Source organism: Rutidosis leptorrhynchoides, chromosome 1 (assembly GCF_046630445.1).
Source record: "Rutidosis leptorrhynchoides isolate AG116_Rl617_1_P2 chromosome 1, CSIRO_AGI_Rlap_v1, whole genome shotgun sequence".
In the NCBI taxonomy this organism is placed as follows: Eukaryota; Viridiplantae; Streptophyta; class Magnoliopsida; order Asterales; family Asteraceae; genus Rutidosis; species Rutidosis leptorrhynchoides.
The window spans coordinates 401185073-401329251 of record NC_092333.1 but is presented as its reverse complement, the minus strand read 5'-3'; the positions used below and the strand labels follow the sequence as shown (position 1 = coordinate 401329251).

The following is a 144179-nucleotide window of genomic DNA, read 5'->3' as shown; positions in this document are numbered from 1 at the left end:
TCATTTATAAAACCTGCATGTATTCTCATCCCAAAAATATTAGATTTTAAAAGTGGGACTATAACTCACTTTCACAGATTTTTACTTCGTCGGGAAGTAAGACTTGGCCACTGTTGATTCACGAACCTATAACAATATATACATATATATTAAAGTATGTTCAAAATATATTTACAACACTTTTAATATATTTTGATGTTTTAAGTTTATTAAGTCAGCTGTCCTCGTTAGTAACCTATAACTAGTTGTCCACAGTTAGATGTACAAAAATAAATCGATAAATATTATCTTGAATCAATCCACGACCCAGTGTATACGTATCTCAGTATTGATCACAACTCAAACTATATATATTTTGGAATCAACCTCAACCCTGTATAGCTAACTCCAACATTCACATATAGAGTGTCTATGGTTGTTCCGAAATATATATAGATGTGTCGACATGATAGGTCGAAACATTGTATACGTGTCTATGGTATCTCAAGATTACATAATATACAATACAAGTTGATTAAGTTATGGTTGGAATAGATTTGTTACCAATTTTCACGTAGCTAAAATGAGAAAAATTATCCAATCTTGTTTTACCCATAACTTCTTCATTTTAAATCCGTTTTGAGTGAATCAAATTGCTATGGTTTTATATTGAACTCTATTTTATGAATCTAAACAGAAAAAGTATAGGTTTATAGTCGGAAAAAGAAGTTACAAGTCGTTTTTGTAAAGGTAGTCATTTCAGTCGAAAGAACGACGTCTAGATGACCATTTTAGAAAACATACTTCCACTTTGAGTTTAACCATAATTTTTGGATATAGTTTCATGTTCATAATAAAAATCATTTTCTCAGAATAACAAATTTTAAATCAAAGTTTATCATAGTTTTTAATTAACTAACCCAAAACAGCCCGCGGTGTTACTACGACGGCGTAAATCCGGTTTTACGGTGTTTTTCGTGTTTCCAGGTTTTAAATCATTAAGTTAGCATATCATATAGATATAGAACATGTGTTTAGTTGATTTTAAAAGTCAAGTTATAAGGATTAACTTTTGTTTGCGAACAAGTTTAGAATTAACTAAACTATGTTCTAGTGATTACAAGTTTAAACCTTCGAATAAGATAGCTTTATATGTATGAATCGAATGATGTTATGAACATCATTACTACCTTAATTTCCTTGGATAAACCTACTGGAAAAGAGAAAAATGGATCTAGCTTCAATGGGTCCTTGGATGGCTCGAAGTTCTTGAAGCAGAATCATGACACGAAAACAAGTTCAAGTAAGATCATCACTTGAAATAAGATTGTTATAGTTATAGAAATTGAACCAAAGTTTGAATATGATTATTACCTTGTATTAGAATGATAACCTACTGTAAGAAACAAAGATTTCTTGAGGTTGGATGATCACCTTACAAGATTGGAAGTGAGCTAGCAAACTTGAAAGTATTCTTGATTTTATGAAACTAGAACTTTTGGAATTTATGAAGAACACTTAGAACTTGAAGATAGAACTTGAGAGAGATCAATTAGATGAAGAAAATTGAAGAATGAAAGTGTTTGTAGGTGTTTTTGGTCGTTGGTGTATGGATTAGATATAAAGGATATGTAATTTTGTTTTCATGTAAATAAGTCATGAATGATTACTCATATTTTTGTAATTTTATGAGATATTTCATGCTAGTTGTCAAATGATGGTTCCCACATGTGTTAGGTGACTCACATGGGCTGCTAAGAGCTGATCATTGGAGTGTATATACCAATAGTACATACATCTAAAAGCTGTGTATTGTACGAGTACGAATACGGGTGCATACGAGTAGAATTGTTGATGAAACTGAACGAGGATGTAATTGTAAGCATTTTTGTTAAGTAGAAGTATTTTGATAAGTGTATTGAAGTCTTTCAAAAGTGTATAAATACATATTAAAACACTACATGTATATACATTTTAACTGAGTCGTTAAGTCATCGTTAGTCGTTACATGTAAGTGTTGTTTTGAAACCTTTAGGTTAACGATCTTGTTAAATGTTGTTAACCCAATGTTTATAATATCAAATGAGATTTTAAATTATTATATTATCATGATATTATCATGTATGAATATCTCTTAATATGATATATATACATTAAATGTCTTTACAACGATAATCGTTACATATATGTCTCGTTTAAAAATCATTAAGTTAGTAGTCTTGTTTTTACATATGTAGTTCATTGTTAATATACTTTATGATATGTTTTCTTATCATAGTATCATGTTAACTATATATATATATATCCATATATATGTCATCATATAGTTTTTACAAGTTTTAACGTTCGTGAATCACCGATCAACTTGGGTGGTCAATTGTCTATATGAAACATATTTCAATTAATCAAGTCTTAACAAGTTTGATTGCTTAACATGTTGGAAAACATTTAATCATGTAAATATCAATCTCAATTAATATATATAAACATGGAAAAGTTCGGGTCACTACAAATAGGTTAGGCTGAAACCAAATTATTATTTAGTTTTTTAGTTGATTGTTCCAAATTTAATCAATATATTTGTTTAAAACACAGGTATAAGACGATTTTCGTACCTTTCACTGGTATAGATGACCATAACAGATGTGTAACTTTTGGAGGCGGCTTGCTATCTAAAGAGACTATCGAATCATACAAATGGTTGTTGATGGCTTTCAAAACAGCCTTCAAAAGTGACCCTAAGGTTTTGGTGACCGATCAGGATCCTGCTATGAAACAAGCAATTGAAGAAGTGTTTCCAGAGTCTAGGCATCGTTTGTGTATGTGGCACATTATGCAGAAATTGGCGTCAAAGGTATAATTTTCGTAACACCTATTTGACTTGTTTTAACTTCGATACACAAAATATTGTTTGAGCCTAATGGGGAAAATAATTTAATTGTGGTTTTAAATCATGCTGTATGATTGCCCTAGTGGAATAGCAGACTCAGACTTGCTGACTCATGAATGTTTGTATAATTGTAATAGCAGACCATTTACCTTAAAAATCATTCTTATTACTCTGTTATGAAGTCTAAGTTGCAGGTCATGTATGGTGGGCTGTGTGGGTTTGGTTTTAAAACCAAAATAGCATACTCAGACTTGCAAGTGATAGTTGTTATTCTTTATTAGTAAAATTATGGATGTACTCAAATTATTTGTCTCACTTTATAAGGGTTTATTTTATAAATATGTTTCTCAATTAAACAGGTTGGTCCAAGATTGGCTAAAGACAAGATTTTTTTAAAAAGGTTGTGTGATATAGTTTGGACTGACAAGATTGAGCCTGAAGTTTTTGAGAAAGCATGGCGCGATATAATGCATGAATTTAATTTGCAAGACAACAAATGGTTCCACGATATGTATGATCGAAAAATGGACTGGATACCTGCATATTTTCGAGATGAGAATCTTTCTGGGTTGATGCGCAATTCTTCTAGGTCTGAAAGTGAGAACCATTTTTTTGGTCAGTTCACTAACTTGCAAGTGACTTTAGTCGAATTTTTAAGTAAGTTCGAGAAGGCTATGGATTATCAAAGGTATAATCATAGCAAGAACGATCATGATTCTCGTTATACTACCCCAGATTTTAAAACAGAATTGGCAAGTGAGAAGGAAGCTGCGAAACTTTATACAAGAACCATTTTTTATGACGTCCAGGATGAAATTTACAAATCTATAATGTCATGGTGTTCAGAAAATGTCATACAAGTTGATGACAACTGTAAGTACTTGATTCGGCATATATTCGATGACAATGGCAACCGAAAGGAGGGTAGTTTTTATAAGCCCTACGAGGTATTTAACCATCATTATTTTTTGATGCATAGTAGTACTTACAATTACAATTATATTATTTTACTAATTGTTCTTATCACTTTAAAAATTTCTAAGTTGGAACTAAGATTGGCTAGGTGTAGATCTACCAACACTAAATAACCGTGTTACATTGACGTTTTTAAATATGCGATGTAGGTACTCTTCAATAAGGATTCAATGAAAATATCATGTAGTTGCAGGCGATATGAGTGTTACGAGCTGTTGTGTTGTCACATTTTCTATGTATTAAGGATGGCCCGAGTTGTTGAGTTTCCCAAAACTTATGTAATGAAGCGGTGGTCAAAGGATGCATTGCCAACCAAATCTGATGCACAAACATCCCGTAAAATACCTGTTACAGGAGGTTTTGTCCAGGCTAACTCCGTTATCCGTGAAATATACGACTCTGTGGAGCAATGTGTAAATCTTCTTGTTGGCGACTTGAATAAGCTATCTTTGTACCGGGACATGCAAAAGGAAATGCTGAAACAGTCTGATATTGATGTCCGTACACAGAATGCACTTAACAAGAATGATCTGTTTTCTTCTTTGCTTGGTGTGACCGAGCCCGCTGAACTAAATGTGAAAGTCCCATCTGGAATTAGAAACAAGGGTTGCGGTAATCACAAGCGTATTCAGTCTCAAGCCGAGTTGGCTATGCTTGATGCTGCTAATGGGAATAGGAAGTGTGCCTGGTGTGGAAAAAGAGAGGGTCATGACAAAAGGAACTGCCCGTACAGACCTAAATCTTCTAGTGCAGAAGATCCAAGTGATGCTGGAGCAACTGATCAGTTTTAATCGCCAAAACCTTATTTCAGTGCAACCACAATTGCAGTTTCTATTTCAGTACTTAGTATTGTTTGCTACATCTGATACATTTTTCACATGATGTTTACTAGTTTAAAACTTTGCTTTTTTCATTTCAAGTAATTTTGTGGTTGTACTTGGTTGTTACCAATGGTTTGAATAAGTAGCAATTTTTATTAATGCATTGTTTACCTGCAATTTTTTTTTCCTATTTTTTTTATTTTTTACTTATATTTTTCTTTGTTACTTATCTAAATATACTGCTGAAGTTTGAAAGAAAATGACCGCCTTTTGGGTGTTTTAATGAAACAACCCAACCCGTATTTAATCCGACCCATATTTTCTTTTTCTTTTTAACGTAATAATACTAACGACTTTTTGGTCCCGATGATGTTTCCAAAAACATCTTTAATACAATAATAAGTTCAATAACCTTAAAACATTCAATATACGAATTAAGATTACAAAATACAAGTTTCGATCCATATGAGTTTAAGTTCCAAACAACTATGAGCATGATGTTTGGGGATAAACTACCCAATACTAGGTCAAATCCAAAAGTAATCCAAGCAAGCATCAAAAAAGGGAAAATCATCTAAGTCCCGAGCATACCCTTGCCAATCCGCTTCCGAACCTAAAAATGTAAACAACGAGAGGGTAAGATAATGCTTAGTGAATGCAATACTTATACATATACATATATAGTTTACCTACGCGCATCCACCTACCAATACCATGCAAACAAATGCATAAACAAGCTAGTATCACCAAAATACAACTAGCAACAACGTTAGTATATAAATCACCACAATTATAAACTAAACATAACAAGGCATAAACATGCTAACCGTTATCCCGCTTTAGTACTACCGACTTGTAGTCAACCAATGACGTCGAGTCTCACTCGTATGTTGTCACCGACTTGTGACTCATCATATGGTGTCACCGACTTGTGAATCACCAAAGGGTGTCACCGACTTGCGAACCACCTACTAATACGCATGGGTCACCGACTTATGAACGCCATGTGGCATCACTGACTTGTGAAGCACCACTAAGTGTCACCGACTTGTGAACACTATGAAGTGTTACCGATTTGTGAATCACTTCCCCGACTCATGGTGTCACTGACTTGTGAATCACCATTAGGTGTCACCAACTTGTGAATCACCTACCGAGACACTACCGACCCGTAGTTCCCTTCCCACATACAAACTAAATAAATCACCGACTTGTGACACAACACCAATACTAATAATAAGTCACCGACCCGTGACATAACACCAATACTCACGATGTGGCACCGAAGACCCACATCGCGTACGAGTAAATAAACTACATACATATATGTATAAATATTCCACTCACCTTGATTGATTGAAGAACGTAACCCTCGAGCTTGAACTTTCCAATCAACCACGTGTAAATCACCTAAGAAATTTACACATACAAATAAGCTCACCTCTAGCTTATACATCAAACACCACAAGTGCAATTTCGACCCATTTACACTTGCTTCAACTTGACTAAGTCAAATTTCACCCAAACCACCCATAATCACAACTAATTAGTGATTATGTTCTAATAACTCAATAAACACCATGTTTGATCTTTCAAAACATTTACTAGCACAATTTATACAAAACCCATTTTAACACTTAGACTTATAATTTGGTCAAACTTTAACCCATTAACAATCTTTCATCAATACATAAGTGTATTAGTTATTTAACAACACAATTAACACTTACAACACTAAATCACATGACCAAACCACATATTACAAGCCTTAGGGCTTCACTACACCAATTTAACCCATATTCACCCATTTAACCCTCAAATGGGTCTTACAAGTCACACATGAACAAACCCTAGCTATAAACCAAATTGAACTCAAAAACTCGGAGTTAGAACTTACCAATACTATCACAACGTAGCTAGAGACGTAGGGAACAACTTTAAAACTCAGGCTCGGGCAAGATTTGGTCTTCTTCTTCCCCAAAACAAGCTTTCTCTCACTAAAACTCCAACTCTCTCTCTCTAGAAATTAATGGGTGAAGGTGAAAGAGTGTTTAAAGTGCTAAGGATAAGCTTGGATCAGCCTTTAAGTCCCCAAAACCGGACACAAGTGAAAAGACCAATACTGTGATGACCCGGGAATTTTCGACCAAATTTAAACTTTAATCTCTATATGTTTCAGACACGATAGCAAAATCTGCAATATTGAGTCTCGAAAGCTTTGAAATCTATATTCATGTAATCAATTACTCTTTGACTATATCCGATGATTCACGAACAATTGTTTGTAAAGAATTAAATATATATATATATATATATATATATATATATATATATATAAATATATATACAATTATAAATGTAAGTTTTAGAAATTATAAAATGGTATTAACTCATTAAAAATAAATATGTAAATATATACACATATGAATATATATATATATATATATATATATATATATATATATATATATATATATATATATATATATATATATATATATGTATATGTATATATATATATATGTATATATATATATATATGTATATATATATATATATGTATAAATTCTATACATAAGAAATATTAAATATAAATAGTAAATAAATACTAAAGATTCGATATATTATATTATTGGTAAAAATGATATAATTGAATTTGTAACATATTAAATTTATTTATAATTTTAAGGGTAAATGCTATATTAATATCATGATCATTACTTTCATTATTATTGATAATATTAATATTAATATTAATATATGTATCATCACTATTATTATATATATAGGAAAGTAGATAAGCATAAATGGTTATATTAGTATTATGGATATTATTATCAGTAAAGTTAACTAATAGTACCACTAATAATAAAAACTATTTTTTTTAATTATCATTATTAACAATAGTATTAGATGTGTTATTATTATCAATAGATAATATATAAATATAGAAACTGATATATATATATATATATATATATATATATATATATATATATATATATATATATATATATATATATATATATATATATATATATATATATATATATAATTTGTTATAGTATTATTAGTACTAATACTATTAATATCAGTATTATATTATTATGATGAGTAGTAAAATTATGATTAAGATTATTATTAGCATTATTATTTTAATTATCATTATCATTTAAATCATTATTAATATTATAAATCTATTATAAAGATAATACAAATTATTATTTTTATCATTAATAATATCATATTTAAGAATATTATTAATAACTATTTTCTTTATTAGTGTTTTTAGAATTAATTAAATAATATTATTATTATTATCATTATTAAAAAGTATTATTATTATATTTGTTAGTTGAAGAATTTTACAAAAACTGGTACAGAATTTGCTTTACGTTCACATCAGCCTTTTATAAATTTTTTTTTTGGTCTAACATTATGTGATAACAGAATCAAATTCGTACAAGTAGTTGGGATTAAATATCGGATTATATTTTTTATTTAATCTGATTAATAATTCTGTCAGATTTTGTTATCTATCGATATCACGATTACTAGCATCCAGATTCGATAAATCAAAGATATATAGTGATTCAACAACTCATACTTTATATAATACTTACTGCATTCCATGAATTTAGCACAGAAAATATTTATATATAAAAAAAAAAAGAAACGTTCTCTCTGTTCTTGAGTCCAAATAACTAAAGCTCGATTCTTTAAATGATTTCAAAATGTGTTTAAACCATTTTGTTAGGAATCTTCCAATGAAACTGTCCACAAAATATCCTATTTCAATTCGTTATAACAAGGTAGAATTTTGAGGTCAAACTTTCGTATTCAAAAGTCAAACTGCCTGTTATTAGCGAAATTCGAAATTTTGTTTAAGCTTTGAGTTCAATTGAGTATAAGGAAATTTTCTAGGGAGGATTATAAACTTATTTCATATTGAAAATTTCTCTTGAAACCGTTTATAAATCGAAATCAAAATTTGAGTTATGGTACGCTACAGCGAGTTTCAGTTTTATATATATAATTTTTTTCTTTTCGACTGATCAGATCCAAAGCAATATATACAGATAGTTTCTGGTTCGTTTACATTCTCTAGTACAATTAGTGATTGGTTATTATGATATTGATGTATACCCTGATCGACTGGGATAATGAAGAAGATGAAAGAATTAGACAGAAATAGAAACAAGTTTAAATATAAACGGGGTATAATATTAATCAGAAAAGACAGACAGCTCAGGCGGTTGAGGGATGTGTAAGGGGAGCGAGAGGTCTCGGGTTCGAGTCCCGTCTCTGACAGTTTAATTGTTTTTAAAGCTACAAAAGTATAATTTATCATTATCATTATTATTATTATTATTATTATTATTATTATTATTATTGTTATTATTAGTATTATAAATTATTGTTGTTGTTAATTGTTATTATTATTAATTTCATTAATAGGTTTATTCGAATAATTAAAAGTATTATTATTAGGGTTAGTACTAGTATAACCATTATTATTATTAACATGATTAGGATTATTAATATTATTATCATTAATATTACAAATTTGTATTTTTTTTATAAATATTAGTATTATCAATATGGTTATAATTATTAATATTATCAATACTAATATTATCGTTATTGTAGTATTATTATTATTATTGTATTATTATTATTAGTATTAATACAAATATCATGAATATTGATATCGTTTTAGTATTAGCCTTAAGTATTATTATTATTGTTATTATCTTTATTATCTTTATTATTATTACTAGTAATATGAGTATAATTACTAATAATATTATCTTTATTAATAATATAAATATTAGTAATGTATTATTAAACTTATTTTAATATCATTAGTTGTAAAATGGATAGTTTTATATAAAAATACAATACAACGATAATAAAATTTACATACCACTACACTATTATTATTAGAATGATAATTACTAAGCTATATATATAAAAGGTATCAATTAATACGTAAATATATATTGTTATCATATATAAACTCTAATATATATTTTTGTAACATATTATAAAGAATGGTAAAATATTAGTTATATTTATATATAAACTAAATATATTAAATTGATCTAAATAACAAATAATTAAACAAGTACATTATTAATAATAATTTATATAAACCTGCTCGATTACAATTATGTGTATTAATAAATAAACAAATGATATAGGTTCGTGAATCCATGGCCAACCCGGCATTGTTCAATATAGTCATATGTATTTTTACTACAAAATACATTAGGTGAGTTTCATTATTCCATTTTTAAATGCTTTCGCAATATATATTTTTGGGACTGAGAATACATGCGCTGTTTTTATAACTGTTTTACGAAATAGACACAAGTAATTGAAATTACATTATATGGTTGAATGATCGAAATCGAATATGCCCCTTTATAGTCTGGTAATCTAAGAATTAGGGAACAGACACCCTAATTGACGCGAACTCTAAAGATAGATCTATCGGGCCCAACAAGCCCCATCCAAAGTACCGGATGCTTTAGTACTTCGAAATTTATATCATGTCCGAAGGAGGATCCCGGAATGATGGGGATATTCTTATATGCATATTGTGAATGTCGGTTACCAGGTGTTCAATCCATATGAATGATATTTTGTCTCTATGCATGGGACGTATATTTATGAGAACTGAAGAATGAAAATCTTGTGGTCTATTAAAATGATGAAAATGTTTATTTATGTTAAACTAATGAACTCACCAACTTTTTGGTTGACACTTTTAAGCATGTTTATTCTCAGGTATGAAAGAAATCTTCCGTTGTGCATTTTCTCATTTTCAGGATATTACTTGGAGTCATTCATGACATATTTCAAAAGACGTTGCATTCGAGTCATTGAATTCATCAAGATTATTATTTAGTCAATTATAGTTAGATATATTATGAAATGGTATGCATGTCGTTAACTTTCGATGAAATGAAAGATTGTCTTTTCCGGAAACGAATGCAATGTTTGTAAAATGTATCATATAGAGTTCAATTACCTCGCGATGTAATCAACTGTTGTGAATCGTTTATAATCGGTATGGACTTCGTCCGGATGGATTAGGATGGGTCCTTTCAGTTGGTATCAGAGCGGTGGTCTTAGCGAACCGGGTCTTGCATTAGTGTGTCTAACTGATAGTCGTTAGGATGCATTAGTGAGTCTGGACTTCGACCGTGTCTGCATGTCAAAAGTTTTGCTTATCATTTCTAGTCGAAAATCATCTGCTTATCATTCTTAGTCTAGACACATCTTACTGTATTGATTGCATAAATAGTGTATAGACAAAAATTCGTATCTTAGCGTATCTGCTAATTCATATCTTAGCATATATGTTATTGTTACCTTTGCCTGACAGCTTTCGTAGATTCCTCCGTAACTTATGGGATTTTAGTATTATATATGCATATGTAAATTATGTATTGCAGGGTACTAATCTACATCCTATAATCTATTTCTTATCGAAAATCCTTCGTCTTATCGTACGAGATGAATCCTGCAACCAGTTCGAGTCCCTCAGATTCCGATAGCTATTCCGATAGTTATTCCGACAGCTATTCCGACATAGATGTTCACCTAAGCTCCGAAAACAACGTCATCGGCATGAATCAACCAATCAGCCATTATCAATTCATCTGATGGGTTCGCAGTCGACTTAATTAATGGAAACGCGCAGAAGGCAATCCCTTCCACCAACCGAATTCACCTCACAATGAACCTGAAGCGTTTACCGGCGAACCTGTTCGAGACACCATTTTCAGTCTCATTTCCAGGGTAACTCGACAAGATTATATTCTATCCACAATTCTGAACCTTATTCATCCGCTCGTTCTGATCGACAATCATCCTGGAGTAATAAGTCAACGAACTTCGCGCTCGAATAATCAATTCGAAGAATATGGTGCAAAATGTACCAGCTTCAGCAACATCACCGGCACCAACAGTACCATCAATAATAGCACCAGTACCATCAACAATCCATGCTTCAATATCATCATCTGTACTTTGAGTATGATCTTCGTTCTACGTATCGTTCTACCTCATTTATCTTCTTTCGACATGGCGAATGTGTAATCTCTAAAGTTTTAGAGATTATTTAATCTAGTTCCAACCGAAAAGCAAATGAGTTTAATATCATATTAACTCATTAAATCCATGAATACATCTAAAGAAAATATATATGTATATATGTTTTCATAAAGATTGTAATTAAAAATTCTCTTGTACAAACTGTTAATGGTAAAAATATTTTAACGGGTAGGTAATACCCGAGGAATATTTAAATTTCACATTAATAAGTTACATTGTACGTTCTTCGAATCTGTTTCAACAGTCATATACTATCCTACTTACATCCACCGATATATGTATCCGTTCACCAAAGAATAACTATTTACATTCAAATTAAAATTTCATATTAGGATTTTGACATATCAGAATCCAACAAGTGGCATAATGAAGAAAAAATGGACACAATAAAAATTGATTAGAAACAGACTAATTAACAATATGAAATTTTGTTAAGAATCCACGCTAACAAAATCCTAGCTAATTGTTCCTAGCTAACTGTTAATTCCGTATTACATTTTATTTATCGCAATTTAATTATCGCAATTTATTTTATCGCAATTTAATTATCTCAATTTTATTTATTGTTATTTAATTTCTGTTATTTACTTTACGCACTTTAATTATCATTGTTTAATTTCTGTTATTTATTTTACGTGCTTTAAATATCGGGACACGTATACAAGGTTTTGACATATCATATCGACGCATCTATATATATTATTTGGAATCACCATAGACACTCTATATGCAGTAATGATCGAGTTCTCTATACAGGGTTGAGGTTGATTCTACAATAATATATATAGTTTGAGTTGTGATCGAGTCTGAGACGTATACGGGTCACGACACGTATTAATTAATTCGAAATATTATATATTAAACTATATATGAATGTGGACTATCGACTGCGGACTAATAACATTGGAAAATTAAAATGAATTAAAATATTGTTTATAACATATGAAACTAAACAATTCTTCAAGTTTGCCACTTGATTTCATCTAAAACCTCATTTATATCTTGACGATTACAATCTGCGTTCAAACCTTTCATGATTCTTGAAAACACCTCAATCGATAGGATGAACTAACCGCACTTCATCTACGGAAGAAAAGATTGATGCATATGGAGATGCACTTTAAAAACTCTCAGAAACTGAGTAAACGTTTAACACATAACTGTGCTAATTTCTTTATTGTTATTATTACCCAAGATAACTTTGTTGTTCTTCTTCAAAATAGCAATTTTGTCACAGCTCCAGCAAGACAACTTCGACTTTTCATACGAAACAACCTTATTATAACGTTGATATATACGCGTGCTCTTTTATTGTTACCAGGGAACCTTTCATATTCCACCATATTACTATCAGCGTTTAATCATCTAAAAACACCATTCTCCTGAAACCACCTTGGATTAATAACCGATGATTCAGATATCATAGCATTAAATGCAGAGGAAATAGAAAAATGGTAGATGGTCTAAACGGCCAAAAGTTTGATGATAAAGAAAAGAGTGTTAGGAACGCTCGATAGAAAATTGGGTATTGAAAAACAGATTGAGCTACCCATGAAGGAGACCAAGGACAAATACAAGGACCAAACCCTATATTCAAAGGATTCAGGTAATTCTGGATCTGTTGAAATCTTTAGAGAATATCTTGCTCCGAAGTCATGTTAAAATCTTGCGGAAAATCTTTCTCCATCAACCATCGAACTTAGAAATTCCAAAATATCATCATCAATATCTTCGATATTTCTGAGGATATTTTCATAAATATTCTCGTCCGAAATTATATATCTCCTCGTGCTTCCTGTGTATCATTATATTGGAAACATTCAATAAAAAATTTAGTACCTAAAAGCAGATTATGCGAAACTATGAAGAAAGCCGCGGACAAATCACAAAGAATAAGTTTGACTTCAAAGAATCCAAATGATTCAATGTCTGCTAAAGTCTTTAGTGAATATCTTGCTCCTTACTCTAAACCCTTGCAGACAATAGCTACTATCATCCGCTGATCTTAGATATTCCGAGATATTATCGTATCTTTCATTATGAATATCCTCCATATTTCTGGAGATATTTTTATAACTATTCTTATCTGAAATTATTAATCTCTTCGTGCTATCAGTATTACATCATATAGAAACTGTTAGTTTCTATATTCTGTAAACTTTCGAGCTAAAAATATGAATGTTATTAAAGTAATGTTGGGAACTGATGCATGGGTTAGTATAATATAATGACACTTGATCAACGTGATTATATTACAGTAAGTCATGCTGAGTTTCTAAATGGAACATGATGATTCACAGATTATAACGTCATCATGTGACATGTTACATAACTCTTTCATTCTGATAAACTTCTGAGCATATCAAGAAAATATATTCTTGATAGTTCTATTCTCAGTGATTCTGGTAATTTGACAAATCAAATCGTGCTATTACGTTCTTTCTTGTTTAAAACATTATATTCATTCGAAACTCCATACTTACGAATTCTGGACCATTACAAGAGATGTCCAATCGTAAAAAGAAGAAACGAATGGACAAAGCTCCAAAAGAAATAGAAATTGGAGTATAAATCGCAGCAAATAGGAAGGAGTATTATCTGTGGATGACAATGATTATAGAAAACAGATATAGGGACATTGAAATATAAGGAAAGATATAAAGCCCGATAACAATACCTAAATTACAAACCGTGTATATCAATGTTTATCGCAACATAAAGACATGGGAGAATTATAAGTACTATAACCCCAAGGGCAAAGTAGAAGTAAGCAGATTCCTCTGGTGGAAGTTGGAAAAGAAGAATAATTGTTGCGATAGTAAGGATGAGGACAAGGATTAGAACTGGATTAAGCATTTTTAAAATCTTTTGGATGTATGAACTAAGAAAGAAAGTATAGGAATGGTGAGAATAATGGAACGGAAGAGCTTAATTTATAATGGAAATATCAGACAGAGTAATCGAGGCAGATCACCGTATTTATTTATAGAGATCTTCATTTCCTTTTTCACCGAAAAATCAAATCTTTTAAATTCCGAAGATTTTCTTTAAATTCCTTAAATTCCGAAATTCAACCATGACTAGTCAAAAGTTATGACGAAACATGTCTTTCTCATTTCACTATCTAGTGATAGCTTCACTCGTACTCTTCGATTAATCGAATTGTTTTATCCACATTACTCAATAATGATAAAACTTTATTTATCAGCTCATATTCGTCAGGAAATACATATTTATTGTTAGCCATGAAGACCTCACTCAAATTTCGGGACGAAATTTCTTTAACTGGTAGGTACTGTGATGACCCGGGAATTTCCGACCAAATTTAAACTTTAATCTCTATATGTTTCCGACACGATAGCAAAATCTGTAATATTGAGTCTCGAAAGTTTTGAAATCTATATTCATGTAATCAATTACCCTTTGACTATGTCCGATGATTCACGAACAATTGTTTGTAAAAGAATTAAATATATATATATATATATATATATATATATATATATATATATATATATATATATATATATATAATATATATACAATTATAAATGTAAGTTTTAGAAATTATAAAATGGTATTAACTCATTAAAAATAAATATGTAAATATATACACATATGAATATATATATATATATATATATATATATATATATATATATATATATATATATATATATATATATATATATATATATATATATATATATAGGAAAGTAGATAAGCATAAATGGTTATATTAGTATTATGGATATTATTATCTAAAAAAGTTAACTAATAGTACCACTAATAATAAAAACTATTTTTTTAATTATCGTTATTAACATCAGTATTAGATGTGTTATTATTATCAATAGATAATATATAAATATAGAAACTGATATATATATATATAATTTGTTATAGTATTATTAGTACTAATACTATTAATATCAGTATTATATTATTATGATGAGTAGTAAAATTATGATTAAGATTTTTATTAGCATTATTATTTTAATTATCATTATCATTTAAATAATTATTAATATTATAAATCTATTATAAAGATAATACAAATTATTATTTTTATTATTAATAATATCAGATTTAAGAATATTATTAATAACTATTTTCTTTATTAGTGTTTTTAGAATTAATTAAATAATATTATTATTATTATCATTATTAAAAAGTATTATTATTATATTTGTTAGTTGAAGAATTTTACAAAAACTGGTACAGAATTTGCTTTACGTTCACATCAACCTTTTATAAATTTGTTTTTTGGTCTAACATTATGTGATAACAGAATCAAATTCGTACAAGTAGTTGGGATTAAATATCGGATTATATTTTTTATTTAATCTGATTAATAATTCTGTCAGATTTTGTTATCTATCGATATCACGATTACTAGCATCCAGATTCGATAAATCAAAGATATATAGTGATTCAACAACTTATACTTTATATAATACTTACTGCATTCCATGAATTTAGCACAGGAAATATTTATATAAAAAAAAAAAGAAACGTTCTCTCTATTCTTGAGTCCAAATAACTAAAGCTCGATTCTTTAAATGATTTCAAAATGTGTTTAAACCATTTTGTTAGGAATCTTCCAATGAAAGTGTCCACAAAATATCCTATTTCAATTTGTTATAACAAGGTAGAATTTTGAGGTCAAACTTTCGTATTCAAAAGTCAAACTGCCTGTTATTAGCGAAATTCGAAATTTTGTTTAAGCTTTGAGTTCAATTGAGTATAAGGAAAGTTTCTAGGGAGGATTATAAACTTATTTCATATTGAAAATTTCTCTTGAAACCGTTTATAAATCGAAATCAAAATTTGAGTTATGGTACGCTACAGCGAGTTTCAGTTTTATATATATAATTTTTTTCTTTTCGACTGATCAGATCCAAAGCAATATATACATATAGTTTCTGGTTCGTTTACATTCTCTAGTACAATTAGTGATTGGTTATTATGATATTGATGTATACCCTGATCGACTGGGATAATGAAGAAGATGAAAGAATTAGACAGAAATAGAAACAAGTTTAAATATAAACGGGGTATAATATTAATCAGAAAAGACAGACAGCTCAGGCGGTTGAGGGATGTGTAAGGGGAGCGAGAGGTCTCGGGTTCGAGTCCCGTCTCTGACAGTTTAATTGTTTTTAAAGCTACAAAGGTATAATTTATCATTATCATTATTATTATTATTATTATTATTATTATTATTATTATTATTATTATTATTATTATTATTATTATTATTATTATTATTATTGTTATTATTAGTATTATAAATTATTGTTGTTGTTAATTGTTATTATTATTAATTTCATTAATAGGTTTATTTGAATAATTAAAAGTATTATTATTAGGGTTATTACTAGTATAACCATTATTATTATTAACATGATTAGGATTATTAATATTATTATCATTAATATTACAAATTTGTATTTTTTTTATAAATATTAGTATTATCAATATGGTTATAATTATTAATATTATCAATACTAATATTATCGTTATTGTAGTATTATTATTATTGTATTATTATTATTAGTATTAATACAAATATCATGAATATTGATATCGTTTTAGTATTAGCCTTAAGTATTATTATTATTGTTATTATCATTATTATGTTTATTATTATTACTAGTAACATGAGTATAATTACTAATAATATTATCTTTATTAATAATATAAATATTAGTAATGTATTATTAAACTTATTTTAATATCATTAGTTGTAAAATGGATAGTTTTATATAAAAATACAATACAACGATAATAAAATTTACATACCACTACACTATTATTATTAGAATGATAATTACTAAGCTATATATATAAAAGGTATCAATTAATACGTAAATATATATTGTTATCATATATAAACTCTAATATATATTTTTGTAACATATTATAAAGAATGGTAAAATATTAGTTATATTTATATATAAACTAAATATATTAAATTGATCTAAATAACAAATAATTAAACAAGTACATTATTAATAATAATTTATATAAACTTGCTCGATTACAATTATGTGTATTAATAAATAAACAAATGATATTGGTTCGTGAATCCATGGCCAACCCTGCATTGTTCAATATAGTCATATGTATTTTTACTACAAAATACATTAGGTGAGTTTCATTATTCCCTTTTTAAATGCTTTCGCAATATATATTTTTAGGACTGAGAATACATGCGCAGTTTTTATAATTGTTTTACGAAATAGACACAAGTAATTGAAATTACATTATATGGTTTAATGATCGAAATCGAATATGCCCCTTTATAGTCTGGTAATCTAAGAATTAGGGAACAGACACCCTAATTGACGCGAACTCTAAAGATAGATCTATCGGGCCCAACAAGCCCCATCCAAAGTACCGGATGCTTTAGTACTTCGAAATTTATATCATGTCCGAAGGAGGATCCCGGAATGATGGGGATATTCTTATATGCATATTGTGAATGTCGGTTACCAGGTGTTCAATCCATATGAATGATATTTTGTCTCTATGCATGGGACGTATATTTATGAGAACTGAAGAATGAAAATCTTCTGGTCTATTAAAATGATGGAAATGTTTATTTATGTTAAACTAATGAACTCACCAACCTTTTGGTTGACACTTTTAAGCATGTTTATTCTCAGGTATGAAAGAAATCTTCCGCTGTGCATTTGCTCATTTTCAGGATATTACTTGGAGTCATTCATGACATATTTCAAAATACGTTGCATTCGAGTCATTGAATTCATCAATATTATTATTTAGTCAATTATAGTTAGATATATTATGAAATGGTATGCATGTCGTTAACTTTCAATGAAATGAAAGATTGTCTTTTCCGGAAACGAATGCAATGTTTATAAAATGTATCATATAGAGGTCAAGTACCTCGTGATGTAATCAATTGTTGTGAATCATTTATAATCGATATGGACTTCGTCCGGATGGATTAGGACGGGTCCTTTCAAATACACCCCCAAAAGATGCCATTAAAATGGTCTTAAAAGTCATTTCAGCGACATTTGTCGCGTTTCGAGACACTTCGTCGCGTTTCGCGACACCAGGACGCGATAAACAGCACTCAAACGCGACAAAGTGGACAGAAATCACCATCAGAAGTTGTCGCATTTCGAGCATGTTTGTCACGGATCACGATGCACAAAACGCGACAAACCACCTCCGAACTCGACAGTTTACCTGATGTACTCCAATTTCACTTTTAAAACATCCCAAAGTCAAACGTGGTCAATGCATTACATCCAAACTATTAAATTATCATTCTTTGACTTCAAATGATGCCCCGAGCGTCATGTTTAGATAAACGGGGTGTTACAACTCTCCCCCACTTAAATTCGATCACGTCCTCGTGATCATAGTCACTTAACCAATCCGAACCTGCACGCTATGGTTCTCAAACAATCGTTCTAATCTGACTTCCAACACATTTCTCATTAACCTGAAGATTAACCCATTCACTAAATACACACTTGCACGCATTCCGAGCCGTGCACAACATCTGAAGTCTATAACGATCACTTAGAATACGCGGAATCACCGTGTATTCTTCTACTCCTCTAGGCAATTCTTCTCAAAGAGTCACCTTTAACAACTAAATCGTCAATCCCTCACATCGGGAAAACTCAACCAATCTCGCACCGAGATATCAACTCCTTAGCGTACCCATACCAAGTACAATGTTAAGAACAACCATAAACCAAAATAAGGTCAACTATCTAACCGATGAAGACCGAATAAAAGCGAATCCTTACGGCTCAACGCCCACAACTCCTTAGCAATCAACTGCTAGTCGCGATCTATTTAGGCCGCAAAGCGAGCCTAGCAACCTTTCACTTATGATGGAGATGCTTGGGGTCACCAAGACTTACACCCTAACTCGTACCGTCTCAACCGTTAGCATGGTTACCTACCCACATCAAAGATATTCATCAACCATGACTCTATTCACACACATACGTGGTTAACGTAAACGTCTCTCGAATGGCATACCATTCCTACGCTAACACTTACTGGAGAGCAACACAAGTAACCACCTAATCGAATCTCGGTTACACCCGACTTGGTTAAGCCTCCAACACCAAAACGATTAACCTGACCTGGTTAGTCAAACACGCCCGGTCAACCTACCTCGGCCAACCCTAATAATAATTGATTAACCCGACCCGGTTAGTCAAACACGCTCAGTCAACCCGCCTCGGTCAACACCTAACATCTAATTGATTAACCCGGCTCGGTTAGTCAAACACACTTGGTCAACCCGCCTCGGTCAACACCTAACATCTAATTGATTAACCCGAATCGGTTAGTCAAACACGCTCGGTTAACCTACCTCGGTCAACACCTAACATCTAATTGATTAACCCGGCTCGATTAGTCAAACACGCTTGGTCAACCCGCCTTGGTCAAACCCCTAACAACAATTGATTAACCTGACTCGGTTAGTCAAACATGCTCGGTTAACCTACCTTAGTCAACACCTAACATCTAATTGATTAACCCGACCCGGTTAGTCAGATTAACTCGGTTAACCTGCCTCGGTCAACACCTAACATCTAATTGATTAACCCGACTCGGTTAGTCAAATTCACTCGGTTAACCCGCCTCGGTCAACACCTAACATCTAATTGATTAACCCGACTCGGTTAGTCAAACACGCTTGGTCAACCCGCGTTGGTCAAACCCCTAACAACAATTGATTAACCCGACTCGGTTAGTCAAATACACTCGGTTAACCCGCCTCGGTCAACACCTAACATCTAATTGATTAACCCGACCAGGTTAGTCAAATTCACTCGGTTAACCCGCCTCGGTCAACACCTAACACCTATTGATTAACCCGATATGGCTAATCAAACCTCAATGGACTAACTCGACCTACCTAGCCACTACAGCACATGGATAAACCCACTTATTACCCAAAAGTCACCCAAATAAAATAATAGGTACCAAAAATCAATTAGTACCTGAATCAAGCGTCGTTAGACCTTCGCGCTCCGTCACTAATCAACTCGGGACACTCCGACTTTCGGTGTCCCTCCTTTCGGCACTTAAAACACGTGACCTTGTGTGACAACCCGTAAATTTTCGGCAAAATTTAAACAAAAATCTTTATATGATTTCATTTAACCTCGACTAATTCCGACGATTCACGAACAATTATTTGTAAATAATTACGCATTAATTTGATATATTAATATTATTATTATTATTAATATTATTAATATTCTTTTTAAACAAGATATCAATAATTAATATCTTTATTATCAGTATTGTTATTATGAATAAAAAAAATTATTGACAAATATTCTTGGAAAAGTAGTAAATCAATTTGTTTATTTTAAAAAAATATATATAAAAAATCCTTAAAATAAATGATTTTTTTAATAAAATAAATAAATAAATTACTTTTTAATTAAAAATTATAATGGAAAACTACTTTTATTATTTTATTTTGTGCATTATCCCATGACCTAACATTTAATACTTTTGAATTTTAAAATCCCATTAAAAATTAAAATATTTCTTTTTCTTTTAATTATTTTATTCTTTTTACCTAATTTTTTTCAAGTATAAATACCCCTCATTTCTCATTCAAACTCACACCAAAATTTTTCTCATTCTCTCTTTGAAGAATTACTACTAGTAAGTATTCTTTTCTTACTTTTTTACTTTTTACTTTTTACTTTTTACTATTTATTCGGTTTATTTTTTTTTACCGAAACATGTAAATAATGTTATAAATTATATGCAATTAAAATTAAAATAAATAACATGTTATAATTAGTAATATATGTTAATAAAAATTATAAAAGTATTTTTATGAATTAATATATAGGAGTTATAATTAAAATCGAATTAATGAATATATATGTATATACGCACCTAACGTGAAGGTTATAATTAAAGATAGCGTACAAATACTACAAACATCACCGCTACTTGTGGCCTAAGGTGATCCTTGTTACCATTATGGGACGCTTGTGGATCTCGAATGCCAAGACTTAGATTCTGGTCAAGAGATCCTGGGCCGCTCGGTAACAATAGATCATTCGAGTGACTTGCATGTTAGCGACGAAGTTTGGGCGAGATTGTACAACATCTTTGTTAAGAATTATAACCCGAACATTCTTAAACTGGAAGCTTACTATAAGTGGAAGTTTTTCATAAATAGTAGGTTTCCAAAAATAGAAACTTTTGAGAAATAGGAACTTTTCTCGAAAACCGTCACTGTCAATATAGTTGTTATATTAATAAACATACTTTATGTCAAGTTAGACATTAGCTAATCAAACATTATACCTCAAGGTTGATATCCAGATCACTTACTTGCTTTACTTTCCTTCTTGCGTGGAATACTTCAACTGCTATTTAATGTGAGTTTTCATATGCTCCCTTTTACTCTTTACATTTTTGGGCTGAGAATACATGCGCTACTTTTATAATTGTTTTTATGAAATGAATACAAATACTAAAACTGATTTTTCGTGAGTTCATCTGCTCCCTTTTTATATATTTTTGGGCTGAGAATACATGCGCAACTTTTATAACTATTTTACACGTATCAACTATTAAACTGTGATATGTTAGGCTATGACCAGCAAGTCCCCAACCGACAAGTATAAACAATAACTTGTACGGGGCAAACTTGAAAGTCTAGTCTAAATATCAGTACCAACTGTTAAAACTATGCTATACCAGGCTATGTCCGACTAAGTCCCTACAGTGATATTTTTAATTGCTGCGGCATTCTTAATTATTGGGAATAGGCCTATCGGGAGTAACGTCCCAGATACATTTGACTAACTCTTTGTATTACTTGATAATGAAATTAAACGACAAGGACAGAACAACTTGTCACGGGGCAAACAACGTTTAGTCTAAATATCACGCACTGTCATAACTTTTTGATCCTGCGGGAGATCAACTTTACAAACTAAATCTTGTGGTCTATATCTATTACTGAAATTATTGTTTATGACAAACCTATGAACTCACTCAACCTCGTGTTGACTTTTTAAGCATGTTTATTCTCAGGTACTTAAGTATTGCTTCCGCTGTATATTTACTGCTTTGATGATGATTGCTTGCTATGCTTGGAGTCTTCATTACATATCATATCAATTAAAGACATATTTATCTTCTGCTGCAAAACTCAACAAAACGTCTCATGTAGAGTCTTTCTCGTTTATACAACTATGATTTGATATAATTAGTCACAAATACCCCAGGCCCTATTGGGGGTGTGACACCTTGCCCGACGGACATTCACGAGACTTATGTCCCGTTTCACCACAATTATAACACGCGAATTTGGAACTACCCGCGCCACTCATCTTCATGCTTCCGACACCCTCGGTAGCACTCTTACTTTTCTTGTTCGAAAGCATCGTAGTTTCGGACTTCCGCTTACTAACATCGGAACCACTCTTTTTCAGAACAAGTGTCTCGAAACCCTTCGCCATGTCAAACAACTCGTCTAAAGTTTTCACCGAGTTCCTAATAATCTTTTCTTGGTAATGATCGTCCAAGGTTCGGAAAAAGTCTTCCTTTAACATGTGATCATTCCCGACATACTCCGGGCAAAATTGGGTGTTCGATAAAAAAAACGGATTTGAGAGTTTTCAAATCCATCGACCCTTGCCTCAAAGCCCGCAACTCGTCTTTAATCTTAGAAGGATCGGCCGGAGTTCGGTACTCCTTGAAAAATTCCGCTTTGAATTCATCCCACGTAAATTCCATGCATTGTTCCTCACCATAAAGACAAATCTTTTCGTCCCACCACATTTTAGCATCACCCCTTAACATGGTACTTCCATACCTCGTCTTCTTATCGGGAGGACATTCACAAGTACGAAAAGCCCCCTCCATATTGGAGATCCAACGGGCACTCCTAAGTGGATCTCGCTCACCATCAAAAATGGGAGGTTGAGCATCCTTGAAGTTTTTGTAGTAGAAGTCTCGCCTTCCTATATTATCCTCGTGAAGAACAATCTTAACTTGTTCCTTGACTAGATTGACTACTTCCTCGTTAATCGAATCTAGGAACATCTTCCTAATGTCCTCCAAAAATTCCGCTTTTTGACGTTTAAAGATGGCCTCAACCTTAGCCGAGAACTCGGAGTCATCGCCTTGATCATCATTATCATGTCCGTTCCTCGTCTTCATTCTAAGAAATGAACTTGGTTAGGAACACAACACGAATAAATTACATATACCACCACGATCAATATTCACAATCATATAAATATATTTATCGTTCATGCACCCCATCTAGTTCAATACTTGTTATACATCACTTGCTTGACTTGATTTGCAACCGTAATAATGGTCGCGAAGCATTATTACGCTCACATGCCATGCCGAGCTCATAAATACAACAACCATCTCGCTAGATGTTCAACACAAAACAACATGGTTAGTAACAACATAACCAATCCTTAGCTAGCTCACCTATTCTCTAAGACACTAACTAAAACCCAAACCGACCAGTTCACCTACAAGTCCCGCAACAAATAAGCACACACAAAAGTCTAAGTCTAGGCACCTATCTCAAGTCGCCAAAATCCCTTAGACCATGCTCTGATACCACTTGAAACAACCCAACCCGTATTTAATCCGACCCATATTTTTTTTCTTTTTAACGTAATAATATTAACGACTTTTTGGTCCCGATGATGTTTCCAAAAACATCTTTAATACAATAATAAGTTCAATAACCTTAAAACATTCAATATACGAATTAAGATTACAAAATACAAGTTTCGACCCATATGAGTTTAAGTTCCAAACAACTACGAGCATGATGTTTGGGGATAAACTACCCAATCCTAGTTCAAATCCAAAAGTAATCCAAGCATGCATCAAAAAATGGAAAATCATCTAAGTCCCGAGCATACCCTTGCCAATCCGCTTCCGAACCTAAAAATGTAAACAACGAGAGGGTAAGCTAATGCTTAGTGAATGCAATACTTATACATATACATATATAGTTTACCTACGCGCATCCACCTACCAATACCATGCAAACAAATGCATAAACGAGCTAGTATCACCAAAATACAACTAGCAACAACGTTAGTATATAAATTACCACAATTATAAACTAAACATAACAAGGCATAAACATGTTAACCGTTCTCCTGCTTTAGTACTACCGACTTGTAGTGAACCAATGACGTCGAGTCTCACTCGTATGTTGTCACCGACTTGTGACTCATCATATGGTGTCACCGACTTGTAAATCACCAAAGGGTGTCACCGACTTGCGAACCACCTACTAATACGCATGGGTCACTGACTTGTGAATGCCATGTGGCATCACCGACTTGTGAAGCACCACTAAGTGTCACCGACTTGTGAACACTATGAAGTGTTACCGACTTGTGAATCACTTCCCCGACTCATGGTGTCACCGACTTGTGAATCATCATTAGGTGTCACCGACTTGTGAATCACCATTAGGTGTCACCGACTTGTGAATCACCTACCGAGACACTACCGACCTATAGTTCCCTTGCCGCATGCAAACTAAATAAATTACCGACTTGTGACACAACACCAATACTAATAATAAGTCACCGGCCCGTGACATAACACCAATACTCACGATGTGGCACCGAAGACCCACATCGCGTACGAGTAAATAAACTACATACATACATGTATAAATATTCCACTCACCTTGATTGATTGAAGAACGTAACCCTCGAGCTTGAACTTTCCAATCAACCACCCGTAAATCACCTAAGAAATTTACACATACAAATAAGCTCACCTCTAGCTTATACATCAAACACCACAAGTGCAATTTCGACCCATTTACACTTGCTTCAACTTGACTAAGTCAAATTTCACCCAAACAACCCATAATCACAACTAATTAGTGATTATATTCCAATACTCAATAAACACCATGTTTGATCTTTCAAAACATTTACTAGCACAATTCATACAAAACCCATTTTAACACTTAGACTTATAATTTGGTCAAACATTAACCCATTAACAATCTTTCATCAATTCATAAGTGTATTAGTTATTTAACAACACAATTAACACTTACAACACTAAATCACGTGACCAAACCCCATATTACAAGCCTTAGGGCTTCACTACACCAATTTAACCCAAATTCACCCATTTAACCCCCAAATGGGTCTTACAAGTCACACATGAACAAACCCTAGCTATAAACCAAATTAAACTCAAAAACTCGGAGTTAGAACTTACCAATACTATCACAACGTAGCTAGAGACGTAGGGAACAACTTTAAAACTCAGGCTCGGGCAAGATTTGGTCTTCTTCTTCCCCAAAACAAGCTTTCTCCCACTAAAACTCCAACTCTCTCTCTAGAAATTAATTGGTGAAGGTGAAAGAGTGTTTAAAGTGCTAAGGATAAGCTTGGATCAGCCTTTAAGTCCCCAAAACCGGACACAAGTGAAAAGACCAATACACCCCCAAAAGATGCCATTAAAATGGTCTTAAAAGTCATTTCAGCGATATTTGTCGCGTTTCGCGACACTTCGTCGCGTTTCGCGACACCAGGACGCGATAAACAGCACTCAAACGCGACAAAGTGGACAGAAATCACCATCAGAAGTTGTCGCATTTCGAGCATGTTTGTCACGGATCACGACGCACCAGAACGCGACAAACCACCTCCGAACTCGACAATTTACCTGATGTACTCCAATTTCACTTTTAAAATATCCCAAAGTCAAACGTGGTCAATGCATTACATCCAAACTATTAAATAATCATTCGTGGACTTCAAATGATGCCCCGAGCATCATGTTTAGATAAACGGGGTGTTACATTTAATGTCAAAGTACTAGTAGGTGTCCATTTGGGTCCTCGACCCATTTGACAAATTTGGTGTCAAAAATGTCAATGATGAACCTACTTTGTGGACTATCTAATTCAATATGACCTACTAAGTGGACTTTATAATTCCATATGACTAAGTTTTATGGTTGTACTTGGTTGTTACCAATGGTTTGAATAAGTAGCAATTTTTATTAATGCATAGTTTACATGCAATTTTTATTTTTTTCTATTTTTTTACATATATTTTTTTTTTCTGTTACTTATATCTAAATATACTGCTGAAGTTTGAAAGAAAATGACTGCCTTTTGGGTATTTTAATGTCAAAGTATTAGTAGGTGTCCATTTGGGTCCTCAACCCATTTGACCAATTTGATGTCAAAAATGTCACTGATGAACCTACTTTGTAATCTTTCTAATTCAATATGAGTAAGTTTTGGTGATTACTAATAATTCAACTATGAAGTCTACCCAACAAGCTTCAAAACTACATATCATATGTTTTAGATTGTCAAGTATAGACGTCTTTAAAATGGAATCCAAAATTGAACTGGGGGCTATACTTTAGCTGTGTAAAACAGGAGGCTGTAGTTACAGAAGTTTAGAAATGACAGATAGATAAATTTTAGACCCCATTAGGTGTATACATCAGTACACATCACCTTCATATTATCACCACTATTTTCGCTTATAAAATTCTTCGAAGTGTGTTTGGGTCTACAAAGCTGATCTGTGAGTTTAAGTTTTGTGTGATATTGCTTCACGGATACACTTCGTAACTGATACACTTAAATTTTTCAAAGTAATGTGGTGTCTCATCACTGATACACTTATAGTATTATATTAATATGTGACCTTGACCAACAACATATAAACAATGTGCCAGTTGAATAAGTTTATATAATTCATAACATAATAAACTAGCAATATAAATAAAGAATTCATATATAATATATAACATAACTTAAAACCTAGTCAAGCACAATAACCACTAATCAAAAATACAAATAGTTTAAAACAAAATAAGTTGTGACTGTCAATTTAAGCTAGCTTGTTCAATCTAGCATGAATATTACCAGGTGCTTCATTCATCATTTTTCTTTTCTCAAACCCGGTTAGATTCACATATTCTTCAACCTCTGAGCATACGTCGACTCTTTTGTTGTTTACCTTAGAAAGAAGCATTTTTGTAACATACTTCATACGTAGCTCATTAAGTTGTAGTCGCTGAATCGGCCCTTCGCTTCTCAACCCAATATTAAAATCGAGTAATCCATTGTCATAGTACGTTTCCATATGTCTCATTGCAAAAACTCCACAATCCACAAAGTTTTTTTTGTTCTCCAATTCATTGGTAGTATTGTTGGTTTTGCTTCTATTACTTTTTGAGTCCATGGATAGTTTTCAGTGTCTAAGAAATCACAAAAAATCAATTTCTGCAAACACAAATATGATACATGGTTGTGTTAGTATGTGATGAACAATAACTAATCTTAATATAAGTTTTCAATTTATATACTTATAGTCACTACTACTTACGAGTTTCTTGGGCAATCCACCATATCTCAATCCAGCGTCATTCACATCTGAATATATGTTGTCCAATATATGAATGTTTGAATCTCTTAAATTGTAACAAATGATGTAGTAATGACCAACATCATGAATCGGGAAAAAAACCTGTTGCATTAATTCAATAGATGGTTAATATATAAACACATTATTAGATTATTTATCACTCTTTATGTTACCAGGTCAACTCCTTTTAAGGTTGCAAAAGATGACTGACGCAGAACGTTCTTCATATTCTCGATGAATAGATCTACAACCACTTCATCCTCCATGCTCCCGTCTAGCATACTAGTTGTCTGATACATGAGATTTGATGTAATTAAGTTAACAAGCATGAGCACATACAAAATTGGTTCACCATCAACATTTTACAACTATTATGTATCTTACCACCATCGATGTGTTGCAAAATACACGTCCTAATTTATCATTGCTCCTAAATTTCTCCTTACAATGGTTAATCCCGGGTGCATGCTCTCTAGAATTCCTCTTTGTCCATCAACAAGAGAAGTTTTAAACAAGATGTCCCTGTTAAGTCAACAATAGTTTGTAAAATGTATCATATAATCATTTTTTTGAGCGATGTACTATTTAGATTATATCACAATTGCTGCGTACTTACGTCTCTGAATATCGTGCTGCAAATATGCAATCTGCCACCATCTTCTCAGCTCTTGTTAAATTGGAAGAAACACACACCACCCTCAACTCATAAGGAGAAACTAGTAAGACTACTGGTCTTGCCTCCCGGTTTCCAATTATTACATCACTAGGTGGTAATTCATCACTAGGTGATATAACGGGTGCCAGTAGATTAGTTTTTTTCATTGTCATACTGTCTCTTGAACCATTTTGGGATTTGGTTATTGTGTTCACAACTTCTATTGGAGATGCTGTAGCATTTAAATTGATCCTTTTTCTGAAACTCCCTTTGGTTATCATGCTCACAACTTCCATTGGAGATGCTGTAACATTCAAATTGATCCCTTTTCTGAAGCTCTCTTTGGTTATCATGTTCACTACTTTCATTGGAGATGCTGTAACATTCAAATTGATCCCTTTTTTTACGCTCTCTTTGGTTATTGTGTTCACAACTTTCATTGGAGATGCTGTAACATTCAAATCGAAAACTCTATTCTTATGCTTTGAGGATGCAACTGCTTCCTTCTCCAAGCATTCAATTTGGAACATTACAGAAGGCGACTGGTAGAATTGGGTGTCAGAAAGCCCATCCCAATAATTCATTTCGTTTTTTCCATTTTCAAGAGAGTCTTCCTTCTTATTCTCTTGCGCATCAATAGTTTTTTTGGCTCTACCAATTTTCAAATGTTGAAAATAGGCATCCCCTGGAAATTGTTGCAACGCGTTGTCCAATACGTCATCAATCTCCTCATTCAACTCGCCAACTATTGATTGCTTGATTTCTAACACCGTTTTAAACTTACGTAACAAAGCCTATAATAGGATGAAAAAAGTAAATACAGTTATATTAATTGATACAGAAATCAAAAATAATATTATTAAAAAACATATTACAATTGTATTGTGGTTCAAAATCATTTATTATTCATTGAACATACCTCTTTATTTCTTCCGTCTTTTCCTTTCTCCAATAACACATGATCACCCTCAAACATATCGTAGACCCCTTCATCTTCCATTAAATCAGTAGGTGATGATAGATGACCTATCATGTTTTCTGTCAAGTAGTAATTGTTGGAACAAAAAGCATAACATTTGGACCAAATACATAACACAAAACATACTTTCATAACAAAAAATCAAACCATTTGTCTTAAAAAAAATCATTATTTTATCAATTATTACCTGACACATTTACGACATCGTGGCTTGTTTTTACTTCTCTTGTTGGCTTAACTCTTTTCCCTTTAATCAACATCTCATCATCCACACTAGTATCTTCATCACCATTAGTCAATACGCATAGTTCTTCAGTAATAGTCATTTATCATTTAAATTGAAATAAAAAACTAAAATAGTAGGTTGTGTGCATCAAGTTTCTTATACTTACCAAGTTCACTATCTTTAATGCACAACGTACCATAGCAACGAATATCTTGACATTTCGCCTCCAACGCTTTCAACTTCTTAGTATTCCAACTCAAAATTGCCGGTTTTAACTTCCCTGTACAATGTTTTCTTCTAAGCACCGCATTCGCATAAAACACCTACCACATAAGTTCAACGTTATCACAAGGAAATAGTTACAAAACTTTGTATGTATCTTAGAAATATTGATCATTTGTTATCATAATTAAATTATACTAAATCATACAATTAGAAACGTCAGTGGTCCATTGTAATGGCTATCCTGGTTCCATTCAGCCTTTGTTCGTTTCAAACAGTCCAATACATACCCACACCAATCCATATTTTTAATTTCACTGAAACTTTTGATGCACGGCAAGAATTTCCTATTAACGGTTCCACATTTTGTACATTCTGCCATCACAGTAAAAAAAACAAAACTAAAAAATTTAGTTTAAACAACTCCCCTGCATCTGTCTGTTTCACAATTCTATCAACAATGTCCTTTAAATATATCCTCTTAAGACGTTTTAGGTATTGGTTTCTCCATTTCTTTGTTAGTGCATCTCCACAACTACTTGCTTTTAAAGCAGACACCTTCATTTCCCCCATTGGTATGCCTAGAATTTCATGAACAGATTCTCTGGTGATCTTTAAGGTTTGATCATTGATTTTCAAAGTGCTTGTGTTAGCATCAAAGTTATCAACTACCCAAAAACCCAATTGGGTAGGTAATTCATTAATTTTAAATGCAAGAATCGCTTCGAAACCCATTCTTCTAACAGCTTCTTTTTGATTGTCCTTCAAAGTATTCATAATAAGAAACAAGCCTTTTGGAGACGCTCGTGTTCGAACACGTTTTGTGTATCGTGTTTTACCAAAAATCTCCTCCTTCACTTCTACTTTTCCAGCACCATTACTCATAGACTTGGACCTCACAAATGATTTATTAATTTTTTTTCCCGCTTATTAACTGGTGTAACAAAATCATCATCATCATCATCATCATCATCATCATCATCAACTTCTATGCAATGTTTTGTGTAAGTCTCTAATCTTCCAACCACTAATTTTGCATCACCTTAAATGCAAAAAACATTAAGAATAATTAATTATAATAGTCAAATAAAACAAGTGCATTAATGATATATCAATGTGACAATGTCAATGTGATTGTGTCAATAAGGATACAAGTAGTCATCAGTAGGACTAAACATACAAGTCGTGCAGCGATTTTATTGAATAATGTTTTGGAGAGATGCAACAAGTCATCAGTTTGACTAATCCTACAAACATTCAATAATACTGTATATATTTTCACCTACCTTTTTCATGCTTACGTTTTTTACTATCCACCTTTATGTGTTTTGCATCAATTGATGACACCGCCGCATCACATTTCACAAGACCTATTCTGTCATTTTAACCCCTTCTCGCTGCATTAGAGCATTAGTATACATTAATTGGCAAAATTGTTAAACTATTCTCAGTGCACATCAACCATGTTCAAAGTAAAAAATCAAACTATAAACACTTACGAGTATAACCAATTGCATGTGTGGATTTTATTTCTTTTCTCTTGATAGCAATATTCATCGTCAACTTAAAAAAAAAAAAAAAAAAAAAAAAAAAAAAAAAAAAAGACAAAAACGAAGTGTATCCAAAAAAAAAAATTTGCGTATTGAAATCTCAAACAATTACTCCGTAATATACTTGATAATTACTGATTATAAAATCACTCTTATCTAAAAAAATGATACATATGCCCGTCATATTCTCAAGTAAGTTTTGAAGTTTATTAAATAAAAAAAATTGTTATATTTGTAGACGCTGAGAGAGGATCTTAGAATCAACCTAACACGATCTAGAGGCGGAATAACACTAGAAAGAGCTTAAACGAATATCTATGGGTTTTCGGGTTCGTACAAGTCAAACCAAGACTAGATCTTGATAAACACGAAGCCTAGACTGACATTCTGTGGTATTTGGACATGAAGATTGAGAGAGACTCGACCAAGAACTGTTTTCGTGTGTGTGTAATGTGCAGAGTTGTTAACTAAAATTAATGAAGATTAATTAGGCTTAAATACCTCAGTTCCTATGTCGGTCGACAGTGGATGACAGTCGGTCGACTGACCATGTCAGTCGGCCGACTGTCGAATAATATTACGAATTATATTTAAACGTTTACAAATATAAAATAACACATCGACAATCAACGTTTAACAATATTACAGGTTACAACATGATCGAATAAAACGTTAAAGTTCATGGAACTAGGGATTACAAAATATGCACTAACAAACTCCCCCTAAGACCTAGTTCCTCATAAGTCTTCGATCTGCTTCAATCTCTGTACGGATCTGTAACCATATTGTTCAAATAGCAAACCTTTGCAACACGAATGTACTGTTGTGCTTGAACTCTATTTTCTGGCCTGTACAGCATTCGATTGTAGTACAATGTGAAGATGTCAGCTTCACAGCAATTTCTCAACCAAACGGGATCTAAAACCCTGGGTCAATTGAGCATAACATCTACATTCTAAGGCATATGTTTCTTTTTCTATCACGCTATAATCTTCATACTTTTTACTATTACCATCAGTACCTAAAGGCTCTTTATATTCATGTTGTATCAAATCCCACATTCTAGGATCAAGGCCTCTAATGTAATTCATGAACCTAGCCCTCCATCTAATGTAATCATTTGTATTATCAAGTCTAGGAGCACGATTGGCACTGCCTGATTCACTATCAGATAGTAAAATGTTTTGAACGCCGGAAGTAATTGCCATTGCCTGATCAGACATTTTAAAATTTAATTAAGGTTGAATCTGATCCTAAGTCGGTCGACTGTTGGTGACAGTCGGTCGATGAACAGATACAGTCGGTCGATGAACAGCTACAGTCGGTCGACTGTCAATGATTAATTGGTCGAAGTTCTGTTTACATTTAGGCAAATGGTAGTATTTTTTTCAATCGGTCGATGTTCCTTCAATCGGTCGGTTTAGTACTTAAGTCGGTCGGTTTAGCATATGTCGGTCGGTTTAAAGACAATCGGTCGAACTAATGACAATCGGTCGAAATACACGAAAATCGGTCGATTGTCTCCTAAGTCGGTCGACTGTACTTTCTTTCAGAGCTAGAATCCAAAAAAAATCAGGTTTTTGACTTCTAAACGATTTCAAGCTCAATTTTCGAACTAAAACTACTGACCAAAACCTTAAGCAACTAAGAATGACTTCTGTAAACACTCTAAAGCAATTAAAACCAAAGGTTTAACGTAAAAGTATACAAAATTCAATCCAAAACCAATTTTTGACCCAAAAATATACCAAGAACTCGTTTAAAACAATTGATTCAGCAAGCCAAAGCTCTGATACCACTTTGTAGACGCTGAGAGAGGATCTTAGAATCAACCTAACACGATCTAGAGGCGGAATAACACTAGAAAGAGCTTAAACGAATATCTATGGGTTTTCGGGTTCGTACAAGTCAAACCAAGACTAGATCTTGATAAACACGAAGCCTAGACTGACATTCTGTGGTATTTGGACATGACGATTGAGAGAGACTCGACCAAGAACTGTTTTCGTGTGTGTGTAATGTGCAGAGTTGTTAACTAAAATTAATGAAGATTAATTAGGCTTAAATACCTCAGTTCCTATGTCGGTCGACAGTGGATGACAGTCGGTCGACTGACCATGTCAGTCGGCCGACTGTCGAATAATATTACGAATTATATTTAAACGTTTACAAATATAAAATAACACATCGACAATCAACGTTTAACAATATTACATGTTACAACATGATCGAATAAAACGTTAAAGTTCATGGAACTAGGGATTACAAAATATGCACTTACAATATTTTATCTCTTTGATTTAAATTTCAAACACATGAATACTTCATTTGTTATCCTTATAATTTTGGAATATATACGTGAAAATAAAAAATAAATCAATTGTTTTTTCTAATCTAATTGCCATTTAAGTTTAAAAATATAACAATAATGCCACAAATTCTTGTAAGATTAAAATGATGCAATCAATGGCTGAGAATTCAACTTACCTTAATGTATTTTAAGGTTGTGTGTATCCTAACCTAACCATATATATATATATATATATATATATATATATATATATATATATATATATATATATATATATATATATATATATATATATATATATATATATATATATATATAGGTTAGGATACACACAACCATAAAATACATTAAGGTAAGTTGAATTCTCAGCCATTGATTGCATCATTTTATATATATATATATATATATATATATATATATATATATTTATTTATTTATTTTACTAAAATTTAAATAAATTAATTTTAAAATATACAGAGCATTATTTCCCAAAGTCGGATTGTCCCGGGGAACGTTTTACCGACTCGTATTCAAAAACCAGGTCCGACCGCCCGTCCCTTGGGATACTCTAAGGTTCGGATTCCTGTAATGCAGTTCGAAATTTTTGCTCGAAAGCGCATGCATACGTAACAAATGAGAGTATTCGATAACAACTTGCCTTTTAAAAAAATTATAAATTTGAAATAGAAAAAGTATATATTTTAAATCAACAAACTAAAAAATTTCTTAAATTAAAACAAAAATAACAAAGAAAAGAGAAAAGACACATCGGGATATGTGAAAGAATTTTATAAAAATAATTATTATATTATTATTATATATTATTATTATATATAAAAATAATTATTATATTATTATTATATATTATTATTATTATTATTATTATTATTATTATTATTATTATTATTATTATTATTATATTTACTTAAATGTAAAAATCTTGTATTAATAGTATCATTGTATAAAAGTGCATCTCATTCAACTAAACGATTTGAAAAAGTTAAGAAGGGATAATTATTAAATATTATATGTTAATATTATATAATTAATAGAAAATGAAAAAAAAAAAAAAAATGAATTAAGATGACAAGATGCATTTAGAATTTCCGTTTAAACAAATAGGCCGACAAGCCGTAAACATGATATATGTAATCATGTAGTCATGTATCTAGCTGGCGGCGGTCGCTGTTAGTAGCAAAATCGTTTTACACGTGTTTTTTTTCTTTTTCCTTCAACTTTTTTTTCAAGTATTTATGGACTTTTTTTTTTTTTTTTTTTTGAAAGGCAAGGTTAGTTGTTAGTTGTTAGACTCGAACCTGGGTCACTCTCGAATCCATGAAACATGGATACCAATGAAGCAAGGCCTCATTGGCCAAGTATTTATGGACTACTATACTTTCGTTTTCATTTTCAAATTTCTCACACAACCATTTCCTTTTCTATGTTTTAGTATTAGTATGCATTTCGTGTTTGTAAAGGATCCAAATATATACTCCAATATTATTACGTACATGACCTTATATTCCTTCGATTTCTCTTATTGGTTATCGCAAAAATGAGGAGGAACTGTAACTTGGAACTCAGCCTTGTGCCGCCGTCCGCGTTTGGTTTTTCCCACAACGACCACCACTCTCTAAAAAACGATAGGTAATTTGTTTACTTGGTTAAGTTTTTTTCATATCTTTCTCATTGCAGTTTACTACGGTTCTCTACGTATCTAATACTTTTTATGTTCTGTTAAATACATTACGTACAAAGACCAATTTAAAGGGATCGATAATGAAAGTCAATTTTGTTAATTAAACGTAACGTAAATGGACTCATAGTTATACTTACATTTCAAACACTTCGAGTATGAATTTAATTACATTATATTCTAATTATTAATCACATGCGATTTAAGTATTTTACTACAGTACATTTTTTCTATCCAACGATGTTCACGTAAAAATAAATCTTGTTAATTTAGTACTAAATAACAAAAATATACACGTATGTGTACATTACTTTTATGGGCAAATGGCCCGAAAGGGTTACCTATGTTGTCAAATTTGACAATCAAGGTAACCCCCAATTTGTCTAAGCCCGAAAAGGACTCTATTTTAATTTTTGCTCGCTAAAAGGACTGCGTGTTTGAAAATTTTAAAATTGGGGTAATTTTTTGCCATCTGGCCAACATGTCATCAAAATTTTGCCAATTGGATTTTCCATGTGTACATTTATATTCCATCTGTTTAATTGAGTTTCCATCTGATTAATATACAACATACACCAAATCGACACACACTTTTACACCCAAATTGAATTGGGAAAAAAAACCCTAATCGCTCCACAATCCTAAATCATCAACAATTTCGCTATCTAAATTGCAGAAGAATCCCAAATCGTAACTTCATGGCGTCAATTAGGGTTAAATATCACGGTTACTTTAAAATGGATACTTTGACGTATAGTGGTGGTGGTGAAGTGACCTTCGAAGATTATGATTTTACTAGGTACGGTATTAGAGACTTTGAAAATAAGATTGAAGACGTTTTAGAAACCGAATGGAAATCTTTATACTATTGTCTACCTGAGAAGAGTATAAATGATGGTGGCTTGAAATACCTGGTAACTGATCGAGACATGAGAAAATTAGTTGAAGTTGCCAGTAAGTCGAAGACAACTATTGAAGTGTTTCTTGAACATCATGGAGTGGATATGGAGGAATATATGGAAGACGATCCTCTATCTGAAGGTGAGTATAATTCTGCCTATGAGAGTGAAGAAGAATTGAATAGAAGTAGTTCGTTGGTTTTATATAAAGGAAAGAAAGTGATTAATGAAGAAGGGGAAGTGAATAATGATGATGTTAATGATGAGGATGTCAATGAAGATGCTGATGACACTAATAATGAAGAAGATGCTGAGATGCAAAACAACAAACCATTCGACAATGTAGATGATGCAGATGAGTTTGTTGTGATGGATGAGGATGCTAGAATCAAGCTGGAGGAGTTCAATAAAATGTATCCACAGCATGATCCAAATGTTCACTGGAAGTCAATGCGTCCACGTAAAGGAGAAAGGTTTGCCAATATTTCTGAATTTAAAAATTGTATCATCAATTATGCCGTAAGTAATGGTGGTAATGTTGGAAAAACAAGGGGGTGGTAATGTTGGTAAAACAAGAGGTGGTGGTGTTGTTCTTAGGGGTGGTGGTGTTAAGACAAGGGGTGGCAATGTTGTTAGAGCAAGGGGTGGTGGGGCAGCTAAAATCAAAGTGTTGGATGAAATTCCATTGACTCCAAAGATAGTAAAAGAAGCACAAAATGAGTGAAGAAGAGCAAGTGATTAAAGATCAAGTGAATGAAAATGAATCATTAAATGAAGATGCATCAATGTCTGAAGGGCCATCAATTTTAAATGAACATGATCAATTACTTGCAGACATAGATGAAGAACTTAATGGTACATTTGTTGCAAATGATGAGAAGACTGCAAATGATAAGAAGACTGCAAATGATAATGTTGAAGCTCCTAAACCAAAGCACAAACCATTTGTCCCTCCTAAAAGAAAAAAATCTGAGAGAATCCTGCTTTTGAAATTAAGCAAAAATGTGGTGTCAAAAGATGGGTCTGGGATGTCTGAAGTGAATCCAATCAAGCTTACTTAGATGGTGCCAAAAGATGGGTCTGTTATTTTGTTAATTATATTAAATGTTGCAAGTTTGTTTATGTAATGAATGTTAAGTTTTTTGTTATGTATTTTTCAACCTGCACAATGTTGACTGGAATGTAATGTTGATTAGTATGTAATGGTGACTAGTATGTAATGTTTATGTAAGTTTAGTTTAAGTATGTGAAATTTATGTTAGTTTTAGTTGATGAATGCAATGGTACTCTTTTGTTTGTTTGTATTAGAATCTACTTTACTTGGAAAAGCTGCTGCAACTTCACTCTTGTTTTGAATTTGATTCCCTTGTTTTGTCACAATCAACAGCCTACATCTTTGTTTGTATTGGTTTACTTTTGTAGTCTTTGAATAGAAGGTCTTTTGTATTCTTTTGTTTCAAAATTGCATTCAATTTGCATTAATCTAGCATTCAACTATATTACAACAACCACATTAAACGAATGTTTGCTGTCAAATGAAAATGCATTAATATCATAGATCAAAACACTTGCTTTCATTACAATGCCATCTACTTCTAGTACATAATTCATTACAAAAAACAAATACTACAATGGCATTGTTCCAGATTCAAGATCAATTAAGCTTTCTTAAAATAAAGCAAAGATAAAAACAACAATTAAAATTCCACAAATCCACTTCCACATTTTGAGCTTCTTCTTCATGTTACCATTTTCTGCTTCAACTCGTTTTTTTTCATCAATCAATTCAACAAAATTTCTAGTATACCATTCATTAGACAGCTCTGGATCCATCCATTGGAAGAAGGTGCATCGTTGATCAAGAGAGAGCATGTAATTTGGGCAACTCCTAAAACGACGTGCAGGGTTCGTTCTTGTTGAAGAAACCCATAAACCTGCAACATCACCACAAAAGCATCTTCGAATTCCATTGTTGTTCATCTTGTTTAGCAAAAGAAAAAGAAGGATGGAGAAAGAAGATGGAAAAAAGTAACCCTAATTTGTTAATTGGGGATGGGGATGAATGGTACAAGTGAATAAATAGATGGGAGGATTAAACGGTACAAGTGTAATTTCGTAAAAAAAAAAAAAAATACACATGGAAAATCCATTTGGCAAAATTTTGATGACATGTTGGCCGGATGGCAAAAAATTACCCCAATTTTAAAATTTTCAAACACGCAGTCCTTTTAGCGAGCAAAAATTAAAATAAAGTCCTTTTCGGAATTAGACAAATTGGGAGTTACCTTGATTGTTAAATTTGACAACATAGGTTACCCTTTCGGGCCATTTGCCCTACTTTCATTTGTATTCTTTCTAATATATCTTGAACTCGTACTAGGTTTCGTTTAGTGATTCAGCTCTAAATTAGTGTCTGCGAAATTTGTTATAAATAAGTTGTGAAACGTATTTTGTTGGTTGAAGATAAATCTGTTGTTTACGGTTCTTATTTTGAATGTTTTAGTGAGAAAATAATTATAAATGGAGATTCAAAGGATAAGCAACACCAGCAGCTGACGATTTTTTATGATGGAAAAATAAGAGTTTGTGACGTTATGGAGCTTCAGGTCATTTTCTAACCAATTATTTTCTTTCTTTTTCTAAAAGACGAAGTTAAATAAAAGAGGATGCCTCATAGTCGGTACCTAACTTTTCAATCATTTTCAACCATTTAATTGCTATTTCTCAATTTAATTAATTAATTAACCTTTTATTTTGAAAAAATGATAACATAAATAATGTATTTGAAGATCAACGAGAATATAAGAAATCAGGCCTAAAAACTAATTGATTGGTTCCCACTACTTTTCCGAAATTTAATGACTATTTTTTTTTTTGGATTAGCGAAAAACCTTCTATTAACGAGTACATTGACTTTCCCATAGATAATAAACTTCAATTAATCAAGCTCTTTTAACGCCAGGATCTGATACCGGGTGAATTGCGCATAAGGCGCACCCTCTGATCACACTCACTTTTTGAATGAAATGACTTTTGCCAAGATTCGAACCGAGTGGAATTTAATAACTATCTAACTTTCATTACTATAGAAAATACATAAAAGAAAAAAGTGGATACAAAGAAATTTTATAATACAGTTCGACCCCCGTCACATGTTTGAATTGAAAGTTTGGAATAGTCATGAAAGAATATAAAACAATCACGCACATAAGTCGATCGAGTATAAGTTTTAGCAAAGACAAATTTTCTTATACATACAATTTAAAGATTATGTTTTTGTAAGTTGTGAATGAATTGATTGATTTACAGAGTGCTTGTACATCGATATTTATACACATATTTGACACCTAACGGTGAACTAATCTAGGGACTAACTCTTGGGTTGTTTCCCTGTTATCCGTACAACTTAGCTATCTAGCTATGCTATTCTGTTGGTTTCTGTTGTACAATAGTTGACTATCTACTGAAACATAATACTTATGGTACACGAATAATAATACTATGTTACATGACTAATAGGGTCCCGCAGTCGAATCGGGAGGAAGGCGGACGTTGAGACTGGAGCGAAAATCATCAAATAGTAATCTTGGTAAACCTTTGGTGAAGATATCCGCAACTTGATAGCGTGACGGGACATGTAGGATACGTAGTTGACCGCGAGCTAGTTTCTCTCGTACAAAATGGATGTCGATTTCAATATGTTTGGTGTGTTGGTGTTGTATTGGATTGTTGGCGAGAAAGATGAACTGACATTGTCACAGTATACTATCGTTGCTTTGTCGAGAGGATGATGAAGTTCTAGAAGTAGATTACGAGGCCAACATGATTCGGATACAACATTAGCGATGCCACGGTACTCGGCTTCCGTGCTAGAACGTGAAATTGTAGGTTGTCGCTTAGATGACCAAGATATTAGATTGTCCCCGAGGTATACACAATAGCCGGATGTGGATCGACGTGTGTCCGGACAACCGGCCCAATCGGCATCCGTATATGAAATTAGCGAACTGGTGTTTGTTTTGGTCATGTGTAACCCGTAATGTAGAGTCCCTTTGATATGCCGTAATATTCGTTTTAACGCGGCCATGTGAGTATCATGTGGGTTGTGCATGTGGAGACAAATTTGTTGGACCGAGTATGATATATCGGGCCGCGTAAATGTGAGATATTGTAGTGCCCCCGCTAAACTTTGGTAAAGAGACGGATCAGCATATACATTTCCCAGATGAGTGCTTAGTTTCGATTTAGTTTCAACAGGTGTTGCGGAAGGTTTACACGTAAGCATGTCTGCTCGTTGTAATATTTCAGTTGCGTATTTGGATTGATGGAGAAACAGCCCCGAAGTGGTACGTTGGACAGAAACACCCAAAAAATCGCTTAAGGGGCCAAGATCTTTCATTGCGAACTCGGTAGATAGATGTTGTAAAATCGATGTACGTAATTTAGTGGATGAGGTGACGAGTATGATATCATCAACATAAAGTAGGAGGTAGGCGATATCTTTGTTGTGTTTGTAGACGAATAGTGAATGATCACATAAACTGTGTTTAAAACCGAGTGTAGAAACAAAATTTGCGAACCGTTGGTACCATGCGCGCGGTGCTTGTTTTAGACCATAAAGAGATTTGTTGAGTCGACACACGTGATTCGGATACTTAGGGTCCCGGAATCCCATCGGTTGATACATGTATACCGTCTCATTTAAATGACCATGTAGGAATGCATTTTTAACATCTAGTTGGCGAATATCCCAAGCATGTGCTAGAGCTAAAGATAGTACCACTCAAATTGTAGCGGGTTTAACAACCGGGCTGAATGTTTCCGTACAATCGACTACGACCTGTTGTGACCTGCCATCACCAACCAAACGAGCTTTGTATCGCCCAAAAGAACCGTTAGAACGAAATTTATGTTTAAATATCCACATAGATCGTATTATATGCATGTTAGGTTCACGAGGTATGAGATCCCAAGTCTTATTATTAATAAGAGCGGCAAATTCATCGGTCATGGCAAGCTTCCAATTCGAGTCTTGGAGGGCCTCATGAGGTGTTTTAGGAATGGGAGATACTTTAGGAGTAGGTGACGTAGTTGTATTTAGGTTGTAGGGAATTTTAGGTTTGTAAATATTAGACTTGCTTCTCGTGTGAATCATGCGTGGAGGAGAATTGGGAGGAGAGTTAATAGGTGTTGGAGCACGTGGTTGGGATATTTGAGGTTGGTCAGTATGTGCATGTGAGGATGAAACAGGCACAGAGTATGTAGGAGTATGCGTATGTGATTGAGAGGGAGAGTTGGGCTGGGAAGTGGATAATGGTGAAGGAGTAGGCGAGGTCGTTTGTCCAGTGGGCTGTGAGGATTGAGTTGTGTTGGTTTGGGCCGAAATGGATGTGGTTTGGGCAGAACTGGTTTGGGCCGTAGGGGGCGAAATGGTGGGAGGGAATTGAAGTAGTGTATATGGAGAAAATTGTTGATGTAGAAAATCGTAGGCAGAGGCTTTTTGTATTTTTGTAGAAAATGGGAATTGAGTCTCATCAAATAATACATGTCGTGATATAATGATCTTTTTCGTATTAAGGTCGTAACATTTATATCCGCGATGAGATTGTGGATAACCAAAGAAAACACACGGGGTAGAGCGGGGTCGTAATTTATTAATGGTGGTGGAGGGATGGAGTGGATAGCATAGACACCCAAAGGTGCGTAAGTGTGTGTAGTCGGGGTTACGGTTGTATAGAATTTGTGTTGGGGAATTGTATTTGAGGGTTTTAGTGGGTAGTATATGTAGTGACCCGAACTTTTCCATGTTTATATATATTAATTGAGATTGATATTTACATGATTAAATGTTTCCAACATGTTAAGCAATCAAACTTGTTAAGACTTGATTAATTGAAATATGTTTCATATAGACAATTGACCACCCAAGTTGACCGGTGATTCACGAACGTTAAAACTTGTAAAAATTATATGATGACATATATATGGATATATATATAGTTAACATGATACTATGATAAGTAAATATATCATTAAGTATATTAACAATGAACTACATATGTAAAAACAAGACTACTAACTTAATGATTTTTAAACGAGACATATATGTAACGATTATCGTTGTAAAGACATTTAATGTATATATATCATATTAAGAGATATTCATACATGATAATATCATGATAATATAATAATTTAAAATCTCATTTGATATTATAAACATTGGGTTAACAACATTTAACAAGATCGTTAACCTAAAAGTTTCAAAACAACACTTACATGTAACGACTAACGATGACTTAACGACTCAGTTAAAATGTATATACATGTAGTGTTTTAATATGTATTTATACACTTTTGAAAGACTTCAATACACTTATCAAAATACTTCTACTTAACAAAAATGCTTACAATTACATCCTCGTTCAGTTTCATCAACAATTCTACTCGTATGCACCCGTATTCGTACTCGTACAATACACAGCTTTTAGATGTATGTACTATTGGTATATACACTCCAATTATCAGCTCTTAGCAGCCCATGTGAGTCACCTAACACATGTGGGAACCATCATTTGGCAACTAGCATGAAATATCTCATAAAATTACAAAAATATGAGTAATCATTCATGACTTATTTACATGAAAACAAAATAACATATCCTTTATATCTAATCCATACACCAACGACCAAAAACACCTACAAACACTTTCATTCTTCAATTTTCTTCATCTAATTGATCTCTCTCAAGTTCTATCTTCAAGTTCTAAGTGTTCTTCATAAATTCCAAAAGTTCTAGTTTCATAAAAATCAAGAATACTTTCAAGTTTGCTAGCTCACTTCCAATCTTGTAAGGTGATCATCCAACCTCAAGAAATCTTTGTTTCTTACAGTAGGTTATCATTCTAATACAAGGTAATAATCATATTCAAACTTTGGTTCAATTTCTATAACTCTAACAATCTTATTTTAAGTGATGATCTTACTTGAACTTGTTTTCGTGTCATGATTCTGCTTCAAGAACTTCGAGCCATCAAAGGATCCATTGAAGCTAGATCCATTTTTCTCTTTTCCAGTAGGTTTATCCAAGGAACTTAAGGTAGTAATGATGTTCATAACATCATTCGATTCATACATATAAAGCTATCTTATTCGAAGGTTTAAACTTGTAATCACTAGAACATAGTTTAGTTAATTCTAAACTTGTTCGCAAACAAAAGTTAATCCTTCTAACTTGACTTTTAAAATAAACTAAACACATGTTCTATATCTATATGATATGCTAACTTAATGATTTAAAACCTGGAAACACGAAAAACACCGTAAAACCGGATTTACGCCGTCGTAGTAACACCGCGGGCTGTTTTGGGTTAGTTAATTAAAAACTATGATAAACTTTGATTTAAAAGTTGTTATTCTGAGAAAATGATTTTTATTATGAACATGAAACTATATCCAAAAATTATGGTTAAACTCAAAGTGGAAGTATGTTTTCTAAAATGGTCATCTAGACGTCGTTCTTTCGACTGAAATGACTACCTTTACAAAAATGACTTGTAACTTATTTTTCCGACTATAAACCTATACTTTTTCTGTTTAGATTCATAAAATAGAGTTCAATATGAAACCATAGCAATTTGATTCACTCAAAACGGATTTAAAATGAAGAAGTTATGGGTAAAACAAGATTGGATAATTTTTCTCATTTTAGCTACGTGAAAATTGGTAACAAATATATTCCAACCATAACTTAATCAACTTGTATTGTATATTATGTAATCTTGAGATACCATAGACACGTATACAATGTTTCGACCTATCATGTCGACACATCTATATATATTTCGGAACAACCATAGACACTCTATATGTGAATGTTGGAGTTAGCTATACAGGGTTGAGGTTGATTCCAAAATATGTATAGTTTGAGTTGTGATCAATACTGAGATACGTATACACTGGGTCGTGGATTGATTCAAGATAATATTTATCGATTTATTTCTGTATATCTAACTGTGGACAACTAGTTATAGGTTACTAACGAGGACAGCTGACTTAATAAACTTAAAACATCAAAATATATTAAAAGTGTTGTAAATATATTTTGAACATACTTTGATATATATGTATATATTGTTATAGGTTCGTGAATCAACCAGTGGCCAAGTCTTACTTCCCGACGAAGTAAAAATCTGTGAAAGTGAGTTATAGTCCCACTTTTAAAATCTAATATTTTTGGGATGAGAATACATGCAGGTTTTATAAATGATTTACAAAATAGACACAAGTACGTGAAACTACATTCTATGGTTGAATTATCGAAATCGAATATGCCCCTTTTTATTAAGTCTGGTAATCTAAGAATTAGGGAACAGACACCCTAATTGACGCGAATCCTAAAGATAGATCTATTGGGCCTAACAAACCCCATCCAAAGTACCGGATGCTTTAGTACTTTGAAATTTATATCATATCCGAAGGGTGTCCCGGAATGATGGGGATATTCTTATATATATGCATCTTGTTAATGTCGGTTACCAGGTGTTCACCATATGAATGATTTTTATCTCTATATATGGGATGTGTATTGAAATATGAAATCTTGTGGTCTATTGTTACGATTTGATATATATAGGTTAAACCTATAACTCACCAACATTTTTGTTGACGTTTTAAGCATGTTTATTCTCAGGTGATTATTAAGAGCTTCCGCTGTCGCATACTTAAATAAGGACAAGATTTGGAGTCCATGCTTGTATGATATTGTGTAAAAACTGCATTCAAGAAACTTATTTTCTTGTAACATATTTGTATTGTAAACCATTATGTAATGGTCTTGTGTAAACAGGATATTTTAGATTATCATTATTTGATAATCTACGTAAAGCTTTTTAAACCTTTATTGATGAAATAAAGGTTATGGTTTGTTTAAAAATGAATGCAGTCTTTGAAAAACGTCTCATATAGAGGTCAAAACCTCGCAACGAAATCAATTAATATGGAACGTTTTTAATCAATAAGAACGGGACATTTCAGTTGGTATCCGAGCGTTGGTCTTAGAGAACCAGAAAATTTTCATTAGTGTGTCTTATCGAGTTTGTTAGGATGCATTAGTGAGTCTGGACTTCGACCGTGTTTTCTTTAAAAATGATTGCTTAACATTTTTGTTGGAAACTATATATTTTTAACATATGAATATTATGTGATATATTAATCTCTTAACGTGTTTGATATTATGTGATAGATGTCTACCTCTAGAACAAGTCCCATTGACTCACCTAATAATAATGAAGAGTCAAATGTAAATTGGAATGATTTGTGGACTGATTCACAAGTTCCCGAAGAGGAACCGGAAGAAGAGTCGGAACCGGAAGAAGAATCGGAACCGGAAGAAGAATCGGAACCGGATGAAGAAATAGAACCGGTGGGGGAAATAATAAAACGGTTAAGTAAAAGAAAATCCTCAACCAACCGACCAAAGTTAATTATGGTCAATGGTGTTTCCGCCAAGGAAGCAAAATATTGGGAGGATTACCAATTCTCCGATGAATCGGATTCCGACGAGAATTCCGATGATGTTATAGAAATTACCCCAACTGAATTTAAAAAGGCAAAAGAAAATAATAAGGGAAAGGGCATAAAAATAGAGAAATCTAATTCCAACCCCGATGAACTTTATATGTATCGTCAACCCCCGAAGTCCTTAAGTTGTAACAATGACCCGGGAACCTCTAAACCACCAGGTTTTTCTAAACCAATGTGGACAACGACGGCTCGTATTAGGGGAACATCATATATCCCTATAAACTTGGCAAAACGAACCAAAACCGAAGAAGAAGAAATGAGCGAGTCGGAATAAGATAATTGTATTCGTGTGGTGTAATATATGTAATATAGTGTTCTTATGCTTTATGATATATGTAAAAATTGCTTGTATTAATAAGTATTTTTTTTTATGAAACTAACTCTTGTCTATTTTACAGTTTAAAAACACAAAATGGATAGACAACCCAATATTTTAAGAGACCTACCCGGAGACATGATTGATGAAATCTTGTCTAGAGTCGGCCAGAATTCTTCGGCACAACTATTTAAGGCGAGATCAGTTTGTAAGACATTCGAAGAACGTTCCAAGAATGTCTTGGTTTATAAGAGACTTTCGTTTGAAAGATGGGGGATATCACATTGGGAAACCCATAAGTTACGATGTGTTTACTTTGACGCATATATTGCGGGGAACCCAAATGCTATTTTACGCAACGGGTTAAGAAATTATTTTGACTCAATATATCCGAATATTGGACTTCGTGATTTAGAAAAAGCGGCTAACATGCAACATAAAGAAGCATGTTATGCTTACGGATTAGTAATGTTCGCTTCTCACCAAAGTGAGAACAAGAACATCGGGCTACAACTATTAAACAAAACGTTTCCACAAGTGACGGAGTCGGTAATTGGGGTAAGAAATGAGGTTTTTAGATTATTACGGGACTGTTGGACATTACGTAACCCTCGTCCCTTTGATGACGTTACAACACGCTGTCTTATCAACGGCCATAACGGTTATGTTGCACAAGACCAAGGATGGGAAGTAGTCCTAGTAAAACCAGAATGCATGACTTGTTTCTGGACGTATGAATTACGTGTCTTTATTGCCTTTGCCGAACGACTTGTGTACTAGCTAGAATTATCTTCACAACTATCTTGTATCAAAGTTATTGTGTGCTATATTTCATGCTTTATGTAAAATAAGCGGTATTGTAAGTTTGTAAAATATTGTATAAAAGTTTGAACGCGAAATATTATTACAATCAGTTTTTCATATAGAATTGTAGTAGTTGAATTGTATATTAGCTACTAAGTATGAACTTAACGGGTAGGTACTACCCGAATTTAAACTTATAAAACGCTAATATGAAGAAAAAGCTTTTATAAATGAGTTCATATTATGCTACGAAATACTATTAACTACTCTTAATATTCTGTATGATTAACTTGTTCCATTTAACTATTTTGAAGGAAATGGCACCGACTACTCGACACACCGTGAATATGAATGAAGAGGAATTTCGTACTTTTCTAGCTTCAAACATAGCCGCAGTACAGGCTGCGCTACATACCAACAATAACCTTGGATCTAGCAGTACAGGAAATCGTGTAGGATGCACCTACAAAGAATTCACTACCTGCAAACCTTTGGAATTTGATGGAACCGAAGGACCGATCGGATTGAAACGGTGGACCGAGAAGGTTGAATCGGTGTTTGCCATAAGTAAGTGTACTGAAGAGGACAAAGTGAAGTACGCTACGCATACCTTCACAGGTTCTGCGTTAACATGGTGGAATACCTATCTAGAGCAAGTGGGACAAGATGATGCGTACGCACTACCGTGGTCAGCATTCAAGCACTTGATGAACGAGAAGTACCGTCCCAGAACCGAGGTCAATAAGCTCAAGACAGAACTAAGAGGGTTACGAACCCAAGGATTTGATATTACCATGTATGAAAGACGATTCACAGAATTGTGCCTATTGTGTCCGGGAGCATTCGAAGATGAGGAAGAGAAGATCGACGCGTTTGTGAAAGGATTACCGGAAAGAATCCAAGAAGATATAAGTTCACACGAGCCCGCCTCCATACAACAGGCATGTAGAATGGCTCACAAACTAGTGAACCAGATTGAAGAAAGAATTAAAGAACAGACTGCTGAAGAGGCCAATGTGAAGCAAGTCAAAAGAAAGTGGGAGGAAAATGGTGATAAGAATCACCAATACAACAACAACAGCAATCGCAACAATTATCCCAACAATCGCAACTACAACAAACGGCCCAACAAAAACAACAACAACAACAGCAACTACAACAATCATCCCAACAACAATAATAACCGCAACAACAACAACAATCAGAAGCAGCTATGCCAAAGGTGTGAAAGTATCACTCGGGGTTCTGCACCAAATTTTGCAACAAGTGTAAAAGAAATGGTCATAGCGCGGCGAAGTGTGAGGTCTACGGACCAGGGGTTAATAGAACGAAAGGAACAAATGGTGTCGGAACGAGTAATGGCGGAGCAAGTAGTGTCGGAGCAAGCTATGCCAATGTAGTTTGTTATAAATGTGGAAAACCGGGCCACATTATTAGAAATTGCCCAAACCAGGAGAACACGAATGGACAAGGCCGCGGAAGAGTTTTCAATATTAATGCGGCAGAGGCACAGGAAGACCCGGAGCTTGTTACGGGTACGTTTCTTATTGACAATAAATCTGCTTACGTTTTATTTGATTCGGGTGCGGATAGAAGCTATATGAGTAGAGATTTTTGTGCTAAATTAAGTTGCCCATTGACGCCTTTGGATAGTAAATTTTTACTCGAATTAGCAAATGGTAAATTAATTTCAGCAGATAATATATGTCGGAATCGAGAAATTAAACTGGTTAGCGAAACATTTAAGATTGATTTAATACCAGTAGAGTTAGGGAGTTTTGATGTGATAATCGGTATGGACTGGTTGAAAGAAGTGAAAGCAGAGATCGTTGGTTACAAAAATGCAATTCGCATTATACGAGAAAAAGGAAAACCCTTAATGGTGTACGGAGAAAAGGGCAACACGAAGCTACATCTTATTAGTAATTTGAAGGCACAAAAACTAATAAGAAAAGGTTGCTATGCTATTCTAGCACACGTCGAGAAAGTACAAACTGAAGAAAAGAGCATCAATGATGTTCCCATTGCAAAAGAATTTCCCGATGTATTTCCGAAAGAATTACCGGGATTACCCCCACATCGATCCGTTGAATTTCAAATAGATCTTGTACCAGGAGCTGCACCAATAGCTCGTGCTCCTTACAGACTCGCACCCAGCGAGATGAAAGAACTGCAAAGCCAATTACAAGAACTTTTAGAGCATGGTTTCATTCGACCAAGCACATCACCGTGGGGAGCTCCTGTTTTGTTTGTCAAGAAGAAAGATGGTACATTCAGGTTGTGTATCGACTACCGAGAGTTGAACAAACTTACCATCAAGAACCGCTACCCACTACCGAGAATCGACGACTTATTTGATCAACTACAAGGCTCGTCTGTTTATTCAAAGATTGACTTACGTTCCGGGTATCATCAAATGCGGGTGAAAGAAGATGATATTCCAAAGACTGCTTTCAGAACACGTTACGGTCATTACGAGTTTATGGTCATGCCGTTTGGTTTAACTAATGCACCAGCTGTGTTCATGGACCTTATGAACCGAGTGTGTGGACCATACCTTGACAAGTTTGTCATTGTTTTCATTGATGACATACTTATTTACTCAAAGAATGACCAAGAACACGGTGAACATTTGAGAAAGGTGTTAGAAGTATTGAGGAAGGAAGAATTGTACGCTAAGTTTTCAAAGTGTGCATTTTGGTTGGAAGAAGTTCAATTCCTCGGTCACATAGTGAACAAAGAAGGTATTAAGGTGGATCCGGCAAAGATAGAAACTGTTGAAAAGTGGGAAACCCCGAAAACTCCGAAACACATACGCCAGTTTTTAGGACTAGCTGGTTACTACAGAAGGTTCATCCAAGACTTTTCCAGAATAGCAAAACCCTTGACTGCATTAACGCATAAAGGGAAGAAATTTGAATGGAATGATGAACAAGAGAAAGCGTTTCAGTTATTGAAGAAAAAGCTAACTACGGCACCTATATTGTCATTGCCTGAAGGGAATGATGATTTTGTGATTTATTGTGATGCATCAAAGCAAGGTCTCGGTTGTGTATTAATGCAACGAACGAAGGTGATTGCTTATGCGTCTAGACAATTGAAGATTCACGAACAAAATTATACGACGCATGATTTGGAATTAGGCGCGGTTGTTTTTGCATTAAAGACTTGGAGGCACTACTTATATGGGGTCAAAAGTATTATATATACCGACCACAAAAGTCTTCAACACATATTTAATCAGAAACAACTGAATATGAGGCAGCGTAGGTGGATTGAATTATTGAATGATTACGACTTTGAGATTCGTTACCACCCGGGGAAGGCAAATGTGGTAGCCGATGCCTTGAGCAGGAAGGACAGAGAACCCATTCGAGTAAAATCTATGAATATAATGATTCATAATAACATTACTACTCAAATAAAGGAGGCGCAACAAGGAGTTTTAAAAGAGGGAAATTTAAAGGATGAAATACCCAAAGGATCGGAGAAGCATCTTAATATTCGGGAAGACGGAACCCGGTATAGGGCTGAAAGGATTTGGGTACCAAAATTTGGAGATATGAGAGAAATGGTACTTAGAGAAGCTCATAAAACCAGATACTCAATACATCCTGGAACGGGGAAGATGTACAAGGATCTCAAGAAACATTTTTGGTGGCCGGGTATGAAAGCCGATGTTGCTAAATACGTAGGAGAATGTTTGACGTGTTCTAAGGTCAAAGCTGAGCATCAGAAACCATCAGGTCTACTTCAACAACCCGAAATCCCGAAATGGAAATGGGAAAACATTACCATGGATTTCATCACTAAATTGCCAAGGACTGCAAGTGGTTTTGATACTATTTGGGTAATAGTTGATCGTCTTACCAAATCAGCACACTTCCTACCAATAAGAGAAGATGACAAGATGGAGAAGTTAGCACGACTGTATTTGAAGGAAGTCGTCTCCAGACATGGAATACCAATCTCTATTATCTCTGATAGGGATGGCAGATTTATTTCAAGATTCTGGCAGACATTACAGCAAGCATTAGGAACTCGTCTAGACATGAGTACTGCCTATCATCCACAAACTGATGGGCAGAGCGAAAGGACGATACAAACGCTTGAAGACATGCTACGAGCATGTGTTATTGATTTCGGAAACAGTTGGGATCGACATCTACCGTTAGCAGAATTTTCCTACAACAACAGCTACCATTCAAGCATTGAGATGGCGCCGTTTGAAGCACTTTATGGTAGAAAGTGCAGGTCTCCGATTTGTTGGAGTGAAGTGGGGGATAGACAGATTACGGGTCCGGAGATTATACAAGAAACTACCGAGAAGATCATCCAAATTCAACAACGGTTGAAAACCGCCCAAAGTCGACAAAAGAGCTAAGCTGACATTAAAAGAAAAGATATAGAATTTGAAATTGGAGAGATGGTCATGCTTAAAGTTGCACCTTGGAAAGGCGTTGTTCGATTTGGTAAACGAGGGAAATTAAATCCAAGGTATATTGGACCATTCAAGATTATTGATCGTGTCGGACCAGTAGCTTACCGACTAGAGTTACCTCAACAACTCGCGGCTGTACATAACACTTTCCACGTCTCAAATTTAAAGAAATGTTTTGCTAAAGAAGATCTCACTATTCCGTTAGATGAAATCCAAATCAACGAAAAACTTCAATTCATCGAAGAACCCGTCGAAATAATGGATCGTGAGGTTAAAAGACTTAAGCAAAACAAGATACCAATTGTTAAGGTTCGATGGAATGCTCGTAGAGGACCCGAGTTCACCTGGGAGCGTGAAGATCAGATGAAGAAGAAATACCCGCATCTATTTCCAGAAGATTCGTCAACACCTTCAACAGCTTAAAATTTCGGGACGAAATTTATTTAACGGGTAGGTACTATAGTGACCCGAACTTTTCCATGTTTATATATATTAATTGAGATTGATATTTACATGATTAAATGTTTCCAACATGTTAAGCAATCAAACTTGTTAAGACTTGATTAATTGAAATATGTTTCATATAGACAATTGACCACCCAAGTTGACCGGTGATTCACGAACGTTAAAACTTGTAAAAACTATATGATGACATATATATGGATATATATATAGTTAACATGATACTATGATAAGTAAACATATCATTAAGTATATTAACAATGAACTACATATGTAAAAACAAGACTACTAACTTAATGATTTTTAAACGAGACATATATGTAACGATTATCGTTGTAAAGACATTTAATGTATATATATCATATTAAGAGATATTCATACATGATAATATCATGATAATATAATAATTTAAAATCTCATTTGATATTATAAACATTGGGTTAACAACATTTAACAAGATCGTTAACCTAAAAGTTTCAAAACAACACTTACATGTAACGACTAACGATGACTTAACGACTCAGTTAAAATGTATATACATGTAGTGTTTTAATATGTATTTATACACTTTTGAAAGACTTCAATACAATTATCAAAATACTTCTACTTAACAAAAATGCTTACAATTACATCCTCGTTCAGTTTCATCAACAATTCTACTCGTATGCACCCGTATTCGTACTCGTACAATACACAGCTTTTAGATGTATGTACTATTGGTATATACACTCCAATGATTAGCTCTTAGCAGCCCATGTGAGTCACCTAACACATGTGGGAACCATCATTTGGCAACTAGCATGAAATATCTCATAAAATTACAAAAATATGAGTAATCATTCATGACTTATTTACATGAAAACAAAATAACATATCCTTTATATCTAATCCATACACCAACGACCAAAAACACCTACAAACACTTTCATTCTTCAATTTTCTTCATCTAATTGATCTCTCTCAAGTTGTATCTTCAAGTTCTAAGTGTTCTTCATAAATTCCAAAAGTTCTAGTTTCATAAAAATCAAGAATACTTTCAAGTTTGCTAGCTCACTTCCAATCTTGTAAGGTGATCATCCAACCTCAAGAAATCTTTGTTTCTTACAGTAGGTTATCATTCTAATACAAGGTAATAATCATATTCAAACTTTGGTTCAATTTCTATAACTCTAACAATCTTATTTTAAGTGATGATCTTACTTGAACTTGTTTTCGTGTCATGATTCTGCTTCAAGAACTTCGAGCCATCAAAGGATCCATTGAAGCTAGATCCATTTTTCTCTTTTCCAGTAGGTTTATCCAAGGAACTTAAGGTAGTAATGATGTTCATAACATCATTCGATTCATACATATAAAGCTATCTTATTCGAAGGTTTAAACTTGTAATCACTAGAACATAGTTTAGTTAATTCTAAACTTGTTCGCAAACAAAAGTTAATCCTTCTAACTTGACTTTTAAAATAAACTAAACACATGTTCTATATCTATATGATATGCTAACTTAATGATTTAAAACCTGGAAACACGAAAAACACCGTAAAACCGGATTTACGCCGTCGTAGTAACACCGCGGGCTGTTTTGGGTTAGTTAATTAAAAACTATGATAAACTTTGATTTAAAAGTTGTTATTCTGAGAAAATGATTTTTATTATGAACATGAAACTATATCCAAAAATTATGGTTAAACTCAAAGTGGAAGTATGTTTTCTAAAATGGTCATCTAGACGTCGTTCTTTCGACTGAAATGACTACCTTTACAAAAATGACTTGTAACTTATTTTTCTGACTATAAACCTATACTTTTTCTGTTTAGATTCATAAAATAGAGTTCAATATGAAACCATAGCAATTTGATTCACTCAAAACGGATTTAAAATGAAGAAGTTATGGGTAAAACAAGATTGGATAATTTTTCTCATTTTAGCTACGTGAAAATTGGTAACAAATATATTCCAACCATAACTTAATCAACTTGTATTGTATATTATGTAATCTTGAGATACCATAGACACGTATACAATGTTTCGACCTATCATGTCGACACATCTATATATATTTCGGAACAACCATAGACACTCTATATGTGAATGTTGGAGTTAGCTATACAGGGTTGAGGTTGATTCCAAAATATGTATAGTTTGAGTTGTGATCAATACTGAGATACGTATACACTGGGTCGTGGATTGATTCAAGATAATATTTATCGATTTATTTCTGTATATCTAACTGTGGACAACTAGTTATAGGTTACTAACGAGGACAGCTGACTTAATAAACTTAAAACATCAAAATATATTAAAAGTGTTGTAAATATATTTTGAACATACTTTGATATATATGTATATATTGTTATAGGTTCGTGAATCAACCAGTGGCCAAGTCTTACTTCCCGACGAAGTAAAAATCTGTGAAAGTGAGTTATAGTCCCACTTTTAAAATCTAATATTTTTGGGATGAGAATACATGCAGGTTTTATAAATGATTTACAAAATAGACACAAGTACGTGAAACTACATTCTATGGTTGAATTATCAAAATCGAATATGCCCCTTTTTATTAAGTCTGGTAATCTAAGAATTAGGGAACAGACACCCTAATTGACGCGAATCCTAAAGATAGATCTATTGGGCCTAACAAACCCCATCCAAAGTACCGGATGCTTTAGTACTTCGAAATTTATATCATATCCGAAGGGTGTCCCGGAATGATGGGGATATTCTTATATATATGCATCTTGTTAATGTCGGTTACCAGGTGTTCACCATATGAATGATTTTTATCTCTATGTATGGGATGTGTATTGAAATATGAAATCTTGTGGTCTATTGTTACGATTTGATATATATAGGTTAAACCTATAACTCACCAACATTTTTGTTGACGTTTTAAGCATGTTTATTCTCAGGTGATTATTAAGAGCTTCCGCTGTCGCATACTTAAATAAGGACAAGATTTGGAGTCCATGCTTGTATGATATTGTGTAAAAACTGCATTCAAGAAACTTATTTTCTTGTAACATATTTGTATTGTAAACCATTATGTAATGGTCGTGTGTAAACAGGATATTTTAGATTATCATTATTTGATAATTACGTAAAGCTTTTTAAACCTTTATTGATGAAATAAAGGTTATGGTTTGTTTAAAAATGAATGTAGTCTTTGAAAAACGTCTCATATAGAGGTCAAAACCTCGCAACGAAATCAATTAATATGGAACATTTTTAATCAATAAGAACGGGACATTTCAGTATATTGAGTAGATAGGTGGCCATGGCAAGTGCATGGTGCCAAAAATGTGGAGGAACGGAGGAGTGAGCGAGTAGGGTACGAAGTATGTTATTAATGACTCGTATTTTTCATTCAGCCTTACCATTTTGGGCCGATGTATGTGGACACGAAAAGCGAAAAACCATACCGTTTTGTTGACAAAAGGTGTGAAATGAGGAATTATTGTATTCAGTGCCATTGTCGCATTGGAAGGATTTAATGGTTTTAGAAAATTGAGTGTTAATGTATTTATTAAGTGTGAGGAATATATTAAATACTTGAGATTTAGTGTGCAATGGAAACGTCCATAAATAGTTAGAGTGGTCATCAAGAAATAAAATGTAGTATTTATGGCCAAGTGAACTAGCAATGGGTGAAGTCCACAAGTCGCTATGAACGATATCAAATGGAGACAAAGAAGAAAAATTGGAATTAATAAATGGTAAGCGTACATGCTTGCCAAACACACAAGATTGACATAATTTAAATGGACTATTATTTGAGTTACTAGACATAGCAACTTTATTTTTAAGAAGACGTAAAATGTTGGCGCCGGGGTGTCCTAGCCGTCGGTGCCAAACGTCTTGAGAAACGGCTGAAAAACTTGTAGAAAAACTTGAAGACGAGTGAATGGAAGAGGATGCAATGGGATATAAGTCGCCTTGGCTATTACATCTCATGAGTGGTGTCTCCATCTTGTAATCCTTCAAAGTGAAACCAAACGGATCAAAAGTGATAGAAATATTATTATCTTTAGAAAGACGTCTTACGGAAATTAAATTGGTAATAAGGTTAGGTGAGTAAAGTACGGAATTAAGGTTTAGGGGTTTATTTAGTGTTGGTATTTTAGCATATTTCCCAAGCCATGAATTGGAAGTTTATTACCATTCCCAACAATTATTTGTTTACGCACGTTCGTATTAACATAAGAAGAGATCATACCTCGATTACCTGTCATGTGGGACGAAGCGCCGGTGTTAAGATACCAATTCTCCTCGGGTGGATTAAGTGTCATAGCATGAAACGCACTGTCAAGGGTGGTAGGAGTATAATTGGCCGTCGGTGTAGATGGACCAGCATAGTTGTTGTTGTTGGGCCTTGGACCAAGAATACCAGCAGAAGAAGGTGCATACTTATTGGGCCGAGCCCAATTGGTGGTGGGATATGGACATGGTGGTGTGGCAGTCCAAGTATTGGGCCAAGGAGAATAAGTATTGTAGGGAGTCCATGGGTTCCTTGGAGTATACGGATAAGAATTATGGTTCAGGTTATAACCGCGCACCACCTCTATTGCCATTTCGACCACCTCTGTTTCGATTGGATTGAGGTGACCGATTATCTTGTTCAACGGGACGAGCTGGAATTCGATTTCCGGTGGTAGCAGTGAGTGCATTTTCAGAAGGGGTATCTGGTGAGTTTCGATTCTTGCGGGATTCTTCAAGTACCAATTTTGACCTAGCTTAGTAAAATTGGGGTAATTTCTCAGCCTGTGAGATATAGGTAGCGATGGTGTCGTAGCTGTCACCGAGACTAGCAACGAGTTGCAGAACCATTCGTTGGTCAGTAACGTTCAATCCAACATTGTTCATTTGATCAGCGAGCATCTTGACCTCCTGGCAATAAGCAGAAACATTGGGAAAGTGGGCAAGTTTGATGTCGGTGAATTTCTGTTCAAGATCAATAGCGCGAGATCCTTGATTATCATGGAAAATACTTCGAAGACGATCCCATGTCTTCTTGACGGTTGTGTCTTTTTCAAGGATGGTGTTAAGAAGATCCTTGGAGATGGTGGCATAGATCCATTGTAACACAATGGCATCATGCTTGTTCCAGAGTTCAGGGGAGATTTGGGTGTCTGTAGAAGATGTTGCAGCGGTATTAGGTAATTCAGAGGTAAGATGTTCGATGAGATCATGTGATCGGCAATGAGTTTTGAATAACTCAGCCCAAGAGTTCTATTGGCTAGTTTCAATTTCGAGTTTGATGGGTACGGAGTGGATGATGTGGTTGATTGGTTGAGGTAGTTTGGATTGATCGGCCATTGGGAATGAGAAACACTAAGGAAGATGAAGATAATATAGAACTGAGTTTTAGCAGGAGAGAAAAGGGAGTAGGCCTGATACCATGCAAGTTGTGAATGAATTGATTGATTTACAGAGTGCTTGTACATCGATATTTATACACATATTTGACACCTAACTGTGAGCTAATCTAGGGACTAACTCTTGGGTTATTTCCCTGTTATCCGTACAACTTAGCTATCTAGCTATGCTATTCTGTTGGTTTCTGTTGTACAATAGTTGACAATCTACTGGAACATAATACTTATGGTACACGAATAATAATACTATGTTACATGACTAATAGTTTTCAAATCTTAGACTCTTATAGTCATTACAAATGTTGTTGTACAAACACCAATTATGCATAGTTAATTACTTTTCTCAATAGACGACTGTATATAGAACCAAGTTTTTAGGAGAGAGACGAGAGAGAGTATTAGAGAGAGAGAGTTCCCTAGAGAGAGAGAGTCCAGATTCTTCACACCGACGGGCACGTCTAGAGGAAGGAGAGAATACAATGGTAACTATAGGAATTGTTTCTCGTGGTCAAATGGACACCATTTGATCTCGTTCATGTTTTTTGATTTCCCGAAGTGGTTCAAGGTTGCAGATATGTGGCAAACTTTTAAACAACATGGCTCGGTTCGTGATGTCTATATGGCTCAAAAGAGATTAAAGAATGGCCAAAGGTTCGCCTTTGTAAGATTTGGAGAGGTAAAAGGCGAGATTAGGCTGGGGAAAGCTTTATCAAACATACAAATCGATGGTAGACAGTTGAAAGTTTTTAAAGCTTTTGATAGAAACCAAAAAGAACACAGATTCAACAGAGGCGGTGTGACGACCTGTAGATTTTCGACCAAAATTTAAACTTTATCTTTATATGTTTCCAACACGATAAGCTAAGTCTATAATGTTGAGTCTCGAAAATTTTGGAACTATGTTCATGTATTCAATTACCCTTTTTACCATTCCTGACAATTCACGAACGATTGTTGTAACTATATATATATATATATATATATATATATATATATATATATATATATATATATATATATATATATATACACACACACACACAAACACAAATATAAGTTTATATAATAAGTTGAAATAATAATATACAAATTAATAAATTGAGTTAATCATGTAAAATAATACACAAGATAAAAAGTTGATATATTATCAAAATTTATTAATATTATTAATATCGTATTATTATTATAAGTAGTAATTTTTATTAGTATTAATAAACATATTATTGTTATTGTTTTTATTATGATTGTTATTAGTAAACTTATTAAAATTATCAATTTTAAGATTTTTTTATCGATACTAATTATTATTATTAATACAATTATTATTATTATCATTATTATTATTTCAATTACTATTATTATTAGTTCCATATTTATATTTAAAATTTATATTGAATATTAATGATGTATAATTATATTTAAAAATTAATACAATCTATTATTATTATCTGTAATAATATAATTATTATAATTATTAGTATCATTATAAATTATTATTTTTATAATTATTATTATTAATAATAGAATTATAAATTATTTATAATTATTATAAAACTATAATAGAATCAAACAACTCGTACAGTTTGTTAGATGTAGCGATCAAACTATTGTTGATTGTTAATTCTGTCTCTAACTCAGTACAAATCAAACACAGAAGCATCCAAAATCAGTTACCCATTCTTTTCTCCCTTTTATTTTTTTATTATTTATTTATGAGTCTGATAGTTAAAGGGTCGAATTAATCTGCTATAAAACAACTAGTTAATTCATGTTATTAGAGATAAGATTCATTCGTTATTTCCACAAATATCATCAGTTATCAAATTACAGAAAATATTTGAATTTAAACAAAGAAAACAAAATACAATGCTCTGCTCTTCAACTTTTTAACCACATCTTGATTTCGAACCAATTTTCAAAATCCTTTATAGCAGAGTTGTTAGGAATTATTCACACATACTATCTGCAAAACATCAAATCTCAATTCTTTCTATCGATCATGAATTCACGAGTCAAACTTTTGGTTTTCAAAAGTCAAACATTGTTCTTTAAACGAATTCGTGTAATTTGTTACGATTCAGGTTCAATAAATGCTACTAGTGTATTCTAATAATCATTTGTAAGATATTTTATGAAGATATCTGGGTCTCAAAACGTTCCAAAATAAAAATCAAAATTTTTTTTTTGTTGTTCTTCGTGAACTGAAGTTATAGCAGTTTTGTTTTTAATTTTTTTTTCGTTTAACTGATCAATACCAACAACCACTACAAGTTATTTCCATTTCATTTATTTATCCTATTTCAAACTCCTGTTATAATTTAGTTTGATTGTATGGACGATTTGTATTATGAAGAAGAAGAGAAATAAAAACAGACAGTTTAACGGCTAAATAAAATTAATATGGGATTTAAATCAGAAAAATAATTAGCAGCGTGATGGTTTCTGGGTATTTGTGGTTTAGAAGAGGTCGCGGGTTCGAGATTGACTAGTGCCACTTTTTTTGAAACATATTTCTTTTGTGGTAGAATTTCCACTATTATTATTATTATTATTATTATTATTATTATTATTATTATTATTATTATTATTATTATTATTATTATTATTATTATTATTATTATTGTTATGTTATGTTAACATGATTTTTAATATTATCCTTAAAATAAGTATTATGATTATCATTAAAATTATTATCATCTAGTTCATATTATTATCATTATTAATATTATTAGTATTAACATTATTATTATTATTATTAGTGTTATCACTTTTGTTATTATTAATTATTATGATTATGTTAATTATTGTTACTATTACATTAATATTATGAACATTATTATCATTAATATAAGTAATAATTTTTATTATCATTATGATTATGACTAGTATTAGCATTAAGCATCATTCGTATCATTACTGTTTTTTTAATTTAAGTATGAAGATATTAGAATATTAGGAAGAGTATTATGAAATAAAAATATTATAAGTAAGTTATGAATTAAGTATAATATAATTAAGGTTAATTCAAGATCATGATTAAAGGTATTGTTATAAACGTTAAAAACTATATATGAAAATAATATTTTGTTATAATTAATATTAAGTAATATGTATAAATTTATGGATTTAAAAACTATATATAAAATTATAATTTAAGTAAGTTATTAAATATTATTATCATTATCATTAATATTATTACTAACACAACCATTAATAATAATTAGTATTAACACTACTAATATTATTTTTATCATTATTATTATTATTATTATTATTATTATTATTATTATTATTATTATTAAAATAACTATTAATTATATAAACCATATCTATTACATATAACCTAGCTCTATTATTAAATTAAGAAATTATTCAAGAGATATAAAATAAATATATTAAAATTATTAATGGAACACATAATTTATTAAAAAACAGTTATATCACTAATAATAATATATAAATATATATATGTTCGATTACTATTATGTGTATTAATAAATATACAAATGATATAGGTTCGTGAATCCGAGGCCAACCTGCATTGTTCAGTTTCGTCGTATGAATATTTTTACTACAAAATATCGTATAGTGAGTTTCATTTGCTCCCTTTTTAAATGCTTTTGCAATATATATTTTTGGGACTGAGAATACATGCGCTGCATTTATAATTGTTTTACGAAATAGACATAAGTACTTGAAACTACATTGTATGGTTGGATTACTATACCGAATATCACCCCTTCAAGTCTGGTAACCTGAGAATTAGGGAAATGGCCCCTAATTGACGCGAATCCTAAAGATAGATCTATAGGCCTAACAAACCCCATTCTGGAATTTGGAATGCTTTAGTACTTCGATTTAAATGGTGATTGCGATTGCCAATATTTATGGCATACTTGCGAGTATGCAGGGGATATTCTATATGCATTATGTTAATGTCGGTTACCACGTGTTCATCATACGAATGGATTTTAAACACTTGCGAGTGTAATGATATTTATGAAAAATGAGGATCTTGTGGTCTATTAAAATTATGGAAATGATCGATTATGATAAACTAATGAACTCACCAACCTTTTGGTTGACACTTTAAAACATGTTTATTCTCAGGTATGAAAGAAATCTTCCGCGGTGCATTTGCTCATTTTAGAGATATTACTTGGTGTCATTCATGGCATATTTCAAAAGACGTTGCATTCAAGTCATTGGGTTCAATAAAGATTATTATTAATTAAATGACAGATTAGGTCATTTATAGTTAGGATATTATGAAATGGTATGCATACCTGTCATCTTTCGATGTAATGAAAGTTGTCTTTTAAAAAACGAATGCAATGTTTGTAAAATGTATCATATAGAGGTCACGTATCTCGCAATGAAATCAACTATTGTGAATCGTTTATAATGTATATGAACGGGGCCTTTCAGTTGGTATCAGAGCAGTGGTCTTAGCAAACCAGGTCTTGCATTAGTGTGTCTAACTGATGGTTGTTTAGATGCATTAGTGAGTCTGGACTTCGACCGTGTCTGCATGTCAAAAGTTTTGCTTATCATTTCGTGTCAAAAATTACCTGCTTATCATTCTTAGTCTAGACACGTCCTACTGCCTTTATTGCATAGATAGTGTATAGAAAAATTCATATCTTAGCGTATCTGTTACGGTAAACTTTGCCTGATATCTCCCGTAAATTTCTCCGTAATTTAAGGGATCCTGGTACTATATATATCTATGCATATTATGCATTGAGAATACCATCCAACTATCATTTGCTGTCACTAAACTTTTCATACCAAAAAAATCTTTTCTGTGATCGCGTAAGATGGCCTCTACGAATCGACCAAGTTCCTCTGACTCCGAAGACAGTGTGACGGGAGCGCACTAACCGATCAACTACCGTGATTTCTTTAGAAAGTGGGGATGGGTTCGCGAAATACTTATCCTATGGAGAAAAGAAGAAGGTACTCCATATCACGAGCCGAACTTACCACCTAACGTCGGAGTGCTCGATCCGCTTACCGGCGAACCTGTTCGCAATACTGTTTTCACTCTTTTCTCACGAATTTTCCGCCTCGAAGGTCGAGTCGATGTCATTAAAGATAGTATTCGTCCTCTACTCCCGAATTCTAATCAGATAGGATTATTAGAAGAAGTTAGAAGACTTCGAACTAAATATCAGGAATTGACAAACCTTACGGAAGAATGGGTAGAACTAATTCATAGACTCGATCGTAAAGTAGAAAGCTTGGAGGTGACGGTGTTCGATTTGGAAGCTAGGCTAGCATCTATTACGCAGGTACCACAAACAGTACCAACACCAACAGCAACACCACCAGCACCAGCATCATTTCCATCACCACAAGCTCCGTAAGCACCATAGACACCGAAGAGTACCAAGAATGATGAATTATGAAATATTAATTCATTACTTTCTGTTCACGATTAAAAGATATATGTATATATATTTATGTATATCTCGAGATCGTAATAAAAATTCTTTTCATATTAACTATGACGTGTGAATTTTTAACGGGTAGGTAATACCCGAGAAAGATAAAAGAAGCTTTAAAGGGCTTCTATCATAATTAATTCACATATGTTATCATTCACATCTTTCATCAACGATTTAACAATCGATATCTATAAATCCATGATTACAACTGAAGAAAATATATATGTAAGTATATTTTCATAAATATTGTAATTAAAAATTCTTTTGTACAAACTGTTAATCGTGAAAATATTTTAACGGGTAGGTAATACCTGATATTACTCAAATTAGTCATATCTATAGTCGTAATATCACGTCCTATTGTTGTTTATTTCATATGTAAACATAGTAATTCTGTTTATATTTCATATTATTGTAATATAGTCTAGAATCATTGTAAAGTTGAAGAAATATGGAAGATTATGTATGATACAGCTCAGAGATCGAAACCAAGACCAGAGAGCCAAAGACAGAAGGGTGCGCTCAGCGCACCACAAAGTGTGCGCTCAGCGTACATTGCAAAATTTTGATCAGAAGATTTCTTGGCCAAAACCAAAGTGCGCCAAGCGTAGTGCGCACCGCGCACAGTAGTGCGCTTAGCGCACCCCTCCGCGCACTTTTACCAGAAAAGCAGATTTGAACGTGCGATGTCGAGCTGTAAAGAAAAAGTGGGTTAGGTGAAGAGTGCGCTCAGCGCACCCTTACTGTGCGCGCCGCGCACAGTGCTTTTCACCAACTGTTCAGCTTATTTAATTCCATTTCCAGTTTCATTTCAAGAGTACCAGTTTCCTTTCTGTTCAGAGACGAAAACATACGATTCAAAGCAGTTTTTAGGCTTATCAAAGTTCATCTAAGCACTCAAATCATTGAAGAATCCAAGATCATTCAAGAGCTTCATCCAAGATTACTCCTAAAAGGTTAATCTTGTATTTACAATGAATTCTATCTTTGTTACTGTTGTGTTTAAGTTTTCAAGCATGATTGTTGGCTAGTCCATTTTATGTTCATCTAGATAAATAACCGAGATGTTGAATATTTACTATTGATTGATTGTTATTATGTACGATAGTTTGATGTTTGAATACAAGAACCATTCTTGTTAAGTTTAATCCTTTCGATTCAACTAGTTGATATGTTCATTTGATAAAGAAACATCATTTTGTTAAGTTAATGTATTGATTTACACCTAGTGACATGTGTTTATCCGTCTTTTACCAAAAGGGATAAGTTGAGTTCAAATGGTTAATTTACATAAGAATGTAAGAACGACTCTTGTAGATACTTTGGAATAGCTTAATTAGTATGTGTAATTGTCTAGGAGAATGACCAATTCCTTATAATCTGTTATACACACTTTCAACTACCTAGTTCCATCAATTAACATGTGTTAGTAATTTGCCTTATCTAGTGACGTTTATAGGGATCTTATTATAACACTTAGTTAATTATTTGGGTTGGGTGAATTGAGCATTTAACCGGACCAAGGGAATGAACTAAGTTAAACCTTTAGTTGATATAGGAGTGGATCATGTACAACACACCATTGACTTGATCATTCTTCAAGTCTTCAAACTAGTTGAATTAGTTGATTACAAATAGGAGGTTTTAGATGACAAGAACATCACTTGCGTCGTATAATCCCGTTTGAGTGTTTGCGCAAGACTACTCTTGGTGAACCCATTAATTAGTTCTCGTGCATAACCAATCAATCCGATCTTAATCCTAAATAACATTCAACATTAAGGGTAAAAAGTCTAGATGAGCATATTTCTTTAATTTGATATCAAAACTATCTTTCTGTTTTCATAAACTAAAAATACCAAAAATATTATCTTTTTAATCTTATTCATCACTTGATTCGCCCATCGTAAAATGGCAAACCAAAATATATCTTGTACTTGTAATTTTCTTAGTTAATCACAATTTAGTTTATAATCTTAATTTGATTTAGATATTGTCCTTGGAACGATACACGGATTTTACCATTTACTATATTACTACACGATCGGGTACACTGCCCGTTAGTTTGTAGCAATCTCTAATCGGTATTTTTCCAAGCTATTTCATACAACAATTCATATACCACGTTTTGCACATCAAGTTTTTGGCGCCGTTGCCGGGGACAGTTTTGTGTCAAAATAGAATTGTTAACTAATTTGTGATTAAGTAGTTTCTTAATTATTTTAAATTATTAATAGTCTTTGATTTTAATTTTGTAGAATCGGTGCATTTAATAGTTTTGTTAGTTGTGTGATTGACAGATTTTAGGTTGCATATGCCACATACCCAAAGTTCAGATTCTCCATTACTTACACCGCTTACAGAACCTAATAAGAAGCTTGGTAGAATCCCAAAAGAAGTACTTGAACTTTTTGAATCTTCATCAAAGCAAGAAACTTTTGATTCAGAATCAAGTACAACCAAGCCAAGATATTCTGAATTTGAACCAGTTCATCCTCCAAATTTTGAAATGGAAGGAGAGGCAAGACAAGTGGTACCAAGACAATCAATGGCGGCCAAGATGAAGGCAACCCGAACCGGACAAGGAAGTGCAATTACTCCACCCACAGGTGAAGAAAAATTTGAAATAAAAGGACCTATTCTCCAAATGATTAACAACAGATGTCAATTTGGTGGTGGTCCGAATGAAGATGAAAACGAACATATTCGTCTTTTTCAAGAGATATGTCTTCTATTCAAACTTAAACCAGACAATGATCAAGCCATATTTTCAAGAATTTTCCCATGGACACTCCACGGGAAAGCACGAAGTTGGTTAGATTCATTGGCTGACGCTACGATAGAAACTTGGGATGGTATGTTGGAAAATTTTCTTAAGAAATATTTTCCAGCTTCTAAGTCCGCGGGACTCCAATAAGAAATTACCCAATTTTGTCAAAAGCCGATGGAAACCTTGTATGAAGCATGGAATCGATTTTCCAAAATGCTAAGAGGTTGTCCAAACCATGGTTTGGATACCTTCCAAAAAGTCCAAATCTTTTACAAGGGTTGTGATGTTGCAACCCGAATTTCCATTGATCAAGCGGCTGGAGGTTCACTCATGGACAAAACCGAGCAAGAGGCTTATGAGATAATCGAGAAGCTAGCCGATTATTCTCATGAGTGGCATCAAGAACGACCAATTACTCGTAATACTCAAGTCCAAAGCGCCGGTGCTTATGATGACCTTAGTTCCCTAAGTGTGAAAATAGACGGTATTGCTCGAAATATGGACAAAATCACCAAGGAAAATCATAGTATGAAGGTAGGTTGTGAATACTGTGGTGGTCTCCATTTAGGAAAAGATTGTTATGCCAGTTTAACAATGGCTCAAAAAGAAAAAGTGGCTTTCATAAGCCAAAGAAATAATAATCAATTTCAAGGAAGAGACCAGTTTAACCGAAACTTCAACAACCCATACAACCCTCAAGGTCAAAATTCCAATTACCAACAAGGGTCAAGTAGTGGGTTCCAACAACAAACTCTGGGTTTTTATCAAAAACCCCAACAGGAAGAGAAAAAGTCAAATTTGGAGAGTATGTTGGAAAAGTTGATTGCATCACAAACTCAGCTTGTTACAAACATAAACCAAACGAACGAGAAAAATGAACATCAGTTTAGAAACGAACAAGCCTTAATTCAGAATTTGGAGAAGCAAATGAATGATTTAGCTAGTTTACTTAGTGAGAGAAAACCAGGAAGTTTACCGGGCGATACCAATAAGAACCCCCGCAATGAGCATGCCAATGTTATCACCACACAGAGTGGTCTAGCATACGAAGGTCCAAGAATGCCCAAAGATTCTGATTTCAGTGTTTCGTTGAACAAAAATGATGAACCGGTTAAGGAGCCGGAACAAGTGGTTGAGAAGAAAGAATGGGAAAAACCCGTAGTGAAGCCATATCAACCACCGCTCCCATACCTAAGGAAACAACAACAAGAAAGGCTCGAAGCCGAAAGGTCAAAATTTCTAGATATGTTTAAACAAATTAACATAAATATGCCTTTCATTGATGTGATTTCAGGTATGCCCAAGTATGCTAAGTTCTTAAAAGACTTACTTACTAATCGGAAGAAAATGGAGGAACTTTCATTCGTCACCATGAATGCTAATTGTTCCGAATTTTTATGAACAAAATACCAAAGAAGTTAGCAGATTCTGGGAGTTTTACCATACCATGTCTCCTAGGAGATTTGGAATGCATTAAAGCATTAGCGGATTTAGGGGCTAGCATAAATTTATTGCCTTATTCATTATATGTTAAGCTAGACCCCGGGGTACTAAAACCAACCTGAATGGCAATTCAACTAGTGGACCGCTCTGTTAAATTCCCTCGAGGGATTTTAGAGAATATGTTAGTAAAAGTGGGTACCCTAGTATTTTCGGCCGATTTTGTAATTTTGGACATGGAAGAGGACACACGTGTGCCTCTTATATTGGGTCGACCTTTCCTCAATACCGCTAGAGCTATGATAGATGTTCATGGGTAGAAATTGACCCTTAGCATTAAGGATATTAAGGTTACCTTTTCCGTTGACCATGCCTTCCAATACCCTGAGTCTACTGATGATAAATGTTATTATTTACAAACCGTAGACACGTATTCAGAGTTTTTGCAGGAATTTCCAAAATTGCAAGGTTCGGGAGAATGCATTTTGGCAGAATGTGATGAAGAGAACATGGTGGAAGAAGTGGAGATGTTGACCACCTTGATGGCTAACGGTTATGAGCCAAATGATGAAGAATACAGAAAGTTGGATTTAAAAAATGAGTACCGATGTAAAACATCGATTGAAGAACCTCCCGTTTTGGAACTAAAGCCACTTCCAAGTCACTTGGAATATGCTTACCTTCAAGAGAATTCTACTCTCCCGATTATCATTTCATCCGAACTCTCTGTAAGTGAGAAGTCTAAACTTGTTTCCATGTTAAAAGCCCATAAACCGGCTCTAGCATGGAAAATTCATGACATCAAGGGTATAAGTCCCTCTTATTGTACACATAAGATTTTAATGGAAGATAACTATAAACCATGTGTACAAAGATAAAGGCGACTGAACCCTAATATGCAAGAAGTCGTTAAAAAGGAGATTGTCAAACTCCTTGATACGGGTCTTATTTACCCAATTTCGGATAGTCCTTGGGTGAGTCCGGTCCAATGTGTACTCAAAAAGGGTGGCATGACCGTTATCACCAACGAAAATGATCAATTAATTTCCACTAGGACTGTCACGGGTTGGAGGGTATGTATTAATTATAGAAAATTAAATGATGCTACCCGAAAAGACCACTTTTCCCTTCCTTACATTGATCAAATGTTGGAAAGGTTAGCAGGAAAGAACTTTTATTGTTTTCTTGACGGTTTCTCGAGATATTTCCAAATCCCTATAGCACCCGAGGACCAAGAGAAAACCACCTTTACATGCCCTTATGGTACTTTCTCCTATCGACGTATGCCCTTTGGCTTATGCAATGCTCCTGCTACCTTTCAAAGGTGTATGGTAGCTATTTTTCATGATATGATTAAAGACTTTATGGAAGTATTCATGGATGACTTTTCAATCTTCGGTGATTCTTTTGACTCATGTCTTAATAATCTTGAGCTTATGTTGATTAGGTGTGAAGAATCTAATCTTGTACTTAACTAGAAAAAATGCCACTTTATGGTAAGAGAGAGCATTGTTTTAGGTCATAAAATTTCTTGTGCGGGATTGGAGGTGGATAGAGCTAAAGTGGAAGTCATAGCCAAATTACCACCACCGTCAAATGTGAAAGGTGTAAGAAGTTTTCTGGGGCACGTCGGTTTTTATCGACGGTTCATTAAAGATTTTTCTAAAATTGCAACCCCGATGAACAAACTTCTTGAGAAAGACGCTCCATTTGTCTTTACGGACGAGTGTCTTAACGCCTTTAACCTCCTTAAAGCAAAGCTCATACAATCACCCATTCTCATATCACCGAATTGGTCACTTCCATTCGAACTTATGTGTGATGCGAGTGACTTTGCTATTGGTGCCATCTTGGGGCAAAGAATTGAAAAATATTTTTAGCCCATTTATTATGCTAGTAAAACATTTCAAGGAGCCCAACTTAATTACACTACCACCGAGAAGGAACTCCTGGCAATTGTCTTTTCATTTGACAAATTCCGATCTTACTTGGTACTAGCAAAGACGGTTGTCTACACGGACCACTCGGCCTTAAAGTACTTGCTTACTAAGCAAGATGCTAAAACCCGATTAATACATTGGGTCTTGCTTTTGCAGGAATTCGACATTGATATTCAAGAAAAAAAGGGGGCCGAAAACCTAGCAGCCGATCATCTTTCTCGCCTTGAGAACCCAAATCTTGAGGTTCTCCATGAGACCATATTTCATGATAATTTTCCTGATGAAAATCTCATGAGAATAGAGAAAGTTGATGATCCTTGGTTTGTAGACATAGCCAACTATCTTGCGGGTGGATTCCTAGAAACCGGTATGTCACATCAAAAACGAAAGAAATTTTTCAGTGACTTGAAATACTATTTTTGAGAAAACCCGTATCTCTTTAAACGGTGTCCCGATGGGATAATCCGTCGATGCGTCTCCGGGGAAGAATGCAATCAAATTCTTCTCCAATGTCATCTTGGTCCCACTGGTGGACATTTCGGACCCCAAATCACGGGGATAAAAGTCTATGAGGCTGGTTTTTATTGGCCTACCATCTTTAAAGATGCCCACCAAATACGTAAATCATGCGATTCTTACCAAAGGGCAGGAAAGATTAGTCAAAGAGATGAAATGCCTCAAAACATAATCCAAGTTTGTGAGGTTTTCGATATTTGGGGGCATTGATTTCATGGGACCATTCCCAAAATCTCGTTCCAACCAATACATACTCGTTGCCGTTGAATACGTATCAAAATGGGCGGAGGCAAAGGCTCTCCCGACAAACGATGTACGAGTTGTTGTAACTTTTCTTAAAGAGCTTTTTTCCCGGTTCGGTACCCCGAAGGCTTTAATTAGTGATCGTGGTACCCATTTTTGCAACACCCAATTAGAAAAGGTGTTAAAACGATATGGGATAACCCATAAAATTTCTACATCTTATCACCCACAAACAAGTGGGCAAGTTGAAAATACGAATCGGGCACTTAAAAGGATCCTTGAGAAAACGGTTGGATCCATTCCTAAGGTGTGGTCAATGAAGCTTGATGATGCTTTGTGGGCATTTAGAACCGCCTACAAAACTCCTATTGGAACCACACCTTACCACCTAGTCTATGGGAAGGCATGTCATCTCCCTTTGGAGATAGAGCACAAATCACATTGGGCTCTTAAGACTTGTAATCTCGATCTTGAAGATGCGGGAAACCTTCGTTTAAACCAACTAAATGAGTTGGATGAGTTGAGACATAACGCCTATGAAAACTCGCTCATATACAAGGAAAAGACCAAAGTTTGGCAAGATAACCGTCTTAAGAATCCCAAAGATTTTAAATAGGGTGATCGTGTTTTGTTATTCAACTCACGATTTAAACTTTTCCCTGGAAAACTCAAGTCCCGATGGATGGGACCATTTGTTTTTAACAAGGTTTTTCCATATGGAACGGTGGAATTACGGAATGCGAAGGGTGATACGTTTAAGGTAAACGGACACAGGGTCAAACTATATGTTGATGGACCCATGAACATTGAAGATGTGGTAAAACTCATTTTCAACCCCAAAGCTACCTAAGTTTGGGGGAAGAGTCGGGTGAAGCGACTCATTTTTAAAACCTTCACAAATGTAAAAAAATAGGTTTTTGTGTTAGTTACATGATTTTGAGTGATTTTAATTTTTGTTGAATGCCATTACGTTCACCAATCTGTTACCAACCTCCCTGTACTGACCAAACGCGAAAAACACCTGAAAAACAACTGTGCGCACCGCGCACCCCTCAGATGTGCGCTCAACGCACTTTGTAAAAACTTGGTCAGTAGGATTTTTAGCTCGGAGCACTAGTACGCGCCGCGCACCCCTAAGTGTGCGCTTGGCGCACTCTCTCAAAAAAAAAACTCGGACCAGCTTCAAATTTTTGTAGGGTCCACGATTTTATCTACTCTTTAACACCACATACTCGATTTCACTCACTCCTCACCCAAAAATTGCAGATCCATTCTCTCTTTTACTCTAAAACACTCCAAACCCTAATTTTAATTCTTCAAATTTTAACCAATTCTTCTCAAATAAAAGCCTAAATCAAGATGCCTAGGGTATGTTCATATGATTCCACTTAATTTTCTTTCCAATACTTCGATTTCATGCTTAATTTTTCGGATTGTTTAAGAAATTTATGTGGGTTTTCTTGTATTGATAATTGTTATAAACATTAACATGCTTTAGGTTGTTATAATTGCCTTGTATGCCTTGAAATCATATTACATTGTGTTTTTAGGGTATATTCATAATTCTAGGGTTTATGTAAAATTTAAATCCGAATTTTAGTTTTAAATTTGGTTGAATTTGGTTCCTAGCTAAGTATTTGTGAATGTTTGAGATAATTTTTGTACTTCATAAGTATGTATCACATTTTGAGCATGACATGGTTTATGTTTTGGAAATCTAACATATTTTGGTTCTTAATTGATATAAATACTTGAAAATTGTTAAGTTTCCATTACTTTGTGTCTAATGTGATAGTTTGAGGGATGAGAATGATATGAGGTTCATGTTCAAATTTGGTTTCTAGAACGCTAGACTAGTTATGTTGATCTTGGATCTTTTGAGAAAATGTTTACATGAATGATTAACATGATTATGTGTTATATGTATTTTTGAATATATACTTGATTTATGATGAACTCACACTAATTCATACTGTTTTCTATGCGCCTCTTTTGTTTTGGTATATGTTTTATGTGTGCAGTACAACTTTAGATCAAGGGGAAATCAACGACAAGAAGAACCATCACATTGGTACCGAGAAGAACAAGATTCTTCAGATGAACAAAATTCTCCACCAAATGAACGACAACCTTCACCTGAAGGATCACCAGATCAAAATGATCCAAGGGTTTGGTTAGCTTATGTCCGGGACCATCCGGATTACGAAAGTGCATATAATTGGGTAGCGAACAAATCATGTGATGCCACTAAGTATTTTAACCCGACTCCATTGGTAGAAGCAAGGGAATATGATAGAGTGTCTAGAATGTTGGAGGTTAAATACCGGATTTTAACGGGCAGGTTAATAACAATCAGGGCATGGGAAAGAATTATGCGGTTCAATGATGTCATATACCTGGAATTATGCAAAGAGTTTGATAATGCTAAAAACGAACATATATTTCATAGCATTATTCCTCAAGAAAGACAAGCTTTTAGTTGCAGTTGTCCTATTTACAAGTAATATTCGTTTAAATAATAAAAGGTGAAGACAAAAGACAGATTCGACGAATTGAAGACGCAAACGACCAAAAAGGTAAAAAGTACAAAGTACAATCAAAGAGGTTCCAATTATTGATAAGAAACGTCTCAAAATTACAAGAGTACAAGATTCGAAACACAAAATATAAGATATTAAATTGTACGCAAGGACGTTCAAAAATCCGGAACTGGGACCAGAGTCATCTCTCAACGCTCGACGCAACGGACTAAAAATTACAAGTCAACTATGCACATGAATATAATATAATATATAATTAATTCTTAAAATTAATATATATATTATATTATATTATATAAACCGTCGGCAAGCTAGGAGCCAAGCTTGTGTGAGCTGGATTCCACAGCTCCGCACTCGCGGAGCTCTGAAGAGCAAAATCCACCGCACTCGCGGAGCCCAAAAAGTCAGAAATCCACCTTTAAAAGGCCGAGCATTCGGCCGAATTTTACACATCTTTTTCATTCTTCATTCATCATACGTAAACTTATATATATATATATATATATATATATATATATTTTTTAATTTTAATTTTAATTTTAATTTTAATCCTAATAATAAGGGTATGTTAGCGAATGTTGTAAGGGTGTAAGTCGAAATTCTGTCCGTGTAACGCTACGCTATTTTTAATCATTGTAAGTTATGTTCAACCTTTTTAATTTAATGTCTCGTAGCTAAGTTATTATTATGCTTATTTAAAACGAAGTAATCATGATGTTGGGCTAAATACTAAAATTGGGTCATTGGGCTTTGTACCATAATTGGGGTTTGGACAAAAGAACGACACTTGTGGAAATTAGACTATGGGCTATTAATGGGCTTTATATTTGTTTAACTAAATGATAGTTTGTTAATTTTAATATAAAGATTTACAATTGGACGTAACTATAAATAACCATATACACTCGATCGGACACGATGGGCGGGATATTTATATGTACGAATAATCGTTCATTTAACCGGACACGGGAATGGATTAATAGTCACTAGAATTATTAAAACAGGGGTGAAATTATGTACAAGGACACTTGGCATAATTGATAACAGAGTATTAAAACCTTGGGTTACACGCAGTCGATAACCTGGTGTAATTATTAAACAAAGTATTAAAACCTTGTTACAGTTTAAGTCCCCAATTAGTTGGAATATTTGACTTCGGGTATACGGATAATTTGACGAGGATACTCGCACTTTATATTTATGACTGATGGACTGTTATGGACAAAAACCAGACGGACATATTAAATAATTCAGGACAAAGGACAATTAACCCATGGGCATAAAACTAAAATCAACGCGTCAAACATCATGATTACGGAAGTTTAAATAAGCATAATTCCTTTATTTTCATATTTAATTGCACTTCTAATTATCACATTTTTATTTATTGTTATTGTATTTAATTGCACTTTTATTTATTGTCTTTGTATTTAATTGCACTTTTAATTTTCGTACTTTTTAATTATTGTAAGTTTATTTTATCGCAATTTTATTTATCGCAATTTCATTATCGTTATTTAATTTACGCTTTAAATTAAGTTGTATTTATTTTTAATATTTTACATTAGGTTTTAACTGCGACTAAAGTTTTAAAATCGACAAACCAGTCATTAAATGGTAAAAACCCCCTTTTTATAATAATAATATTACTTATATATATATTTGTATTTTTATAAAATAAAACTAATATAGCGTTAAGCTTTGTTTAAAAGATTTCCCTGTGGAACGAACCGGACTTACTAAAAACTACACTACTGTACGATTAGGTACACTGCCTATAAGTGTTATAGCAAGGTTTAAGTATATCCATTCTATAAATAAATAAATATCTTGTGTAAAATTGTTTCGTATTTAATAGTATTTCGTTGTAAAATATAAGCTATTTCATATACACCTCTACGCACATCAAGTATTTTTGGCGCCGCTGCCGGGGAACTTAAACGCCGAAAGCGCAACGCTAATGATATAAAAATAATAATAATATAATTTTGTAAAAGTTTTTATTAAGTCCTTCGTATAAATATATAAAGTTTTTAAAAAAAAAGTATTTTTACTTTTGAGTTTAAAAATAAGTATTTTATTGTTTTATAAAAATATTTAGTTATATTTATATTTTATATATATTTGATTAAACAGAAAAACAATATAAAAATATAAAATAAAATAAAAACCGAACCTGTAAAATTCGACCCCTTTTGAGCTGAAATTGAACCCTCCACGACTCGCGTAGGTTTTGAACTGGGACTATCCGCACTCGCGGAGGTCTTCTGACAGGCCACACAAACAACTCTAATTCTGTAATCATTACGGGGTAATTATTATTATTATAATTTAATTTAAACCCTAATTAGGTTTAGATTATTAAATTAGTTAATTTAGTTTTTTTTATTTAATTTGTATTTTAAGTCTAAATTAGTTTGATTAATTTATAAAATTAATAGTTTTATTAAATAAATAATATAAAAATAATATTTTTATAAAAAATTGTTCTTTTTACAACTTTTAGTATATTTTTATATTTTTTCCTTTTTTAATTGTTTTAGCGTAATTTTTGTATTTTTCGCTTATATTTAGTTTTTAGACATAGTTTTTGCCATAGTTATTTTTACTTCTAGATTTTTAGGCTTTGCCGTAAAATCCCTTAAGTGCTTTTTCTTTAGACTAAGATTTAGGTGCTTTAGAATTTTGTGACGCCGTTTTTAATTTTTAGTTCCTTTTTAAGATATTGTCATTTGGGATATAGTTTTTCTTGTAAGCTTTAATATTTTTAGACGCAACTTTTAATTTTTAGTTTTTAGTGTCTTTTTAAGTTTCGACAAGCTACTTTCTTATTTTTTTTTTTGACGCCTTTTACCTATGTATCAATTATAACTCCAATTAGTAATCTCAATTTGCAATTTTAATTTTAAGTTAGTGATAATAATAAGGTTGGGTTAGTCGAGTGTTTTAAAGTTTTATAAGTCACTCTTTTTCTTTCTTATTTCTCCAATTTTAATACCGACGCGCTCTTTTTCTTTCTTATTTCTCGCCATTCTAGTTTTTAGGACATAGAATTTTCTACTTCTTCTCTAAATTTCTTTAAATTACGAAAAATTATTTTAAGCGGTTAAATTGATTGACATCAAAATTTTCTGGTTCGTAGTAATAGTTGGATTTGTACATGGATCGGGTTATTGGAGCCAAACAGTACTCAATTATATTGAGACCAAACGAATCCTGCCCCTCTGCTGCATCTTTTGGCTATTCGAAACGTGGACAAAATCAGAAAATTCTATTGATTGGATAACTTATATAATTTTTCTTTCTTTTTAAAAAAACTAATAGGATATTCAGTGAATGCACCGAGCAAAACGTTCGCCACCTTTTGTACGTTCTCCACCTGTAACTCGATCAAGACATCTAGCAAATATTGTCGCCGTTGATTTTTCTTTAGAATCGTCATCCAGTCGACCAAGTACTCCAATTCAAATTTCCGATAATCCATTTTTTGAACCCGACCTCACAATTGAGAATCCGGAGAATATTCAGGGACGATTCATAGATCCTGAACCATTAATCTTTCCTCCGGAACCACCAATCATTCAAACAGAGATTGTTGAGGAACGAACCATTAAATCAGAATCCTCTAGTGATTCATATTCAACAAATTCAATCATGGAAAATCTGGAACCTTTAAGTATGGAAGACCGAATGAGAGCTAAACGCACTGGCCAAGGTCACGCAATTACTCAACCTGACATTAATACGCCAGATTATGAAATTAAAGGACAAATTCTACACATGGTGACTAATCAATGCCAATTTAGTGGTGCGCCGAAGGAAAATCCAAATGAACATCTTCGTACCTTTAATAGGATCTGCACTCTATTTAAAATAAGAGAAGTTGAAGATGAACAGATATATCTCATGTTATTTCCCTGGACTTTAAAGGAAGAAGCCAAAGATTGGTTAGAATCGTTACCTGAAGGGGCGATTGATACATGGGACGTTTTAGTTGAAAATTTTCTTAAACAATTCTTTCCGGCATCTAAAGCCGTGAGACTTCAAGGAGAAATTGTTACATTCACATAAAAATCAAATGAAACTCTATATGAGGCATGGACCAGATTTGGAAAGTTATTGAGAGGATGTCCGCAACATGGTTTAGACACTTGTCAAATAGTACAAATATTCTACCAAGGATGCGACATCACTACAAGGAAAGACATCGACATAGCAGCTGGTGGTTCTATTATGAAGAAAACAGAAACTGACGCTTATAAGATTATTGATAACACTGCTTCCCACTCACATGAGTGGCACCAAGAAAAAGAAATCGTTAGATCATCTAAAGCAGCTAGAGCCGATTCTAGCCATGACTTAGATTCCATTTTCGCAAAGATAGATGCTGTCGAGAGACGAATGGAAAAGATGACTAAGGATATTCATTCAATACGAATTAGTTGTGAGCAGTGTGGAGGACCACATTTGACAAAAGATTGTCTCAGTATTGAACTAACAATGGAACAAAGAGAGAATGTTTCATACATAAACCAAAGGCCTGGAAATAATTATCAGAATAATTATCAACCGCCAAGACCGATCTACAATCAAAATCAGAATTATAACCGAAATGTTTCATACAACAACCAACAAGGTCCTAGTAATCAACAAGTATCCAATAATACTTACAATCAGCAAAGACCTAATTTTCAAAACAAACCACCACAAACCGATGATAAAAAGCCGAATTTAGAAGATATGATGTCGAAGCTAGTTGAATCTCAAACACAGTTTTTCACATTTCAGAAACAAACCAATGAACAAAATGCTCAAGCATTTAGAAATCAACAAGCTTCTATTCAAAATCTGGAACAAGAAGTGAGCAACCTAGCAAGGTTAATAGGTGAAAGAAAACTGAGAAGTCTACCTAGTGATACAAATGCTAACCCCCGGAATGAAACAGCTAAAGCCATTACCACAAGAAGTGGTATTACACTTAAACCACCTGAAATACCTGTAATTTCTGAGGACGCTATTCCTACTCCACAAGAACCACAACCTGAACAAGATAAGGAAAAAGAACCGGTAGTTGAAAAGGTTAATGAAGATAACACAATTAAAGCTAAACCTTATGTTAAACAATACCAACCACCACTTCCTTACCCGAGTAAAATGTAAAAAGAGAGACTTGAAGCTGAGCAATCCAAATTCTTGGATATGTTTAAACAGATAAATGTAAATCTTCCTTTCATTGATGTGATTTCAGGAATGCCTAGATATGCTAAATTTCTGAAAGATCTAATCACGAATAGAAAGAAAATGGAAGAACTCTCGGCTGTTACTATGAATGCAAATTGTTCTGCAGTGCTGTTGAATAAGATACCAGAAAAACTATCTGATCCAGGAAGTTTCACAATTTCATGTTTTCTGGGTAGTCTTAGTTCAATAGAAGCATTGGCAGACTTAGGTTCTAGTATAAATCTAATGCCGTATTCACTATACGCTAAACTAGACCTTGGAGAATTGAAGCCAACACGAATAAGCATACAACTAGCCGATCGATCAGTAAAATATCCTAGAGGGATAATGGAGAACATGCTAGTTAAAGTTGGTACTTTAGTATTTCCAGTAGATTTTGTTGTTCTGGACATGGAAGAAGATTCTCAAGTTCCTCTCATATTAGGAAGACCATTTTTAAACACGGCTAAAGCAATGATAGACGTGTTCGGTAAGAAACTGACCCTAAGTATAGAGGAAGAGAGTGTTACCTCTTCAGTTGATAGAGCAATGCAACAACCGCAATCTGCAGATGATACATGTTACTATATTCAAACTATAGAATCACATGCAGAATTGTTAGAAGAATTTTCAGAATTACAAGGAACAGGAGAATGTTCTTTAGGAGAAGGTACTGAACCAATTGATGAAACTGAAAGGTTAGCTACACTTATGGATAATGGATATGAACCAACAACAGAAGAAATTCAAATGCTAAAAGAAGAAGACAGATATCGATATAAATCATCGATAGAAGAATCACCGACATTAGAGTTAAAGCCACTTCCAAACCATTTGGAATATGCTTATTTACATGGTGAATCTGAATTACCTGTAATAATATCGTCTTCTCTTACTGAAAATGAAAAATCTCAACTCATTTCTGTGTTAAAAGCTCATAAACCAGCTATTGCATAGAAAATTCATGATATTAAAGGAATAAGTCCTTCGTATTGCACACATAAAATCTTTATGGAAGAAGGTCATAAAACGTATGTGCAACGCCAACGAACACTAAATCCTAATATGCAAGATGTTGTTAAGAAACAAATTATTAAACTGCTTGATGCAGGTTTAATTTATCCAATCTCTGATAGTCCATGGGTAAGCCCAGTTCAATGCGTGCCTAAGAAGGGTGGCATGACTGTTATCACAAATGAGAAAAATGAGCTTATTCCTACTAAGACTGTAACAGGATGGCGTGTATGTATTGATTATAGAAAATTAAATGACGCCACCAGAAAATATCACTTTCCCTTACCTTTCATTGATCAAATGTTGGAAAGATTAGCCAGAAATAGTTACTATTGTTTTCTTGATGGTTTTTTCGGATATTTTCAAATTCCAATAGCTCCCGAGGACCAAGAGAAAACCACATTCACGTGCCCTTATGGTACTTTTGCTTACAAACGAATGCCATTTGGACTTTGCAACGCCCCTGCAACCTTTCAAAGGTGCATGATGGCGATTTTTCACGACATGATAGAAGAATGCATGGAAGTTTTCATGGATGACTTTTCAGTCTTCGGTGATACTTTTGAATCATGTCTAGTTAATCTTGAACGAATGCTTGTTAGATGCGAACAATCAAATCTAGTTCTTAATTGGGAGAAATGCCATTTCATGGTTAAAGAAGGCATCGTTCTTGGACATAAAATTTCAAAGGAAGGAATTGAAGTGGATAGAGCTAAAGTAGATGTAATTGCTAAAATTCCACATCCCACCAATGTTAGAGGAGTTAGGAGTTTTCTAGGGCATGCCGGTTTTTACCGACGTTTCATAAAAGATTTCTCTAAAATTGCCACTCCTATGAATAAACTCCTAGAAAAGGATGCTCCATTCATCTTTTCAAATGAATGCATCAAATCTTTTAATATTCTTAAAGAAAAACTCACTAATACGCCGATCTTGATAACACCAAATTGGAATCTACCATTTGAACTAATGTACGATGCAAGTGATTTTGCAATGGGAGCCGTTTTAGGACAAAGGATTGAAAAATGATTTCAACCTATTTATTATGCTAGTAAGACGTTACAAGGAGCACAAACAAATTACACAACTACTGAAAAAGAACTCCTTGCTATTGTCTTTGCTTTTGACAAATTTCGTTCATATCTCGTTCTAGCTAAAACGGTGGTCTATACCGACCATTCTGCTCTAAGATATCTATTTTCGAAACAAGATGCTAAACCACGATTAATCCGTTGGATCTTACTCTTACAAGAGTTTGATATTGAAATCCGAGATAAAAAGGGAGCAGAAAATCTCGTCGCTGATCATCTTTCTCGTCTTGAAAATCCCGAATTAGAAGTTCTAAATGAATCGGCCATACAAGACAACTTTCCTGATGAATATCTATTGAAGATAGATTATAATGAAATTTCATGGTTTGCAGACTATGCAAACTACTTAGTATGTGGATTCCTTGAAAAAGGATTATCGTACCAAAAACGAAAGAAATTCTTTAGTGATATAAAACACTATTTCTGGGAAGATCCACATTTGTTTAAAAGTTGTCCAGATGGAATAATACGCCGATGTGTATTCGGAGATGAAGCTAGTAAAATTTTAAACCATTGTCACACAGGACCAACAGGATTCTATTGGCCTACAATTTACAAAGATGCACACCTTCTTTGCAAATCCTGTGATGCATGTCAAAGGGCCGGAAAAATAAGTCAACGTGATGAAATGCCACAAAATGTCATTCAAGTAAGTGAAGTATTTGACATTTGGGGTATTGACTTTATGGGTCCATTTCCAAAATCTCATAATAATCTCTACATTCTCGTAGCCATTGATTATGTATCTAAATGGGCGGAAGCACAAGCTGTCCCAACTAACGATGCACGAGTTGTAGTCAACTTTTTAAAACGTCTTTTTGCAAGGTTTGGAACACCGAAAGCTTTAATAAGTGATCGGGGTACTCATTTCTGTAATAATCAACTTGAGAAAGTTCTCAAAAGATATGGAGTAACTCATAAAATCTCCACTGCTTATCATCCACAAATAAGTGGACAAGTTGAAAATACCAACCGAGCTTTAAAACGTATTCTAGAGAAAACCGTAGGATCAAATCCGAAGGAATGATCCATTAAATTGGAGGATGCACTCTGGGCTTTTAGAACAGCCTACAAAACTCCAATTGGAACCACACCTTTTAAACTCGTTTACCGAAAAGCATGTCATCTTCCAGTAGAAATTGAACACAAAGCATTTTGGGCTTTGAAGACATGTAATCTTGATTTACATGAAGCTGGACGTCTACGGTTAAGTCAATTAAACGAATTAGAAGAATTAAGACATGAAGCATACGAAAATTCGTTGATCTATAAGGAAAGAACGAAGAAATGGCATGATAAAAGAATCAGAAGTTCAAAAGAATTTAAAGAAGGAGACAAAGTTCTTCTTTTCAATTCACGATTCAAGCTATTTCCTGGAAAAATTGAAATCAAGATGGTCTGGACCATTCATAGTTAAAAGAGTTTTCCCATACGGAACAGTAGAATTAATAAATTCAAATGGGATTAAATTTAAGGTTAATGGTCACAGAGTTAAACATTACATAGATAGTCCGATGGAAGTTGACAACGAAGTTAATCACAATTTCGACACCATAGCTAACTAAGTGTGGGGAGAATCAAGTCTTTAAAGGATAATATGTATTTCTGTTAGAGTTAGATTTTCTGTTTTCGTGTAGTTCTCGAGAATGGAACCCGAATGGTCTTTCCCTAGCAGACCCTAAAGAACTAGTCTTCTCCCCCCATTCTGAATTTTTATTTTCTTAGGTTTTTTGAAATGAAGACTTCCTGTGAATTAAACCATGGTCTAATGCTACACGCTTTGATCACTAAACGTAATAATGACACACTTCCGAGTGAACTGGTATCAGTAATCAGAGAAAAATTGGACGGAGTAAGAAAAGAATCCAGATGCGAAAATAATAAGTTACAATTTGGTAAAGGAAAATCAAAATCCGCAGCGAAAAGAAGAGCACGACACCTTGAAAGATGTCACAAATGCGGAAAATGGTCACACGAAGGAAAATGTTCGACGAATCAGACATATTCCAATACCGAATTCGTTACTTTATGCAGAGATGGACCGTTCATATGTTTAGAAGAAAAAACGTTGAATGCTCGAGGTTACGCCTATGTAGCTATGGAAAACCAATTAGTCCGACTATCTTATGAGTGGGCTAGAGCATATCACTAAGAAATCTATCTCACAGGTAAGTATGTACAGTTTTTATTTTTATTTTTTTATTTTTAACCTTTTGATAATAAACGCTAATTTGTTCGCTATAAAGTATTAAATTGGTATTCGATAAAATTAGGTATGCGTAACTGAAATTATTGATATCATACAAAAATTTATTACATCACTACGAAATTTACCGTTTATTCGTAAGGTATAAATATCTTTAATCAATCAACCTAAAATATTTCAAAAATTCGTCATGAGTTAAATTAGGTTATGAAACCAAAATTACTTTATCGAAAAGAGAGGCGTATGTTTTTGATAATATTTGATTGATTAAAGTGGGATAAAAGCCAAAAAGATTTTTAATTTTATTTTTACTTTGTTTTTAAAATTAATATATTAATATTAAAATAACATTATAAACTTTTTAAATCAATATATTTAAAATTGTAAATATTTGAAAAATTAATATTTTTAATATAAGTTTGTATGTATAAAAACAAAAATATAATTTAAGTTTCGTGTGAATTTAAAAACAAAAATTTACTTTATTTCGCTAAGTTAAAAATATGATTTTTAAAATTCGTCGTGAGTTGAAGACTAGGTCTTTGAACCGAAATTGCTTTACCCAAGGGAGGGACGAGAACTTTTATTATCATTATTTTTAATCTTATTGAATTAAAGTATGCCAAAAACATTAAAAAAACCCAAAAATCTTTACTTTTAAAACCGCGCTTTGAATTGATAAATTTTAAAATTTTGTCGAGGGACGGACTAGGACATTGTTCCGAAATACCCTCATCCTAAAAAGAAACAAAATTTTAAATTTAATTAATTATATGTTCTAAAAGTGTAAGGTTTTATAAAAAAAAAATGAAAAACAAATGTGATGTAACAACAAGACGGAATGAACAAATGATGTGCACCATTTATCATTCAACAAACAAACGCCAATATGTTTGGAAACTTTGGTAAAATTTAATCATTTTTCTACGCTAATCACCCTCAATAATTTAAATTGTTACTGATTTCTTGCAAATGAGGGCATTGCAAGATCTTAAGTGTGGGAAGGGGTTAAATTCTTTCGGATTTTTAAATTTTTTTAACTTAAACACTTGGTTACCATTAAAAATACTAGTAACACAGTAATTGTATTAGAATCTAGTGCTCTCTGATAATAAAGAACAGCCCTAGTCTTATATACTGACTACCCAATTCTAGTAAAAATTTTCAAAATTTTCAATTAAATGAACTCAAAATCATGTTTATACATATTTATGAACGATAAAACTAGGTGTTAACACCGAAATTATTGTTACCTCGGAAAGGACATAAATTGAGAAACAAACCAAAATGTTAGAATTCATTTAAAATGGAATAGAGGACAATAAAAAGGAAAATAAAAAGCCAAATGTGGGAAAAATTACCAAGTTATTTAAAATATATATCACATATTTTTGTACAAATAACTGAAGATACTTTTGTTTTGGACAATTTCTAAAAAGTTTTACCCGATTTACTGTAAGAAAGATGGATCTACACGATGAATCAATTCCATCATTAAAAGGAAGTAAAGTCTTCCGAAAAAGAAACGCGCTTCTTGATTTAGGTCATGAAGTTGTCATCCAGACCAGCTGTAGGTTGACGAAAAATCTAGAAAAGTCATCACTAAAATCAGCAGGAAATCCACGGACCTCAGCATAAAACAGGGTCGCCAAGTGGTCAGATTTATCCTAACCATGAGAGGATCTGTCTTGTAAAATGGGGAGGACGCCGTGCAAATTAGCTTGATAAGACTAATGAATCAGACCCCCAGAAAGGATAATCTCCTTAAAAGATCAAAAATCAGCTTTTAAGCCTAATATTATTCAATCCTAGAGATTGACCTTAAAGATTGAGAATTACAAACTCATGGAATTCGATGATATCTAAACTCGAGCTTGAACGAGAAAATATTTTGATCAAAATTACAAACCGATTTATTTTCTGAAAACCCATTTTCAATGCGTTCATTACCATTGAACGTAAAATCCTAGGAATTCACCTAGAATTCATTAGGTCACCTGAACCAAATCGAGTGTCAACCGTAAGAACGGTGGTTGCATAGCATGGTCAAAGACAGGACCTTGTGCCAGACCGGAAAATTATAAGGGTGAGCTTTACTATTGCTCCTACAAAGGATAGTAATTGCGTCCGACACGTTATATGTAATGACCCGGACTTTTTCGATCAATTTATACTTATAAGATTAATATTTACATAAATTAAACCTTACCAACATGATAAGCAATCCAAATTGTTGAGATTTATGTTTTTGAAAAGAGTTTTACACAACGTTTGACCGTCTAGTTTGACCGATGATATCACGAACTATATAATATATGATAATTATACGTTTGTGTATATATATGTATATATACATATTTAACATGATCTAAGGATGTTTTAATATCTCATTTTGTATTAATAACAATAAGTTATAAGTATATTTTGAAACTACTAATTTAAGTTTTCAAAACAATAACCATACGTAACGTTATTTGACATAAAAACTTATGACCTATAATGTTTATACATATATCGTATATGTAATGTATTTAATCACTTTTTAAGGACTTAAATACATAAAACAATATAAGTATATTCACAAAATATAACTATATTTGAATCCTCGTTCCGTTTTCACAAGATTTCTATACGTATATTTAGAGTATATGTACTCGTATCATACCTAGCTTCTATACGTATTTACTATTAGTATATACACATCAAATCACCACCAACCAGCCCTTGTTCATGCCTTATGTATAAGGTAATTACTTTATATGATTGTATGACTAATTACACAAGATTACAAGCTTGGAAATTTGTCCTTGTTCCCCCCTTGCTCACGTTTTAAATGGCCATCACCAAGCCATGTTTAGCTCACCATTTCTACTCCTAAACTACTCTCTAATTCACCTACTTACAAGTCATAAGAAACCCATAACCATTCAGCTAGTATCCATGAAGATCTAGCCATAAAAACAACACTTAATCACCATAGGAAAACCCTTACAAAAACACTTCAAGAATCCTTCCAAGAACACAAGTTTACTTCCAATCTTTCATCCAACTCCACCACTCTTTTGGTTCTAGGTTTTTACTTCTCTTTTACAGAAATCTTGTCCAAGTAACTTGAGGTAGTAACTTTGTTCATAACCTTATTCGATTCATATATATATATAGCTATCTTATTTTATGGTATAAAATTTTAACAACAAGAACATAGTTTGAATGTTTTCAAACTTGTTTGCAAACTAAATAGATCCTTCTAACTTAACTTTAAAAATACTTCAAGACCTGTAATATATCATAAGTATATGCTAACTTAACAAGGTAAAACTTGGTTTTTCAAAGAACACCTTAAAAACTGAATTTACGTCGTCGGAGTACAACCGGGGGCTGTTTTGGATTGGATAATTAAAAACCATCTTGAACTTTGAATTGGAGGCTTATTTTCTGGAAAATTGATATTTACTATGAATATGTTAACACATAAAAATTTCATGATTTAACTCAAAGTATAAGTATTTTTAGAAAAATAATCATTTAAGGTTGTTTACATGATGGAAAATGATCAACTTCATAAGTTTCACCAAAGTTTGACCTATGACCTGTGATTTAGAATACAAACTAAGGTATTTACAGTTTATATTCTTAAAGAAGGACTCGATCCAAGGAAGTGGCAAGTTGAACCAACGAAAACGGAGTTGTAACGAAGAAACTATGACCAAAACAAAATCGGATATCCAAAACTAGTTTAGCCACGAAAATAATTGGAGAAAAATTAAATAAATCACATCTTTCTAAAATAACATGATATTTTATATATATGTACTCATAATTTAATTTTATATATTTCAGGATCACCCGTAAACAACACGATAAGATTAATCATAAGACCTCATGCACGTACGCAACACGTCATTTGACAACACCGGTACTTTATGTACGCAACACGTCATTTGACAACACCGGTACCGTGGGTCAAGATTAATCCCGAACAATACGAATACGATGGGGGTTTTATTTATTTCGATGGGGGTTTTATTTATTTATTAAACACCTAAATATGAACCATTAAAAATTGAATTGCTAACTACGGACTAAGAAGACATTAAAAGTATTATAAGTATATATATACGTGACGATTGTTTAAAATGAAAATATATTGATATATTATATATGGATAGGTTCGTGATATCAACCGGAGACCAAGTCAAAATATATATATCTTCAAGGCAAAAGTGAGTATATAGTCCCACTTTTAAACTCTAAGTATTTCGGGATGAGAATACATGTATTTTATGTTTTACGTTATGGACACAAGTAACTGAAAAATATATTCTACGTTGAGTTGTACCACTGGCATACTTCCCTGTAGCTTGGTAACTATTATTTACAGCGGTATTGTAAACGCGAATCCTGTTGATAGATCTATCGGGCCTGACAACCCCAACCGGACTGGACGACCAGTATTCAACGGTTGCACAGTACTTCGTTTCGTGACTACATTTGGTACGGTGTAGTAAGATTTCATAATAAAGGGAATATGCGACGTGATTAAATGTTAAGTATGGTTACCAAGTGCTCAACCACTTAGAATATTTTTATTAAAATGTTTTTATATGAAATCTTGTGGTATATATATATATATATATATATATTGCTGCCGGCATTAAACCTATATCTCATCAACTTTATGTTGACGTTTTAAGCATGTTCATTCTCAGGTGATAATTAGAAGCTTCCGCTGCAACATGTTGAATTTAAGCAAGATCTTGAGTATGCATATTTGTGTCAAAAATAAAACTGCATATCGGAGGATTTGTAATGTAAAATATGTTGGAAATCGTATTGTTATCATCACATGTAAAGTTTGTAAGTCTAAGATTATCGCTAAACGATAATCATCTTTATATTGTCTAAAGCTTGTATTAAAATAAGAGTTATGGTTTGTAATGTAAAATAAATGCAGTTGTTCTTTTAAAAATGTCGCATATAGAGGTCAATACCTCGCAATGAAATCATACGTTATTTAACTCGTTCGTATGGTTAAGGACGGGTTATGACATGTGGTATCAGAGCGATGGTCTTAGCGAACCAGGTTTGCATTAGTGTGTCTAACTGATAAGTCGTTAGGATACATTAGTAAGTCTGGACTTTGACCGGGTCTGATTTAAAAACCATTGCTTATCATTGTTGGTTAAAATTTATATGTAAATATTATGTAGTACTAATGGGTTAGTTGTTGTGTGATAGATGTCGGGCTCAAAACTTGTCATCACATTCAGCGATTCCGAATCAGAATCTTCAGATGGTGTTCCAGTCATTAACCTATCCGATGACGAAAATAATATTTTTTTGGAAGACTCACAAATTCCGGATGAACCGACTATAGAGAACCCGGAAAGTGAACCCGAGGAGGAAAGTGAACCCGAGGAGGAAAGTGAACCCGAGGAAGAAATACAGGAAATTATGAAAGACAAGTTCGAACTAGGAAAGAAACGAAAGGCTAATGAATTAGAAAATTTAAATCCCGAGTTTAGTGAGGATGATGTGGCACCAACTCCACTAGACACTACCACCCCTATACCCGCTATTCCTATTCGTTCTATCCCGGCATCCAGTTCTTCAGTCCCACAGCCAAAATATAGGCAGACAGCTAGGATAAGCGTTAGGCGATTCATTGAACCTAAACGTCCTAGAAAATAGACCAAATGATGCGCTGCCGTATTAAACCATGGGATCATATAATGTTTTGTATAATATTATTAGTGTGGTTTGCTTAATGTTCGATGTAAGATAAGCATATGTAAAATAGTGAAGTATGAAATGCAATAATTTTCCATGGTTAAGTATTATTTAGATTGTAGTAATTGGTTCTGTACTAAGCTATTAAGTATGGACATTAACGGGTAGGTACTACCCTAGATATAATTATAAAACGCTAATAAGAAGAAAAGGCTTTTATAATAATACCTGGTTCATATTATTAATAAGCTATAATGTACTGTAAATATACACTACATCTATAATATTCCATGTGAATAATTATTTTCTTTTCATTCTTATAGAAGAATATGGCGCGATTGAATCGAATGACGGAACAAGAAGTCGAGGAATTCATCAACCAGCGAGTGAACGACAGAATGTTATGGGTCGAGGCTGCAAGAGCTGCTGCAGTTAACCCAAATCCTCGTGTAGGATGCACCTACAAAACTTTTCAAGCTTGCAAGCCCTCATCATTCAGTGGAACAGAAGGACCGATCGGTTTAACCCGGTGGATAGAAAAGATGGAGACTGTGTTTAAAATCAGTGGTTGTGTTGAAAAGGACATGACCAAGTATGCATCGTGCACTTTACAAGATAGTGCACTCACGTGGTGGAAAAATTTTGTGAAGGCTGTAGGAGGAGATGTAGCTTATGATACTCCATGGGAAGAATTCAAAACAATGTTAATCAACGAATATTGTCCAAGGAACGAGGTTAGAAAGTTGGAAGATGAATTACGAAGTCTAAAGGTTATTGGTACTGAAATCACCAACTACAATCAGCGATTCATGGAATTAGTTTTGCTATGTCCTGAATTGGTTCCAACCGAAGAACGGAAGATTGAAATGTACAAAGATGGTTTGCCCAAAAAGGTCAAGGCAAATGTTACAGCATCGAAACCTAAGACAATTCATGAAGCTATAACCATGGCAAACGAGCTAATGGATCAGGTCATCATGGATAAGAAAGTATCCAATACTGATGTGAAGGTATCAGGTAACAAAAGAAAGTGGAATGGAAATTATGATCGAGGTAACCAACAACAATCTTTTAAGAAACAAGAAATCACGCAAGGTGGGGGTAGTGTTTAAGCTTTGGTTACAAAGGACAAAATCCTTTATGCAACCGATGCCACAAACATCACTCTGGTTACTGTAATGTGGTATGCAACAAATGTAATCGAAAGGGTCATCTTGCTGAAGATTGTAGGGCTCTCGTTACAAATACAAATGGTACCAAGACTCCTGCCACCAATGCAAATAGAACTGCCTTGGCCACTGTTACTTGTTATGGGTGTGGGAAACAGGGTCATTATAAGAGCCAGTGTCCGAATCCAGAGAAGAATAATGGATCTGCACGTGGAAGAGCATTTGTTATTAATGCTAGAGAGGCGTGTGAAGACCCGGAGCTTGTTACGGGTACGTTTACCATTAATAACTTATCAGCATCTATTATATTTGATACTGGTGCCGATAGAAGTTACGTGTGTAGAAATTTTTACACTAAATTGAATTGTTCATCATTACCTCTAGATGCTAAGTACATGATTGAGTTAGCTAATGGTAAACTAATTAAAGCCGATAAAATTTGTCGTGATTGTAAAATAAATTTAGCCGGAGAAACGTTTAAAATTGACTTGATACCCGTAGAATTAGGAAGTTTTGATGTAATAGTCGGCATGGACTGGATGTCCAAAGTAGGAGCTGAAGTTGTATGTACCAAGAAGGCAATTCGCATTCCTTGTAAGGATAAAATGCCGGTGATGATTTATGGAGAGAAGGGTAACTCAAAGCTAAAACTCATTAGCTGTTTGAAAGCTAAGAAGTGTTTAGAAAAGGGATGTTATGCTATTCTAGCATATGTTAATAAAGTCGAAAAGAAAGAAAAAGAGAAGTGCATCAACGATGTGCCTGTAGCAAGAGATTTTCCTGAAGTTTTTCCGGAAGAGTTGCCAGGATTACCTCCATTTAGATCTGTAGAATTTCAAATAGATTTAGTACCAGGAGCTGCACCAGTTGCTCGTGCTCCATATAGACTTGCACCGTCCGAGTTAAAAGAACTTCAAAGTCAATTAAAAGAATTACTGGACCGTGGATTCATACGACCAAGTACTTCACCGTGGGGAGCTCCAATTTTATTTGTTAAGAAGAAAGATGGATCTTTTAGGATGTGTATAGATTATCGTGAATTAAATAAGTTAACTATCAAGAATCGGTATCCACTACCGAGAATTGACGACTTATTTGATCAACTGCAAGGATCATGTGTGTACTCAAAAATTGACCTAAGATCGGGCTATCATCAATTACGCGTCAAAGAAGAAGATATACCGAAAACTGCTTTTCGGACACGTTACGGTCATTACGAATTTTTGGTCATGCCGTTTGGATTGACGAATGCGCCAGCTGTATTCATGGACCTCATGAATCGAGTTTGTAGTCCATATTTAGATAAGTTTGTTATCGTTTTCATTGATGATATTCTTATCTATTCCAAGTGTGAGCAAGAGCATGAGCAGCATTTAAGATTGATATTAGAGTTGTTGAGAAAAGAACAGCTATATGCTAAATTTTCTAAATGTGCTTTCTGGTTGAAAGAAGTGCAATTTCTTGGCCACGTTGTTAGTAGCAAAGGAATTCAGGTTGATCCAGCAAAAATTGAAGCCATTGAAAAATGGGAGACTCCTAAGACACCAACGCAGATACGCCAATTTTTTGGTTTAGCCGGTTATTATAGAAGGTTTATTCAAGATTTTTCCCGAATAGCTAAGCCGTTGACAGCGTTAACGCAAAAAGGGAAGAAATATGAATGGACCTCTGAGCAGGAGAGTGCATTTCAGTTACTAAAGAAGAAGTTAACTACGGCGCCTATTTTATCGTTACCAGAAGGGAACGATGATTTTGAAATATATTGTGACGCTTCGCGACAAGGTTTTGGTTGCGTTCTTATGCAACGGAAGAAAGTTATTGCATACGCATCCCGACAATTGAAGATTCACGAGTGGAATTATACGACGCATGATCTAGAACTGGGAGCAGTCGTGTTTGCATTGAAGATATGGAGACACTATTTATATGGGGTTAAATGCACTGTGTTTACTGATCATAAAAGCCTTCAACATATTTTTGATCAGAAACAGCTGAACATGAGGCAACGTAGGTGGGTCGAGTTAATAAATGACTATGATTGTGAAATTCGTTATCATCCCGGGAAAGCGAATGTGGTGGCTGACGCACTAAGCAGAAAGGAACGAGAACCAATTCGAGTACGAGCAATGAACATAAAAATTCGCATGAATCTCAACTCACAAATCAAAGAGGCTCAACGAGAAGCTCTTACTAAAGAAAACATAGGAAATGAAATAATGAAGAAGTATGGGAAACAACTCATTATGCGGGAAGATGGAATTCGATATTTTGCAAATCGTATTTGGGTACCGAAGTTGGGTGGATTAAGGAAGTTGATATTGAACGAGGCACATAAGACAAGATACTCGATACATCCTGGAGTTGGAAAGATGTACCAAGATCTTAAGACACATTATTGGTGGCCTAATTTAAAGACAGACGTTGCAACATATGTTGGGGAGTGTTGAACTTGTTCCAAAGTCAAAGCAGAACACCAAAAGCCGTCAGGGTTACTTCAACAACCAGAAATCCCAGAATGGAAATGGGATGGTATTACCATGGATTTCATCACGAAGTTACCAAAGACTGCCTGGGGATACGACACCATTTGGGTAATTGTTGATCGTCTTACCAAATCTGCACATTTCTTGCCTATAAAGGAAACGGATAGAATGGAGAAATTATTACGATTATATATAAAGGAAATAGTTTCAAGGCATGGAATACCTATTTCCATTATATCTGATCGTGATAGTAGATTTACCTCAAAGTTCTGGCAATCACTACAGGAGGCACTAGGAACTCGTTTGGATATGAGTACCGCATATCATCCGCAAACCGACGGGCAGAGTGAAAGAACAATTCAGACTCTTGAAGACATGCTCAGGGCATGTGTGATCGATTTTGGAAACGGATGGGATAAATATCTACCATTAGCAGAATTCTCGTATAATAACAGTTATCATGCGAGCATTAAAGCTGCGCCATTCGAAGCATAGTACGGAAGGAAGTGTAGATCTCCTATTTGTTGGAATGAAGTAGGAGATCGACAATTAACTGGTCCCGAGATCATACACGAAATGACTGAGAAGATAGTACAAATCAAGGAGAGATTGAAAACAGCCCGTAGTCGCCAAAAGAGCTACGCCGATGTCCAAAGGAAACCATTAGAGTTTCAGATCGGTGACATGGTTATGCTAAAGGTGTCACCTTGGAAAGGTGTAATACGTTTCGGTAAAAGAGGTAAATTGAACCCAAGATATGTAGGCCCGTTCAAGATCATCGAACGCATTGGACCGGTAGCTTATCGACTCGAGTTACCGCAACAACTCGCCGGAGTACATAATACATTTCACGTCTCGAACCTTAAAAAGTGTCTTGCAAAGGAAGACCTCACCATTCCTCTTGAAGAAATTCAAGTTGACGAGAAACTACAATTCATAGAAGAACCAATCGAGATCATGGACCGTGAAGTTAAACGGCTCAAGCAGAGCAACATACCGATCGTTAAAGTTCGTTGGAATGCACGAAGAGGTCCCGAGTTTACTTGGGAGCGAGAGGATCAAATGAAACAAAAATACCCGCATTTGTTTCCCGATGACGCAAAATAGGTACGATTTTAAAATTTCGGGACGAAATTTATTTAACGGGTAGGTACTGTAATGACCCGGACTTTTTCGATCAATTTATACTTATAAGATTAATATTTACATAAATTAAACCTTACCAACATGATAAGCAATCCAAATTGTTGAGATTTATGTTTTTGAAAAGAGTTTTACACAACGTTTGACCGTCTAGTTTGACCGATGATATCACGAACTATATAATATATGATAATTATACGTTTGTGTATATATATGTATATATACATATTTAACATGATCTAAGGATGTTTTAATATCTCATTTTGTATTAATAACAATAAGTTATAAGTATATTTTGAAACTACTAATTTAAGTTTTCAAAACAATAACCATACGTAACGTTATTTGACATAAAAACTTATGACCTATAATGTTTATACATATATCGTATATGTAATGTATTTAATCACTTTTTAAGGACTTAAATACATAAAAAAATATAAGTATATTCACAAAATATAACTATATTTGAATCCTCGTTCCGTTTTCACAAGATTTCTATACGTATATTTAGAGTATATGTACTCGTATCATACCTAGCTTCTATACGTATTTACTATTAGTATATACACATCAAATCACCACCAACCAGCCCTTTTTCATGCCTTATGTATAAGGTAATTACTTTGTATGATTGTATGACTAATTACACAAGATTACAAGCTTGGAAATTTGTCCTTGTTCCCCCTTGCTCACGTTTTAAATGGCCATCACCAAGCCATGTTTAGCTCACCATTTCTACTCCTAAACTACTCTCTAATTCACCTACTTACAAGTCATAAGAAACCCATAACCATTCAGCTAGTATCCATGAAGATCTAGCCATAAAAACAACACTTAATCACCATAGGAAAACCCTTACAAAAACACTTCAAGAATCCTTCCAAGAACACAAGTTTACTTCCAATCTTTCATCCAACTCCACCACTCTTTTGGTTCTAGGTTTTTACTTCTCTTTTACAGCAATCTTGTCCAAGTAACTTGAGGTAGTAACTTTGTTCATAACCTTATTCGATTCATATATATATATAGCTATCTTATTTTATGGTATAAAATTTTAACAACAAGAACATAGTTTGAATGTTTTCAAACTTGTTTGCAAACTAAATAGATCCTTCTAACTTAACTTTTAAAATACTTCAAGACCTGTAATATATCATAAGGATATGCTAACTTAACAAGGTAAAACTTGGTTTTTCAAAGAACACCTTAAAAACTGAATTTACGTCGTCGGAGTACAACCGGGGGCTGTTTTGGGTTGGATAATTAAAAACCATCTTGAACTTTGAATTGGAGGCTTATTTTCTGGAAAATTGATATTTACTATGAATATGTTAACACATAAAAATTTCATGATTTAACTCAAAGTATAAGTATTTTTAGAAAAATAATCATTTAAGGTTGTTTACATGATGGAAAATGATCAACTTCATAAGTTTCACCAAAGTTTGACCTATGACCTGTGATTTCGAATACAAACTAAGGTATTTACAGTTCATATTCTTAAAGAATGACTCGATCCAAGGAAGTGGCAAGTTGAACCAACGAAAACGGAGTTGTAACGAAGAAACTATGACCAAAACAAAATCGGATATCCAAAACTAGTTTAGCCACGAAAATAATTGGAGAAAAATTAAATAAATCACATCTTTCTAAAATAACATGATATTTTATATATATGTACTCATAATTTAATTTTATATATTTCAGGATCACCCGTAAACGGAAGATTGAAATGTACAAAGATGGTTTGCCCAAAAAGGTCAAGGCAAATGTTACAGCATCGAAACCTAAGACAATTCATGAAGCTATAACCATGGCAAACGAGCTAATGGATCAGGTCATCATGGATAAGAAAGTATCCAATACTGATGTGAAGGTATCAGGTAACAAAAGAAAGTGGAATGGAAATTATGATCGAGGTAACCAACAACAATCTTTTAAGAAACAAGAAATCACGCAAGGTGGGGGTAGTGTTTAAGCTTTGGTTACAAAGGACAAAATCCTTTATGCAACCGATGCCACAAACATCACTCTGGTTACTGTAATGTGGTATGCAACAAATGTAATCGAAAGGGTCATCTTGCTGAAGATTGTAGGGCTCTCGTTACAAATACAAATGGTACCAAGACTCCTGCCACCAATGCAAATAGAACTGCCTTGGCCACTGTTACTTGTTATGGGTGTGGGAAACAGGGTCATTATAAGAGCCAGTGTCCGAATCCAGAGAAGAATAATGGATCTGCACGTGGAAGAGCATTTGTTATTAATGCTAGAGAGGCGTGTGAAGACCCGGAGCTTGTTACGGGTACGTTTACCATTAATAACTTATCAGCATCTATTATATTTGATACTGGTGCCGATAGAAGTTACGTGTGTAGAAATTTTTACACTAAATTGAATTGTTCATCATTACCTCTAGATGCTAAGTACATGATTGAGTTAGCTAATGGTAAACTAATTAAAGCCGATAAAATTTGTCGTGATTGTAAAATAAATTTAGCCGGAGAAACGTTTAAAATTGACTTGATACCCGTAGAATTAGGAAGTTTTGATGTAATAGTCGGCATGGACTGGATGTCCAAAGTAGGAGCTGAAGTTGTATGTACCAAGAAGGCAATTCGCATTCCTTGTAAGGATAAAATGCCGGTGATGATTTATGGAGAGAAGGGTAACTCAAAGCTAAAACTCATTAGCTGTTTGAAAGCTAAGAAGTGTTTAGAAAAGGGATGTTATGCTATTCTAGCATATGTTAATAAAGTCGAAAAGAAAGAAAAAGAGAAGTGCATCAACGATGTGCCTGTAGCAAGAGATTTTCCTGAAGTTTTTCCGGAAGAGTTGCCAGGATTACCTCCATTTAGATCTGTAGAATTTCAAATAGATTTAGTACCAGGAGCTGCACCAGTTGCTCGTGCTCCATATAGACTTGCACCGTCCGAGTTAAAAGAACTTCAAAGTCAATTAAAAGAATTACTGGACCGTGGATTCATACGACCAAGTACTTCACCGTGGGGAGCTCCAATTTTATTTGTTAAGAAGAAAGATGGATCTTTTAGGATGTGTATAGATTATCGTGAATTAAATAAGTTAACTATCAAGAATCGGTATCCACTACCGAGAATTGACGACTTATTTGATCAACTGCAAGGATCATGTGTGTACTCAAAAATTGACCTAAGATCGGGCTATCATCAATTACGCGTCAAAGAAGAAGATATACCGAAAACTGCTTTTCGGACACGTTACGGTCATTACGAATTTTTGGTCATGCCGTTTGGATTGACGAATGCGCCAGCTGTATTCATGGACCTCATGAATCGAGTTTGTAGTCCATATTTAGATAAGTTTGTTATCGTTTTCATTGATGATATTCTTATCTATTCCAAGTGTGAGCAAGAGCATGAGCAGCATTTAAGATTGATATTAGAGTTGTTGAGAAAAGAACAGCTATATGCTAAATTTTCTAAATGTGCTTTCTGGTTGAAAGAAGTGCAATTTCTTGGCCACGTTGTTAGTAGCAAAGGAATTCAGGTTGATCCAGCAAAAATTGAAGCCATTGAAAAATGGGAGACTCCTAAGACACCAACGCAGATACGCCAATTTTTTGGTTTAGCCGGTTATTATAGAAGGTTTATTCAAGATTTTTCCCGAATAGCTAAGCCGTTGACAGCGTTAACGCAAAAAGGGAAGAAATATGAATGGACCTCTGAGCAGGAGAGTGCATTTCAGTTACTAAAGAAGAAGTTAACTACGGCGCCTATTTTATCGTTACCAGAAGGGAACGATGATTTTGAAATATATTGTGACGCTTCGCGACAAGGTTTTGGTTGCGTTCTTATGCAACGGAAGAAAGTTATTGCATACGCATCCCGACAATTGAAGATTCACGAGTGGAATTATACGACGCATGATCTAGAACTGGGAGCAGTCGTGTTTGCATTGAAGATATGGAGACACTATTTATATGGGGTTAAATGCACTGTGTTTACTGATCATAAAAGCCTTCAACATATTTTTGATCAGAAACAGCTGAACATGAGGCAACGTAGGTGGGTCGAGTTAATAAATGACTATGATTGTGAAATTCGTTATCATCCCGGGAAAGCGAATGTGGTGGCTGACGCACTAAGCAGAAAGGAACGAGAACCAATTCGAGTACGAGCAATGAACATAAAAATTCGCATGAATCTCAACTCACAAATCAAAGAGGCTCAACGAGAAGCTCTTACTAAAGAAAACATAGGAAATGAAATAATGAAGAAGTATGGGAAACAACTCATTATGCGGGAAGATGGAATTCGATATTTTGCAAATCGTATTTGGGTACCGAAGTTGGGTGGATTAAGGAAGTTGATATTGAACGAGGCACATAAGACAAGATACTCGATACATCCTGGAGTTGGAAAGATGTACCAAGATCTTAAGACACATTATTGGTGGCCTAATTTAAAGACAGACGTTGCAACATATGTTGGGGAGTGTTGAACTTGTTCCAAAGTCAAAGCAGAACACCAAAAGCCGTCAGGGTTACTTCAACAACCAGAAATCCCAGAATGGAAATGGGATGGTATTACCATGGATTTCATCACGAAGTTACCAAAGACTGCCTGGGGATACGACACCATTTGGGTAATTGTTGATCGTCTTACCAAATCTGCACATTTCTTGCCTATAAAGGAAACGGATAGAATGGAGAAATTATTACGATTATATATAAAGGAAATAGTTTCAAGGCATGGAATACCTATTTCCATTATATCTGATCGTGATAGTAGATTTACCTCAAAGTTCTGGCAATCACTACAGGAGGCACTAGGAACTCGTTTGGATATGAGTACCGCATATCATCCGCAAACCGACGGGCAGAGTGAAAGAACAATTCAGACTCTTGAAGACATGCTCAGGGCATGTGTGATCGATTTTGGAAACGGATGGGATAAATATCTACCATTAGCAGAATTCTCGTATAATAACAGTTATCATGCGAGCATTAAAGCTGCGCCATTCGAAGCATAGTACGGAAGGAAGTGTAGATCTCCTATTTGTTGGAATGAAGTAGGAGATCGACAATTAACTGGTCCCGAGATCATACACGAAATGACTGAGAAGATAGTACAAATCAAGGAGAGATTGAAAACAGCCCGTAGTCGCCAAAAGAGCTACGCCGATGTCCAAAGGAAACCATTAGAGTTTCAGATCGGTGACATGGTTATGCTAAAGGTGTCACCTTGGAAAGGTGTAATACGTTTCGGTAAAAGAGGTAAATTGAACCCAAGATATGTAGGCCCGTTCAAGATCATCGAACGCATTGGACCGGTAGCTTATCGACTCGAGTTACCGCAACAACTCGCCGGAGTACATAATACATTTCACGTCTCGAACCTTAAAAAGTGTCTTGCAAAGGAAGACCTCACCATTCCTCTTGAAGAAATTCAAGTTGACGAGAAACTACAATTCATAGAAGAACCAATCGAGATCATGGACCGTGAAGTTAAACGGCTCAAGCAGAGCAACATACCGATCGTTAAAGTTCGTTGGAATGCACGAAGAGGTCCCGAGTTTACTTGGGAGCGAGAGGATCAAATGAAACAAAAATACCCGCATTTGTTTCCCGATGACGCAAAATAGGTACGATTTTAAAATTTCGGGACGAAATTTATTTAACGGGTAGGTACTGTAATGACCCGGACTTTTTCGATCAATTTATACTTATAAGATTAATATTTACATAAATTAAACCTTACCAACATGATAAGCAATCCAAATTGTTGAGATTTATGTTTTTGAAAAGAGTTTTACACAACGTTTGACCGTCTAGTTTGACCGATGATATCGCGAACTATATAATATATGATAATTATACGTTTGTGTATATATATGTATATATACATATTTAACATGATCTAAGGATGTTTTAATATCTCATTTTGTATTAATAACAATAAGTTATAAGTATATTTTGAAACTACTAATTTAAGTTTTCAAAACAATAACCATACGTAACGTTATTTGACATAAAAACTTATGACCTATAATGTTTATACATATATCGTATATGTAATGTATTTAATCACTTTTTAAGGACTTAAATACATAAAAAAATATAAGTATATTCACAAAATATAACTATATTTGAATCCTCGTTCCGTTTTCACAAGATTTCTATACGTATATTTAGAGTATATGTACTCGTATCATACCTAGCTTCTATACGTATTTACTATTAGTATATACACATCAAATCACCACCAACCAGCCCTTTTTCATGCCTTATGTATAAGGTAATTACTTTGTATGATTGTATGACTAATTACACAAGATTACAAGCTTGGAAATTTGTCCTTGTTCCCCCTTGCTCACGTTTTAAATGGCCATCACCAAGCCATGTTTAGCTCACCATTTCTACTCCTAAACTACTCTCTAATTCACCTACTTACAAGTCATAAGAAACCCATAACCATTCAGCTAGTATCCATGAAGATCTAGCCATAAAAACAACACTTAATCACCATAGGAAAACCCTTACAAAAACACTTCAAGAATCCTTCCAAGAACACAAGTTTACTTCCAATCTTTCATCCAACTCCACCACTCTTTTGGTTCTAGGTTTTTACTTCTCTTTTACAGCAATCTTGTCCAAGTAACTTGAGGTAGTAACTTTGTTCATAACCTTATTCGATTCATATATATATATAGCTATCTTATTTTATGGTATAAAATTTTAACAACAAGAACATAGTTTGAATGTTTTCAAACTTGTTTGCAAACTAAATAGATCCTTCTAACTTAACTTTTAAAATACTTCAAGACCTGTAATATATCATAAGGATATGCTAACTTAACAAGGTAAAACTTGGTTTTTCAAAGAACACCTTAAAAACTGAATTTACGTCGTCGGAGTACAACCGGGGGCTGTTTTGGGTTGGATAATTAAAAACCATCTTGAACTTTGAATTGGAGGCTTATTTTCTGGAAAATTGATATTTACTATGAATATGTTAACACATAAAAATTTCATGATTTAACTCAAAGTATAAGTATTTTTAGAAAAATAATCATTTAAGGTTGTTTACATGATGGAAAATGATCAACTTCATAAGTTTCACCAAAGTTTGACCTATGACCTGTGATTTCGAATACAAACTAAGGTATTTACAGTTCATATTCTTAAAGAATGACTCGATCCAAGGAAGTGGCAAGTTGAACCAACGAAAACGGAGTTGTAACGAAGAAACTATGACCAAAACAAAATCGGATATCCAAAACTAGTTTAGCCACGAAAATAATTGGAGAAAAATTAAATAAATCACATCTTTCTAAAATAACATGATATTTTATATATATGTACTCATAATTTAATTTTATATATTTCAGGATCACCCGTAAACAACACGAGAAGATTAATCATAAGACCTCATGCACGTACGCAACACGTCATTTGACAACACCGGTACTTTATGTACGCAACACGTCATTTGACAACACCGGTACCGTGGGTCAAGATTAATCCCGACCAATACGAATACGATGGGGGGTTTTATTTATTTCGATGGGGGTTTTATTTATTTATTAAACACCTAAATATGAACCATTAAAAATTGAATTGCTAACTACGGACTAAGAAGACATTAAAAGTATTATAAGTATATATATACGTGACGATTGTTTAAAATGAAAATATATTGATATATTATATATGGATAGGTTCGTGATATCAACCGGAGACCAAGTCAAAATATATATATCTTCAAGGCAAAAGTGAGTATATAGTCCCACTTTTAAACTCCAAGTATTTCGGGATGAGAATACATGTATTTTATGTTTTACGTTATGGACACAAGTAACTAAAAAATATATTCTACGTTGAGTTGTACCACTGGCATACTTCCCTGTAGCTTGGTAACTATTATTTACAGCGGTATTGTAAACGCGAATCCTGTTGATAGATCTATCGGGCCTGACAACCCCAACCGGACTGGACGACCAGTATTCAACGGTTGCACAGTACTTCGTTTCGTGACCTCATTTGGTACGGTGTAGTAAGATTTCATAATAAAGGGAATATGCGACGTGATTAAATGTTAAGTATGGTTACCAAGTGCTCAACCACTTAGAATATTTTTATTAAAATGTTTATATATGAAATCTTGTGGTCTATATATATATATTGCTGCCGGCATTAAACCTATATCTCACCAACTTTATGTTGACGTTTTAAGCATGTTCATTCTCAGGTGATAATTAGAAGCTTCCGCTGCAACATGTTGAATTTAAGCAAGATCTTGAGTATGCATATTTGTGTCAAAAATAAAACTGCATATCGGAGGATTTGTAATGTAAAATATGTTGGAAATCGTATTGTTATCATCACATGTAAAGTTTGTAAGTCTAAGATTATCGCTAAACGATAATCATCTTTATATTGTCTAAAGCTTGTATTAAAATAAGAGTTATGGTTTGTAATGTAAAATAAATGCAGTTGTTCTTTTAAAAATGTCGCATATAGAGGTCAATACCTCGCAATGAAATCATACGTTATCTAACTCGTTCTTATGGTTAAGGACGGGTTATGACATTATAGACCATAATTAAAAGCATGTCAGGGGACATTACCTTAACAGTTGCTTGTTCAACGCTTTTCTTTACAACCGAATGGTAGTTTACCGAAAAGGTAATATACGGAACAAGTATACTGGACGTGTTGCTTTCCCAATACAAGGTTAGCAAGTGGGTGACACAAAATCGCAAGTTTTGAGCTAAAATTTTCAAATCTGAAACCCACCAAACCCACAAAAAGAATTTGCAAACACCGGTGAAGGGTTATTCCGGAAAACTTATCTAGGATAAAAACTAGATTTCATTTTCAAAAAGATCAAATGTTTTCATAAAGATCCAATTTCCTTAAAGGATCTAAATTTTATAGTCATGTGGGACTGTAAACCACATCGTTACTACCATTGTTTATACCGACGTAAAGAAATCACTGATGTACAAAGTGTGAAGAATAAAGAAGTGATTCTAGTATATTTCAAGACTATATTGCTTGAGGACAAGCAACGCTCAAGTGTGGGAATATTTGATAATGCTAAAAACGAACATATATTTTATAGCATTATTCCTCAAGAAAGACAAGCTTTTAGTTGCAGTTGTCCTATTTACAAGTAATATTCGTTTAAATAATAAAAGGTGAAGACAAAAGACAGATTCGACGAATTGAAAACGCAAACGACCAAAAAGCTAAAAAGTACAAAGTACAATCAAAGAGGTTCCAATTATTGATAAGAAACGTCTCAAAATTACAAGAGTACAAGATTCGAAACACAAAATACAAGATATTAAATTGTTCGCAAGGACGTTCGAAAATCCGGAACTGGGACCAGAGTCATCTCTCAACGCTCGACGCAACGGACTAAAAATTACAAGTCAACTATGCACATGAATATAATATAATATATAATTAATTCTTAAAATTAATATATATATATATATATATATATATTATATTATATTATATAAACCGTCGGCAAGCTAGGAGCCAAGCTTGTGTGAGCTGGATTCCACAGCTCCGCACTCGCGGAGCTCTGAAGAGCAAAATCCACCGCACTCGCGGAGCCCAAAAAGTCAGAAATCCACCTTTAATAGGCCGAGCATTCGGCCGAATTTTACACATCTTTTTCATTCTTCATTCATCATACGTAAACTTATATATATATACATATATATATATTTATATTTTAATTTTAATTTTAATTTTAATCCTAATAATAAGGGTATGTTAGCGAATGTTGTAAGGGTGTAAGTCGAAATTCTGTCCGTGTAACGCTACGCTATTTTTAATCATTGTAAGTTATGTTCAACCTTTTTAATTTAATGTCTCGTAGCTAAGTTATTATTATACTTATTTAAAACGAAGTAATCATGATGTTGGGCTAAATACTAAAATTGGGTAATTGGGCTTTGTACCATAATTGGGGTTTGGACAAAAGAACGACACTTGTGGAAATTAGACTATGGGCTATTAATGGGCTTTATATTTGTTTAACTAAATGATAGTTTGTTAATTTTAATATAAAGATTTACAATTGAACGTACCTATAAATAACCATATACACTCGATCGGACACGATGGGCGGGATATTTATATGTACGAATAACCGTTCATTTAACCGGATACGGGAATGGATTAATAGTCACTAGAATTATTAAAACATGAGTGAAATTATGTACAAGGACACTTGGCATAATTGATAACAGAGTATTAAAACCTTGGGTTACACGCAGTCGATAACCTGGTGTAATTATTAAACAAAGTATTAAAACCTTGTTACAGTTTAAGTCCCCAATTAGTTGAAATATTAGACTTCGGGTATAAGGATAATTTGACGAGGATACTTGCACTTTATATTTATGACTGATGGACTGTTATGGACAAAAACCAGATGGACATATTAAATAATTCAGGACAAAGGACAATTAACCCATGGGCATAAAACTAAAATCAACGCGTCAAACATCATGATTACGGAAGTTTAAATAAGCATAATTCCTTTATTTTCATATTTAATTGCACTTCTAATTATCACATTTTTATTTATTGTTATTGTATTTAATTGCACTTTTATTTATTGTCTTTGTATTTAATTGCACTTTTAATTTTCGTACTTTTTAATTATTGTAAGTTTATTTTATCGCAATTTTATTTATCGCAATTTCATTATCGTTATTTACTTTACGCTTTAAATTAAGTTGTATTTATTTTTAATATTTTACATTAGGTTTTAACTGCGACTAAAGTTTTAAAATCGACAAACCAGTCATTAAATGGTAAAAACCCCCTTTTTATAATAATAATATTACTTATATATATATTTGTATTTTTATAAAATAAAACTAATATAGCGTTAAGCTTTGTTTAAAAGATTTCCCTGTGGAACGAACCGGACTTACTAAAAATTACACTACTGTACGATTAGGTACACTGCCTATAAGTGTTGTAGCAAGGTTTAAGTATATCCATTCTATAAATAAATAAATATCTTGTGTAAAATTGTTTCGTATTTAATAGTATTTCGTTGTAAAATATAAGCTATTTCATATACACCTCTACGCACATCAGAGTTCATAGCATCTTTATGTTTTGATCTCATTATGGACCCGACAAATCAAAACTTCATGAGATTTCGTTTAGGTGGGATCGATCGGGCACTTAGTCAAATTGAGTTTGCCCGAATATTCGAGCTGTATATCGAACTAGATGATGACCAAGTCAATGCTTATTTACGGTCATCCGAGTATTATGACGATTCTTATGATCCCCACCCGTTTTGGAACGATATGAGTGACACTCAATTCTCCTCTAACCGAAGCAAGTTTACCGATATAAATGATAATGATAAAAGAATACTTCATCGGCTAGTTGCATGTACATTTAATGCAAGAAAACATGGCACAAATAAGGTAACACGTCTCGATGTTTTTCTTGTAGACAAAATCTACAACCAAAGCAGTGTCGACATTCCATCTACTTTGGCGGATTATCTTGATAATTCGCGGGGAGATAGAGGGTTGAATTAGATTGTTGGTGGGCATTACATCACCCAGATTGCAAGGCATTTTGGTGTCGATTTCTGTCGGTTGATTCCAAACAGTACAACAATGAAGCCTTTAAATAAGACCTATTATTTGAATGCAGAATTTTTGAGCTATAATAATCATCAAAGGCTTATTCCATTTGTTCCGAGGGTAAACGAACCACCACGTGCCCATGATCATGAAGTAGGTGGTAGCGGTGTTGGAAGAGATGATGTGGAGAAAGAGGTTCGCATGGAAGAACCTGAAACTGAAGAAGAGTTGCCACAAGCTCAAAGGCGAAGGCATAGGCGGACACAAAGGTCAAGGGAAGAAGAGTTGGAGGAAGTAATTTCTGGTTTTCATGATATGAGGGTAGGTTATCAACACAGGGATAACCAATATGAGGAAAAAGGCAACAATTTAACCAATATCATGAAGAACAATGCGAGCATAATAGGGCGGTAAGGTATGACCAAAGGTGGGGGAATTACAGGGGTGATTGGCTTCGCCATAATGTTGGTTTATATATGCAAAACCCACAAGAATATTATGCAACTTCCTACCAACATCCGACCTATTACCACACACCAAACCGAATTCCTAGTCCTCCGTTATATGAGGAACAAGCAGCCATGCAAGATGCACAAAGACGCTTTGAGGAGCAATACCCGCAGGGAAGACCTAGGAATGATGGTTCGAGCACCTACTCCGGCTGGCCTTTTGGTAACTTCTTTGGTGACAATTAGAGGGCTCATGTTGCATATTTGGTAATATTTGGTAACATTTTGGTAATTTTTCAGAATTGTTTCTTTTAAGACAATGGTGTGTAATAATTAGAAAATTTATGTTGTACGCTTGATGTTTGTGGTGGTTGTGTTAAATACACCACTTTTATCTATTTTATTTTGTGTGTTTGTTTATTTCTTATTGTTAAGGTTTAGTGATGCTGGCATTAAGTTCAGCGAAGTACAATCAATTTGGAATTTGTGATAGAGATCAAGGAATGAACGATGTTCTTATGCTGGCATTAAGTTCAGCGCCATCGCTCACCTACATTTCACGATCTCCGGCTTTAGGCCAAGGTTTTTCGAACTCTTTTCACACTAATGCCCTCGTGAATTTTTAAATTATTTCTGATTTTAAGTAATGAGGGCCTTACTTAATCTTAAGTGTGGGGGAGGGGGTAATTCTCTCGGATATGTAATGCAACTTGGCTTATTGTCGCATTTTATGAAAATTTTTAAATTTTTGAACTAAAAGTATTAGCAAAAAAGCCAAGTGTGGGGGATGTTACTAAGCTGTTCGAATTATTATCACAAAGTTTTGCAAAGTTAAAATGATTAAAGTACTTTTGGCTTGGAAATAAAAGAAATAAAAGTCACTAAACGGAAAGGATGCATCTAGTCCATCCTTGAAAGAAGTAAAGTCTTCCGAATGTCGCCTTACTTGATATAGCAAACTTCCTAAACTATGTCATTTCATACCAATATCATTTCACGATATTAGGTACAGTAGGAAGGGAAAGTCTTGAACTTTCAAACCCGAAATTAAACTTGGTAGGGTAAATCCAAGGAGATGTCCAGTGTAAAACCGATTACGGCATATAAGCTGGAGCAGGATCTGTCCCGCGCGATAGCTCATTCTTCGCAGTTTTAACCCTTGATCTAAATTGTACAAATTGACATGCAAGACCGATATTTATATCGCGTCGGGGGCGCCCGGTTAAGAGTTCCATGATACTACAATCATGGGGGCGGATAGCTTGCTAATCGCCGACTGAGACTTCGGTTTTCAGTTACCCTCAACCAGAATTTGAGGTTAAAACCGGAAAACGTGTCTAGTTTAAAAAACTAGCATTGACATTTTCAAAATCTTAAAACGTTTTCTCAAAGATCCAATTTTCCCTAAGGATCCAAACTTTTAAAAGAACTTTCACCAAAGTTCGTCTCTCCCAAATAATCCAGATGTGTGCGTGTGTTTCATAAATTGTGTGTGTACCTCAACGAGTGTGTATTCCAATAGTGTAAACTTGTGTACTATATCGTGTGAGTGTGATTCCTATTATTGTGTTCTCCAAAAAACGAGTGTGTATTCCAATTGTGTAAATATGTGTTCATAAAAGTGTGAGTGTGTATTCCATTTGTGTTTTATGGGTTTCATATAGCGTGAGTTTGTGTGTGTTTTGCGTGATTCGTGTGATTCGTGTAATATGTACTTCAAATAATGCGTGTGATTAATTGATGTTTGTGTTTTGTATATGAATGATTAGAACAAGACTTGCTTGAGGACAAGCAAGAGTTAAGTATGGGGGATTTTGATATTGCTCAAATTAGTCATATCTTTAGGCGTAATATCGCATCCTATTGTTGTTTATTTCATATGTAAACATAGTAATTTCGTTTGTATTTCATATTATTGTAATATAGTCTAGAATCATTGTAAACTTGAAGAAATATGGAAGATTATGTATGATACAGCTCAGAGATCGAAACCAAGACCAGAGAGCCAAAGACAGAAGGGTGCGCTCAGCGCACCACAAAGTGTGCGCTCAGCGTACATTGCAAAATTTTGAACAGAAGATTTCTTGGCCAAAACCAAAGTGCGCCAAGCATAGTGCGCACCGCGCACAGTAGTGCGCTCAGCGCACCCCTCCTCACACTTTTACCAGAAAAGCAGATTTGAACGTGCGATGTCGAGCTGTAAAGAAAAAGTGGGTTAGGTGAAGAGTGCACTCAGCGCACCCTTACTGTGCGCGCCGTGCACAGTGCTTTTCACCAACTGTTCAGCTTATTTAATTCCATTTCCAGTTTCATTTCAAGAGTACCAGTTTCCTTTCTATTCAGAGACGAAAACATACGATTCAAAGTAGTTCTTGGGCTTATCAAAGTGCATCTAAGCACTCAAATCATTGAAGAATCCAAGATCATTCAAGAGCTTCATCCAAGATTACTCCTAAAAAGTTAATCTTGTATTTACAATGAATTCTATCTTTGTTACTGTTGTGTTTAAGTTTTCAAGCATGATTGTTGGCTAGTCCATTTTATGTTCATCTAGATAAATAACCGAGATGTTGAATGTTTACTATTGATTGATTGTTATTATGTACGATAGTTTGATGTTTGAATACAAGAACCATTCTTGTTAAGTTTAATCCTTTCGATTCAACTAGTTGATATGTTCATTTGATTAAGAAACATCATCTTGTTAAGTTAATGTATTGATTTACACCTAGTGACATGTGTTTATCCGTCTTTTACCAAAAGGGATAAGTTGAGTTCAAATGGTTAATTTACATAAGAATGTAAGAACGACTCTTGTAGATACTTTGGAATAGCTTAATTAGTATGTGTAATTGTCTAGGAGAATGACCAATTCTTTAGAATCTGTTATACACACTTTCAACTACCTAGTTCCATCAATTAACATGTGTTAGTAATTTACCTTATCTAGTGACGTTTATAGGGATCTTATTATAACACTTAGTTAATTATTTGGGTTGGGTGAATTGAGCATTTAACCGGACCTAGGGAATGAACTAAGTTAAACCTTTAGTTGATATAGGAGTGGATCATGTACAACACACCATTGACTTGATCATTCTTCAAGTCTTCAAACTAGTTGAATTAGTTGATTACAAATAGGAGGTTTTAGATGACAAGAACATCACTTGCGTCGTATAATCCCGTTTGAGTGTTTGAGCAAGACTACTATTGGTGAACCAATTAATTAGTTCTCATACATAACCAATCAATCCGATCTTAATCCTAAATAACATTCAACATTAAGGGTAAAAAGTCTAGATGAGCATATTTCTTTAATTTGATATCAAAACTATCTTTCTGTTTTCATAAACTAAAAATACCAAAAATATTGTCTTTTTAATCTTATTCATCACTTGATTCACCCATCGTAAAAAGGCAAACCAAAATATATCTTGTACTTGTAATTTTCTTAGTTAATCACAATTTAGTTTATAATCCTAATTTGATTTAGATATTGTCCTTGGAACGATACACAGATTTTACCATTTACTATATTACTACACGATCGGGTACACTGCCCGTTAGTGTGTAGCAATCTCTAATCGGTATTTTTTCATACTATTTCATACAACAATTCATATACCACGTTTTGCACATCAATACCCTAGAAATATTTAGATTTCACATTAACAAGTTACACTGTACGTTCTTCCAATTTGATTCAACAGTCATTTACTACCCTATTTACATCCACAGATATACGTATCCGTTCACCGCAGAATAAACATTTTCATTCAATTTCATATTTGGATTTTGACCTACCAGAATCCAACAAGTGGCATAATGAAGAAAACATTTGACAAAAATAAAATTTTTTAGAAACAAACAAATTAACTATGAGAAATTTTGTTAAGAATCCACGCTAACTGTTCCTAGCTAACTGTTCCTAGCTAACTGATTACATTTTATTTATCGCAATGTAATTATCGCAATTTATATTCTCACAATTTTATTTATCGTCATTTAATTTTTGTTATTTATTTTACGCACTTTAAATATCGGGACACGTATACAAGTTTTTGACATATCATATCGACGCATCTATATATATTATTTGTAATAACCATAGACACTCTATATGCAGTAATGCTTGAGTTAGCTATACAGGGTTGAGGTTGATTCTCAAATAATATATATACTTTGAGTTGTGATCGAGTCTGAGACATGTACACGGGTCACGATACGTATTAATTAATTCGAATATTATAAACTATATATGAATTATTGAGTTAGTAACTGTGGACTGCTAACTGTGGACTACCAAGATTGGACAATTAAAATGAATTAAAATATTGATTATAACATATGAAACTAAACAATTCTTCAAGTTTGCCACTTGATTTCATCTTAAACCTCATCTATATCTTGACGATTACAATCTGTGTTCAAACCTTTCATGATTCTTGAAAACACCTCAATCGAGAGGATGAACCAACCCTGAGGAGAAGTTTGGTTTCAAACCCCGGTTCGAACAGGAGGAGTACGCCAGCACTTCATCTACGGAAGAAAAGATTGATGCATATAGTTATGCACCTGAAAAACATTCGGAACCTGAATAAACGCTTAACACGTATATGTGCTAGCTCTTTTAACGTTGTTATTACCGAAAATCACTTTGCAATCCCTTTTCAAAATTAGCCAATTTTGTCACAGCTTCAGCAAATCAATTTCGACCTTTCATTCGAATAAGCCTTATTATAACTTTGATATATAAGTTTGCCATTCATCATCGTTACCAGAAAACCTTTTATATTCCACCACATTATCGGCAGATGTACCAACAACTTCGTTACTCTTTGGCCATTTCTACGTCAACAGTTATATATACATATCACAATTATCTTCTGGAAGTTATAATTCTGAAATACTGAAAAGCATTCAGTCTGCGAAACAATTCTTTGAGTTCTGAGAAAGCTGAGTGAAACAACAAAAACTGTAGATGACTTTAACAGTCAAAAGGTTTGATGATAAAGAATAGGGTGTTAGCAAAGCTCAGAGAAGTTTGGAAAATAGATTGAGCAAACTTTGTGGACAAATCACAAAGATTAAACATGCCTTCAAAGAATCCAAATGATTCAGTGTCTGCTGAAATCATTAGCGAATACCTTGCTCCTTACTCTAAATTCTTGCGGACAATATTCTTCATCATCCTCTTATCTTAAATATTCTAAGATATCATCGTATCTTTCATTATAAATATCCTCTATATTTTTGAAGATATTTACATAACTATTCTTATCTGAAATCTTTTATCTTTTTGCGCTATCTGTTTCACGTCATAAAAGAAACGATTTTAGTTTCTAAATTCTGAAACTTTTGAGTTTAAAATATGAATGTTTTGAAGCAGTGTTGGGAACTGAAGCATGAGTTAGTATTATATAATGACACTTGATCAACGTGATTATATTACAGTAAGTCATGCTGAGTTTCTAATGAAACATGATGATTCACAGACCATAACGTCATCATGTGCAATGTTACACGACTCTTACATTCTATCTAATCTCCAAACATATCAAGAATGTATCTTCCTGATTGTTCTATCTTTTCCCTTGGATTCTGGTAATGTAACCAATCAAGATCGTGCTATTACAATTTCTTTCTTAGAACATTAACTATGTTCATTCCGAATTTCATATCTACCAATTTTGGACCATTATTCGCTTGACTTAGAGTCGAAAAGAGAATAAAACGACAAAGAGCTCCGAAATATAAGGGAGCATAAAAGCCCGTTAACAACACATAAATTACAAACCGTGAATATCAATATTTATCGCAACATAAAGACACGGGAGAATTAAAAATACTATAACCCCAAGGGCAAAGTAGAAGTAAGCAGATTCCTCCGGTGGAAGTTGGAAAAGGAGAATGATTGTTGCAATAGTCAGGATAAGGACAATGATTAAAACTGGATTAAGCAGTTTCACAATCTTTTGAAATTAGGAATTGAGTATAGGAGTGGTAAAAGTAATGGAACGGAAGAAGTTAATTTATAAGTGAAATATCTGATAAAGAAATCAAGGCAGATTTTCGCATTTTATTAGAGAGATCCTAATTTTCTAAACTATCGAAGAATCAAATCTTATATAGATTTCGAAGATTATCTTTAAATCCCTTGAATTCCGAAATTCAACCATGACTAGTCAAAAGTTATGATGAAACATGTCTTTCGCATTTCACTATTTAGTGATAGCTTCATTAGTACGCTTCGAGTAATCAAATCGATTTATCTATATTATTTAATAGTGATAAAACTCTATTTAACAACTCAGATTCGTCATGAAAAACATTCTTATTGTTAGCCATGACGACCTCGATCAAATTTCGAGACGAAATTTATTTTACGGGTAGGTACTGTGACGACCCGTAGATTTCCGACCAAAATTTAAACTTTATCTTTATATGTTTCCGACACGATAAGCAAAGTCTATAATGTTGAGTCTCGAAAATTTTGGAACTATGTTCATGTATTCAATTATCCTTTTTACCATTCCTGACGATTCACGAACGATGGTTGTAACTATATATATATATATATATATATATATATATATATATATATATATATATATATATATATATATATATATATATATATATATAAGTTTATATAATAAGTTGAAATAATAATATACAAATTAATAAATTGAGTTAATCATGTAAAATAATACACAAGATAAAAAGTTGATATATTATCAAAAATTATTAATATTATTAATATCGTATTATTATTATAAGTAGTAATTTTTATTAGTATTAATAAACATATTATTGTTATTGTTTTATTATGATTGTTATTAGTAAACTTATTAAAATTATCAATTTTAAGATTTTTTTTTTATCAATACTAATTATTATTATTAATACAATTATTATTATTATCATTATTATTATTTCAATTACTATTATTATTAGTTCCATATTTATATTTAAAATTTATATTGAATATTAATGATGTATAATTATATTTAAAAATTAATACAATCTATTATTATTATCTGTAATAATATAATTATTATAATTATTAGTATCATTATAAATTATTATTTTTATAATTATTATTATTAATAATAGAATTATAAATTATTTATAATTATTATAAAACTATAATAGAATCAAACAACTCGTACAGTTTGTTAGATGTAGCGATCAAACTATTGTTGATTGTTAATTCTGTCTCTAGCTCAGTACAAATCAAACACAGAAGCATCCAAAATCAGTTACCCATTCTTTTCTCCCTTTTATTTTTTTATTATTTATTTATGAGTCTGATAGTTAAAGGGTCGAATTAATCTGCTATAAAACAACTAGTTAATTCATGTTATTAGAGATAAGATTCATTCGTTATTTCCACAAATATCATCAGTTATCAAATTACAGAAATTATTTGAATTTAAACAAACAAAACAAAATACAATGCTCTGCTCTTCAACTTTTTAACCACATCTTGATTTCGAACCAATTTTCAAAATCCTTTAAAGCAGAGTTGTTAGGAATCATTCACACATACTATCTGCAAAACATCAAATCTCAATTCTTTCTATCGATCATGAATTCACGAGTCAAAGTTTTAGTTTTCAAAAGTCAAACATTGTTCTTTAAACGAATTCGTGTAATTTGTTACGATTCAGGTTCAATAAATGCTACTAGTGTATTCTAATAATCATTTGTAAGATATTTCATGAAGATATCTGGGTCTCAAAAAGTTCCAAAATAAAAATCAAATTTTTTTTTTGTTCTTCGTGAACTGAAGTTACAGCAGTTTTGTTTTTATTTTTTTTATTTTTCGTTTAACTGATCAATACCAACAACCACTACAAGTTATTTCCGTTTCATTTATTTATCCTATTTCAAACTCCTGTTATGATTTAGTTTGATAGTATGGACGATTTGTATTATGAAGAAGAAGAGAAATAAAAACAGACAGTTTAACGGCTAAATAAAATTAATATGGGATTTAAATCAGAAAAATAATTAGCAGCGTGATGGTTTCTGGGTATTTCTGGTTTAGAAGAGGTCGCGGGTTCGAGATTGACTAGTGCCACTTTTTTTGAAACATATTTCTTTTGAGGTAGAATGTCCGCTATTATTATTATTATTATTATTATTATTATTATTATTATTATTATTATTATTATTATTATTATTATTATTATTATTATTATCCTTATTATTATTATTATTTTTATTATTATTATTATTATTATTATTATTATTATTATTATTTTCATTATTATTATTATTATTGTTATGTTAACATGATTTTTAATATTTATCCTTAGCATAAGTATTATGATTACCATTAAAATTATTATCATATAGTTCATATTATTATCATTATTAATATTATTAGTATTAACATTATTATTATTATTATTAGTATTATCACTTTTGTTATTATTAATTATTATGATTATGTTAATTATTGTTACTATTACATTAATATTATGAACATTATTATCATTAATATAAGTAATAATTTTTATTATCATTATGATTATGACTAGTATTAGCATTAAGCATCATTCGTATCATTACTGTTTTTTTAATTTAAGTATGAAGATATTAGAATATTAGGAAGAGTATTATGAAATAAAAATATTATAAGTAAGTTATGAATTAAGTATAATATAATTAAGGTTAAGTCAAGATCATGATTAAAGGTATTGTTATAAACGTTAATTTAAGACTTCGAATATGAAAATAATATTTTGTTATAATTAATATTAAGTAATATGTATAAATTTATGGATTTAAAAACTATATATAAAATTATAATTTAAGTAAGTTATTAAATATTATTATCATTATCATTAATATTATTACTAACACTATCATTAATAATAATTAGTATTAACACTACTAATATTATTTTTATCATTATTATTATTATTATTATTATTATTATTATTATTATTATTATTATTATTATTATTATTATTATTATTAAAATAACTATTAATTATATAAACTATATCTATTACATATAACCTAACTCTATTATTAAATTAAGAAATTATTCAAGAGATATAAAATAAATATATTAAAATTATTAATGGAACACATAATTTATTAAAATAACAGTTATATCACTAATAATAATATTTAAATATATATATGTTCGATTACTATTATGTGTATTAATAAATATACAAATAAGATAGGTTCGTGAATCCGAGGTCAACCTGCATTGTTCAGTTCCGTCGTATGAATATTTTTTCTACAAAATATCGTATAGTGAGTTTCATTTGCTCCCTTTTTAAATGCTTTTGCAATATATATTTTTGGGACTGAGAATACATGCGCTGCTTTTATAACTGTTTTACGAAATAGACACAAGTACTTGAAACTACATTGTATGGTTGGATTACTATACCGAATATCGCCCCTTCAAGTTTGGTAACCTAAGAATTAGGGAAATGGCCCCTAATTGACGCGAATCCTAAAGATAGATCTATGGGCCTAACAAACCCCATTCTGGAATTTGGAATGCTTTAGTACTTCGATTTAAATGGTGATTGCGATTGCCAATATTTATGACATACTTGCGAGTATGCAGGGGATATTCTATATGCATTATGTTAATGTCGGTTATCAGGTGTTCATCATACGAATGGATTTTAAACACTTGCGAGTGTAATGATATTTATGAAAAATGAGGATCTTGTGGTCTATTAAAATTATGGAAATGATCGATTATGATAAACTAATGAACTCACTAACCTTTTGGTTGACACTTTAAAGCATGTTTATTCTCAGGTATGAAAGAAATCTTCCACTGTACATTTGCTCATTTTAGAGATATTACTGGGAGTCATTTATGGCATATTTCAAATGACGTTGCATTCAAGTCATTGGGTTCAATAAAGATTATTATTAATTAAATGACAGATTAGGTCATTTATAGTTAGGATATTATGAAATGGTATGCATACCTATCATCTTTCGATGTAATGAAAGTTGTCTTATAAAAAACTAATGCAATGTTTGTAAAATGTATCATATAGAGGTCAAGTACCTCGCAATGAAATCAACTATTATGAATCGTTTATAATGTATATGAACGGGGCCTTTCAGACGGAGCAGATGACAAGGAAACTTCCAATAACAACAACAATAAACCATTCCAACAAAGGTGGAATCACTCATATCGTGATGATAGGAATTTCAGGGAAGTATTAAAGGAACAGGAAGATCTAAGAGCAAACTTAAACAATAAAAAAGAAGAAGAAGATCTACGAGCATTTTTATCGAAGAAAAAAGAAAGAGAAGAAGAAGATCTTAGGGTAAAGCTACATAAAAAGAAGAAAGAAGAAGGCAAGAGCAGCGATAACTGGTTATGGGAAAAAAGAATTATCAAGTTAACAGACGAGGACCTAAACAGATCGATGATGAAGAAAGCTGTCATAGGTGATGTTAAAGACATTGAGCTGTTGGATCAGATTGAAAGTCTTTGCATCAGTCAAGGTCTCAATAATTTCACACTAAAATACTTGGGGGGATATAAAGTAATGCTGCTCTTCGAAAGTAAAGAGGTTGTGGAAAATATTCTGGGAAACCAAGATCACTCACTTCGTTTCTGGTTAGATAATCTTAGGAGTTGGCCTGAACTTTGTCTTCCAAAAGGTAGAATAACATGGCTGAATATCACGGGTGTCCCTGTATCGTATTGGAATATTGAAGTTTTAAAGAAAATAGCCAGAGTTTGGGGAAAGGTCCTGGAAACAGAAAACTGCTATATTCAACAAAATGCAAATCAAAACTTATTCATAGGGCGGGTCCTTATTCATATGGGTCATGCTAATACAATTGATGATGATGTCATGATAGATCTTAAACCAGGAACCCTAATGGTTCACGTTAAAGAAGATATTGATAACTTAATGGTCCTAGACATAGGAAAGGATTGTTCAAGTGAATGGCAGTCTGAACGTGAAGAAGGGTCTGAAAATAATTCTGATGATGAAGGACCGGTGATGGATGAGGATTCCGGTGATGAGTCCGAAGGCATTGAGAATTTCGAGAAAGAAGATAAAGATGAAGTTGGAGGGTCAATAGGTAAAATGGAAGATAGAGGGTCCGGTTGTATTGGTAATAATAATACTTCATGCAATGGAAACCGTTATGTCATTGGAAACATAAAGAATAATATGTTCTTGGATAAGGAGAATGACGGTGATACAGGAGATGTAAGAGTTAATCCCTCGTGCAAAGGGGCATTTAATACGACTGATGGAAATAAAGGGACACCTGCCAACTTGAGGGATAAAGAAAATATGGGTTTAAAAGAAGGGATTACTGAGTCTATAAGCCCGGTAAAAATTGGAAGCCCAACAAAGCTTAGCGGAATTCGTAAAGACAGCCCAACTGAGGTAATTAGCCCAGTAAGAGACACCTTTGATGATGATTTATATATCTGAGCCCAAATCGTACTAGCCCAATCAAGGACACGTTTGAAAGTCATGGGAATGCTTCACAAAAATTGACAAGAGAAGAAAAGGTTAACGAGCCAGATGACTTGCAAAGCCCAACTAAACCAAATGGCCTAAGCGCTAACGAGTTGAAGGAAAAGGATCCATCAGAGAGAAACAATTGTGACGAGCAGCAAAAGGGGTCAAATTACAATGAGGAAGGAATCAGAACAGAAGCAAAAAGAGGCAAAAAGATAGGCGAAACTGAAGCAAAAAATCCAATCAAAGGCAGAAGCAAAAAGAAGTCGCAATCATCCAAGTCGAGAACATAGAATAAAAGAGAATTTTGTTGGAAATCTCTATGTAACTGGAGAGCCTCGTCGTACCTGAGATATGTCAAATCAGTTGCAAGAAATTATGATTCAGCTGAACTAGTAAGTTGTAGCTCCTGTGGTAACCTTAAAGAGAATGAAAAGGAGGTGTGCAATAATTCATATAAAGTGGATGATGGGAATTGCAAACTGGCGAATGGGTCTATTTCAAGCCAAAGGACTTCAGAGGACTCGAAAGCTTCAAGTAATTGCAACAGTAAACCGATCTCTGCTCCCAAAAAGACTGCTATATCCTCCAACTCATCCAGTATTGGCATTCAAGATTTTGGGGAGAGAATTGTCTTAGTCTGGAAAGAAAAGCATAGATACAAGCAGTAAGCTCCTCTCTTTTGTTTTTTCTTTTAGTTTATTTTAACTATGAAGATTGTTTCTTTGAATGTATGTGGGTTCGTGAAGGATGGGAAGTATAGTGGGGTAAAGAGGTTATGTTCGTTAGAAAAATCGTCTATTCTTGCTTTACAGTAATCAAAGTGCTCCACTGTAAACGAATTTTGGGTTGGGGGGTTATGGTATTCGAAATTTTTTGGTTTCAATCAAAAAGAAGCCAGGGGGTTCTCGGGTTGCTTGCTAATTATTTGGGATTCTGATTGCTTTAAAGTAGAAGATTCGATCATAAGTGACCATTTTATTGGAATCTATGGTACGTGGGTTCATTCTGGCGAGCATTCTTTTGTGATAAACGTTTATGGTCCCCAATCAGATGTAAAATAAGATCGAAATGAGGGAAAGGCTTGATAAATGTATCTTTGATATAGATTTATCGTTGGTTATTTGTGGGGAATTTAATGAGGTAAGGGAGCCATCCGAAAGGAAAAATTGGTAATTCATAGAAAGTCGGGCTAAACGCTTCAACGATTTCATAAACAACAACAGCCTTATAGATGTCCCTTTAGGTGGAAGGAAATTCACAAGAATAAGTGGAAATGGTTTAAAACTAAGCAAACTCGATAGATTTTTAGTGTCGGAAAAATTTTACCAACTGTGGGGGAATATTTCTGCTTCTGCCCTTGATCGAACAATTTCTTACCATTGTCCGATCGTATTAAAAGACATACAGCAGAATTTCGGGCCTAAACCTGTTAAATTATTTGATGAATGGCTAAAGTTAGATGGTGCAGATGAGTTGATCAACAACCTGTGGAGTGAAACAATTTTGGAAAATAGATTAGATCGACTGTTCCTTCAGAAATTAAAAAAGGTGAAATAAGGCTTGAAAGAACTCAGCGCCTCTAAGGTTGGGAACATTGACAATGAAATCAAAAACCTCAAAAATGAAGTCGATCTATGGGAACATGCTGCTGAAAACAGAGAGCTTAGTGAAGATGATAGAAGCAAGTGGTTAAAATTGAGGAAAGAATTAATTGAAAAGGATAAACTCAAGATGAGTATGTTAAGGCAAAAGGAAAGCGTTAGATGGACGGTTAATGGAGATGAAAACACCAAGTATTTCCATTCAGTGATCAAGCAGAACTATAACAAATCAAATATTAAAGGGCTGATCGTAAATGGGGTGTGAAATGAGCAACCAGATGAAATAAAAGATGCGGCTTTTTTGCATTTTAAAAAACTGTTTGAGCAAAGCAATCATGTAAGGCCGAGCCTATTTATAAGTCCTTACGAATGATGAAGTGGATAGGTTGGAAGTTAGTTTTGTGAAGAAGAGATTTGGAACGCGGTAAACGAATGTGCAAACAATAAAGCACCGGGTCCCGATGGGTACAATTTTCTTGTCTTCAAAAAATATTGGAGCATTTTAAAAGATGATCTGATTAATGCACTAGGGAATTTTTGGATAAATGGGGAGATTTCGAAAGGTTGTAATGCTTCCTTTATTACGTTAGTCCCTAAGAAGTTGAATCCCAATGGCTTAGCAGAATATCGACCAATAAGCTTAATAGGATGTTATTACAAGATATTGGCAAAAATTTTGTCAATTCGACTTAGGAAAGTGGTCCCAAATTTGATTGGAAGTGAACAGAGTGCTTTTATTAAAGAAAGATTCATTCTTGACGGAGTGTTGGTTTCAAATGAAACCATTAGATTTCTAAAAAACAAACGAGTGAAAAGTTTCTTATTCAAAGTTGATTTCGAGAAGGCTTTCGACTGTTTAGATTGGGATTTTTTAATAGAAGTCATGAAGAGCATGGGGTTCGGGACCAAATGGAGGAAGTGGATCTTGTCTTGCCTTGAGACGGCGTCGGTTTCGGTTTTGATTAATGGGTCTCCCACAAAGGAGTTCACTTTAGAAAGAGGAGTTAGACAAGGAGACCCACTGTCTCCTTTTCTTTTTATTCTTGCGGCCGAGGGTCTAAATATGATAATTAAATCCGCTAGTGATCGAGGTTTTTTTGATGGGGTAGAGGTTGGTAAAGATAAGGTCCGCATCACTCATTTGCAATACGCGGATGACACGTTGATTTTTGGGAAATGGAGTAAAAGAAATGTTAAAAACCTTATGAAAATACTTAAGTGTTTTGAACTAGCATCGGGCCTTCGTGTTAATCTTCAAAAAAGTACAATTTTTGGTGTCGAGATTTCAAATGGAGAACTAAGTGAAGTTGCTAATCATTTTTCGTGTGGAGTAGGAGAATTACCTTTTTCATATCTTGGGTTACCAATCGGGTGTAGCATGAAAAAACAATCGGATTGGAAACCAATTATTGAAAAATTCCAAAAACGACTATCGGAGTGGAAATCTAGAGCGTTATATTTTGGTGGAAGATTGACTCTCGTGAAAGCGGTTCTAAATAGCCTTCCATTGTATTTTTTTCTCAATCTATCGTGTCCCGTCGGGTGTTGTCAAAGATTTGGAGAGAGTGAGGAAAAACTTCTTTTGGGGCGGGACAAACGGGGAAAAAAATTATAATGGGTTAAATGGGAAAATGTGTGTTTGCCTTTCGAGGAGGGTGGTCTAAATGTTGGATCACTTGATTCGGAAAACCTTGCCTTACTCGGGAAATGGCGATGGCGTTTCCTCACCGAGCCTCATTCACTATGGGTCCGAGTCATCTCAAGTCTCTATGGCCCGAATGGTAGTTTTGGTGTTGGCTCTCTCCGTCCCAATTCTCTTTCACGTGGTGTTTGGTTTGATATAATTTATGCAGGTCACAAGTTAGAAGACATGGGAATTCCTTACAACAGTTCTTTCACAAAAGTTGTTGGTAATGGTGTTGATACGTACTTCTGGAGCGATACATGGCTGTTGCCGATCACTTTAAAGCATCGTTTTAAGCGTTTATACCATCTGGAAGCCGAGAAGGACACGAAAGTCTGCAGCAGGGTTCTCTTTTCAAACACAGGTCACGAAGGGGTCTGGAATTGGAGCTGAGACCCAACGGGTCGAGCACTCGATGAACTGACGGAACTTACAAAATTAACTAACGACTTTGTTTTTTATAACAGCAGTAAAGACTCTTGGAGATGGAATATGGCTACAAGTGGCAAGTTTACAACTAAAAAATTGCATTCGATAATTGAAGAAAAAGTAAACGAGGGGAGATCTTTGCACATCTAAACAAAATGAAACTACCTCATTCCAAAAAAGGTGGAGGTTTTCATTTGGAAAGCGAGGCTTAAGAGATTAGCGGTTCGAGAAGAATTGGAAAAAAGAGGTTTGGATCTTCATTCGATTCTATGTCCTTTGTGCAATAGTAGCATCGAGTCGGTTGAACACTCCTTAATGCTATGCACGCACGTGATTGAAGTATGGGATAGGGTTTTTAAATGGTGGGGGTTCCCTCATGTTTCAAATCTTAACATGAGTGAAGTCTTCATTGGGAAATCACCTCATCCTCTATCTTCGTCACAATCTATGGCGTGGCAAGCGGTAGAGTGGGTAACCGGGTACCTTATATGGAAGAATAGGAATCAAAAAACTTTCAAAAATAAATCGTGGAGAATTCCATTGGCTTTAAATGAGATACAAGTTAAATCTTACGAGTGGATATCTAGAAGAATTCGCGGAAGATCGATTGATTGGTTATCGTGGTTATCAAGTCCAAAGTCGTGTATTTAATTTTGTATAGTCGAGTCTTTCATTTCTATCATCATAGTATTCTATTTTTCATGGATGTTCACTCAACATCCATTCGTGAAATGTAGAATGTCGTGTAGCAATTCTATAAGACACATTATACCTTTACTTCGTGATTAATAAAATCTTGCATTTCAAAAAAAAAAAAAAAAATTTGTTTGTAACTTAAACAGTACGTACCACTACCACCTTACTGAAGATTTCCAGCCTACAATCTAGAAGCCCACCTTCTAGATATTAAAAGTAGGAAACATTGACAACTCATATGGAGGTAGCAAAGTTGATGACGATGACGGCCGCCAACCTTCTCCGTTCACACCATTCCACCGCCATAGAATTTTTACTATAAATAGAGGTGCAAACCTCAGTTGTAAATCATCCCAAATCACTCAGAGAAGTGTAATCACAACCTTGAGAGTGTGTGTGAGTTTTGAGAGTTTTTTTTGTAAGAGTTTTGTAATACTCTGTAAATCTATTCTTGTGAGTAATAGAGTTGTTTTTCTCTAAAATTTGTATCTCCCAACGTCCAGGCGATCCTCTCTTCCTAACAAGTGGTATCAAGAGCTTGGTTAGAGACGTTGGTTGAGTTTTTGGGTTTTTTGAAGTTTTCTCAAAATCCAATTTTGAGTGTACCATTGGATTCGTCTCGTCGAACCGAGTCCAACGCAAAAAACGGTGACTTAAACGGAGTTATAACGAGCCCAGAAAACTCGGTCAAAGTTTGGTCAACTCGGCGGAATCTCGCCGGAGAAGACGACCGGTGCCGGAATTTTCGCCGGAGAAGACGATCACTGTAGCAATTCACTGTAGCAGCTGGCGGCACTGTAGCAAGTCACTGTAGCGGTACTGTAGCGGTACTGTAGCGGTACTGTAGCGGTACTGTAGCAATTCTAAAATTTTACACTTTGGTCCCTGAAATTTTCATAATTTCATTTTTGGTCCCTGAAGTTTATAACAAATTATAATTTTGCCCCGTAAGTGGAATTTAAGCCACGAAGTGTCTATTCCATCATTTTCAACCGTTCCGGACACAACGGTGATCTCTGTTTTCTACAATTCAACCCCGTTTGTGTTGAAAAATTATTTGTAAGGTGATAATGTCCACAGAAGAGTCAACATCATCTTCCGGAGCTATGATTATGCTCACAGCCACAAACTACACGCTGTGGAAACCTCGGATGGAAGATCTCCTCAGCTGTAAAGATTTGTTCGATCCTATTGAATTGAAGGGTATACACCCTGATTCTGCCAAAGAGAAAGAGTGGAAGAAATCAAACCGAAAAACTATTGGTCAGATCCGTCAATGGATTGATCATAGTGTCTTCCACTATGTTGCACAAGAGACAGACGCATATGTCCTCTGGAAAAAGTTGGAGGACATGTACCAGGCCAAGACTGCTCGGAATAAAGCCCTGCTGATGAGGCGTTTAGTCAACATGAAGCTCAAAAGTGGAACTTCAGTTGCCGAGCATACCAGTGAGTTTCAGAACTTGGTCAACCAGTTATCGTCTGTAGAGATGCCGCTTGGCGATGAAGTTCAGGCGCTACTGTTACTTAGTTCCCTTCCCGATAGTTGGGAAACGCTGGTAGTAACACTCAGCAACTCAGCCCCGAATGGCAAACTTACCATGTCAATGGTCAAGGATGCCCTATTCAGTGAAGACGGTCCCACGTACCCCTCAACATAATGGTATAGCAGAAAGAATGAACCGAACAATCATGGAACGTGTTCGGAGCATGCTCAGTATGGCTAAGCTGCCAAAGCCATTCTGGGGAGAAGCAGTCAGAGCCGCTTGTTATTTGATCAACCGATCTCCATCAGTACCACTGAATTTTGAAGTTCCGGAGAAACTTTGGTCTGGAAAGGATCCATCATACTCTCACTTAAGAGTATTTGGATGTTTGGCGTACGCACATGTATCCAAGGAGCTCAGGCAGAAGCTGGATGCAAGGACCACTCCATGCATATTCATAGGTTATGGAGATGAAGAATTTGGATACAGATTATGGGATCCAAAGGAGAAAAAGGTGATCAGAAGTAGGGACGTGGTGTTCCATGAAAGCCAGACAATAGAAGATATTGAAAAGCCCACAATATCTCAGAAGACAAATGTTGCTGCTCAGGTGCCAGAGGCAACAACGGAATCATTCATGAGAAATGAATTTTTAGTGCAAGAAGAAATGCCAGAAGTAGAAGATAATGAGGAAAATGACGGTGCTGAGCAGGGGGAGCCACAACCCCATCTGCCAGACGTTCCAGCACCATCACAAGGTCAAGATGATGGTGGATCTCCTCAGAATGTTCCAGAAGTTCGTAGATCTGAACGAGGTCGGATTCCATCGAGTAGATATCCAGAATCCGAGTACCTTCTACTTACTGAAGATGGAGAACCGGAGAGTTTTCATGAAGCAGTAACTCATAAGGATAAAGAAAAATGGTTGCTCGCAATGCAGGATGAGATGGATTCTCTGCAGAAAAATCAAACTTATGAGATTGTAGAACTTCCACGCGGGAAGAAGGCACTGAAAAATAAATGGGTGTTCAAGCTGAAAAAGGATGGTAGTGGAAAAGTGGTGAAATACAAAGCACGACTTGTAGTCAAAGGATTCCAACAGAAGAAAGGGATTGATTTTGACGAGATATTTTCACCAGTAGTCAAGATGACTTCAATTAGAGTCATAATTGGATTGGTCGCAAGTATGAACTTGGAGCTTGAACAGATGGATGTAAAGACAGCTTTTCTTCATGGAGATTTACATGAAGAAATTTACATGGAGCAGCTAGAAGGTTTTGAGGTTTCAGGAGATAACCTCGTATGCAAGCTGAAGAAAAGTTTGTACGGTTTGAAGCAGGCACCTAGGCAGTGGTACAAGAAGTTTGACTCGTGCATGGTGAGTCACGGGTACAAGAAAACTGCAGCAGATGAGTGTGTCTACATTCAGAAGTTTTCTGAAGGAGATTTCGTTGCTCTTCTACTTTATGTAGACGATATTTTGATCGTAGGGAAAGACGTAACGAAGATCAACCAGCTGAAGAAGGAACTCTCTAAGTCTTTTGACATGAAAGACTTAGGACAGGCTCAACAGATTTTGGGAATGCAGATAACCCGAGATAGGAAGAATAAAAGGTTATGGCTATCTCAGGAGAAGTATATTGAACGAGTGCTTTCACGTTTCAATATGAACAATGCCAAACCTGTTAGCATTCCATTAGCTAACCATTTCAAGTTAAGCAAGAGTTCTTGTCCCTCATCCAAGGAAGAGATCGGGGAGATGTCTTCAGTACCATATTCTTCAGCAGTTGGAAGTTTGATGTATGCGATGGTGTGTACAAGGCCCGATATTGCTCATGCAGTGGGAACGGTGAGTCGTTTTCTCTCGAACCCCGGGAAAGAGCATTGGGAGGCGGTAAAATGGATTCTCAGATATCTTAAAGGTACAAAGAATCTATGTCTTTGTTACGGGGGAGCTGATCCAATCTTGGAAGGCTATACAGATACGGATATGGCCGGAGATCCTGATAGTAGGAAATCTACTTCAGGATTCATTTACACTTTTGCAGGGGGAGCTGTTTCATGGCAGTCAAGACTACAGAGGTGTGTTGCATTATCCACAACTGAAGCAGAGTATATTGCTGCCGCAGAAGCTGGAAAAGAAATGTTGTGGTTAAAGCGTTATCTTCAAGAATTTGGAATCAAGCAAAAGGAGTACAAGGTATATTGTGACAGTCAAAGTGCTATAGATTTGAGCAAGAACTCCATGTACCATTCTCGTACAAAACATATTGATATTCGCTATCATTGGATACGCGAGGTAATTAATCGACAACTGTTGAGACTAGTGAAGATCCATACAAAGGAGAATCCTGCGGATATGTTAACAAAGGTGGTGACTCGAGAGAAGTTGGAGTTATGCAGAGACATAACTGGAATGTTTGTGGATTCGGCTGGAGGGGGAGAATTGAAGATTTCCAGCCTACAATCTAGAAGCCCACCTTCTAGATATTCAAAGTAGGCAACCTTGACAACTCATATGGAGGTAGCAAAGTTGATGACGATGACGGCCGCCAACCTTCTCCGTTCACACCATTCCACCGCCATAGAATTTTTACTATAAATAGAAGTGCAAACCTCAGTTGTAAATCATCCCAAATCACTCAGAGAAGTGTAATCACAACCTTGAGAGTGTGTGTGAGTTTTGAGAGTTTTTTTTGTAAGAGTTTTGTAATACTCTGTAAATCTATTCTTGTGAGTAATAGAGTTGTTTTTCTCTCAAATTTGTATCTCCCAACGTCCAGGCGATCCTCTCTTCCTAACACTTACACCTTACATGTCTTCTTTTTTATCTTTTCATTAACCATATTTAAAAACTTGATCAATAACTAAACAATTATTTATCACAGGCAAGATCTATCATAAAGCTCGCAAGCGAAGAGATGGAGGAGAAACAGAGAAAAACATCATGTTCTACCACTTCTTTACAACCGTTGTCACCATTAATTCTAGCATCTCCATGTCCATCTCCAAGCGGGCTTTTGATGAAGAGATCTTTACAAAGGTTTCTTCAAAAGAGAAAGCATAGAATTCAAGCAACTTCTCCTTATTAGCCCTAACACGTTTACGATGATAAAAATTTATATACGTTTCACTTGAAAGATTTAGTTTAAAGAAAATGGCATGAGACGTTCTAGAGTTAGTTCTAGAGTTAGAGGCGTGTGAATTATGTATTATTATCACTAATTCATCCAAGTTGTTTGGCATCAAAACATAAATTTGCTTTTTGCTAAGAATTTTGTTTTAGGTTGGGTTAAAGCCAAAAATAGGCTACAAACTTACACAAATGTACCGATGTCTCCCACAAACTCATTTCCGTTCTACTGTCGCCTACAAACTTATAAAAAATGTTCTGATGTTAACATTTCATTACCGGTTACCTGCTTAACCGGTAAAGTTAATTATTTAACTTTTTTTATTCATTTTATATGTCCCGATGTCGCCTATATACTTTCAGTTGTGTCCCGATGTCACCCATATACTTTCAGTTGTGTCCCGATGTCGCCCATATACTTTCAATTCTGTTTCGATGTATCACCGACGTGTCATGACTACTTAGAAGCCACGTAATCAACCATTTTGGTTGACAGTTAAAAAAGTATTTTGTTTATATTAGCACATTTTTTATAAGTTTGTAGGCGACAGTAGGACGGAAATGAGTTTGTGGGCGACATCGGTACATTTGTGTAAGTTTGTAGCCTATTTTTGACTTTAACCCTTTTAGGTTTTACAAAACTAGTATAACCGAACTTTTAAAAGTCTGTTTGTCACGTGTCAATCCAAACCGGCATTTCAAACGCCGATTTGTGTCCACTTTGTTCAGATGGCACCAGGTTTCAGAGTGACCATGCACTATTAGCCACCCGTACCCTAAACCACCTTTTCAAACGCCGATTTGAAGGCTTTTCTTTGTAATACTGAAACCAGCCTTTGAAAAGCCAGTTTCCAGTGCAATATTACAACCTAAATTATTGACTGAATCATTGCCTTATAATGATCAGATTTCTTACCTTTTTACTTCTATTTACACAATCATTATCTTCAATCCAATAAGAACATAACAAACAACACAATTACATTTCAAACACATCAAACTGAGGTTTATAAATCAACAAAATGTCAAATTTTGAGAATGATGGATGTGAATACCTTTAGATGTCGATGATTCCGGACATCACTTATTTAGGTTCGCAACGCACTCATGCTTTATCGCTTACAAGTCCAACTCAAACCATTTTGGTGCCGACCCGGTTGCTTACCCGGTCGCCGCCTCGTTCCCCGAACCGGTCGCCACCATCATATCCCCCAACCTACTTGTGGAAAACAAAAGAAGCCTTTTACACCACCATTGCCTATGTTGTGCGGTTCTGAGTCTAACAAAACGAATCAATTATCGTACTGGATTCTCGGACCCCGCTCATGTTTTTCAAGCTGCGTACGAACTTCGAAATAACGAGAATAACGATGTGGATGACAAGTGTACGAAAGATTTTATAAGGGAAGTAATAAACAAACCTAAAGTTTATGATTCGTTTACACTAGGTCCATTGCTTCACGCCATGGAGTGTGCATATCCATACGGAGGTAAACAAGAATATTGTTAGGTTATGTAAAAAAACCTATATATAATTTTGACATTTTTTCTCTAATTTTATGACTGCGGGCAACTCTAATATAGCAAACATTCTGGGACAACGTAGGTGTAATTGACTCGATCAAGTTGTTAGTGTTGTCAAGACATGTGTTCCATGTTGTGTAGGAGACCTGTCAGTAACGCTGAAAGTGGGTTTACACGACGCATTTATATTTTTTTAAAATGTATTGCTTTCACTAAAATATGGTAAGGTATATTTATATCCTTGATTAATAGGACACTACTGGAACGATCAAGGAAACAATTCATTACAAGATCATTGATGGTATTAAAGGTAACCAATCAATGCCCATGACATGTATAACATCAGTATCCACTAGTTCCACACTTTATTGGTTGCCTATTCCTCTCACCCCTCCAGAATCTTTTTTTTTTTTTGCAGTGGTCTCATCATTACCTACTACATCTCGATCTCCTCATTATCACCATGTGATTGAGATGTACCTCCGAAATCTGGCATCGGGATTGGATTTTGATGAGGGGTACGAGCCACGCCATAATCGTATATAATCAGGTCTGGGATCCGGAAGGATTGACCTTGATGTGTTTGGTGAGGGGTATACTGCGTTTGTGAAGGGTGATATTGCGTCTGAGCATAGTACACATTATCCAAAAAATTAAAGTTTTATGTAGGATAGAATTGAAATGGACGATCTGGCTAACTATGATGCAGCTGATTTGGAATGTCATAAAATGGTTGCGGGTTTGGTTGACTGTTCTATTGCATCTGAGTTGCAGCTGTTTCCCGCATCCCCCAAAGCATCTCCTCCTGCATATTAGTTAAAAGTAAACGAATATTAGAACCAAAGTATTTCAAATGTATGCTACATGTTGTTATATATAAAAAAATTACAATATTGTTACTTACATAAGCATTATTAGTTCATGCCCAATCAGGATATGTGTTGGTGGGTAATTCGGTTTCAGGATTTATAATGTGCACAATTGTGCGCGCGTAGTACCACCCAAAGTACCCGTCAACCGTGGCCACTCCCCGGCATACCATAATGGACCCTGTTAGCTCGGTTCGTCCAACAATCGATGAACGAAACTTGCGGGGGGAACTAACCCAAATATTTTCGTTCAGTTTTTCTGTTAAATAGTAACGAACGTTAAGTTAAGTTATAACTTTTGCATAGGATATAGTCCTAGACTAATTGAAGCAATGAACTTTAAACATTTTCGGTTAGGAAACTGAGACTTGGTCATTTATGACTAACGAAACTAAGGATAATTTAATTGTCCGTTTATGATTGTGGTCATCATAATAAACTTAACGAAAAAATTAACGAACCTAAGTATTTGAGGTCTAAAGTGTAACTTATTTATTTTAATTGATATATATATATATATTATATATATATATATATATATATATATATATATATATATATATATATATATATATATATATATATATATATCTGTGTGTGTGTGTGTGTGTATGAAACGACCTAACCCGATAACCAACCGTTAACATATTTTTTTTAAACATAAACTAGTTTCAGTAATTGCCGCAGCGCGACTAAGAGCCCATGGCACGCCCAACCCCAATACAATGATCCTGTCACCAAATAACCCTTCCGGCCGCAGCGTGGCTAAAACCACCCGCGATGCGGCTCGTCCCAGTTCAGCAATTCTGTTAAACCTCAATTCACCTTCAATTCAATGTGTAGGTTATTGATTTAGATCGATACAGAAGGTTTGATGTTGATGATGAATGTAAAGTGTGATGATGAAGATGATATGAACACACTAACAGATCTAATCAATGGAACTTGTATATTGAATATGTGATTGTGTACAATCAAATCCTAATGCCAATGGAATCAATACCGAAATTGATCCACAGCTTTCTTCAACTATTAGCTTGATGATGATCAAGCTAATGTTGCATCTAATCACTAGTCTCTCAATGTGTTTGAGAGAGTATTTGGGGAAAACACACACTTAAGGTGTAAGTGTATGTAAATGGAATGGGGAGGCTTATGATTCTAAGGGATGGAAATGGTATTTATACCTCATACCATTTCCTTACAATTAAGAACTTAATCATAAAACTTAGCCTATTTAATCACTTATCATATATCTATTAATCACTAGGAATTTCTATTCCTAACAATCTCCCTCTTAGATATATGATGTGATTAATGATCTTCAACTTTTGATGAACCTTGAAAAGCTCGTCTTTACTGGAGATCTTGATAAATATTCAACTCGAAACTTCTTTGAAGCTCTAATGCTGAGGAGTGTATAAGATATGTTGAGACGATATCTTTGACGTTGGTACACTGTGGCATCTGTTGAATCTTTATCTTACTTGAAATGTTCAAAGTAGGAGAAGGCGGATGACATTTGAGAGACATGTGGTTTGACTTTATGTCTCAGAAAATCTTGCAGATAATCTTTTACTCCCCCTCAGATGTAGAGTGGTAATTTCCATTACTCCCCCTCAAACAAACAAGTCTTTTGAATCTAATACTCCGAAGTCTTGACTTTTTGTTGTTTTGAATCCGAGTAAAAGAATCTTTCTTGGAAGATATGTAATTTGTTGGATATGACATTATTCATCAATATATACTCTCCCTCATGATGAACTCGAATCTTCATGGTCATCATGCTTGGTGAAATGATGCGACAAATTACATACGGACATATAATGGGTAAAGGAATGTGTCAACCAGAGCAAAACCTTGGTTTTAGGTTTGCGAGGGTTTTAGGTTTGCGACACAGTACAAGTATCAACATATAAACGTGTTACTTGATATCAACATATAAACGTGTTCTCCCCCTCATGATGAATTTTGGATCACACTTCATCATGCCACACTTGTTGATATAAAATAGTGCAAAGTACAAGAAATCTTAACATCACATAGTTTGAAGATCCAAATCTTCATCATATTGACTAACTCTTTGACCATATCCTCCAGATGTGTTATTGACTAACTCCTTGACCATCTCCTCCAGATGTGTTAGGTGTACCAGCATCTCCCTTAACCTTTGATGTACTAATATTCTCCCCTGACAAATAATTCGAATAAGTACCCCGTATAGCTTTCTTCTCTCCCTCATGACTCAGAATTGTTATGATCATCTCGTTGAGGATGTAACACTGAGCTACATGAAGTTATATGATAACATTCATGTAAGACCCGAATATTTTATTGTACATATGTGTGTATAAGTTATTCAAGTTGTGGGGTTTAGGTTGTATTAAATTAAAAGGCAAAAGAAGCTGAACTGGGCATTTGGCGCGCCGCGCGGCCTTATGGCGCGCTGCGCCATTACAGGCTGACAGCTCACTTTGTTTTTAATCAAGATATTTTGAGGGCTTTTTGGTAAAACCACTTAAGGTCCGACTTTAAGGCTTGAATCAGTTGTTTGGAGTGTCAATTACTCCATACTCACCCACCTTATCATCTTCCAATCAATTCTAGAGAGAGAGTTAGATTCTAGAGTGAGAGAGCTCAAATTAAGGAAGAAGAAGCTCGAATCGGGTCAAAGTGCAAGCACTAAAGTTGTTCATCTCCTCATTTGCTACGTTTTGATAGTTGTGGTAAGCCCTAAACCTAACTTCCTTGTTTTAATTGTTAAAGAGTTAGGGTTTTTGTGAGTGATGAACAATAAGACCCACTTGTTAGTGAATTGGGTGTTTTGGGTGAATTTGGGTTATGTTGACTCAAAGATGACTAACTAGGGTTTTTCAAGTATTAATTGTTGTTAATAAACCTTAATTAGTTAGTAAATTGCTAGAACACCAATAATTATGTAGAGGGGTGTTAAGTGGTTTAGTGGATGACCCGAAATGGGGGTGTTGACCTTAAATTGGTCAAATGGGTCAAAATGGACCTAAGTTAGTTAATGATTGAGATTAATGCTTAAACCTAATGTTAAAAGGTGTTTTAAGACCTAACTTGGCTAATGCTAGGGTTTTTGGTGTGAGTTGACCCAATTTTAGGGTTAGGTGTCCAAATGGGTCGAAATGACCTAGTAATGGTGAGTGTTGTGAGTTTGACCAACTTGAACAGAAAATTGATTATATATACTTTGTAATAGGTGCGTTACCTTGAAGTTTCAAGCTTGGTTTATTGATTCACCGAAGGCGTAAGGTGAGTGGAATAATTATATGCGTAGGTATATAATGTATCTATTTGTTGTAGCGTGAAATGTGTAGTGTCGAGGTGTTAAGACACCACGTTTCACGTGAAGAGTGTAGCATCGAGGTGTTAAGATGCGACTTGGGTGTAGCATCGAGGTGTTAAGATGCCACCTAGGAGTGTAGTGTCGAGGTGTTAAGACACCACTCCGTAAAATGATGAGTAAAGCATCGAGGTGTTAAGATGCCACTCGGGGTGAAGTGCCGAGGTGTTAAGGTGCCACCCTAGGGGTTAGTGGTGCGAGGTGTTAAGTGCCCTAACGGATGTTGTGAACACCGATGGCGTTTTCGCGAGCGCCGTTCCCTTGTACTATTGGTTAACCATGGTTTTTTGTGTTGTAAGCATATTATGTTATTCGTGTTATATTTATATGCGGTTGTTATGCTAGCTTGGGGGTATTGGTGGAATATAGCTTGTTATTGCGACGTTAAGCTAATGTTGTTTGCTAGCATGTTTGCGGTTGTGTAAGTGTATGCAAGTAGGTATAATTATATATGTATTCGTATAATTATTGCATTCACTAAGCTTTGCTTACCCTCTCGTTGTTTACCTTTTTATAGGTTCGGTTGTGGACAAGGGTAAGGGCATCATCTTGGATTAGAGATCTCGTCGTTGCTAGAGAATGCTTTTGGGCTATTTAGCTTTTGGAGTATTGACCGAGGCTTGGGTAGTTTAATCCCAAACACCATGCTCGTAGTGTAGTTTGGTACTTAAACTTTTGATGGTCGAAACTCATATTTTGAATTAAACTCGTAAAACGGCCGATGTGGGCCCCGCTTTGTAAAACTCATTTTACGTTTGAATTGTGTTAGTTTTACATATTTGAATGTGTGGTTAAAAGCGTGTCATCTAAAAATGTCGGGAATTAGTCGATCTTTTTCGCATTTTGAGACTTTCCGGACAGACCCGAATGGCGCGCCGCGCGGCCATCCTGGCTCGCCGCGCCATTTCACTGTGCAGCAATTTTTTTTTTATTTTGTATTTTTCACGTGGTTTGCTCTCGAGATGGTTTGGGTTGTTACAATTCATTAACTTTGTGAAGCACGGAAATAGCAGCAGATGTTATAACATCGAGACTCTGTGCTAAGCTTCGAATCAATGCACATTGATAAAGAACATTTATAATGTCTTTGAAGGAGGGATGTGGTACACTGGAGGAAGATGGCAGTGAAAAACCTATCGATGTCGGTGAAAGTGTTTGAGTCGTCGTGAGGACGGGTTTTGGGATATTTATGAGTGGCGAAGGTATGAAGACGATAGGCGGTGAAGTCAAAAAGATTTGATCCCCGGGTAAATAAGGACCTTCAAGAAAAAGTTTTTGATTTTTGAAAATTCAAGCTAGTTGTGAAACTAGACATGTTTGAAAATGGCATGCCAGTAGTATCACTGGCAAGTTTTCTGAAATCAAAACTTTTTTCGAATTTGTGTACCTCACCGGTATTGGTTGGTCTGGGAGTTACCTCAGCGTATGGTGAGGATGACTAGTCACAGAAGTTCAAGTCGGCGTTAGCAAGCTATCCGCCCCCATGATTGAAGTATCATGGAAATTTTGTGCGACTTTGCCGCTCTTGGTTATACCAAGCCTTCCAACAGTACCTAACACCGCATTGGTGTCGGTAGAAATTGATGTAATGTAGGAAGATGTTACATCGAGTCCCGAAGTCATTGATATGTCATGAGGTGACACATCTCTTTCAGTTGTTGCACTATCCAAGGAGTGTGTGTAGTCAGGCTTAGAAACTGACTAATCTTTAGGGAGATCATCCTTCCGGAGGTCTGATAAATCTACCGAAGTAGTGTCATATTGCCTCTTCGTTGGACGATACAGATCTCCCTCATCAAGATAAGTTTGACCTCCAGGCCCTGTTTGATGTTGAGGCTCAACCCCATCAATTTAATGAGGGTCGCCAGGGTTTCTTTTCAAGATTTTTCGAAACCCCTTCAGCCATTCTGGACTACAACTTCTGACTTAAGTCAGACAATTGTGTCTTAGCGGAAGATGTTACTTCCTTTTGAGGTGACTTTACACATTTATCAATTGATTTTTAAGATAAGATAATATAATATACTCCCCCTCAACATTTGCATGTTTAGAAGGATAGATTTTGACATTTTCACTCCCCCTTGAAACAAGGTCGATCCTCTTGTTTTCATAAAACCTCGATAACTGATGAATTGACGATTCAGCCTGCGAGAAAAACACTAAAGAATGGGTTTTGCACTGTTATGTGTACAAAAGCCATCGTAAAATAAAGCAAAATATTTTTGGTTTTCAACATTTAAGAATAACAAAACATATTTTTTAAGTTTTGATTTTCGAAAATAAACCAAAATATTCACAAACTTTTCTTTTCTAGGGAACATTTTAAGAACGAGTTCTGTACAGAAGAATACAGAAGCCATTTTTATGAAATCAAATCAGTTTGAAAATGATTTATAATACCATTTATAGGTACCATCGATTTGACTTATTGACATTGAATTCCACCTTGGTTTGATACACGATGTATCTTTTGAAAATAATTTGCGTGGAATCAATGGAGATGCAGCATTAGCCAAAATCACAGACCGTGGCTTAAAGTTAAGTAACTGCTCAAAAGAGTACATAATTGGTTTTGAATCACATGTTTTGGTTTTCCACTTCTTGTTTGACACATGCTTAGAAAACATATTCTGTTTAGGTTTAGAAACATGGTCAGGTTTATCATAGGATTTCATGGATGGTTTCTTGGGTTTGTGTGGAAACCAACCATATTGATCTCGATATCCAGTGATCTTCCCTTTCTTCCCGTAAGTAGTTTTCATAAACGGACAATTCGTCTTGGTCTCGTAACTAGAGTAAACTTTCTTATTTGAGAAAACAGATTTCAGAGGTTGAGTTGAAGACTTCAATGGAGATTGAGTAGAAGTCTTCGGGGTTTTGGGTTTCCAAGTTGATTTCCTCAGTGCCTTTGTAGACTTTGGAGGATCCTTATCTTTCGGATTAGGGGTCTCTAAGGTCTTAGACGTTTCTCTCGAAATAGCCTTCGAGTACATCGAGGATTGATGCAACCTAGGTCTTGGTTTAGTCTTTGAGAGATAAACTTGCTTTTATACTGCCTTAGGTGCAGACATTGTAGTATTGGACAAGTTTGTCTCGGGAGTTGAAACTTAGGTACCAAATGACACTTTGGGTTTTGAAGTATCAGTGGTAGCTTGTTCAACTTTAACCCTCGTTTGGTGTTTCAAATGTTCATCTTGTAGGTCTTGATATGCTTTCTCTATCATAGTTAATTGCTTTTGCAAATCATTTATTTGATGTTTTAAATCACAAGACGAACCAGTTGTGGTGGCCTCTAAATTTTCGTTTGAACACCAATAGAAACATTCTTAAAGGTCTTTGGTGTGGTCGGAGGCATATCAGGAGATGATGTATTTACACCTATCGGCACCATTTTGGGTTTTAAACGGTGCGATGAGTTCTCTTGCAACTCAAGAACTTTGATTTTCTGACTTAAATATTGTTTTTCGTGCTCAAAAGATCCTTTTTGTGAATTTAAATCACTTTCAAGTTTATTGATTTTGTAGTTTAAAATAACCTGATCGGATTTGTATTTCAAACATTTAGTTTCAAAATCTTTTGATTGAGCAATCAAGACAAGTTTTTCAAGTTCAAATTGTTTTGCTTGCTTGACGAGATCAGACTCAAGATCAGAAATTTTGTTTTGTAAAACAAGTATGTCCGAATCTCGTTGAGTTAGTGAAATAGAAAAACTTTTGTTTTTAGCAATTAACTTGCTATTATCAGCATGTAAAGAGTGAATGGTTTCATTGGCAACCTTATGTTCAGCTTTGAGATGAATATACAGATTCTGAAGTCTGATGCAATCCTTGTCAAACGAATCATCTTGTTTCTTCAGTTTTGCTTTCATTTCTACTTCGTGTGTTGAAATTTGTTTCTTCAACTGAACTTCGTTCTTTCAAGCATTTTAATCTGGGTAGCCATCTCAGAAACCTCAATTGTCAATTCCGTTGAATCAATCAAATCACTTTTGTTTAAAGTAAAGTTTTCAAAAAGTTTAAATGCACACGGAAACGTCTTTGGTTGAGTCTTGTTTGTGCACCAACAAGAACAAAGTCCGTGTTTGTGATCACTTTCTTGTTCAAAAGTGGGTTGTGTAGGTTCCGAAGTTTGAGTTTGAGCAGCGGAAGAATTTAGGTGAGACATTAGTGAACAAATCAAATAGTCCTCGGAAAACCTGCAAAAACTTACAAAAACGCGAAATACCAATATAGAAAATTATCTAATATCGGTCACTTAATTGACTTTCGGAGTCAATTTGATAAAAGTATCAAGTTTTTCCCGTAAAGACCCGATAAAAACTAAAAATCCGTCAAATACACGAAAGTTCGAAAAAGTATAATATTTAAAATTTTTATCACGAGAAAACAAAAAAATCTCAATTAAAACGTTTTTCGACTTTGAAAAATTTATGCGATTTCTTCTTCGTTAAATTCCAAAAATTTTGAAATTTTGTTAAAATTTTGTAAAACACTTAATGAAAAAGTTAAATGTAGTTAATAAAAGTACATGCCCTTAAAGTTCGGTCTAGGAAATAGACACTAAATTGGATTTTTTAATTGCTATAGGGTTTTAATAAATGACAGATGGATTTATTGTTATTACTTGGGTAAATGGACTCGGTCAAGTTCTTGGGTCCCGATATGAGTCTTGGATTAAGTGTGTAAGGTTCAAATGGAATTGGGTCTTGGGCTATCAAATTAAATGGGCCTTGACTTAAGAGTGGTGGGAGTTAATAAAAGAATTTAAGCAGGTGTTCTTTCTGTATCGTCATCTTATTTCTTCCCCAATTATCTTATGAACCCTAATCCTAAACACCATTCGTACGCTTCAACAAATCAAATCAATCGAACCCTGTTTTCTTCAGTCTCTCGTACGAGTAACTCACTCGTGTAATCAATCGTACGTACCACCTTTTTCACACGTACGAAATTAAAAACCCCTCGTGAATTTTCTCTGTATACTCAATCGTATGAATTGTCGTTCAATCGTGTACCAAAACGCACGTGTCAGCCCTAATAAACTCACTCGAGAACTCAATCGTGTAATCAAACGTATGAAAAACGGTTATTCAACTTGATGAAGATTCCGGCGAGAGTTTGAAGATTCAGATGAGTTTTCCGGTCAGACCTTCAACTTGAATTTTGTGATCTAAAATAGTTTATTATACGTTTCTGCACCTTCGATTAACAGCTAGAAATCAATGTGAGTAGCACCATCACGAAAAAGTTGAAGATCACAGTTAAACCGCCATTGATAAGACTGGAAAATCAAAACTGAGTTCTAGTAAGTTTCAGGCCACAATTTCTTCTCAAAAATTGTTTCAGACTGAAATCCTAACACTCGTTGATAGGTTTTAGATCCTGAAAACACCTAGAAATCGAGAATTAATTTGTTGACCGAAAATGAGAAAAGTTTGACTTTGAGATTTAAGGATTTCTGGAAGTTTTCAATTTGATTTTGATATTCAGTTAGGACAAACGAAGTGTGAGAAACATGAATCAACGATCAATTTGAGGTTTTAGTTGTTGAAACCGAATTTTGATATTTTTGGAGGTACTGTAGGTTTCCTTATGCTCTGATGAAGATGAAGATTGAATTACACACAGAATTGAAGCTTTGGATCGATAGATTAGCTCTTTACGCTCTGATACCACGTGTTAAACCTCAATTCACCTTCAATTCAATGTGTAGGTTATTGATTTAGATCGATACAGAAGGTTTGATGTTGATGATGAATGTAACAGTGTGATGATGAAGATGATATGAACACACTAACAGATCTGATCAATGGAACTTGTATATTGAATATGTGATTGTGTACAATCAAATCCTAATGCCAATGGAATCAATACCGAAATTGATCCACGGCTTTCTTCAACTATTAGCTTAATGATGATCAAGCTAATGTTGCATCTAATCACTAGTCTCTCAATGTGTTTGAGAGAGTATTTGGGGGAAACACACATTTAAGGTGTAAGTGTATGTAAATGGAATGGGGAGGCTTATGATTCTAAGGGATGGAAATGGTATTTATACGTCATACCATTTCCTTACAATTACAATTAAGAACTTAATCATAAAACTTAGCCTATTTAATCACTTATCATATATCTATTAATCACTAGGAATTTCTATTCCTAACAAATTCTCTTTTCTTTTAATTTGCACAAGTTTCCCCCACTTTATAAATCTTAACAAATACATCATCCCAAAATGTAATTTAAAACGTCACAATACATAATTTTAGTTATATTAAGACAACAACACTGACACGACGACCCCGGAAACACAATGACCCGTCTTAACATAACCCGATTTGACCCAAAGCGTTTTAAATCAACATATAACCGAACATGGTGATTGGGATTGCACTACCCAATCCTAAGTCTAATCTAAAGGCAAGTCTTCTGAAGCAACCCGCCATAATCCACTAGTCCCCGCGCTCACCCTTGCCGCCTCTTTAACGCGAATCGATAAAAATATAAACAACGAGAGGGTAAGCTATAAAGCTTAGTAAGGATAAACATACTATATACATACATATGCATAAGATGAATACGTATCACCAACACAAGTAATAAACACATACCGCATCCATGTATAACTAAGAAAAGCTATACATAACGTACTACCATGTTAATCCGCAAGTTCAACTATAACACAACTATATATATATATATATATATATATATATATATATATATATATATATATATATATATATATATATGAAAATATAGCCAATACCACAAGGTTAACCCCTTAACCTTAAACATATGAAGGTTGGCCGAACTACACATGCCTAAGTGAAGCTGAACTACACGAGATTCACTACCTTCCTTCCAACTACAATTGAGGATGGCCGAACTACACATGCCTTATGAATCTGAACTACACAAGATTCATACCACAACTAAATGTCTATAGAGTTGGCGGAACTACACACGCCCGAGTGGATCCGAACTACACAAGATGCACACCCTAAGTCATAACAACACAAATGGGAATGTCGGAACTACACACGACATCGTGAATCTGAACTACACAAGATTCACCATCCCATCACACCTCATCAACATCATCAACGTGAACGGGGTTGGCCAAATCACACGCCAACGTGAATCCGTATACTCACAAGATTCACTACCCCAAGGGTGGTAACCCAAAACGCACAAATGTGCCACGTGGACTCAAAATTCATAGAGTCCATCTTTCCACGCACATGTAAAGTGAACCCGAAGGCACAAGGATCACTCTACCCCACCCGCACCCGCACCCATTTTATGCATACATACGCATATAATATATTTACACTCACCTTATCGTCTTGATGAATGCAAACCAAAATAATCTGCAACCGCCAATGGAAAGTACCTATTCCATTTATCAGATAACAAACAGCACAATTAGGGTGGATTACAAACCAACCTAAATTGACACTTAGTGCAATTTTGATCCAATTGAACTTCCAAGCACAAAAATGCCCAAACTAACCAATAATCACTCAACGCTAGTGAAAATGGTCCTATAACGCCAAATAAACCGAAACACAAGTATTAAATACTTGTCTTCCCCACTTTGACACATAAACGCTAATTTTGATCCATTTCAAAATTAGTTTTTCAAATACACCTAAAAGGGTTCCAATACTTCCATAATCACTAATCTTAGTGATTATACTTTGATGTGTAATTTCTAGAATATAAATTATCTTTTGGAAATACCGTTTAAAAAGGACTATTACACACTCACGGGCAGTGTACCCGATCGTGTAGCAGTATAGACTTTAGGTAATTCCGAATATCGATCCAAGGACAGTATCACGTAAATCTCAATTGTCAACTAATAAAAATTAAACTAAGTTAATCTAAGAAATTTGAAAGTACAGAATAATTTGGTTTTGTGGCTATTTAACGATTAGCGAAATCAAAGATAGATCAAAAGTAACAGATAATATTTTTGGTTTTTAAGTTTATATAAATCAAATGTAGACTCAACGAAAAATAAAGATAGATTTGAATTCAATAGATAAAAGAATGTTCGCCTAGATCTCCTTTTCGCAGTGTCGGATGATTTGTTATTAAGCACTAGTTCTAATTATCAATACATGCAATTACAGAGTCGGTTTATCCAGAGTTCTCTTTTAGCAAAAACCTCAAACTACGATTTATTGGCTTAGGGTTCCTTTTCACCAAAGACCTCTTTCGTTTGTGACTTAGTAATTAACTAACTATGAAATTAAGATTCAATTGGTTACGCGTTTGATCCACACAATTCACACCTTGTTTTGTTCAATCTATGTTACCGGATTTACCCACTTGGTCCAGTAGACACCCAATTGGTTAAGACAAATCAATTGAAAATTAGTTCTCTAAATTGAAACAGGGTTCCCTTTGTTCAAACAAGATCACTAATCAATCCTAGTAACAATAATCAAATCTCACAAGAATGGTTCTTAATCAAAACTCATAAGTATCATGCATTAATTAATTAAAACATTAAAGTATCATCCAAACACATACTAATATTCAATCTTGACAAACATTAAAGTCTTAGCCAACAATCATGGCTACAATAAAAATCACAAATAAATAAAGGAAAGAATTCATTGTTAATGACAAAGAAATCAACCTAAATAAATAAGCAATAAAAAATGATGAACGGATTGAAGGTTGATTCCGGAATGATTAGAATGCTTGGAGGATGATGAAAATCCTCCTTGAATCTCCCAAAATCACCCTAAGTGCTCCAGAAATCGGCCGAATGAATGATAGATAATTAGGGTAGAACTCTGGGCCTTAAAAACCTTGCAAAACTGATCTAGGCCGCCTTATTCCTGCACCGTGACTAAGATTCCCCATGCCATGGCTACACGCTACATCTGATGTTATGCTTTTTGCCACATCCGGGTAACTAAAATTCTCCTTAAACCGCGCCGCGACCAATTACAGCCGCGCTGCGGCTCCTAGCTAATTATGACGCCAACTTTATTTTTTAACTTGTTTTCTTCAATAACCGCACTCCAAATTTCGAACCATGAGGCACCAACAATAATAAAGACTCCCATAATACCTCATAAACTTCCAAAAATTGCCAATGTCGTATTCTCGGCTCTTCAAACTAGAATCTTCACAATATAATCAAATTAACACTAAATCGCATCCAAAAGGACCAAATTATGACAGATATCGCCAAAATAAATGTGTAATAAATATGCGATATCATACTTCAAATAACTAGCCCTAACATGGCCAAATCATCAACCAACCCATAATCCACCAACGAGGGTCAACCACACCTGTCACTAGCCTAAATCACACATTTATTAACTAGTGGAGTTTATTCAAGAACATGCAAGTTCAAAACCCTAATTTGAACAATAACATAAACAATGAAACTCGGATACAAGACTTACCACTACCACCAAAACGTAGCTAGGAAGGAGGTGAACAACTTTAACTCTTGAGCTTTCACCTGAATCGACCTTCTTCTTCCCCAAATGAAACTTTCTCACTCTAAAAACTTGTTTCTCTTACTAGGGTTTGAAGAGAGTGTTTGTGTGAAAAAGATGGGATAAAATGAAGATAAGATTGGGTTTGTATCAGTTTTGTGGCTCAAAAACTGTCTATATGCGAAATGACTCATTTGCCCCTCATTAAACCCCTTTTAAAATGCTGAAAATCGAGTCTGGCCCAGCACCAAACGCGGCGCGGCTATATGGGCCCGTGGCGCGGCCTTAAGGCAAAATCGCAAACAAAACTTTTTTAAACTTAAAATACCTGAACGTAGGCTAGCCGCCCCAAAACCCCCGCGGTGTGGCCTAACTGGTAAACAGATTTCCATTTGAAGTTCAGGGACTGAGGTAGTCTGATTCCGATTCTAATGTAAAATCTGAAAATGCATTAGTATAAGTAGACTTTTCCTGACACTTTCTGAGGACACTTTCTGGTGACACTTTCTGATGTATTTAAAATTCAGGGTATTACAACTCTCCCCCACTTAAACTGGATCACGTACTCTCAATCTAAACCTCATCGCTAACAAGGAAAGTACGCCTTCCTCAACTTTTCGAGTCCTCACACAACCCTGGACCCTTCAATGCCGCAATCGCATCCTATAAGTCCCACTTCTTTGGAAGGTAACGTTCTATTCACACAACGATCCTCCATGATTCCTTGGTACACTCTAATTTACGACTTAGAGTATCCTCGCCCACCATCAACTACTTTAGGTCATCCATGCCACTCACATGGTAATGGAACTTCCCACACGCTCTCCGAAAACTCCCACTGACACGCAATCTTACTCAATTCCCAACTCATCCATCACTACCATGCGGACCTTCGCCTTGACCATCCATTAAGGATGATCTCGTCACTTCTCGCATATATAAGTCCTCAATACTCTAGAGAACTCACTCTCGAACACGCTCAACATCCACATGTCTCTACATGAGATAATCAAAATCAACACCCTACGTCCCGCGATCGGTCACTAAACGGGATAACTTTCGGTAAATCGCTCGAACACGCCTACTAAACCGAGGCAACACCGTACCCTCTAGGTACATACTCCCCCACTTAGTGTTTTAACCCCACACTTTCACCGCCAAGATTATAAAATCCTGCGGAATTCAATATTCCACAACGCACATGACCGGTCTCGACGTTGGTCATACTCAACAACTCTTTGCGGAATTACTACAAGGCACTCGAACCTCAACATTTCAGATTAGTCAAATCATTAACGCCCGCTAAACACCGAAACCAAATCATAATTGTATCTTCAGGTTTCTCACCGGTACCCAAGTACAAAGTAATCATACCATCGGAGTCAAACATCACACTAGCAAGTATAAGGAGGCACCTGACGCAGTGTTATGTAACTCTCACTATCACCGAGTCTCAAGAACTCGACCCTTACCTGACGCAGTTTTAGCTTTGAGTTACCTTTCTCACCATAAATCATTACTGACGTTTTATCCTTGCGAGGAATGTGAATTGCCTTCTTGGCACACACAACTTCATCTCCTATTTTGCACATCCAGTCCATGCCGACTATTACATCAAAACTTCCTAATTCTACGGGTATCAAATCAATTTTAAACGTCTCTCCGGCTAAATTTATTTTACAATCACGGCAAATTTTATCGGCTTTAATTAGTTTACCATTAACTAACTCAATCATGTACTTAGCATCTAGAGGTAGTGATGAACAATTCAATTTAGCGTAAAAGTCTCTACACATGTAACTTCTATCGGCACCAGTATCAAATATAATAAATGCGGATAAGTTATTAATGGTAAACGTACCCGTAACAAGTTCCGGGTCTTCACATGCCTCTAGAATTAATGTTAAACGCTCTTTCACGTGCAGGTCCGTTGTTCTTCTCTGGATTCGGGCACTGGCTCTTAATATGACCCTGTTTCCCACACCCATAACAAGTAACAGTGGCCAGGGCAGTTCTATTTGCATTGGTGGCAGGAGTCTTGGTGCCATTTGTATTTGTAACGGGAACCCTACAATCTTAAGCAAGATGACCCCTTCGATTACATTTGTTGCACACCACATTGCAAAAACCAGTGTGATGTTTGTGGCATCTGTTACATAAGGGATTTCGTCTTTTGTAACCTAAACTTGAACCACTACCCGCACCTTGCGTGGTTTCCTGTTTCTTGAGAGATTGTTGTTGGTGACCTCGATCACGGTTTCCATCCCACTTTCTTTTGTTATCTGATACCTTGACATCGGTATTTGATGCGTTCTTATCCAGGATGATCTGATCCATTAGCTCGTTTGCCATGGTGATAGCTTCATGAATTGTCTTGGGTTTGGATGCTGTAACATTGGCCTTGATGTTCTTTGGCATACCATCTTTGTACAATTCAATCTTTCGCTCTTCCGTTGGTACCAATTCAGGACATAACAAGGCTAATTTCATGAATCGCCTGTTATAGTTGGTAAGTTCCATTCCGACAACTTTCAGATTACGTAACTCGGCTTCCATTTTTCTAACCTCGTTCCTTGGGCAGTATTCGTTGATTAGCATATTTTTCAACTCCTCCCAAGGAGTATCATATGCTTCATCGCCCCCTACAGCTTTTACATAGTTTTTCCACCATGTAAGTGCACCATCTTGTAATGTGCATGAAGTATACTTTGTCCTATCCCCTTCCGCACAACCACTAATTTTAAATACGGACTCGAGCTTTTCGAACCATCGGGTTAAACCGACAGGTCCTTCTGTTCTGCTGAATGATGAAGGTTTGCAACCTTGAAATGGTTTATATGAGCATCCAACACGTGGGTTTGTGTTGTTTGCTGCTACTCTTGGCGCTTCGACCCAAAGCATTTGGTCGTTTACGCGTTGGTTGATAAGCTCCTCAATTTCTTGTTCCGTCATTCGGTTCAATCGAGCCATGTTTCTTCAATAAACATATAAGATAATTAATCACATAGAATATTATAGATGTAGCAAGTAATTAATGGTACGTCGTGGCATATTAATAATATGAACTAATTATTATAAAAGCCTTTTCTTCTTATTAGCATTTTATAATTATATCCAGGGTAGTACCTACCTGTTAAAGTTCATACTCAATAGCTTAGTACAAAAATTAACTACTACAATCCAAATAATATTCTATCATGAAAAACTTAATACCTTAATACTTCACGCTTAAACTTTTGGTACAATATTTTATAATAATACAATACCACTATTTTACATAAAACATAGGTAAGATGAAATATAGCACACGATAACTATTATACAAGGCGTGAAGTATGGTAACTGCTGGGACAGATTAGAAATGACGAGACTTCTTATTGTTTGGGAACAAATCTGGGAAATCTGCGGGATCTGGGAAACCAAAGAGTTTTCGCGTCTCAGACACTGACATCGTTCTCATTCTAGCGATACGTTTGTATCTTGGTCGGGATGGTGCCTCAATAGAGTTATTAACAGGAGGATGACTAGGGGTAGAAGTGTCAGGTTTACTTTGTCCAACAATTGCTTTATTAATTTCTGGATTCAAAAATTTTGGTTTGGTGACTACAGGCTCCTTTCCCTTTTTAAATTCTTTCTTAG

At 34.3% G+C, this 144179-nt stretch overlaps 2 protein-coding genes across 2 annotated transcripts; both read left to right on the top strand.

Moving 5' to 3' along the window:
* Window positions 1-2686: 2686 nt before the first annotated feature.
* On the top strand, window positions 2687-4635 carry LOC139901338 (protein FAR1-RELATED SEQUENCE 5-like). Its single transcript, XM_071884067.1, has 4 exons — window positions 2687-2833; window positions 3010-3126; window positions 3229-3816; window positions 3994-4635. Exons 1-4 carry the CDS (start codon window positions 2687-2689, stop codon window positions 4633-4635), a joined length of 1494 nt encoding a protein of 497 aa, XP_071740168.1.
* A 31101-nt stretch (window positions 4636-35736) lies between these two features.
* On the top strand, window positions 35737-125264 carry LOC139871555 (protein TIFY 5A-like). The gene is made up of 3 exons (XM_071859264.1): window positions 35737-35828; window positions 39280-39382; window positions 125061-125264. The coding sequence occupies exons 1-3, from the start codon at window positions 35737-35739 to the stop codon at window positions 125262-125264; spliced, it is 399 nt and encodes a 132-aa protein (XP_071715365.1).
* Window positions 125265-144179: the final 18915 nt, after the last annotated feature.

Coding starts and splice junctions, on each gene's coding strand:
- LOC139871555 (XM_071859264.1), top strand. CDS start 35,737: ATGAGGAGGAACTGTAACTTGGAACTCAGCCTTGTGCCGCCGTCCGCG. Junction 35,829..39,279: donor CACTCTCTAAAAAACGATAG/GTAATTTGTTTA, acceptor TGAATGTTTTAG/TGAGAAAATAATTATAAATG. Junction 39,383..125,060: donor GTGACGTTATGGAGCTTCAG/GTCATTTTCTAA, acceptor TATTTATCACAG/GCAAGATCTATCATAAAGCT.
- LOC139901338 (XM_071884067.1), top strand. CDS start 2,687: ATGGCTTTCAAAACAGCCTTCAAAAGTGACCCTAAGGTTTTGGTGACC. Junction 3,127..3,228: donor TAGCATACTCAGACTTGCAA/GTGATAGTTGTT, acceptor TCAATTAAACAG/GTTGGTCCAAGATTGGCTAA. Junction 3,817..3,993: donor GTTTTTATAAGCCCTACGAG/GTATTTAACCAT, acceptor TATGCGATGTAG/GTACTCTTCAATAAGGATTC.